We start from the raw sequence: 144,179 nt of genomic DNA on the forward strand, positions 1-144,179 counted from the left end.
TGACTGCTTTATTTTTCCATATAGTTGATGCCCCTTCAGGATTTAACCTATACTTGGTAAAGTACATCTGAATACCAAAAGTGTGAGAAGAGCTACTTAGGAACCAAACTACTCCCCTTCAAATACTTATGGGAAATTATGTTGGAAGAAGAGGTATAATTCCAGGGTGTGAACACTCAATAAAATTCACTCCAGGAAACCACATTCTGACTCCAATGAGAACAAGAATAGTCAAGTATTGCCTCCATGATGAACGTTAATGCACAAAGCTGTGAGGCTGTATCAGAAAACTGTGTTTGCACCCTAAAGTTGAGCTAGTTTTCCAAGCTTCACGAGTTTTTATTTATTGTGGGTAGAAAGGAGCTAATACACAACTAGAAGTAAGATCATACTGTCCTTAGCACCTTACCTCATTTCAGCTCTGAGAGGCTGATGCTGCAATACCAGCTCAGACAAACATCCTTTGTAACTGTGGCTACTTCCATCCTTTGCAGTGGATGTCAAACAAATGAGGAAGAATTATTTCTGAGTTGTGGCACTTCACAACACTGACTCAAGTTAATGCAGAGACTCAAATCCTCATTTGTTATTACCAAGCCCTTTTTATCCCCTTATTTGGTACTTTCCCACCATGCACATACATACAACTTTCAATCTCATTGGCCACTGTGAAACTCTCCAGGTAAATAGTCCAATCACAATGCTGCAGACCGTCTCACAATCCCCACATCCTCTGGCCTCCAACTGAGATTCCCGCCACAACTACATCCTGGCCCATCTTCCCGAGGCTTGATTGTTTACGTTTCCTGTCCTTCAATATTCCAACTCCTCACCCCAATCTTGTCAAAGCACCAAGGCCTCAGAGCTCATTCCCAAAATCTTTTTCATGTAAACCTTATCACCTTCACTCCCCACACTGAGTAGAGTGCACAAAAGGTTTAAATATTTCATGGAGAAGCAGTTGCTCAAACTGAGCTGAAAAGGCATAGAAATATTTAAATATGACCATTTAAATACATAAAATGCACTTACAGTGCTGCAGTTTAAGCCATGACATAGAAGTTAACTTAGACAAAATCTTTGCAAAGTTTTGGAGCCTTACTGAGTAGCTTAACCTCCTTAAGAATGAGCCATGCCCTTGAAGTGAACCAAGCCAGTGACTACAAATATTCAGTAGTCTGAAGTATTTCAGCTATATTATTCCAGTACTTGTTTTGCATGTTTTATGTGCTATGCAATAAGCAAGAATTACCAAACTTAACTATGATTTGATTAGAGTACCACTTGTTTTTATTATATAGTTTCTATTTTAAAAGTGTGAAAATGTGTGCAAATATCTTGGAATCTAATCTTCAGATTAGACGATGGCTGACTGAAATCTTACATTTGTCACTTGAATTTTTTTTGTCACATGCCACTTGTAGTACTGGGAATAAACCATACTATTTAGTAGGAAATGTCATTTATGCTAATATGAAACAGTAGCATAGAGTTGCCTCTAGCACTGCATATAGATGTCTGAAGAACTACTGTTCTCTGATGTAGTAGTGAGGACATAAAAGTTGTATAAGGATAATTATTTCCTCTATTTTCTCAAATTTACAGATATTGAATCACATTTTATTTTTGTTATGACTTCAACACATTGTCCTTGAGAAATAATATTTAAAAGATAGTTGTACTTGCTAGTTAATTTTAGGAAAAAGCACTTTAAAAAGCCTAGGAGAATCTCTCATCTGATTATCTTTTCATTTGAAGAGCAACAAACCAAAGTCACTCGTACAAACATTTGGCAGTGATATCTGCTAAGATCATTAGAAGCTTTAAAATCCCAATGAATTCTTGAGGGTTGGCAAGTTGCCAACATGACTTTCTGAACTCACTAGCCTAATGCAGGTTATGTAAGACAACGTGCAGACAGAAGACTAGATAATTCCAACTGTCTGACACAATTTACTTATACAGTATTCAACTATACTGTACAAGACACAGGTACTGTTTGGGATGCATTAAGTATATGCTGCAGGTTCTTCAGTACTAAACCACAACCTTCATATAATGACAGATATGATGCAATCTGGGATGCAGCAGCTACTAATGAGTATTAATACTGCATAGGGAAAACAACTGGTTTTCTTGGCCTGTCAGGCTGGCTTTGATTAGAGAAACGCAGCAGAAATATTCAATTAAACAGTTCTTTCAGAAAAATGGCCTGTGCACCTTTTTCTTTGAGTATTTCCAATGTGAAGCTGGACCAATATAATTTTCTGTCAGACTCTCCAACTCCTGTTGAATTTTAGCTTTTGTCTTGCTTTCTTTAAATATTTTTCTTTCACAGGCTTTTTAGCAAACAGAATTAATGTGTCATCACAATCATTGCTGAGTGAATAACGCAGCCACACAAGGACCACAGCAGAAGGTAAGGAGACTGCACTAGTAGCTATTGCAAGGACCTACATATTTTCAGTCACATTGGTCTTGTTTACATAGTGTGTACTTGTCTTTCAGTTTTGTGAATTTTTATAAGCAGTGGATGAAATGCCTTGTTATATTTAAGAGGTAGCAGTGACAACATATAAATCTCAGCTTCTCTAATCAGACCTTAACACAACTGGACTGAATTTCCTATAAAGTCAGAAGATGTTTTCTAAGGGTCTGAAACATAATTGACCTTGGGAGCCCAGCCTCTGAGCCCAGCCTCCTAGTCCAAACACAGCAGCTGCTATCAGGCACATTAAGCCATCCTTTGCCAGCCCTGGCTTGCCAGCTCATTTGGGAAAAGACTTGAAAGCATAAGTCCAGAGCAAAAATACTTCAGCAATTTCTGCTACCAGGGCTTGTGAGTCAAGGAAGAGCCTGTCATCTCCTCAGAGGTTTTTTGCACATTTAACTCACAGCCCAGTCTCTTGGGTACAGGAAAGTTTTGAGTCAGAGACAAACCAAAACTCAGATCCTTCTTTTATTTCCATGTAGGCTATATTTACCACATTTCTCCTTAAAAGTTAACTATAGGTAAACACAAGGAGCTGCCATCTAGACTGTATGATCCCTCACTGTAGTTTGGCCCTCCTTTGAAAATGCCTTTATTAGCGGAAACACAGCAAGCGGGCAAAGAGCACGGATATTCCTCCTCCACCTTGGAGTGAAGCCCCTATAGGCTAGAGCTCCATTCAGTGGCAGTTTGGCACTGAACTCTCTTACTTAACTTGTAAACCAAAGACATGAGTTTGTAGGACTGTGTGCTTTAAATAAGTTGTGCAAATAATTGACAGTTTTCCTTCCCACCCGTCATTCCTGGAATAAATAACCATTGTGGGCTGCAGTTGGAGAAATAGCATAAGTGTGAGAGTTCATCACTGTGTATTCGTAATGGGTAGCACATGTATTCTTGAACTACTTTATTTCTTTTGTCAGTCTGATTTGCTGTGGGTTTTTTTCCTTAGTATTTACCTTGTCATAGCTGTCCTACTTTTAACTGTGATAATATTGCAATAATCTCTATAGAGAAGTATGATTTTTACAAGATAATAGACAGCAACTGTCAAAATGGAAACATCTTTCATTTGTGGAATTCTAAAAAAAGTCCTCTGCCGGCTAGCATGGCTATTCATAACTGAGTCTGAGTTCTGTGTAATATATGTATATAACTTGTTTGTTTCTTAAATAATATCTTTATCAAAATCACATGAATTGTGGAAACATTTAGATACATTTTGCTCAGCTCTGCTGAGAGCATTGTGCATATGGGACAGGTAAAACTGAAGTTTCTCACCTTCTGCTTCCCTTGTAATTTAAGAGTGCCAAATAGAACTCAGTTTTTAGACACCAATTGTTAATACTTTTTTCTAGCCAATGTGGCATAAAAGTGAATAATGTCCTGTTTCATTTTTCAGTTACCAAATGGCTCGGTTACCTGTAGGAGGGATAAGTAGTAACTTGGAGAGAATCCTTCAGACAGGAGTGTATCCTAAAGGGTCATAAAAATCAGAGACTTGGTGTCTTGCTGTGAAAAGGTGCCAGACTTTTTTCTCTGAAAATTTTGTTCAACACAGAATCCAAATTCTTGTATTATGATTTTTATTTTTTTTTTTTTAAAAAGACAGCAGCTGTCCTTCCTTAAACCTTTTAAACACAGCTGCTGGTCATGAGCTTCATTTGTTGCTAAAATCAGAATCACTTTGAGCCTGAAGAGATATACAGGATGCTCTTTCTCTCAAATGGTCTCTGTAGAGTCCTTAACAGTAGACCAATATTTCTGAATTTTTATACAGGCTTTAAAGAGAGTATTGAAAGGAAATGCTCTGTTTCCTAGAGCTAGATGTGGCTTGTTACATTTCGAGAGATTTTACAGAGTAGTTTCCTTACTGGTTTGTCAACATTATCACCTGAAGGATCTGTTTGGCTTAAGTTGACATACCTCATTCTTTCCCATCTGTCCACATTACCAGATGAGGTTAATATCCCCAGACTATTTGTAAATATGAAAATAATTCCAGTGTTAGAAAGACTGGTAGAGACAGCAAGCAGAACAGATACAGGTCACTAGAAATTAAGGGAGTCCTGATAATAAATGAGGAGCGCTATGGAATAGGAAGGAGTGCTCTTTGTATAGTTTAAAACTATGTTTGAAGGGCTTTCTTGGATGGAGGTCGAACCTCATTAGGTACAGAAGTGCAAATCTGGATTTAAAGTGTAATCCTCATGTTGCTTCTGTCCTGATAATTTCAGGCATGTTGCCGTGGTTTAAACCCAGACAGGTAATTCGTTCGCTCACTTCCCCCCCCTTTCTTGCCCTCCCCCTGCTCCCGGAGGGACGGAGAGGAGAATCAAAAAGAATGCAACTCCCACGGGTTGAGATAAGAACAGTTTAGTAACTAAGGTATAACACAAATCACTACTGCTACCACCAATGATAATAATGATAAAGGAAATAACAAGGGAAGAGAATACAACACCTCAGCACCAGCTGACCGATAACCCGCCCCCCAAGCCCGACCAAGCACCAAGCGATACCTCCTCCAACCCTGCAGTCTCCCAGCCCTTCCGGCTAACTCCCAGTTACATCCCGGGCATGACGTGCTGTGGTATGGAATACCTCTTTGGTCAGTTTGGGTCAGGTGTCCTGTCTCTGCTTCCTCCTGGCTTCGCCTCCTCCCTGGCAGAGCATGAGGCTCACAAAGTCCTTGGCCAAACCAAAACATCCTTGTTATCAGCTCTGTTCCCGAGCTGAAAGTCAAAACACTGCACTACACCAGCTACCAAGAAGGAGAAAAAATGACTGCTACTGCTGAACCCAGGACACATGTAAACTGAAAAAAGAGAACTGGGGAAAACATTTATTTTAGAATTTTTTAAGAATTCCAAAAGCCATTATGCCCCTAATTCTTAGTTCATTCATGATCTCATCAACCTGACTACTAAGTGATCCATCTTCTCCTCCATTCCCAACAAATAAACCTCATTCTTGTATTTTCTTTGATGTTTTTTGAATGCTAACATTAAAAAATGTCGATCTAGTTGCTCCTTACGTCTTTTCTTGTTGGTTTACACAACTTATTTCTGTAAGATATTTATGTAGGAAATCTGTAGGGTGTATCCTGCCAGCTTCTGAAGCCACACATATGCCTTCAGGTTTAGTTAGCAACAGAATCACTGAGAAAATTAAGCAGTTAAAGAAAGGAAACAAACAAACAAACAAAAACCCAAAACAAACAAACAAAAAAACCCCACAACTATGTTTTAATGCAAATTTAAAATAGGATTCTGGTTCTTGGGTGAACACAAAATTCAAAGATTCATGCTTACTGACAGCACTGTGTAAATCTTACTTAAATCTTGATTATTATATTACATTTTGGAAATGAACCTGAATGAAATGATTGCTACAACATTCTGTCTATGATCTAAAGTAGTTGGGGTTTTGTCTGGATTTGGGGTGCTTTTTGTTTCTTTGATTTGGGGGTTTGGTGTTTTGGTTTGGATTTGTGCGTGTGGTTTTGTTTTGTTTTCTTTTTTGTGATTGTTTTGTGGCTTCTGTTTGGTTGTGGTTTTTTTTGGGGGGGGGGGGGGGGGGGGGGGGGTGGAATGTTTTTGTTGGTTGTTTGGGATCTTTATGGCCTAAAATCTATCTGAATCCAGATATAGGCAGCTTTATATTTATGGACTAAAAGTCTATATCCAGACCTTTCTGAATGTCAATCTTTTGCATATTTACAGCTCTGGGTGTGAATGTAACTCCTTGGACTGATTTCTATGGCACTGAACTAGTAGAAATACTTTTTCTTTGGCATTTTCCTCCCACTTCCTTTCTTTTTCATTCACCTCTCTCAGTGGAAATAGAAAGAAAAAGAAACTGTAGAAAAATAAGATAATACACTTGTAAGCGTAACTGGTTTTGATGGGGTTTTGCGCAGTTCAAACTTTTAGATGAGGAGTGATCAGGATCCAAATAAGAAATCTATACGAAATAAAACTGCATTGAAATATTACACTGCAAGTTATAATATGGTAAAAATATATACACTTTTATGAACATGTAGTCTGCTTCATGATGTGATACTTGCTACCAATCTCCAGTGAGTTCTGTAGGAAAAAGTATTTTATTTCCTCACAAGACTTAGTATTAACAGAGCAGTACCTTAGTAAAGGAATAATACTCAGTGCTTGTTGCTAAGGGAGCAAGAGAGAAGCTGATGTGTTCTACTGTACTGTCACAACTGAGATCTTTATAAAGAATTGAATTTGATCCTTAAGAGAAATTACCTTTGAGATTAGATCAGAGAAGGACAACCTATTTAACTAGTGCTTTGAACACAAACAGAAATGTCAGTTAATGCTTGCTCATTAGGAAGGTTGATGTTGTTGGTTTTGTTCTGTGTGACAAATACAACTGCAGACAAATGACCTTGATTTCCAGAGTTTAACTTGAGTGCTTTTCAGCAAACTAGCCTGCAATTACAGAAAAACAAAACAATGAAGCATGGAGCACAGCTCTTTGTTGACTTACAATGATTGAATAATCATTACCATGGTTTTATTTTTGCTGATTCAGTGAGATTTCTGAAAGTGCAACACACACACATACACACAAGAAAGTGTCTTAGCTACGTTTCAAATTGCTCCAGCCATTGTTTGTCAAGAGACCTGATCAAATCTAATGCAGAAAGAAATCTCAGTATAGTTAAAATAGAAAAATAGATACACACACACAAGGATGACTGAGACACAATTTTATCTAAGATTTCAGGGAGTTTTTAGCAAAAAAACAAAATCCACAAAGAAGGAAATAGAGGTTCACTGTGGTGTTCCTAGGCTCACATTTCCATTCTACCTGAGCTGCACATAGAACTTCAAATCAGATCTCCTGAATTCCAAGAAGTGCTCTAATTTATGTGTTTTGGGGCTATTCTGCTTAAATATCTGTACTTAGTCCTAACAAACTTTAACTGTCACATCTCCTGATCAAATGTATTCAGTGTAATGAATAAGCAGTACACCACTTTTGAGTCTTGCCTTGTCAGCTTCTCTAAATTTTGTTCTAGAAGTACATGAAAGAATTCTCCTGTTAGCTACCTTGTTGACCTTTGTTAAGTGGGTTTACAAGGTACTTAAACACAGTAATAATTTTTTCAGCCATAATTTACCCTCTAGGTAGATTACTGAAACACTTGCAAAGTTAAACGCATTTTCACTGAACATCTTCTATTTACAATCAGTCTGGATGAACCTTGAACCAGGTTGTTGAAAAAGATAACAAACTGTTGTTACTTCTTGAGCCATCCAGGCTCTTTACAATGGGCGTCCAAAGACATTCCAAAGTTACTGTGTATTAGCCTTTCAAGTTAACTAATTAAATTACATTAAGCCTCTGTCTGGTGATGCTTAATCAGAAGACAGGATTTCAGTTCAGTTTAGTTTAATATAAAGTGCATTGCACCAAAACAATTATTCCGTTTAAATTTTGAATGAACGCGTCTATATGAGTACCATTCTCTATATGAGGATCAGGTATTCTACTTTAAGCTAACAGCTTCAGTTAACTTAATTAAGCTTTTGACCATGACCATATAGCTCAAATCAATTGCAGCATTTATACAGGCACAAGGAAATTTAGCCCTCATTCTTTTACTTTTTTCAGGACAATATTTTAGAATAACTAGAGAGAATGTAAAATTACTTTTTTTTCTGAGAATGCCTTCTCCCTCTGACTACTTGATTAAGTCAAAACAAAGAGTTATTGAACACATTTCAACAAGTTAATATTACAGTAATGATATCTCAGGTGCTTGATCTTTAATTAAAGAAATATAATGCTTAAGTAAGTGTTATTCACTGAATTTGATACTCAAGCTAAAAAAAAAAAAAAAAAGACAAGCCTTCTTAATAGTTTTCTGTTCTCTTTGCATAAAAATTAAGGGTAGAATATACTCTCTTAGTAACTCTCTTTTAGTCAAAACCAGGTTTGAGTCAGGGAAATTAAAGGAATTTAATTTACTGTTAATTATCAAACTTTTCACTACTGATTCTTGTACTGAAAAAATAAAAACCAACAAATAAACACTTAGGTAAAATATCTCAGCTTCCATCTGGACATGGCTCCTCCCCACCTTCCCAGTCTCCAGTCCTCTCACTGTAGGTCACATTTGGTCCCTTCAGAAAAGTCATGGGTGTCACAGGATATGGGGATAAGCATGTTGTGGTTCCTACTGTTCTATTCCAGTGTGGGTTCCTCCACTGGCTGATGTTCCAGCTGTGGTCATGCCTCTTCCCGGGTTCCCTTTCTGTCCCTGCTCAGGTGTTACTTTTTTCTCCTGTCCTGCCTGGGAAAGTTAGCTTTGTTTTGATGTTTCTCCTGATCTACCATCCCTCCTGCATGTCTCTTTCCCCTGCCCTGGCATTGTCTCTTGTACTTCCTACATTGCCCAGCATGCCTCCTTTGGCATTGATTACTTGGTGTTTGTTTTGGCACGCAGTGCATTTAAGATCTTTGTTGTGACAATGGCTGAAAGCAGCTGTGTCTGGCACATGGCAGCAATTGCCCCTTCTACACAGGTTTCCCCTGTCCTCTTTCATTACCAAAACACTGACAGTTATACACAGCACAGTAATAGGCTCCTAAATTTCTTGTCTAGTTAGACGGACAATAAACTTGTCAATATTTTCCTGTGAAAGACCTTTAGAGAGCCAAAAGCTGTACACTGTAAATAACAGATTTCCTGTTTCTATTCAGCACCCTTGTATGCCTGAGGATATTCTGCTTCTGTTAGTGACCAGTTTAATAATCCACAGACCATTTCTTACAGTCTTCACCCAAAAAAAACTTTCTTGCCTGCTAGCATGCTGATGTTTCCAAAGTGACACAGAAATTTCTTCTTATAAACAAATAACAAAGGCCTCCCCATGTTTGAGGCATTTGCTTTCAAAACTGGTATGTGCTGGGAAAATTTAACCTGTTAAGAGCGAGACATTTATCAATTTTACTGCAGAAATCAATCCAGAATTTATTTTATTTTTTACTTTTGACTTTCACTTAGACTTTGTCGGTCCCTCCCTAAACAAAACCAACAAACATTTCCTGAGAGAATGGGTATTGTCCACATTAGATTTTCACCATGAGCTGATAGTTAGCTGGTAAACTAAATCAAGAAGAAAAATAAAAAATAAAGCCAGATCAGTTCTTACATACTTTCTTATGGGTTAAGAAGTCAAAAACAATAGATCTGCTAACAAAATCTGACCCTGAATTTAAAGCAAGTCATAGGTAAAGTAAAAAGAGGGAAAAGATACATTGGGAAGAATGAAATTCAGAGGGTTTCAGGATAGTTTAAAACCTCAGAAATGGAAATCAGATCCAGAATTAGCTTTTGCATCTGATCCTTAAGTTACCTGAAATTACCATTTTCATATTAAAAGGTGAAAGACTAAAAAACTAAATTTTGACCCACCAGCCTCAGAATATCTGGCTTCAATCTTTGCATGTCACTACTTGGCAAATCTTCTAGGTTATGACAGGTCAGTAACTTACAGTGACTATTGTTTGATAAATACCATACAGGACATCCTAGGTCACTATTTTTTGCAAATGAAACAATTTCAGGACCTCCAAATAGCCTTTCTACACTTATATATATATATATATATACACACACACACATGTTTTGATGTTTTCTATAACAGTTCACATAGCTGTGTAATCATGAAACTTTTATTTCAAATTAAGGAACATGTCGTCTTAATTTAAGTATGTTTTTTACTTCACTGCATGCAAATACATTCAATTTAATAAGAGCTAGACTACCTGCACTATGTATTCAGGTTTTACATAGCTTTTAAAGACCTTTACAAAACCAGTTTTAAAAAGTATTCCTGCCCTTCTCACCAGGTCCCTCTACTAGTTTGTAGGACAGCAATCAAAGACACTTTTGTAACAAAAGCTTCCAACATGTGAATGAAACTTTAAATATCATTAGGTAGATCGTCACTTAGTAGCCACTATATCTGAACACATGGTGAAATCAATTCAAATGATTATGTAAACATGTTTTCGAAGAAAACAGCAACCTAAAGGAGAGTGCTACAATTTATTTATTTTTGATATCTTAAAATAAGACAGGCATAAGATTATCAAAACAAACATTTTTCACTGATAATTATCATTTTAAAATGTTTAAACCCAAAGTTTAGATCTTTAAAAATACCTTCACAGCTGCAGAGGTTCCAGAATTTCCCAAGTGCCCAATTTTAATGCCTAAAGGACTGTTATAAGCCAACATTTTCTAAACAGAGCATATTTCTATCTGACTAGATTTGAACGCTGCCGCTTAGTTTATACTGAGGGTCCAGTGACCTTCACAGTCTGATGATTTAGATGTGCTGCCTGGTTCAAAAGGCATGACCAGAACTACTTCTTTACCTCTTTAGCCAAAATTTGAGAGGATTCATGCTTTTCTTACAAACTAGAATCAACCTGTGATCCACCTGGAGAGCTCACCTGGAACATATGGGACTGAGGAGTTGTCCTCTCCTGCTTTTACCTTCTCTTACTTACCTTTCCGTCTCAGTTGCCGTCTTCTGTGGCCTGCCTTTTTCGCCTTTTTCTAGATTATGATTCTACAACCAGCTGTGGTCCATTTTTGACTGACTGAAATCATAAAACTGCATTTTTCTTATGATGCTAGACTTTAAGTGTTGCGCTCCATCATTTTGCAGTAAAAAAAGATCTTGGCCTTATTGAGAACACTTATGGTAGTTGTCTGCAACTACCATAGGATCAGCTTGTCACAGGATACACTAAAAACCACATTTATTATTGCCAAGTATAGCCAGGCTAAAGTTTTATTTATGGCAGTAGGTAATTTCTCTAAACACTGAAATACTTCTCTGCGTGGTGTTGGCAGCCAACAAGAAACCTCAGTCCTGTTTCAAGCTTGCACTTTACCCTACTTCACTACTGTGAAATCACACCTATTGTAGCACATTAAGGGCTTTGAAAGTTCAAACAGATGCTCATAGAGTAAGGTAAAATATTTATAGCTTTGATGAAATCTAGTATACATGTAATAAGAGGTTGCATTTAAAGTATTAATTCTTACAGAATTAATAACAAAGTAAAAAATTTCTCAAAACCCTCTTCCTATTTTTGCGGAGTCTGAATAGCCAATAACTATTTTAAGGAATGGGATGGTTGCTTATATTTGGCTAACTTCTTACATAACGAAAAAAATCTTACTACTTTCACTGAGATCTCTTGTTATTCTTGAGTAGTAAAGTAAGGACATTTATTGCAGATAGCTATTTTGTTACTTGCTCTTGATGAAACATAAATTCCTTTTTAAAAAAAAATGTAATGTTTGAATTAGAAATTATGCCATTTGCAGTATGGATACCAGCTCTTATATTCTTTAAAGCCTCAAGACCACTGTATATTTTGCCAAACAAATAAGAAGTCCATTCTTCTTCCTTCTTGGCACTGCCTAATCCCCAGATCCTACAAGAATGCCTCTGAGAAAAAAAACAAGTACCAGCTTTTATATATATTTCACAAAATGCACATTAAATCATGCACAATTTTTATGTGTGTCACTAACAGTCAGAACAGACAATTTAGCTATCATGAAAAATCTTTTGAAGTGTAACTAACATCTCTTTTCATCTCCTTTGTAATTTCAGTCTCATTTGAAACATGTCTAGTTAACAGGAACAAAGAGTATCCTTAAACCCATCTTGTCATATTCTTTTCAACTCTCCCTTAACCAAGAGTTCCTGTGTCAACTCAGAGCGTATTTTTGTCTATTCCACATGCTTCTTTTTCCTTACTACCTCACAGATGCAAGTACAGCTACTCAGAAGTTGACTCTACAGTCTGCATATGGAAAGACAATGCTAGACAAAAAAATCCCTTGCAGTTTATTAATTTTCCTCTTGGCAGTGGTCTGTGTCCACCTGTGTCTAAAAGCAGTTTCCCTGTTCAAAAGGAAGCCAGACTTTCTGATGTGAGTGGCAAAGTCTGTGTATTTATGAACACACACGCATATTTGTATAAATGGACAGTAAACAGAAATCTTAGATTGAAGGAATAATTACGAATTTATCAACTAAAAAAGAACATGATTTGTACAGCAAGTTAAGAAATGTACCTTTAAAATATATTGCATGATAGTTGATTGGGAAGAAAGGTAAACACTGAAAACATGTTTTTCCTACTAGTCCAGTATAATCAACCTATGCAACTTGACTATTTCATTTGTCACAGTATACGTGCACTGCAGTCCTCACTGTAGACAGAGGAGCTTCTAGGGATCTTGCTGCATAACCTAACAATAACTATCTGACATTAAGAAATCCCTTGATGTAATTATGAAGATGATGATAGGAAAGATTGCTAATGCTGAAGAATTTCAGGATTTTGGAAAAATAAAAAGAAGTAATAGCAACTTGAGGGACTAAATCAAGAAGAACCCATTACTGTCAATTTCTTACCTATCTTAAGAAAGAAAATGCTTATATTTTAAAGTACACTTTTCAGGTCACTTTTTATATTTATTTTGCTTTTTTCCAAAAATTCCAGGGGTCTTTTGTATCAGATTGAAAAAAGGCAAATCTCTCATATGCTGTATATCTATTGTAGCTGTAGCAAAGTGTATTGCAGCTCATCCTAAGAGCAGAAACGTATAAAAGAGGAAAAAGTATGTATTGAAAAAAAAGCACTCTACTGCCTGATATTGTGGAGAACTTATATTGTGTATCATGTGATTAAACTACAAGAAAATCTTTCTTTGGCATGTGCAACAATCTGACAAGGTAATTATCAAATTATTGTTGGGAAAAAAGAAATATAAGCATTTATATATATACGTGTATATACATATATAAAATACAAACCAGAGATATTTAAATTTTAGTTTGATTTGCCTGTAATAATTAAGGCACAGAAATGCCACTGTAATTTCACATTTGTTGCCAAAGGTCTGAAAAGAAATATGATCAACAACAGCTGAAACATTGTCTTCCACTGTGTCTCTTTGCTAGATTTGTATTTGAAGAGTTTGATAAATCCCTTTCCTGAAATGAGACTATGTAAGACATGATGAAATCTTTGCAGCAAAAGGCTACCACTTTGCACCAAAATAAGCCTAATAATATAAAACCCAAAAGAAATAAAATCCTTGAGACAGACTCCTTGCTTACTGTCAGTATGAACTGTGCCACTACATCACTAATGGAAAGAGGAGGATATTTAGATGGCAAAACTACTACAGTAGTTCATGAACAGCAGAATTTAAAGGAGTTCTGGTATGTTTCACCTCTCCTTGTACAATATAATGAAATTATTTTTGCAATTACTGCAATGCAGCTGGAAATAGGGTACTGAATTTTTACTGACTAAAATCTGCATTGAAAATGCCACGAAACTAAGCAATAAATTCAATGTATATTTGGTAATTTAACTTTGAATGTGCATGGCAGATGGTTTCTCTGTATATTAGAAACCTGTGCCACAGAGCACCAAGAGAAGTTTTCTCATTCCTCTTTCCAGTCAACCAGTTTCTGTCTGCCTACAGTTTAAGGAATTGATTTGTCTAATTTACCTATTGAATCATGCTCTTTGGAAAGCTTTACAGTATGACTGATTCTTTCTATAATGTTTGCTAGTTAGTGGCTCATTTTTCAGGTGGCCAATTTACAGGGATTTCCTAATAGGAAAATACTACTGCTTTTCTAAAGCCATTCAAGGATAAGCTGGTCGTCCCTAACTGGGGCACAGTAAGTTCACAAAATATTTTTAATGTTGAAGAAAAAGTAGGGATGCTTACAATACATAAGCTGTGGAAGTTAGGATAATGAGGTGAAGAAAAGACATTTTTGGTAGTGCATTTTTGTACTGTTCATGTAAGCACTTCATTCATATCTTTTTACTTGTGTTGTTAAACCTGTTGGTAAGTTCAGAAATCTACTTTAACTGTTACTGAAAAATTACTAGGCATTGTCTTCATGAGAATACCCATTCATTCTTCCTGACTGTCATTGGACAGAGTAAATAAGATGGCTCAATAATTTATATTAGTGCCTTAAGACAAGAACCTGCATAACCTTGTACCCTTCTGAAACTACCAAAACATTCATAAAGTTTTAAACAATTTCTATGGATTTGTTTCTTTAACATGATAAACATCTTCTTCTGCCTTAATTTACTGTTGAATTTCCCTTAAGATTGTAATCATTCAGCTGGCAAACACAGAATGGTCTCCTCAGCTTAAATTTATAGAGGTGCATTCTGACTGTGTCTAGAAACTGAAACACAAAGCTGCTTTGGAAGATCAGGGAAAAGATTGGTCTTAATATTCAGGGGGAAAAAGCTCTTATTATTTCTACCTGTCATTTATCAATGTGTTTCAGGATAGAACTGCATGCATGGGTACTAATTCATGTGCGAGTGAAATGCAAGTTACGGTGCATGGAGTGATGTAAGCTAGGTGTGTTGATATTGCCTGGAGCTTAAGCTCCTGAAAACTTCTGAGACTAAATTTGCTGTGCCATCATCTGCACACGCAGGATACTTTCCTAATCATAAGCACTTATGATCATAAATGTTTCAGAAAGTATTTTGATAACATGAATATAAGCAGATTATATAGCTGTTTCTTGGATTCTAACAAATTTCATGTACTTTTACAATTCAGCATCCTGATTAACTACATGTTAAATGAGTAGATGTATAACCCCCTACTGACAGTAAGTATGATTGGACTTGTTTCTCTCTGGACTATTAAACCATATGATAGAGAACTTTTGCTTTATTGTATTTGAAAGAAAAACAGTTCCTGTCAGGAAATATATACTGGCTGTAAATTTTAGAGGTCTTCTGAAAGTGTTTTGATAAAAATAGATCAGAATGCAGGCTGAGACAAAAATGTGCTCAGAAAGAAGTAACTGTGACTTCATCTTATATTAGAACATTTTTTGTTGTATTGCACTGTCTCCCTATGTTGGTGAAAATATTATCTCAGGCTGATTGTTCAAGGTTCTGACCTACAGATATAAGGTTTTTTGAGTGAGATTTTTCATTGTAGATCAAAAACTGTTTTGAATCTTATCATCCAAGTGAATACCCTAGCCTTTACACTTAAAAGGCACACACTTAAAGCATTCAAAAGCTTCTATTTTATTTTGAAGCAAAAAATGAAAATAAACCATAAGAATGCAATTATTATCATATGCTGTGCTCTATTGACAGATCTTGCAGCTTAAGGAAATGATCTTTATCAGCTTTATAGAGGATTAAACTTGGTAGCTTATAAGACACTAGGGATTCAAGTGATCGTTTATATTCAACTTGTAACAAAAAAAGACCCAAGGACATGTTATAAATACCACTTTATTATTCATGTCACCATTATTAGGCTGCCTCTAACAACATTCTAAGTGGTATTTACCCACAAACTAGTACTTGAACAGCTTGTATAGTATGTGGCTCCCTCAAAAATAAATCACTATCAAAACTTTCATATCCCCAGACGTGACTATACCATTAACAACATCTGCCTGCATGGCCTTTTTTCAATATATTCAGAACTGTCTTATTATTCTTGACACCACCAGCATTTGACACCATGTGAAAGATGTCAAAATGAGTGTCTGCAGGTGTAATTGCTAAATGAAATCTTGTCTGACTTTTCATTACCTCCTGGAAAAGCTACATCCTCTTTTTGCAATGGCTATCCTTTAGAAATAGTAGGATATACTGCTCAAGGGTATTTTACAAACAGAAAGGCATTTTCTGCAGGGTGTTTTTACATTATGGAACACCGTGATGATTTTGAAACTGTAACATTATGTTAATATATCTGACAAAGTAAGACAGTCTTGTGACCACATGAACATTAGTCACAAACCTAGGTACGTCTTATCACCTCATTTTTCAAGATACTAAAGAATGCAAAGATCAATTGCCGCACATTGCTTGCCCCAAGGACAGTGAACTGTAGGTGTGGAAGCAGAAAAGACTAATTAGTCACCTTTCACTACCTCAAGGTCAGAAGAGGTTTTTTGTAGCTTGCATAAAGTGATCATCTACTCTTTCTCATGTCCCTCTGCATTTCCTCCTGCCTTGAAGCATCAGTATGGGCAGCCATGAAGAAAAGACTGTGATTCTGAAGTCCCACTTCTGCAAAGTGTTTTGGTCATCATCAAATCTTTGTATAATAATTTATTTTCTTCACAGATTCAATTGATTAGACAGTCATCTTGGCTGTATTTTGGTAAGTGGATAGTCTGTTAATGAAGTCTGTTTATATTCACATGCATTGTCATATGTATGTTCTGGGTCTTTTTGATACATGTCAGGATTTTGCAACTCTGAATGCTAAAGCCATCTTGTACTTCTATGTGTTTAATATACATGTGTGGTAAATGACTGTCCATCTTCATTCAAGCTTTCCTCTCATGACATCTTTGAAATAGCCTAATGCTACATTAATGCTCAAAATAATGCATTATCATTCCTAATGCACTGTGTGATCTCTGTTCATTCATAGCTGGTTAAAATTTCACCCAGTGTAAGCTTTTTTCCAGGCAAAATTATTTTATTTGGTGCATCATGTAACAGTCACATTTTTACCATTGTCACAACTATTGTTAAAACAAAAATTTCACAGTTCAATAATTAACCCCCCTCTCACCCTGCGGCTTTAAATAATAACACACAACTGCAACACAAAGACACATATTCTTTTTTAAATGGGCTTATTTTGCCTATGTACAACTCTTCAAGATTGCCTATGCGATTTAAATCAGATGGTCCACAAACATTACACTTTAAGTAGGGTAAGCAGAATGGGCATCTCAGATTTTCAAAAGAAAAGGGTCTTCCTCTTGTGCTGCATGAAAATAAAAGCAAAGCTGTGACAGATGCTCCAGAAAGAGTTCTGCTTATTCTGGAATATTGCCAAACCTTATTAATGCAGTTCTCAAAAAACATCAAATTCATCACATAGCAAACACTCCCTTTCATCTGTGAGGCACATAACAAAATAAACCCACTAGCTGGCATCTTCATCATGGTTTTATTTATGTTTCTATTCTGTTCTCTCTTCAGTTAGTCAGTCATGCAAATAGAACATTTACTCCCATCCAAACTGCAGTGTCCGGTCTTAAGGAAGTTTAAAAGAAGACTTCAGAAAGTCTGTAATTAAGGACAGAGGAAAATATGAATAACGTTTTTGGGTCTGTGTTAAATCAAAAATAGAAAGGGAATTCAGTCTGTGACTAAGGATGAGAGTTTGAAACCAAGAATTTAAATAGTTTTGTTTTTTTTATAATGTACACTTACTCTTAGCTATTGAATTGTATACTGTGGTCATAGCAGAATTTTGGGAATGTCATTCGTTCAACGGGTTCAAAATATGTAAATGTAGAATACATTGTTTTTTTGCTGACAGATAAGGTATGCAGAAAAATGACTACACACTAGCTGTATAACATGCATAGTTTATTAAACAAGCACACTAAAGCAAATAAGCACACTAAAGCAAACAAGCACACTAATGCGAATCAGGTCTCTCTATATAGTAAATAAGTACAATAAAGCAAATTATATATATATATGTAAAGTACAGAGGAAAATTAACAATGCATGAACTCATTACTGCATAGAGAGAACAAAGATTGAGAAGAAACACATCATCAATTACCACCAAATCATTATCCATGCCCACACTTCAAGCTGGGAAGCCCCATTACACCTGACACCAGGAGTCTTAGGTAATTGGGAAAATTCCTACATGGTGCGCCCACCCATAGGTGAGGCTTTGGATTTGGCTACAGGGGGGTCCTGCTTTTATACCCTTAGAAAAAAAACAATTAGCTTTATACCAGTTCTGTTTACTCATAGGGCTGTGTAGTTTCTCATGATCTCACTGTTGTCCATGCCAAGACCACTGGCCAGGCACCTTGACATGGCAGGTATTAAGGTCATAGAACAGCTGCACACCTATGTTTTCCGACCATTCCAACAGTCACAATGAACATAAACATATATAGTCTACCGAAAATACTGAATACATACAAAAACATATTTTGTTACATCTCTCAGTCACTAGGGGAAATCAGCTCTTGGCTAGTTTCCCATCCATTACAACTGTAGACCAAGTAACAGCAAAACTCCTGAATTAATTGCATTTCTTTCCTTTTGCACCTTCAGTCATAAAATGCAAGTGAATTTCATTCTTTCTCCTTTAAATATGACCTTTTAAGTGTAATATTTTGTAAAGACAAAAATTTAACAAGCCTTATTTTACTCAGGACTATGAAAAAGAGAAAAGATTTTACTTGAGACACAGCTTTTATTATAGCCAAACTTCTAACTGTTGTGTAAAATGTGTTGATCTGTTTGGATTTTGTTTGGTTGGATAAGGTTTTTCTGCACTCTTCACAGCAGTTTGTAGCAGACATGACTTGAAGAATTAACAGTTCAATGCCTATATTGATTAAATTTAAGCTGAGATTTTGCCTCTGGGAATGTAAATGAATCAGATCAAATAATTGAGTATACACTTCTAGCGTTAAAGCTGTGTAACCAGCTACAGGTTTTTATCTAAACTGCATAATAAGCACTGGCTGTGAGACATTACTGACAATGAGTCTGGAAGCCAGGATTTCTAAACTCTGTAGCTGCTCAGTGTTAAATCTGGGACTCCAGAAATCCTGGGAATGTTGTCTGGCCAAGAGAAGACCTTCTTTTTCACCTCTGAGTGAGAAGAACCTGAAAACTTCAGTCTCAATCTCTTTTAAGGACACAAAGGAAGACTTTGAGCCCTTGGGACTTCCAGGGAGCCTTGAATATTGTAAGAGCTCTGTGGTCACCAAGCCAGAGGAAGATTGCTTGGCAGGACTTGCTTGGAGCTTGAGAATCTGAATATCTTCAAGCATCCTTGTGATCTGCTTGAGAATACACAGGGGAAAAAGCATTAATCTTTCAGGGGTTTAGTAGCAGTTGGTTTAACTAGGTGCCTGATGGGGAATCAGCTAGCTTTGAAACAAGCAGCATCACCTAATGAAAGTCTGTACCAGGACATACTAATACTTGGCCAGAAATTCATGTGATATGACCAAGTCCAGGAAAAAATTTGCTTCTTTTTAGACTCATGGAGATTTCATGCAAATAATAATTTAACATGCATTTCTTTATTTTTTTTTAACAGATTCTAAAAAGCATGCTAATAAGAATATTAAAAAAAAATGCATTGCATGAAACCAAAATCATGTTCAATGTTCTGTCCTTCACAATCAACAAGAGCAAATTCTTAAAGGTAAAAAAGAAATATGGTATTTATCTTCCAGTATGGGCCCCCATCCTACCTTTTGTAAGTAGCTTCGCTCCAAACCTGTAAAAGCTACTTCATTTCTCTCAACAAAATTCCTATATTTTGATCCATATTTTTTATTTTAATGAGGTTTTTTTTGAGATGAGATGAACAGGACCATAGGCAAAATTTAAGAATGTGCATTCTAACAACGTTTCCTATTTTGTTCTTTTTTTTCCATTCCTGATGATAGCTAACACTCATTTTGCCATTTTGCCTCTTGAAAATTCTGTCTGATATTATCAAAGAACTACCTAAAAAAACTTCACGAGGTCTTTCATTCATTATAATAGTCTGTTATTGTATGTCACTGGGTAATTTTTTTTTAATTAATTACCTTGTATTATTTCATTTGAGTTAATCTGCCACTTTATCTTCCAGTTTCTTGAGGCTTCCTCCAAGTATTATAAGGTCCTTTTGCAATACTTCACATTCAGGTTTCACTCTTCTGCAGAGTTTTGTATTCTCACACCATTGCTCCTAAAATTTTCAGATTTATTTGTGAAGATATTACATTAAAAAGGACATTAAAACAGTCCACAGAGAAATCCCTGTAATTGTGAAGCTGACCTTTTAGCCATGTTTTTTAGTTTTTTACCATGGGAAAGTCTTAGCTGGCATCTCTGATGTATTTGTTTATTTAGGAACTTTAGTGTGGAATATACTGAAAAGCCAAGAACAGTCTATTAACCAAACTGCCTTTTATTTTCTCAAAAGTCTGTTGCTGTCTTGGAGAACTCTGGTGGTATCAGTCAGGGCTTTCTTCTACAAAAGCTGTGTTGCTTCTTTGAAGCATGCAGTATTTACTCCCAGGTCACCTTTTCCTCTTTTTTTCTACCACTTTGCCTAGCTCAGGCTGATCTACAGTTATCCAGATCACAGTCCGGCCTTCTTTCACAAGCTGGCATTGCTACTGTCACCTTTTATTCCTCTAGCACCAATTTGTTTAAGCTGTACTTTAAACTCAAGCATAAAGAATAGTTCCAGAGAGGGAACGTCCTCATCTTGTCTGTGATGAGAAAAAATACATAGAATTTATCTTTTTTCTGATAAAACTTTAGTTTTTTTTCCATATTCTCTATGTATTGTCTGTATCTGCCTTGTATATATATATGCCTTTTATATCTGCCGTCAGATTTTCATTAAACTATGAAGCAATTGAAACTAAATTAACACATTCCCTTTTCCACTACATTATGTCTGACAGTAATATGAAATCCAATGCAAATCCTATTAAAATTTTCATTTTATAACTCAGAATGTGAATGTAGCTTGTGGTGATATTTTTCTTCAAATACAGCGTTTCATTAAATGAAACAAGTGATATGTTGATTTGGTTCATATCTACTGTGGAAATTAAGCCTTATCAATAGGATTTTTTAAATTGAAATAATTTATTTTGTAAGGGTAAAGACAACTTAGTGATAAATTTGGGTCCATTTTTTTAAGTTCATTTCAAAGAAAAGGACATTATACATTTTGTTAACAGTTATACAAAATGGATGAGCAGACTGTAACTCTCAGAGCACTCTTGAAATGGCCTTTGTATGACCAGATATGTTATCACCTGTAATTTTTCCCTTTTGATATGGCAGGTGTGTGAATGAATATTTTGATAGTGAACTGGTATGGTTTATGAGGATTACTGTTTTATTATTTTTACAAATGCCATCATCTGACTGTTTCTGAGATTAATCAGAAAGTTTAGGGATTGTCTGGGAATTATTTAGATTCCAGAAAGCACATTCCGATCAAGGGGCTTGTGCTAGTCTGTACTTTAATATTATATGCTGTGGATAAAGAGAGCCCAGAGGGAAATGAAGAAAATACTTGTCACCCCAAATATCTCAGATATGTGGTGTCATATTATATCCCATACCACAGACAGCACAAATGGTATAGCTGAACTAAAACTACAGTGGTTTCCATAAACCACTGAGAAACTACTTAAAGTTTCCCATATATAAGATCTCAGGGGCAGTAGTTTGGCAAAGCATTCTACTGCAGCTAGTTTAAAGGGAGGAAACATGAGTGTTAAGCCCACTGTTTGTTTTGGGATATCTTTTTTTTTTTTTTTACTCTTCTTTTGTTTTCTCTGTTTGAGCCAAAGTCTAGACTAATTGTAATGTTCAAGTGCAAAATCTAGTTCCCTTAATGGGGGAGTAAGCTTCAACTGAGCAGCACTGCTGCACTCACAGCAGTGTAAGCTCAGCCTCTTGAGGCTTAAACACACTCAGCTGGCCCATGGCATTTTGTCAGTATATGGTGGATTTGCATCCAGAAAGATTCAGGTTGCATATTAGCATAACTGTTTGTAATAACAGAGTTATTGAAGCATGAAAAGAAATCACCCAATGAGACTTTGTTACCTCCTTCACTAGAGAATTTCAGGACTGGCTACACAAATGTCTCAGGAATGACAAAGATAGAGTTCATCTTGCCTTGTGCCAAAGAACTCAGTGACCTCTTAAAGTCCCTCTCTGCTTTATTTTCCTGTGATTCTATGAAGATTTGAAAATAAATACAATAAAAGCTCTGAGATGCTCACAGACTGCAGTAAAGGCGCTATATAATGTTTTGAATAGATGACACCAATGCTGTCTTGCTGGGACTTTTGCCAGGTAAGCGATTTTGAACTGCAGTTTTTCTGAACACTTATACAACTGCATCCCTCAATTTATTTCCAGTGAAGGTTTTATTCTTAAATCCATGTAAACAAATTACACATCTGAACAGAAGGGATCATATTATGATTGTATAAACGTAAATACCTCTATAATGAATATTTCGCAGATTTTAGTCCATTTTCTTTTTCACCTTTGGAGACCTCTTTCAATTCTGATGGCTGTGCAGGTCATCTAATTAGTAACATGTACATGCAGGTCTTAGGGGGTCATATGAGTCTTTTCTGACTTTCAAGCCTTTTAATACTGTCAGTGGAAAAAGGCAAGTTTAAGGCTCACTTTGGTATAAATTTTAAAGATTTAATCCAATCAATACTGTTGAGTACTGCAATGTAATTTATTTATGACAATGTGCATAAAACTGAAAGTTACCTTAAAAAGTACCTGAAAACATAAATATACACTCTGAAGTTAGGTATGCTATATATGAAATTATTTGATATCCAAATAATATTCTTGTTTGTATAACAATGATATAGTCACTAATTAATTTATGACAAAGCTTTTTTTTATTCTAAAAAGGGTTGTTTTGTTTTTTTTTCACAAGAGTGAAGCAATAGCACCATCTAGAATAAGTATATTTTCAGTTACGTGTTAGTCTTTTCATATCTATTCTTTTCCTCTTTCTTTCCTAATGAGTAGAAGATAGCCTTAATGCACTTCTCAGCCGCCTAATTTGGTCAAATTTGGGTAGAATTTTATTACTTTTATTATTTGTATAATATGAAAGTTTAACTTAAATTCACATCTTCTATTTAAAATGAGGTCTGCATAAAGTATGTCAGTGAAATTGTCATAAAGATAAAAAATTAATTAAGAGAATTGTTTTTCCTCTACATCAGACTGAGAAATGACTGAACCATTCATCCCAAAGTATGAAGACAGAATCAGATACTTGGCAGAAAAAGCCTACACAAATGGATAAAGCTTAGAAAAGTGTAAGAAACTGAGAATGGACCTTAAACTTGAAAATGCTGAAGAACTTGAAATAAGCCTTGATGCACCATCCAGGATTTGCGCTCATATCACTGGGCCAATATTAACATGTCACATGACAATAGTGTAGCTTGCAAAAAAAATCTGTCTCATATAATACCATGATAATCCTGACAAAATTTGCTCTAATAAGAAAGATGATGGCATAAAATTTAATCTGTAAGCAAAGAACAGTTACTCCTGTGCAGCACATCAAAAGCAATTTTCATTGATCCTGTATCAGTGAACGGCCAGCTCATTGAATGGTTAAACTCATTCTCTGAGCAGAGAATGAATGATTGAACATCCCTCTCTGAGTATCTCTGCTGGTAATGTAAATTCAGGAGCCAAATCCAGTAACGTTCTTAGTGTGGATGTTTATGTTTTATATTTGGAGTTTCAGTCTCTGATTCTGCAGTTGGTCTTACCTGACACCTGAGGTAAAGGAGACTCATGGACTGTCCAACACTGTTTTTAGATTCTGTGTTGCACCAATTAGTGTGACTAACATATTTAAGTCTTTGATATCTTGTTGTCTTGAGTATGCAGTGAAATGCTTTTCTCTATTTTTTTCTGTTTTGCAAACGTATTATTTTATATTTTGGGAAGGCTAGGATTTTTTCAGTGCTGCTGTTTGACAGAGGAGAGTTGTTTCGTTTTTAGTTAAAACAACAATTTGTTGACGTGAAACATACTGTGGTAATGAGATAGTTTAAAGAAAACACCTTTTGGGAAAAGGTTTTCATATCTAGCACTGATTTTCCAGGAAAAGTAAATAAGTAAAAAAAAAAATAAAAAAAAATAAAGCCATGGTCAACTTCTTATCAATGACTTAGCATGCAGCACCCCTAAATTAAATCTGTATGAACCAGGAAAAATATATATTTGAACCAAGATTTCACAGATTCCAGATGCAGGTTTCCTGTTCAGCTCTTTAAAAGTGTGTTAGAGAAGACAAAATCAAAGAGATGAACCTTGTAGGTGGGAAGAAAGGGGAATACTTTTCTGTCCTTTGCTCCACAGTGGTGATAAAGGCTTATCTCAGTTTTTTAAACTTTATTCGATGCTCTCACAGGCCAGACCTATAATCTACAATGAACTTTTGATACTTTCTTTTTACTAGAAAAGTAATCCTGTTGTCCACGTCCTCCTTCCCAAAATTTTAATTGATCTTTAAGCTTTCTGGTCCCTGGCCATAAAGTAGCAATTGAATTAGAAATAATAAGGCAAGTATCATGGAGAGGGAAGGACAAGCTTCTTCTTCTCTTCCTGTCAAAAAATACTGCCTTTTTCTTCTTTCACAAGCTGAAATTTTCTCCACATGGGAATTTCTGTGGTGATGCTTATTGCATTACTGCAGTTCAACTGCTCAGTGAGATAAGCATGACAGGCGTAAGTAATAAGGCAGATCTATGCAGTACAAAGGACCTTCATACACAGACACCTGAGCTAGCCCCAGGCAGTGCTGGTATAATCATGTGGCACACACAGTGTGCTGTTTTAGAAAATACTGAGCTTCCCATGGGTGCCTTGCAGCTCAAGCTTCTTCAGGACATGGTGATTATCATAGAATCATAGAATATCCTGTTGGAGATTCCTGTTTGGCAGCGAGTGGGATCAGTGCTAGTTTGGGAGCAGCCATGCTATGCTTCATGGTACACTCCTGACATACCTGCTGAGACGTTCATGGCTCCATGAGGAGACCAAATTGACAAACAGGAGACTGCAAAATTCCGGTAGAAACCAAACTGCCTAAACCTCATGTGCCTTCACATGTAGAATTCCTCCCTTGTGTATAACCTAAATTTTGGACAATCTGGAGAAGTGGTAAATTTGCAAAGCATGGAAAACACTTCACACCTTCAAATAAGTTGTTTTCGACCTTACATGTTCTGTGGACCTATAGGTGGCATCGTCATAACTGCACAACTGAGCTCTAGCATCATATGCAGTATGAATATGGTGAAATGACTTACTATGTGCCATTTGATTTTTCTACTCAGCTCATGCTGGAAAGGAATCAATAAGAAAAATGGCACAGCAAACCAAGAAATATGATATATGACCTCTAACTTTTGGGGGGAAGGGGTGTTGTTGTTTTTTTTTTTTGAGTCAGTTTATAAATAGCAAGAACAGTGCATACGTCTTCAATATATTTCAACTTACACTTAAAGTGTATTAAATGCAGCTGATTTAGACTTTTTTATTTGATGTTCTGCGTACAAAGAAGCAGGACATTAGTATTTAGTGTTCTTTTAATTAAAATAACAGTTTACTCTAAGCCCTGGAATTAATTACTTTTTGAACTGCTTCTCTGCTTTACTAATAATGTTTGGCAGTTTTCAAATAGAATAGCTAAATTCTTCCTTTTTAGAAAGCTGATGCAGGATACACTGAGTAGGCTGAACTGTAATTTAAAAAAACTGTCATGTGTAAGTGCATACTATTCATTTAACCGTGAAGACCTCTGTAAAAATTGGCTTATGTGCACTGTGAATGAAAGGCCATTCAAAGGATGAAAACCAAAGCTAATTTTAACATTACTGACCTAATGACACTAAATTTTGTCCTTTAAAGGCAGCTGATTATTTTTCTATGAGCACAGCCCCTAGAAAGGAATAGTCTGCATTTTACAGGAAATGTGTACTAAAAATGCTGGGGCTCAATATATTTTTCTTAACTATGATGTGTTATAGGACTTAAATGACAGGACAAGCATGTTAAGCTAGAAACAGAAAAGTTTTCACCTGATAACAACTTACTAATGGAAATAATAGTCAAGGAAGGCCTCTGCATATACAGTTATCTTCTTGGAGAAATTACAACCTTAATACCTACTAACACTTTGTCCCAAAGTGTAATACAATCATTTTGCCTCATTTAGCATTTTTTTTAGATAAATCTCCATAAAGTAAAAGCCTCATGTATGCAGAGAAAGAAAACCCCAGATAACCAGGCATTAATAAAATAGGCTCTGACATAAGGCAACTGATTTCTGGGAGCAGTAAAAAGACCCAAATAAAGCTCAGACATGGCATCAGGGTGTTCTGTGCCATTATAGGCAGGGACTGACTGTGCGAATCACATGCAACACTGTGGTGGTTTGATCCCAACTGTTAGCTCAGCCCCACACTGCTGCTCACTCACTCCCCTCAGTAGGTGGGACAAAGAATCAGAAAGGTAAAAGTGAGAAACCCTGTGGGTTGAGATAAAGACAGGGTAATAGGTAAAAAAAATTAAAAAATAAAAAAATGCTGCTATGTACAAGCAAAACAAAGCAAGTAATTCATTTACCACTCCCCATGGGCAGGCAGGGGCTCAGCCATCTCCAGGAAAGCAGGGCTCCATCACATGTAATGGTTACTTGGGATAACAAAAGCCATTCATCCCTTCCTCCTTCTTCCCCACAGTTTTTCTTGCTGAGCATGACATCATGTGGTGTAGGATATCCATGGGGTCAGCTGTCCTGGTTGTGTCCCCTCACAACCTCCTGTGCACCCCCAGCCTACTCGCTGATGAGGTGGTGTGAGGAACAGAAAAGGCTTTGATTCTGTGTAAGCACTTCTCAGCAATAACAAAAATATCCCTGTGTTATCAACAGTTTCAGTCACAAATCCAAAACACACCACCATACAAGCTATTATGAATAAAATTAAGTCTATCCCAGCCAAAACCAGCACAGTTACACAGGCAACAGTCTCTCCCATACATCTGGGGTGCTAACAAACACTCCCTTGCAGCAGCAGTTGCCAGCTCCACTTGTGTAGGTACAGTGACTCTGGAGTGCCTTTCATGTTCTGCCCAGGTCAACTGTCCCCGCTTTGCGGATGCTATCACTTAAATTTGCTTGTATTGCTGAGAACCCCAGTGTAATTCTCTTTTCACTCATAGTCACAGTGTTGAAAACTCCAAACACTCCCTGGAGGTTGTAAACTGGGTGGTATTATTCTAAATGAATCCTACTCTGGTGGAGGTTGTCTCCGAGCACTTGCGTCACATGAATTCAGGTCCTCAGAAGTATTTAGACTCCTACCACTAGGTGTTGTTCTGGTATTTAATACTAGAGCTTCCTAGATTTGTAAGTATTTGTAATGAAGCAGTTTTACCAAACTGAAGAGTTAAGTTTGCAACGTTCTCCACTAATATTCAACTATCTCCATGAGGAGTATGACACACTTGCCTTCATATATTCACTCTTTCCTTCCCCTGGTAACCTTCTCTTTTCTCCTCATCTCAAGATTAAGAGCAGAACAATACAATAACAGTCTAAACTACATGTTAATCTAGAATCTAGTAATTAAAATGGGGCTTTAATTTGGACTGATAAACATACATCCATCATCTTCAGTGAAATTTTCTTTAGACCTGCTGACCAAGACAGGCTTCTGCTGCTTCTAATTCAATGTTCCCATATAACTCTTCATCTTTTATTGTCATTTCAATCTCGTTTTCAGGGCACCATTTATTTACTTGTAGTTTTGCTGTATGTGTCACATAAACAACTTGTGTGCTAGACATAGCAAAGATGCTGACTTAGCAGTTAGCAAATTACATGCCACATTCAAATTCCTTTTCTCTACAATATTATAAATAAGTTCCCGTTTTGAACCAGGTCTACAGTAATGAGTAATTTCAAGGTATCTAACAATAACTAACTTGTGTCCAAACTATGTGACCTGCCACTGGCTCTCTCACTCTCTCACTCAGATAAAAAGTTTTGCAAGATGGCATGATCATGCTGCTATTTCTGCACATCGTATTACAAACATTCCATTTAAATAAAAAAGAGCCTGCCTCCCTACTATAAAAAAAATAAGAGCATTTGCCTTAAAATGTATACATAACTAAATTAAACTTTTCCCTTAAGATGCAATGAAGAACACATACATACAGTTCCTACATATATCACATTCTTTTTAGATACAGCTTTCAGGTGGGACCCAAATTTGATATTTGGATATATGTACACTAAATACAGCTACAGGAAGAAGAGTGTACAGAAAGCTGCAATGGGGTGGCTCAGAAGCAGCCAGAACATGGCTATAGAGCCTACTTAATCTGCATATTGTGCTGAGATCCCAATGGCATCAATCATTAGTCTATAATTTATTACCACAATAGTTACCAGCTTTATTTCCAGCCATTTTCTATTCACACATGGCAGACAAATAGACAAATAAGTGCTCTGTTACCCAATTTGCATATAATTAGTTACAGATGATACAGGAAGAATAGAAAATTCCCTCAAAAGGGAAAGTTCTTATGAAAAGCAACATGAGCAGGTCTGGAACTGTCTTATTTGGGTGAGCAGAAAGTTCCTGCAGTTCATCAGAAGCTTCTGTTGGCTATCTATGGGAACTGGAGTCCTCCTCCTACGCAGTACGCAGTCCCTCAATCTTGTTGAGAAATCCATTCTATGATTTAAATTTTACTCCTCCTCTTTGGAACATTGCAGTTTTATCAGATTATTTGATTTTGGATTAACATTTTCTTCAGTTGGTATCATGGGGAGGATTCTTTTTCTCCCCCTTTTTTAGGATTGAACAAAATCTCTGCAAGGACTTAATTCCAGTAAATATGGAAATAAATGCTCTGAGTGGTATGAGTATTCATACTTGAATTGGCATAGGTAGAAAAGGATGAAGTTAGAAACCTCAAAGTTGGTTTATTTCTAGCCTTCATTACACAAGATGAAGCAGTGTGATTATGAATAACTAATTATGTGTATGCAAATTTATGCATATATGTAACATTTGATTTTAGGAAGACTTAAAAATGTAAATATAATTTAAGATATAAAAGTGAAAGATAGCCTAGATATTTTACACTTTTGTAAAAAAAAAAATCACAATCTTTTGTTTATATTAATAAGAATCACAGTGGAGCATACTTTCCCACCTCTGGGATTACTTTTGGGATTTAAAAATAGCAGGTATATTATAATTTTGAAGCTTTCTCAATAATCCTTTGAATCCTATCATATCATATTGTTCTTTTGGGCCAATCAATATTATGTAGTACACAAATTTAGTAGCACTTTCGTGCTCTAATATTAGTGATTTGGATTAGACTGATCTATGTAAAAAAGATTTTGATTTTCACACAACATGCCTGTTGTGTGGAAGCTAGCTGGAAGTTATTCTTTAGAAAAAAATGCAAGAAGCAGTTTTAAAGTAAATTTTCATTGTGTGGTAATTTATAGAAGCTTTGTAAGGAATAAGATATCTATTTTAAAATTAATTTTAACTTCTGCCATCTCAGCTTTCAATTTTCAATTAGGTATATTCCAATAGTTTGTCTTTCACAGTTGTCTTCAGATTCTTAGCCTGTGATTGATGATTCAGAATATAATCTTGGGAAAGGCTTACCATGAGATTCATGTACTCTCACAGTTGTTTCTTTAAAAACTGATTATTTATCATTTTTTCTCATCTTTTTTTTTTTCTTGAAGATTTAGTTATCCTGCCCAGAGAGCAGTAATCACAAGATTCCTACTGGATGAGCTGGAAAGGAGAAAACGATTTCAAATACTCTTGTTTGACAGCTTTCTTTCAGTTTTTGCCAATAATAAGAACGGAATTTCTTGAGCTCTCTCAGATAGCAATATGTCCATGTTTAATTCATAAACCAGCTCACCAACATGCGAATTACCAAAAAAAATCCCATATTCTGTACTCAGAAATTCTGTTAGGAATGACCCTTATTCTTGAAATGGTAAAATCAAAGGTTCTTGAAACCCTCAATTTAATTGATATAAAGACGAAATAAACATGATTTAAAAAAATATTTATTTATTAATGGTGCAAAAATTATTTTCTTCCTTCACCCCAATGGATTGTATTATGTACCCCATGAGTGCACAATCTCTCCCCATTTGGAAACCACTGTTCTAGATAAAGCAAAGAAAACTTTGGCAAGGCAATCTCACCAATTCTTGTATCAAGCTACAAATACTTTTTATTTCATTTCATTGCAGAGGGAGACTAATCAAATGAGATGGACAAAAAGCCCAACACAAAACAAAGCAAACAAAATAAAAAACAACCGACCAACCAATAAAAACCACCACAACCGCAAAGAAGTAAGCACCCTGTAGAAAAGAAGCCTCTTGTTTCATTGAAATCTTGGGGTATTGTGTAAATCCAAACTGCAATTTTTTAGTAAATCCCATGATTATGAGTAACTGCAGATAAAAAATGTTAGCTTTTTCTTCTTTTCTTGTTTAAAGTGCTTTGATCTCATATTTAAGTATTATCATCCAGCCTGGCTTGTAGAAGTGAAACACATTTCTGTTTCCAAAAAAAGTATATGAGAAGAGGTGCTCTAACCCTGTTGTGTTCAGGAAAGCCTTTGTCAGAAGGGTGCAGACCCAGGGTCCTCCTGCACTTATAGCAGAGAGGTCTGCAAACGATGAGAAAATGGATAATGCTAGAACAGATTTTATTTTAAGGCTGCAGAAGTTGCCATTATCCTGATATCAAACAGGGATATATGCATTATGCCTCTCAGTAGGTGTTTCATCAAGAAAGGCATAGAAAATATTTCAGTTTTTCTTGTTTCAGCTTCTATTCCAATTGAAAGAAATATTGGATAAGTCCACATTAATAAGTAACTCCGTAAAAGGAGCTTATCTGAAAGGTGAAAGAGTTGGTACTGAAATCTCCATGCCTTCTCTGTATCTGGTTTAAGGGCTATTTATTTAGGTTTTACTCTGTTCATGTGGATTGCATGCCCTTTAGAAGCTGAAAAAAAAGGCTGCTCCTGGAACACATTTCTCAACTTAGTTTCATCCCTAAGTAAAACAGCTCACACTCAAAGACTGCTCCAATTTTCAATCCAAAATGTGGTAAGTGGGGGCAATTGGGAGATTCACTTCAAAGCCACACTCCTACCTGAACTAAAGCATGAACATGGATGTTCTGATTGGCTTGGTGATTCATTTTAGTGCCTCCAAATGTCATACTGTGTATAGCTGTATTTTTCTGAGCCTGTAATTTGGATTTGCTACATTTTAGCAACAAAAACCATTCACAGATTGTGACAAAAAGTGCATCTGCAATTACATACATCAGCACAGAATCCACACTGTTTTTCAAGAAAGTGAAGTGAAATGTCACTTTATCATTTCTTCGTTCCCACCCTCCGACATTGTAGATTGCTCTCCATAAATCAGGAAGCCAGTATCTCCTCCGTTTCATAACATTGCAATTTCTTCCAGTTCAAAGAGTTCTTCAGTAGTGTGGTTACTTTGAATGTGTTGAGTCTTTAGCAAAGATGACTTAATTCACATAGCTATTAAGGGCATACTCAGAATGGTAGTCAATGGAAGAGCAGGGACAGAACAAGACTATTCAGAACGGCCAAGAAAAGGTAAATGCTTGACAGACTCTGCTTTCACAACAAAGATTAATGAAGAAAGTACAGGGGTAATTTATCTAGGATGCCTCCATGTTGGGGAATTTGTAACTGAGACTAAATATTTTACCATTTTAACTGAGACCAGGTAACTTCCTCTGGCTCAAGGAGAAAATAATCCTGGTACATTGTCTAATTCTATTGTATGTAACAAACATGAGCTGAATGTTAAGGAGCTTATTTTTCTCACTAAACATAAAACCAAAACTGTTCCCCTCTTTTGTGCTCTGTTGTCCCCCATTGCTTACAGAATCACAATCATGGAATGGTTGATGTTGGAAGGGACCTCCAGAGGTGATCTGGCCCAATGTCCCTTCTCAGGCAGGGCCACCAGACAGTGGCCCAGGACTTACTTCTGCTACTTGTTATATAAACACATAAATTAACCACAGAAAGGGGGAAACCAAGGCAGAATTCATTTTCTTGTGGTTAAAACAGCAGCATAAGACAGTTCAGAGGCAAAGCTTTTCTTCTGTTTGCTAATGCGTCTGGTCCTTCACTTAGCTCTCAATCGGAAACTGCACATTACTATCTCTTACAAAACTTTTAGAAATATTTTCATATTTCTAACATCTTTGTCATTTTTTTTTCATTTTGAAACCTTCTTTAGAAAACATTCCATAGTGCTTAAACTGGTCTCCAAATGGTTGACCTCCTTTCTCCCACACTAATCATCCTCAGGCTGAGCAGTGTCTTAGGTTAACCTAAAGATGCTAGAACACAGGAAGTACTTCACATCTTGGTGAATAAAATATTCTGGGTTCAAATAAATTCCCATAAAAATCAATAGAAAAATTCATCTGTGAAAGTGAAAGAGAGAGAGGCTGACACAAGTGGACTATATGAAGAGATTAACACGTAATGGATGGTTTAAAACGACAAAGAATAACTACAAATAATAACATTGTATGTACTGAATTTAGGAACATAATTGTGTTTGGTTGTCTTGCTTATTTTTAAAAGATTTCATGACATCCAGCAAAGAACTAATAAAAGTACATTTCTAATCTAAAAGCATAACTGCCATTCCATATCATAAAGCAATATTCTTACTCTAAGGAAAATGCAAAACATAAAACAAAGAAACTTATACCCATTTAAAAATCGACAGGACTCTTACAAAGTAAAATCTAAAGGAGCAAACAACACTAAGATGTCATTTGAGACAATTGTTTCTGGTCACTATTCTTTTCTGGGTTTGTTTTTTGTTTGTTTTTCATTTTTGCTTTTTGCATTTTTTTTTTTTTTTTTACATTTCATGTTTTGTTAGATGTTACTGTATTTTACTGCCTAGTAGAAATCTAGGGGTATGGCTATTGGCTAATTAAGGATGAAAAAAAGTAAACTAAGTATATAAATATTTACCCATACAAAACAAGGGTAGTGAAAGGCACCTGCTGGCTGGCAAGCTACTACCTTTTCAGAAACAGTTTTTACCATAACTCACACAAACAGATTTTGCAACAAAATGAGACATCATGGGGGAAAAAAAAAGAGTGATGGTGAAGACTTCAGTAGTTGCAGGAAGTTCAAAATTTCAAACTCTCTACAGGAGAGAGATCTATTGAGGCAAAATGTGATTTTGAATGGTATCTTAACTTACAAACTTGTGCACTTGCTTATAAACACATTTAAATGAGCTTTTAGCATCCAGCTATGTAGATCCCAAGATATCCCCTTAAGGTCTCATTAGCAGAACATGCAATGGCCACTGTGGTCATCCTCAGCTATTTTGTGGATGTCTCATTCTATAATGATGGTGGCTGATTACACTTTGGCATATTTTAAGGGTACTTGGTATGTACCACGTTATTTGTCAATGCTATTACAATGGTGTCCTCAAAATTATAAGAGTTCTAAGATCTTTACAGATGAAAACAACCTATTTCATAAATGGAAAAATCTTGAAGCTCACTGTCATACGATGTGACACAGCACATTCAGAACAGCAAAATCAGCTGTTTTGTGTCTACTTGTTCTATAACCTTTTTTTTTTTTAAGTAACTATAACTTGAAGCTTATCCATATGGATGTCTGCATCATCCTGCAGAAGAAGCATCTGACTGTCTCTAAACACTCCTATAACTGTTTTCCACACTATCCTCTTTCTGTTAGTCTGCTGTTGACTAAGGCAAAATGCACATCTGTATTACAGAAGTTTATCCTATCGATAAATCAGGCAAGCTTCAATTACTGCACAAATAAAGTTCTTTAACTTGAGGCGGGAGAGAGTAGGGAAGGTCAGAGAAAAGTGCTGAGAGGGCCAGAAAGCAGTGCAGGCCAGTTTATTGAGATTAACAGCTGCAGACTTGATGTTGCTAATGGCAAGATAGATTACACAAAACATAGGTGAATCCTTTTACGGAGTCTTATATCTTCTATATTCTTTATTATAAAGGAGCTTACTGCAGAGCCCTGCAGCTGAATTCTGTGCCCTTCTCACCCCTCAGGATTTTTAAATGCTCAAAGACAGACTGGCTGGGGTGATGGCTGCCTGGCCATTTGAATGGATGAATTCTGCTAGCCAAGATCACCTCAGACTCATCCTAATGGGCATGCTGTTATTGCTGACTGGCTGCATTTGTAGTCATCGATGGCAGTTACATTCTTGATATAGTACAGAGCAAACAACCCATGGCATGAAAATACCTTCTGAGGTCCTTTATTAAAACACGGTGATTTACGGGGTAAAAAAAAAAAAAAAAAAAGGAAAAAAGAAACTCGAGGCTTCCTCCTGGAATAGCAGTTGTGTTGTTTAGTGGTGTCCCAAAGGGAGTGAAGGTACCCGCGTCATGAAAAAGCTTCCCCAAAAACAACAGGTCGCCTGACAGCGTTATTACGGCCCACGACAACCGTCAGATCCCGCCTGGGGATGCTGACCCGACTCCGCGGGCGCGCACCACCCCTCCGCGCCCGGCCGTGGAGCGAGCAGCCATGGGCGCCGTCTGACCTGCGCTCGCCTCCCCTTTGCCTCTCCCGCGCAGAACTGAATCGATGTATTTCATTTTGAATTGATTTACAGCCTACACACACACACCCCAATTCCGCACCCCCGCCCCGGCTGCGCGCTTCAAGGCGCACTTTGTTCGTAGCGAACGACGTGCGCATCAGGTGCGGGTGAGGAAGAACGAGGCTCTCCTTCCCCTAGGTGCCGGCGGTTGCGTGGGGAGCCAGTGAAGGGTGTGGGTGATTAGCGGGGCCCCCGGCTGTCAACATAGTCCCTGCGGGGGGCGGCTCACCCGCCCCGTCTCCTCCCTTGCCTCGCGCCGGAGCAGCGGTGCAGGGGCCCGGGGAATTCCACCCTGCTCCTCTCGCACTTCAGTTCCATGAATCTTCCCCTCCCCCGAGCACTCCCCGCCGGCCCAGGGGCACGTCTCGCCCACTGCTCGTCCTCGCCGCTCTCCCCCTTCCCGGGCCGGGGCCGTGGGGCCATGGGGGCGCGGGAGGCAGCTGCCGGCTACCGCGGCGCTGCAGGGCAGCTTCCGGGGCCAAGAGGGGACACTGCCCTTTCCGTCCGTCCGTCCGCTCCCCCTCCTCTCATGTTTTTCTTTTTTTTTTTTTTTTCGCTGAGATCATTTCAGTTTCTACCAGTACTCTGATTTATATATTTTCCATACTCCACTCTTCCTCTTCCCGCCCTGGCCCATATCCCTCCGCAGTCTCGCCAAAGCGGTGGGTGTTTGAGGTGGGGTGTAGCCGGGAAGGAAGATAAGCTTGAGAATAGGAGGGGGGAGAGAAAGGAGAGATTTTGCTGCCGTGTCTGGGCTGATTGGAAGAGGCAATCATTGTATCTGCTGCCGGAGGATTAACAGCTAAACTTTTATTGCTTCCTTTTGTGCGTGCGTGTGCGAGTGTGCGTGTCTGTGCGTGCGTGTGTAAACGGAGAAGTCGCCTCTCAAGGGGGAAAATCCTTCCCATTTCCCTTTGGCAGGTGCAGTTCAAGGAGGAACTCATGAGCATTTTGTCTGATCCACGAACTGATTAGGGGAGGGGAAACGATCCCTCTCGTTACTCATTCTTTCGCAGTTTTGAAATCATTCTTTCCCCACCACCGCCCGCTCCTGCCCTTCCCCTCCCCTTCCCCTGCACTGAATGAACGCAAGAGTCTTCAGGGTCTTCTTCTGCTTCTCACCCTGGACTGGAGAAGTGCGGGGACATCTCTCTATCCCCATCCACCTCTATTTCGCTCCATCCATACCCGAGAGGATTTCAAACGGTGCAATGTGTTTTCAGTCTCTTGCCGCTGCTACCACTTGATACTATGCTACGCGCAGGGACAATGTTTTGCAAAAATGGATTTGTTCGATTTTAAAGGATTTCTTCTCTAATACGGATCACATTGCACACAAATATGACTAAATCCCCTATTTGGTAAATCTTTCTTTCCCCCCCCCCCCCCCCCCCCCCCCCCTTCGGGTTCCCGCCCGCCCGCCCCCACCCCTTCAGAGGAGCAAGCACTGGAGCTGATGACGGACCCATTAATCCCTTCTTCAATGCATCAAAAGAAGCCGAAAGGCTGGAAGTCGCTGGGCTCGGAGTCCTGCAGGAAATGCTTCGCTCTGCTTTTGGTTTTGTATGAAACTGGTGACTAGGGGCTCGACTCGCCCCTCTGCCGCTGCTGCTGCCGCCGCCGCCGCCCGCCGGCACCTGGATGCGCCGGCCGCCGCCGTGCCCGCCGCCGCCGCGATGCAACGCTCATGGTGGTGCTGATGAGAGCTCGGGTGCGATGGGATTGAGCCGGCTGTGATCATTTGAAGGCGGTGAGGGAGAGCGAAGGAGAGGAAGGGCTGCTCTGCTGTGTGTGGGCTTAGGGATTTTTTTTTTATTATTATTTTTTCTTTTCCTACTTCCATCCTCTTCCCGCCACTGGAAGTCCTCCCGTAGCTAAATGGAATTAGTGGAGACCGAAGCCCCTTGTGTAAGGAACAGACATGACCCATGGGCGCAGCTTCTTTCACAGTGAGTATGCCCCTCTTCCCGCCCTCCCCCGGCTGAGTTGAGCCGCCGCGCTCGGGCTCCTGCCCTGCGCTGCTTCCACAACTAGCGTAACGGGACGCTCAGACCTCCGCGGAGTGAGGGTAGACTCCCCCCCGCACAGGCAGTACCCCTTCCCCACCGCCCTCCGGTGCAGCGGGAAGGAGCCGGTGTCTGTCAGCGCAGTGGGGGGCCACCCTCCCGCAGGACGGGGGGTCCATCGGGGCGCGACGCGCCTGATGGCTTTCAGCGTGACGGCGAGAGAGGGAGAACGGCCCCCGCTGTCCGCTGCGGCGCGGTGCAGCCGTAGCCGGGTCTCGAACCAGCTGGCATGGGGCGAGTGGGAGCTGGGCAGCGCCGAGTGCCGAGGCGGGGGCGGCTTACAGCGGGCACGGGTCCTGCATCACAGATCCTGGCGGGGTGGATGCTGCCGCCCGGGGCGAAATCCTCCAGGAGAAGCGGGGAGGCACAAAAATGTAACAGTCATTTGTCGAAGACCGCCGGGGGCCCCACGCTGCGTGGATGGGACCCCCTCTCCCGTCTTAGTTTTGGAGAGTCCACTCTGCTGGAGGGGGTTGGCTGGCCACGGTTTCTTCCAGCACCTGTGTGTGCCCACACCTGTACAAGAACAGCTCTATGGCCAGGTGGTGCTTGTCCAACAACTCTATCCTATGCTAAGTCCTGTCTATGCCAAGTCGCAGCCTCCAAAAAGCTGCCTGGCCAAGAGGTAAATCTCTTAATGTGTAATGGAAAAACGCACAGATCCAAAAAAGATGCAAAGATGCGTAATTAGAGTGGAACTAGACAGCATGATTATAATTACACCCTTGATTAGGAAAAAAAAGGGGGAGGAGGAAGACAAGTGAGAATGCAATGAGAAATTTAATGGAAACTTCTTTAAAATAATTGCCTAACCCAAACAATCACGATATTGTGCTGTACTGTCAAAGCTTCCCAAGTGACAGTTTTCAGTGAGTGAAGATTGCATGGTTGGTCTCTTTGGGGTCTCTTTTGTCTTTTTTTCCTCCTTTTCTGTGAGAAGCACTGTTCTTTTCCTGTGGCTTGAGGAATAAAAAGACAAGGGGTCACAGAATAAAATGGCCTGCCTTGCTTAAGTAAAAAATACTGTTATCTGCTTCCTAGGCCTGGAATTTTAATTGCTTTCTGGCAATATACAGATTTTGGTGATGCTGGTGTTAATGCCACTGAATCAGAAAGCTTTCTCTCTTACTGAAATATGGGAGAAGTATTTCATTTCATCTATCCAAATGTTAGATACGTCCATAAAAAACTAATGTCTTAGTCTCATCTAATAGATTTTGTTATCAAGATTATTTTGACTCCTTCGGAATAATGAATACTGACATCATGATATGCAAGCATAGCTCCCTGTTTTGGAATAACATCGCTCTGTGGCTTGGAATCATCCTTTGTAGCAGTTACACCTGGAATTGGAAAGACCTGTGGTTTTTGTGTCATCTCGGTAACAATATATCTGTGACTTGGACCAACTCTCTCCTCTGATTTATTTTTTTTTTTTCCATGTAGAAAAGGAGGGGAGAGCTAATAGGTAAAGATGTGTGAAATGAACCTGTAAGAATCAGATGTGAATTGTTATTCATTGCCTAAGAAGAAGTATTTCTCACATGGGTTTTGTTTGGCTGCTGTGCGTCCTATTCTAGCTCCCATAAATTTGCGGGCAGCAAGATCATCAGCTGGTTCCATATTTTAACACCATTCCACCTTATACTATTGAAAAATCAGGCTCTGGCTGGTGAGGATTACAGGCATAGATGCAGTATGTTCACTGCATGAAACACAGCTAAAGTAAATGAGCAACTTCTGAAATGAGTGAATCCTGCATTGCCTTAAGATTTTGACACAGCTGGTGGGGAGAGTCCCAGCTAGCGCATATTGCCAGAATCCATCCCTGAGGAGAGTAAGGGCATGAATGACTGGGCAGCATTCAGATCCAAGTAGAAGATGTAGTGTTCTCACTGAATGTCTCCAACACAGAAGTTTTTAACTACCAGGTCTGCCAACATCCGTCTCTGTTAGCTGAGGGATTCAAAAAGACACAGGGGCTGTGAGCCTGACCAAGAAATAGTGAATATGCTGCCAAGTCTTCATTTTCCCAGAACTAAAGCCTTTCCCTGCTTAATAAGATAGCCATCATCCGTGCCTCAAATCCTCTGTCACATGGAACAGGGTCAAAGGCATAGAAACAGAGATCCCAGTGCTATCAGAATGCTGGAAATATGGACACTGGCTTCCTTTGGGGTAAAAATTGCATACAATTTGCAGTGTAAAAGCTGAAAATCATGAAAGCACCATCTTTGAAAGGGTCATGCAGGTAGGTAGTTGATAGCCCATGGTGACTTTAGGTGTGTCTTGGGGGTAAGAAGAGGAAAGCTTCCATTTGATTACGTTTGTTAAGGACCACAGGTCCATCAATTTCTCATCATGGGCAACAATACAAATGGCAGCTGATCAATCCAAAATGCTTGGAATAAACACACAACTTCATTTCCACTTTAACTTCAGTATGTCTGGGCTTAATGCCAAACTAGCTAGGGTCAAAACCCCAGGCACTCCAAGAACTTATGGATCTGTTTTGTTATGCTTTTGCTATCCTACTTTCTCCACAAAAGCCAAAGAATGTATGGGGGATGACAAGAAAACACTATAATCAGTGCATGATTCATCAGATAGCTAGCTAAGTCACTTCGATTTTCCAGAGCAGTCTTGTTATGACTGGCCTAAGTGTTTGTCTCTTAGCCTTTTCTAGTTAAATGTTTTATTCAGAAAATCAGAAATTATGTCCAGGTTGAAGCCTATCTCAGGTCACATTTGTTCCCAAGAGGCATAGCTATCCTGTCATGGTTAGAGATAGGAGATTTCTCTTTGCAAAATGGGCTGTGGATTCCCTGCAGCACAAAGCAACACCCTCTCAACAAGTCAAACAAACTAGATTAATGAGACTGTTAAGCACACACAATGATTTACTTCACTGGGGATTTGCAAATGCTTTGATAGATGTGAAGAACCCAGCCCCTCACTTCTTCCTTACTCCCAGCACTCATTTTCAAATTTTATTATGCCATAGTGAGAGATGTCAGTGAGTCCGGTGGCACTGAAACTTAGCAGGGCTTTGTTAAAAGCAGCCACTTTTCTATTATTCCCAGGCTATGATTATATAAATAAACATTGGTAAGGCGTTTTTCTCTAATACTAAAAAAATAAAAAATGAAAACAAAAAGGAGAGAAACATCAGTGCCTGGGGATTTTGTGTTAAACCCAAAAGATCTCCTCTTTATTTGGATACTTTTACAAAGTTAAATACTTACAAGGACAGATCACAAAGAAACTTGCTTATATAAAATATGCAATTTTAAGCTGCAAATAAAAATGAAACTTTTTCTGCAGCAGTTGTGTTCTTCTAAGTCAGATGTTTACAATTGATTTGATTGCAAGCACTATCACACTGTGATATTTAACACATGTTTCTCTTTCAGTTGTAGCAAGTCTAATCATCTTACATTTGTCTGGGGCAACCAAAAAAGGAACAGGTATGTAAATTTCACACATTTTTTTCAGACATGATATTAGAGTTTGAATTGTTAATTCAGTTTTGAAATTTTTAGTAGCTCACCTATTGTCAGTATTTGTCCTTTGCTCATTTGTGTTAAGTATTAGTGTGCCTGTACATGTGCAAAAATCCAGTGCTACTTTTTTTTTTAACAAGTTAGTGAGTTGTTCCACAGTTAGACCTAACTAACTGTGCCTGATTCTGTCTGTCTGAAGACTGTAATGTACTGCTGCTTTCATATTGGGAAGTCCAGTTTGGGCACTGAGCTATTTACCCTTAAGATAGCTTGTTGAAGTAGAATTCAAAATCTGAAATTGGGTATCATGGGTGCATTTATGCCAGGTGGGGCTAGAAAAATGTTCTTAAAGCCCAGGATGCTACGTGTGTTGAGAGCCAAGTGGGGAAAGCTGCTAAGCACAGTGTGTGTATGAACTTGTGTCTGAATGAGCAGTCCTTGTAGGCCTGAATTCATTTCAGGAAGTTAGGAAGTGTGTCATACTCAACTTGAACACAGACCAGGAAGAAAGAGAAATGCTTGCAGAGCATAAGGTAGATCTCAGGTGGTTAAAATCATCATTGGAAGGTACCTGTCTCCCTTCATTGATCGTAAGTGGGAGTCTCAAACATCACATCTCTGCACATCAAAGGCTTAAGTTAAATGGAGCACTCCTTGGACATAGGTACTTCATTCACAGCAGAACACAGGAGTCCTCTTCAGGCACCTGTATGAGGTCTAGAACCTACTATACTTTTTTTTAATACCAGCATAGGTATTTTCCCCTCTGAAGAAACCATCTTATTTTAGCCTGCTTGTTAAAAAATGATGCCCAGAAAGTAATGCTTCATCTTCTTCAGCCTGAACAGACTCAAAACTTTATCTCCAGGCTCTCTGCCAATGTGCTGAAAGGAGTGCAAGAGTTTCAGGGCTAGGAAGAAAGCAAACAAGAAGGTCTGATTCTCCTTTCTGATTCATCTAGGAGGAGGAAATTTGGGGCTGTGATTCCTGGCCTTAGAGCTATTCATTTTACAGGAAATAGCAAGAAGAAAAAATAGTCTGTGAACTATAATCCAGGAATTCCCCCATCTATCTCTGTCTGTTGAATATAGAGTCAAGATGCTACAAATTTAAAAGAATTTATATATTCTATCATAATTCTCTAAATTTTCTTGATTTTGTGACTTTGATGTATTCCCACATTAAGGCAAGTAGCTTGCTGATAGAGTGGCTTGCTGAAGCCACTGACAGGAGGAGCCGTTTTATTGTCTAAGAGAGTTCAAAGTGTCATAGGGACATAATAATTTGTGAGCTAATTATATAATGCTTAATGTGATTATTTCACAGAAAAGCAAACTACTTCCGAAGGACAGAAGCCAGTGCAGTGCGGAACTTGGACAAAATATGCAGAAGGAGGCATCTTCACTTCTCCCAATTACCCCAACAAGTATCCTCCTGACAGGGAGTGCGTCTACATTATAGAAGGTGACCAGCTGAAGAATGTTTATATTCAATCATCACTGTATAAAAACCTCGTGCTTTATTTTATTATATGTGAAGAGAAGGTAAAGCCTATGTGACTGTGATAAATCTTTTCAAGAGATGAGATTTAGAGAAGCTCCCTTCTTGCACTTCATAATTATTTTGTTTTGATTTGGTTTGTCATTTTAAAATTTTGTAGTGCATAGCAAGAAATACTGAAAAATACTTGATTTTTTTTTTTTCTGAAATCATTCATGTATTAGTTCAGGTGGTAAGTATGCATGATTCACTTAGTAATAAACACTATATAATTTATTCCAGGATATTCAGAGAACGAAGAGAACCTAAAATGCTGTAAGATGACCGAAGAAAGAATATTTTAAAATTAGTAAAATGTGAACACAGGAAACAAAAAAGTTTTTGCATTTCATATGAATTCTTTACATTCATCATAACTGAATCAGGGATGAGATTAAAGTATAGTATAGTAAGAGAAAAGTATATGTGTATATATGTACATAAGGCAAAGTATAGTAAGGGAAGTCATTCAGAAAATACCCATATAGCGAGTATAAAAATTTTCCATCTGATTGTTCATGAGAAATAAAAATAACCAGATTTAAAAAAGCCCCAAGAAACAAAATAAAACCAGAAAAGAATAAACATCAACACCAAACAGCTGTAAAACACAGCTTTCAAAGAGTAGTTGCAGGCATGGAGGTGTTATAAAGAAAGGCTAGATAGAGGTGGATTACAAGCAAGTTAATGCAGTTTCTTTTCGTCAGTCTTAGCACAATGGATGTTGAAAGGATTATTGTAAAAACGAATCAGTGGAAAGTAATGGAGATTAGATACTGTAAGAGCTTAGTAGCAGAAAAGATGGATCAGGTACAGAATGTTAAGTCACCAGAACCAAGAAGGTTCATTCATGAGTTTTGAATACTTGCAGAATACAACACTGCTGCCTGTTCTATCCGTGCTTGGTTGGATAGAATTATCAACTACAAATGATGGACTCAGCAATTACAGAAATAGTTATTTTACTAAAGATGCAGGTAGTACCAAAAGAGATTTCCAGAGGTGTATAGTTGATTCAAATTGAATTAGCTGGTTTAGAACCCCACAACTAGACCCTTTTAAGAAACCAGTTTGCCTTTCCAAATCTAGTGTTGAGTTACTAAAATATATTTCATAAAAAACTTCAAGGGGAATGATGGATAATAAATGTTTTGGTTAGGAAAATAAATCACAGCCAAATGACCAAGATCTCTGAATCCCACTCTAATGTTAGGTATCCTGACTGAAGTCAGAAGTAAAGAGGTGATTATAAATCATGGAGTCAGACAAACCCTTTAAAGAAAATTTATGTCTGTCTACTCTTCCCATTTGAGTCTGAAATTTAAGCAGATGTATTGTAAATGTTTAAATTCTTTCATAGTTTAGTAATTGAGCTACAACAAAATTAAAATAAACCCCATAAATATATAGGTTCAATATGTACTACTTAGCGCTATATATTTTGTTATGTTGATCCAGGTCTCTTTTCTGACACTCCTGTGAGGATGGGAAGAAGCAAGCCTCTTGTATCTTCAAGGACCTGAAACACAGAGATGTGTTTTATCATTAAAGAGAAAAGGTGTGGGAAAAAAAAAAAAAAAAGCAACAAACTGTTTTTTTAACCACTAGTCCAGTATCTCAGGCCAAAAGGTGTTCCTCTTTTTAGTAAGAAAGTGCCTGAAAGCCCTTTATTGTAAAGACCTTTGTCTTTATTACAGTAATTAAGTACTTATGAAAATATAAGTTAATAAGATGAAAGGTGACAATATATAGTTAATATATTTTGAAAATATAGTTAATAAGATGAAAGGTGGCAAAATACCCTGTTGAAATAACCTGATTTAGAAGAGCTTAGATTGGAAATACCCAAGAACAATTTAGGAAGGAAAGATTTACTCAATCACCTTTTATGATGAAGATGAAATTCCATGTTGATGAGTTTGGAGCGATGTGTAGTAAAAGGAGTAATCCAAACTTAACAGACATCTTGATATAATTTATGGGAGAAATCAATCTGGCAAAATCCAGTTGCACATAATTTCTCATGACACTAATATTTTCTGCTTCCTGCCCAGTCATAACAGTTTGGATTGCAACTGGGTATTTTAAAGCCCATGATGATAGCAGCTCTATTATATATTCTGATGAAAACCATGCATAATGCACAACATATTCAATTCTCATCTTTCCATGTCTGTTTCTGCCCTCTAAAAAGGTCAGGAATAGACATATCTGAGAAACATCACAAAAATAAACAGAGATGTAGTAAGATGTCTAAGAACTGATATTTTAAAATGTAGCAGTTTTTAAAAAAGGCAAAAGAAGAAACACTGAAGGACAAGAAACACTCTTTGTTAATTTTGGTCAGTTAGTTGTCCATATTTATTCCTTTTTGCAACATATACAAATGGCAGAATAGTATAAAGAAGGCTAGCAAATGAAAACTTTTTCCTGTACCTTTTATTTTCTCTGGAACTCATTGTCATGAGATGTTGAAGTCAAAGGAATGTAAAAAAAAACAATCCAAAAGATTATTTTACTAATAGCAATATCTTTGAGGTCAGATAACAATCTATGTTGTGGATAATCCTTGCTAATCCAGGACATAAATACCAATTTTAGTGTAAGACAGAAACATCTCCATATGCATCTTATTCCTATATTTGTTATTGAGATTCAGTATACTTCAAACAGCTTCTATCTGCTGTTGAATACCAAAAACCAAACTAGGTGGACTGTCAATATGAACCATAATAGCATTCCCACACTTCTCTCTCTCCTTTGTATGTCTCAGAGAATTCAGAAGTCCAGGACTGTGTATACCATAGCGACAGCTGTATGACGTGAGTTTAAATACATATATGAATCACCAGGTTTCTTCCTGCCTGCTTGCTTTTGTTCCTGCATTTTTTGCTGTCAAACACAGTCTGGGGCAAATACTTATGGCTTCCCTCAAAACCAGTTCCTACTGACTTCAGTGACCTGAGTGAGAACTCTTAACACGTAGTGTATTGTAATAGTACAGAATTTCACCTCATAATACAATTTTTCCACCCATATTGTAGCTTATCTTATATGCATGCAAGCCTTTTATAATTTCAAAATTGCTTTGGTGAAGTAAAGGAGCTGGCAAAAAATTGCCATGATCATAGACTGTGAGTTTCTAAAAGAGAAGATGATTTCTGACTCTAGAGGCTTCTATCCTAGAAGTCAAAGGCATAAGCAGGTCAAGCTCAAACAGCTAGAAGTTTCCTTTTCCTTTTCCTTTTCCTTTTCCTTTTCCTTTTCCTTTTCCTTTTCCTTTTCCTTTTCCTTTTCCTTTTCCTTTTCCTTTTCCTTTTCCTTTTCCTTTTCCTTTTCCTTTTCCTTTTCCTTTTCCCTTTTTTTTTTTTAAACTTTTTTTCTTTTATTCTATTTTAGTAGTAAGATAATTAACTGCTGGAACAACTAGGAATTTTAAAGTCCAGATTGGATGCCTTTCTAAACAAATCCTTTAGGTCATCCAGAAGTCACAGATTCAGTACAAAAATTATTATGCTGTAAAGGAGCTTCTGGTGAGTTCTACCTGCCTTTCAAAATTCATTGAGAATTTGTTCTTTTACTGTCTCATTTGGCATATAGAAAATAGGAAATAGCTGAGTGTATGCATTAAATTCCCTGTTGGGCCCAATTTCACTCTTATTTCATACATTCATGACTCCAACCTGGCAAAATTCACAACTGCCTGAAATGACCGCAGCAGTGGCATCATTAGCCTTTGCCAGACTGCAGAAAATTTGGCATGTGTGCTCCAAAGGGAAAGGAGCAAAGGCTTTTGTTTGTGTTAAAAATATTTGGGGAGTGGGATATTCATATTTTACACAATGTATCTTAAGAATTGGTTTGGAAATCCTTCAGGTGAAATACTTGTGAGATTTTATCCATTCTCCAGTCTTTAATAATTAAATGTTGATTTAAAAATATAGGTATGGACTAAAATTGCTTTATGGAGATATGAAATACCCACTTTATATTTTTGTGGACATTTAGAGATATCGCTGTGGAAGGCTTTCCATGTTTTCACTGAAGATCATTAGACTCTTTAATCGTAGATCTTTCACAGGTGTTAGAAAGTGGTTGTGTATCACTGTACGAAGAATCTCTGCTTGAAGTAATTTTGAATTTCACAGTGATTTCTTTTTTTGTGTTCAAAACAGTTTTCATCAAAACAAGAAAATAATCCTCTTTTAAAAGGAGGTTGTAGGTGGCTTTCTTATCAGTAACAGCTGGACATCCAGAAAGACTAAAGATTATTGAAAACTGTCAGTAATGTAGCAGTTCAAATAGATGGCATAGGTATAGAGTTCAATTTCTCATTTCCATGCAGTAGACTGAGACAGATTTTTTGCTTAACTTCAGCTATCAGATACACAGATTGAGAGGCTGATCAGAATTAAAATCCTAATTGTGTGGTTTTGCTGCAGCTGTTCTTCTACCACAAGTTGGAACCCAGTGCCTTTTTTGAATTGAGTGTAAAATCTCAAGAAAACACTTGTGTAAGAGAATTAGATGAAAAATATGAGGAGACAAACAAGCATTAAGTAGTCTTTCCATGGTATTAAACATTTTTGAAGAAAGACAAAGGGAAGTTAAATGTGGAAGATTTTTAAGATTTGAAGTAAAGTCATTTTGTGAGATAGCTCCAATATACTTCATTTGGACTTGACAAGAACTTTTCCTAAACATTACAGCCACAGAAAAAGTTCTGAAGATGTGAGTGGGCTTTACCTGAGAATAAGGATACTGGAAATGACTATTCCATCCCTCCTTTTCTGGTTAGATGACCATATTCCAGTCCAGTCTGGAATAGTTGCATGTTCTGGGCTTTTAGTTTGGCAGGTATGGTTTGTTTTTCCGTAGCTATACATTCAGTATTATTAGTCATTATTCTGGACTTATTCTCACTGTATTTCTGTTTTACCATGAGCGCTTTTGCACACACTTTGATGCAAAAGCTGTGGCAGATGTGTGTTTATACAGTACCTGATCACTTTAGCTTGTGTTTGGCAAAGAAACCCTTCCTAAAGCTGGAATATAAGTGATGATACCCTTTGTTTAAGAAATTTTACTTTTTGCTGAAAGCAAATTCAAGTTGGGAGTTTGAATTGTGTGTTTTCATTCCTTATGGTAATTTCTAGGAAGATTTGAATAATTTTGTTTCTTAGGTAGATTATTGCAAAATAACCCCACCAATCCCTCTAACCTTTAACTCTATATATTGTACAAGTTGAAGCACAGAGGTGCATTTAAAAGCACATGATGATAAGGTGCATGGATGCGTGTACAGCACCACTTCTTCCCTTTGCCCAGTCTTTTCCGATCGCCACAGTCTGCAGTTACAGAAACACAAAACTGTTAGGAGGAGAAAGAACCTCGTCCTGTTTGGACTGCTTTGTAGAGCATGCTGGGACACAGGAAGTACTAATACCCAAAACAGGTCAGGAAATGTTCATTGGCCTTAAGGCTGATTGATAGATGCAACCACACATGTACAGATTAACTCCTATCACCTTCCCAGTCAAGAATACAGATACAAGCTACTTGCAGTAAATGGTCCTTGACTGATGCAAACCACCACATCACACCTAAGAAAGGGTTTAGGCTGTTCTGACTGGTATGGCCGAAATGATGCCAGGAGATGACTTTAACATTTAAGGAGTGTAAACGGTCAGTAGTCTAGCCCCAAAATTCATTCCCCAGCCTTATTTTGAGGTGGAGAAACAGTGCTAATGAATAGTCAGGTTCTCCTAATATGTGTAAAGAGTAGGACATGAATGATCCCATGAGAGGCACAGCAGGCGGAGGTACAACAAACCCTTGTCTTAGCAGGCTTTGTCAGCAAAAGCCTATATTGCACTATGATCTAGACACTGGAGGCGTACTCTTTTGCTATAGACAGGATTAAGCTATAGGAAGAGCACACCTGAGGGATGTTGCATCTGTTAAAATTTGTAGACAAAACCTTGAGTATTTTTTTTCTCCTTTACTATAGTTCAACCCGTAACTTCATTGCTTTATACAGAAGATGCCAGGGAATATTTGTTTTAGAGATCGTTCCGACTGCCACTAGCCTTAGTATCTGTGAATAGACATGGGGGGTTTATGTCTAATTAAGTGACCATTCTAAAGTTCCTTCAGCATTTGCAGTAGAATGTTGTTTGCTCTTTAGCTAAACGTTAATTTTGCTTAATCCTCATCTGGTTTCTTAAGTGAGAATTCATTACATTTGTCCTTATGTTTCAAGAAATGATAAGCAATTCTGTGTAAACACAATTACACTGGAGCTTGTCATTGACTGCAATACATACAGAACAGAATTTGTCCTTCTTATTATAGAACAGTTCTGATACTATTTTTCTTCATCTTTGCAAACATCAGGTAAAAAAGTATTCCGATTAACATTCCGTACACCCCTAAATGTAAAAAAACCACTGTTTTTCCACATGCGTAAGTTTCTTAGAAGCCAATAGTTTCTAAACTGTATCTTGTTATACATCGTAGATATCTCTCTTAGTTTTTCCAAGAACTTCTGTCATGAGCACTTTTTAAAAGGAAAACAATAGACAAATAAGCTGATGGTGTAAAAAAGTTATAAAAATATAGAGGTACAAATAATGAGTTATTAAGCAAAATATTAAAATGCATACAAAATTGATATATCTGTTTTTTCTTCTGTTTTAGGTTTTAAAATCTTGGTTTAGAAAATAAAAAGATAATTTTCTTTTCACTTCTAGCTGCCCCTAGACAATGCATTGAACTACACTTTGATGAAAAATATTCCATAGAGCCTTCTTGGGAGTGCAAATTTGACCATATTGAAGTACGAGATGGACCTTTTGGCTTTTCCCCAATCATTGGACGTTTCTGTGGACAGCAGAATCCACCTATGATAAAATCCAGTGGCAGATTCCTATGGATTAAATTTTTTGCTGATGGTGAGCTGGAATCTATCGGGTTTTCTGCTCGGTATAACTTTACGCCTGGTGAGTACAAACCATCATAGTTTCTGAAAGAAAAAGCTTAGCATAGTAACTTTGCTAATGTTGTAGTGTTGTGCTGTTGAATAATATCTTTAACTGGGACTATGTTTATTCTCAAGGAAGGTATTAGCAGGTAGGAAAATGATAGAAGGTACATATATCTTTTGCTTATTCAAGTAAAGCTTATCCAAAGAAGACATTTTCAAAACATTTATATCCAAGATGCATATATTCAGCTTCTGCAGTGTTTAAAAGAATTGTTTTCAATTGAATTCTATTATAGAGAATAATTCAAAATGTTTCATGGGAAAGATGTGTGTTTTATGCTTGATTGTTACAATGTGTAGCTATTCTCTTAAAATAATTACTGATAAAGTATTCTAATAGAAAAAAAGTAATTATCTTAGAAAATTCCGTCACTGCTTTTCCACTTCACCAATCATTTACCCTCATGAGGAGTGGAATAGTTCTCCTTTCTCAATAAAGCAAACTATTACAAGTATTGCCAGAGGAAGTGTGAGGTTCAAATAGTAAAATGCATTAAGTATTTTTCTAAAAAGATGTAAGTCTTAATTGTAATTGTACAATTATTATTTGTTACTTTAAAAATTTAATTCATTAAAGTAAAACAAAATTCATAGTCATACTTCCCATTAATTTCTTTCCTCCCCCACTTATTAACAAAAGATTGCTGATTTTAAATTTCTTTTTTGGCTGGAGCCACACTATAGTGCACTGCTGTATTTGATGTATTTCTGTACCTTCTTACGTATTGAGTGATGAGTCATACCTTAATATAGCTTGCTCTAAAGCACTGTAATTATTATGTAATTTTGTCTATTATGTCACTATTGTTTCAGCTAAATTATTGTATTAGGTGGAACAATATTCTTTAGCATATCTGCTAAAATTAACAGGCTCCGAATTCTGTTTGCTTAATTATTCCAGTAGCATCATAGAAGATTGCAGGACTACTTGAATTTTCCTCTCTGCAGTTGTCTTTCCCTAATGCAAGGAAAATAGTTCTAAAATAGTTCTACCCAACATAGTTCAATTTCCTTTGAAGTGAGGGATACTGTCTTCCATAAACATATTTAGAAAGTTGAAACAGCAACAGAACAAAGAGTTTCTGTAGCAAATAACCTGATAGCCAGGTATATGTATCTGTTGTAAATGAAAAGACAATGGATGCAATTTTCTATATCTACACATATTCTCTGAAAAGTGACTTAAATATGTATCTTTCATTTACCATGGCTCTGTAGATATTTGCAGTTTTCCTCCCCACATCCACCAAAAGTTATTTGCTTTGAATTTCATGTGATTCTTGTTTCAAAGAGTTATATATTAGGGTTGAAAAGATTTTCATAGCACAATATGCAGCTTATTCTGTCAAAAACTCTCAAGTGAAAAACAATTTCATGGGCCATGTTTTATCCTCATTCCTTTTCTACTATGTAAGTTGAATTTCTACACGGAGATCAATGCTGGTAAATTGTGATAGCAGCATGAATTATTCCAGACTTCAGATGAATACCAATGTCTTCTTTTTTTTCTTTTTTTTTTTCTTTTTTTTACTTTTTTATCTCCATAGATTTCAGTATGAAGCTCTGTAAATGATAGAGGGTTTCTAGGAATATTGGCCAAGTGAGAATGTGATTAATTTGACAAGTGCAAAACAGCACTGCTGCCTCCATTACTTGACCAGTCCTTTACTATGTAGGCATGAAAAAGGCTTGACATTTTGAGATCTGTTGTTCAAATGTGTGCACTGGGATGGGGCACTATCAACTCATAAAAAAGACCTATGGCTTTCAAGAGCGTATAAATGAGTAGCATAGAGAGGAATTGCCTCCAGAAATTATCACCTTAACAGTTCAGACCTTAGGTAGTGACAATTTAGGAAATTTAATTACGAACAAAGGAGAGATCAGAAGAAAATTTTTAGCTATCTTCTCTTCAAGGAGCATCAAAAAAAATTATCTAGAGCAAAGACACACTTGGAAATTACTGATACCTAAAGCAGCTGAACACTATGGGGAGATAGTTTGTTGTACCATCTCACTGAGAGCAAGCAACACCCTCTGCCTATCTGCCGCCTGCAGAGGAGGCTTTCTTCATCCCAATGACAAGTGCAGCAGAACTATTTCTTTAGTATCAGCAGTCTTTCATGTTTCCCACCTGTGTGGTTCCCCACCCACCACTGACACATTCTTCAGCTACTACTTTTGCATTTGATATCTTGATGGAGGTTCTGGTTTATTGCAATGTTGAATGTGTGGTTGTGTAGCAAGATTTAAAATAATTACTTAAGCAAAATTGATTCAATTGAACCTTCAACCGTTTATTATTACTTGAATAGTACCTGGAGAAGCAAGGAAAGAAATTATTTACTAGGTCTCCAGGGTGTACAAAACCAGCTAACTGGATGATGTTAAAAAAAAAAGAGATCAATTAAGGTATCAGGAAAAAACTTCCATTTGAAGATCTATTAGTCTGGGCAAATGGAATGAGCCTTGTCACCTGAAGCATTTTAAACCTAGCTTGGACTAAGCCTGGGAAAAAAAATAAAAATCATATAAAGCAATCCTAAGGAATAGGCTAATATTTTGCAATTACTAAGACTTTTCTGTTTAATAATTTCTTTGACTCCTTGACTCCTAGAATCATAGAATCATAGAATAGTTAGGGTTGGAAAGTTCCAACCCCGATGCCATGGGCAGGGACACCTCACACTAAACCATCTCACGCAAGGCTTCGTCCAACCTGGCCTTGAACACTGCCAGGGATGGAGCATTCACAGCCTCGCTGGGCAACCCATTCCACTGCCTCACCACCCTAACAGGAAAGAATTTCCTCCTTATATCCAATCTAAACTTCCCCTGTTTAAGTTTTCACCCGTTACCCCTTCCTATCACTACAGTCCCTAATGATGAGTCCCACCCCAGCATCCCTATAGGCCCCCTTCAGATACTGGAAGGCTGCTATGAAGTCTCCACGCAGCCTTCTCTTCTCCAGGCTGAACAGCCCCAACTTTTGCAGCCTATCTTCATACAGGAGGTGCTCCAAGTCCCCTGATCATCCTCGTGGCCCTTCTTTGGACTTGTTCCAACAGTTCATGTCCTTTTTATGTTGAGGACACCAGAACTGCACACAGTACTCCAGGTGAGGTCTCACGAGAGCAGAGTAGAGGGGCAGGATCACCTCCTTCGACCTGCTGGTCATGCTCATTTTGATGCATCCCAGGATACAAGCACACACTGAAGCCGGCTCATGTTCATTTTCTCATTGACCAGCACCCCCAAGTCCTTCTCCACAGGGCTGTTCTGAATCTTTTCTCTGCCCAACCTGTAGCTGTGCCTGGGATTGCTCCGACCCAGCTGTAGGGCCTTGCACTTGTCATGGTTAAACTTCATGAGGTTGGTATTAAAATGGTTGGAACTCCATCCACCAATGCAAAAGTCCACTCGGCAAGTCACTTAGTTCTTTCTTGCTTTTACTTTGTCTTTCTTTGGGCCATTGAAATGTCTACACATGAAATTTCATCACACATCTCTGGGTCTTTAGATCTGTTACCCTAATATTTCCTAAAAGGTCATGTTTCAAGAACATTTTCCAAAATGGTATTAAATCACTGTTCTGTTTAGAAAAATTCAGGTATTACTTCAAGAGGACTTACCCTTAACAACCATTCTTTAAAATGAGGAATTTTTTTTTTTTAGTGTAGACAAAAGTTCGCACAGAGAGATGTTTATTTGACCTTTCTTACTCAGCTAAAATAATCAGATTTCTGTTTATCCTGGTTGCTGATTTTGCAGGACAGTAGCTTAAGATAGCACATCATTACCTTCAGTTCCTTCATTTAGTAGAAGCCATCTGGGTTTTTATTTAGCCTCATTAATATAACGGTCAATCAGTAATGTTTTCTTTTTGACTGACTGGTAATAGAAAAAGAAAAAATGCTTTATACTCTTCTGTCCCGAAAAGTGGAGTGTAAAACACTGCCTAATCAAAATAATGGGACTTTTACATCCCCATATAAGTGGTACAAGTAGCTGTAGAATGTCAGAGTAATAGAATAATAACATCATTTATCTTGAAGAAAAAAAAAACAACCCACCACAACAAAAAGAAACCAAAAGTCAAATAACCCAAATTCTTAATTGGGAAATTTCTATATTTTAGGTCTCATGAAATATTTAACATGAATTTCTAAAACAATAGACAAGATATTGTGGAAATATGTTTCCATCTAATGTACATGTCCTGTCTTCTGTGTAAGGAAGGGGTATTTCCCAGGCATCTGGGACAGCTGAATGCTTGTGGGACATTGCTTACTTGCTTTTATTTATATATTTATTTATCATTTATTTATTTTCATTTTCTCTTCTGAACTGATCTGATTGCTTCTAAGTTAACATCAGCAGTGGCAACAACTTTTAACGAACTTGTAATTCAGCTGTTTTGGAGAAGCAGTAAACAATCTCAGGGCCATGAGACTTTGAATGAGTCAAGCTTTTTCCTTTGGAATAGGAGTTGGTTTTTATGAGAAATTACTCATACTTCTTTGTTCAAACTTTTGAGCCAGAAACTACTGATGTCAAAAAAAAAAAAAATAAAAAGGTGTGAATATTTTTTTATTTATTATACTGAGATTTATAGCTCCCAGCACTTCCGATTGTTATAAACAGCTTCTTTGAGTTAGGAACTTCTCGTTCATACACACGCTCAACAGTCAGGCACTTCATTGCTATTTAAAATGTATTTGGGCATCTGGTCTTGTGAATGAGAAGGAATTTCCACGTAACATCTGGCATGATGCCGTTGCATGTTACATTAAAAATCATGATCAGCTACAGAAATACTATTTTTTCAAGGGTATCTGATTTGTGTTGTGCTGTTCTATAGATTCCATTAGCTTACAGGAATTGTAGAATTAGGCCTGAAGTATTTCAGTACCATAAATGCGAGAATGTAGTAGAATAGTACGCTATTTTGAATTTCAAGTGAAAAATAATTCTTCATGTGGAGCAAATGAGTATCTAAAACATCTCATGGAATTCTCAGGTCTCATATTATCTCTTGTCATCACATACTTCTATTTTTCTTTCAAAAATACTCAAGAAGCAACTATAGAACTTTCTGGTTTAGAAACCCCTGCATGCTGGGGCTATCATATTACTAACAGAAAGAAGCTGAACAATTATGTTCCTACCCTATTGAGCTTTGATTAAAAATAAGAGCAATAGAAATATAAAATATAGTTTTAAGTATTCTAATAAGAAGGAAAAAAAAAGACAAATCTGCATTAACTAGGCACATGAGAAATGTATTTGTATTTACTGTGTATGAATATCAGAGTGAAGGGGCTTTCCAAGGCATGTGGTGTTGTCTTTGACACTGATACTGCAAGGAGCAAGATTCCAACTCATGCCAAATGTTTAAATTCATATCCTTCTGTTGATAGATCTTAAAAGACTTTCAGAGTTAATTTTATTTGGGTATTTTCTGTTTCAGCTACTGTTATTTAAGACCTGTTCCAGGATCCAAATTATTATGAATGTTCTGATTTTTTTACCTAAAATTATTCATAGCCAGCTTTTGTCTTTGGTTATACCCATGTTAGTTGTTAGCTTTGAAACCTTTTTTCTCACTAGGACTATATGCTGCTGTGTGATCAGGTTAGGGATGGCAGTTAGGTTTTTTAAGATGCCAGTTTCCTTGTCTACATAAGCCAAATATTTGTATAGTTTTTTTCTAACATAGGCTTTTTTATTAGTACCACCCCTTGTCCCTCCAAGAATCTCTTTTCTGTAGCTGTTCCACAAAGTTGAACACAGACTTCTAGAGGAGGATACTCTAGGATACTGTACTGCAGTGCAGTTTCAAATAATTCTTTTCTACCTCCACAGGAAATATGCTTCTTGTTATATCGGTGATCTCACTAATAAAGGTGATTATGGTGTTGCATTGCTAAATATTACTTACAGAGGAACCACATTTCTCTGACAAAGTCTGTCCAAAAAGTCTGTCCTTCTGTTCCTGGAAGGAATCTTTAATAAGCTCACAACTTTTTTCGATTAAGCTTCATTTTTACAACAGCATTGCCATAATTCTCAATACAATTTATATTATTACTTGTTACAGAACAATTAAAACTAAATCTTAGGAGAGGGTTTTCCTTAAATGCATCCTTTTCTTGTGCTCTTTCCCCTAAGAATACAGTTGGCTTTATGCAAATACTATGCTTAGCTTAACCTTATGCCTAATACAGTTTATCCTTTGTTTTAAACTCTTGCAAAAAGTGGAAATAACCAGTGCCTCTGGAATTTGTTTTCCCTATTAATTCTTGATTTTTCTCTAATATTTGTGAAGCACCTTGAAATGGCAGAGCAGGGAAGATAGTATGGAAATGGTGAAACTTGAGTGGCCACCTTCCACAAGTGCTTGGAAACAACCTGTTTACAGTGAGAATTTTCACTAGTAACATGCATATTCAGAGTAGCACTTCCAAACCCTGTTTTTAAGCATCTTAATTGGTAGTGCTCATTTAAACCTTTTAACACCTATTTCTTCAGGGGAAAAAATGAGAAACTTCATGCCTCGTGTAAAGTAAGGAGATTTTGAACACTCTTCAAAGTTGTTCCAGATCATCTGACTTCCTTATTTGGGATATTTTCTAATAGCTGTTACTGGGAGGCACTTCTGGCTGATTGAGCTGGGGCCTCATCCTGGCAACACTGTTGTCTGTAAGTTTCTCAGCAACTTTGGAGAGATTCTGTAGAGATTTTGCTGATGATCATTTCTGTTCAATGCCTAGATATTTTCAAATTATGCTTTTTTTGTTTGGTTTTTTTTTTTATTTGTTTGTTTTTTGTTTGTTTGTTTGGGGGTTTTGTTGGTTTTTTTTTGTAGCAAGTCCAAATGTTAGTTTTTTTTTTGTTTTTTTTTTCTCTGCAAAACCTGTTCATTTCCCCAAGGCCTTCAGGCCAAATAGGAATAACAGCTACTATAATTTAACACTGTAATCCATCAAAAATCTCTGAAATTACTTTCTGATATGCCCAAGGATAATTCCAAAGAGCAGTTGCTTAAGCTTACTATACTCAAATGCTGCACTGACAAGCCACTAAATCTAGTCCCAATTTAGCAAAGAACTTCAGGAAACCTACATTTAAGCATGTTCCTAAATCAAGGCAATCTCTCAGCGTGGGTACTTAAAGTACATTTAAATACTGTCTTCTACATTTTTATCTATTGAGCTAAGTCAAAATGAAATTTTTGTTTATTTTGGATGGCTGAACTACTATTTCTTAAACTCTTCTAATGAGTTAAAAACTAGTGTTCTACCTTTACACAAGTTATGTAGTAGATACATTTATATCAATTCAGTGTTTGTGGTTTTGATCAGTATCACACTAATACAGGCTTAAGTAGGCTCACTAACCCCCAATTTTCATTTCTTTTCATATTCTGTCACATAGTACATAGTAAGCTGTGTTTTTGCTGGTTAGAACATCATGATTAGTAATTTGTCTTCCTGCTATTCTTCCTCTAGATAGTCTTGTCCCTAAAAAATCTAGTCAGAATTTTCTGAAAAAAAAAGTTATTTTCTCTATGTAAAAATGTGTTTTTCTTAAACCATGCTTAGAACAGAATTCATTATTTTTTTTTCCATCCAACTCAGTATTTCAGTCAGGTACACAAATTGTCAAATGAAATGATACTAGTTCTGCAAACTTCTTTATTGAGTACTGGTTCCACTCAGATTTTAAATTTAAGCATAAAGTTTTCATTTGATTTTTTACTACATTCCCACTACTTAAACTTGAGATAGTGCATAATTGCCAAATCATCTTTTTAAAATAAAAATGGCTCTGTACTTAAGGACAGCTTTTTTTGAGAGGGACAATTATAGAGGCCTGTGGTTGTTTGGTTTTGTTGGGTTTTTTGTTTGTTTTTTTTTTTTTGTTATGTTTCTCTGAAACTGGAGGCTAAAGTCCCACATAAAAATCTCCACAAACAGGAGATACCTATGGAAAGCCAAGATGATCTTTAGTATTTTGCTTTTTCTGAAAAAAATCTCATCTCTTCACTTGCTGATTTAGGAACTTAGATGTCAGGACTGAGGAGTAGTTGCCTTTATTGCACACCTTTCCAATAATGAGGAAACTCAGATCTCCTGAGCCTGAGCTAGTTCAGCTGCAGGTCTTTCAAAGAATGGGGTCTGTCTTCCATGCTACATGTTGTTGACAGCTATGACTATTTATCAGTAGTTTATTTACTGTTTACTCATTTATTCAGCAATCTGCAGACATTTAAAGCACCTATATTCTCTGTTCATTTACTTTCTTAATTCGTTTAGAACCAAGCATGAAGACATTTAGATGGTGAAACATCTGTTGAAATAAGCAATCATTTAAGCAAAAGAGCTGCATTCAGGAAGATTCAAATTTCAGTTTATTTTCATTGTGAACCTGTCACTTTGTTATCTTTCAGTTATTTTTTTCACAGTTGTATTGTCTGCTGTTTCTTTTCCCTTTAACTAAAAAGGCAAAAAAAAAAAAAAATAGAAAACTTGATTGTTGCTAGATATTAAATGCTAATGAGATTTTTTTTTAATTTTATTTTTATATGTAAATATTTAAAGCTACTTTCAATACTTTCATTCATAATTATTGAATGAAAACTACAGGATTCCTTAACCCTTCTTCTCTTCCTAGTTTTCACTGCAGTGCAGTGTTCATTTAGCTAGTATAATATGATGCATAAAAGCATTATCTACAACGTCATGCAATAAAAAAAAAACAAAAACCAAACCTCATCTGAAAAGAACAAATTCTTCTCTGGTTTAAGACTGAGATTTCTATTAATACCGTTGTACTTGGATTCATAGGCAGGCAAGTTGGATCTAGGCTTGTATTCTTGTCTGCCATGATATATTCCATCTGATTTAATAGTGGTTTGAAATCGTGTGGACATACAGTCTAATTGAAAACCCTTCATTAAAAATATGTTAGTTATTCATAATCAGATCAGGTCGCATTCCTGTGAGCAAAATTATTTCTGCCCTTAGCAATTTTCAAGACAGATATTTTGTTTCTTATTAAAAATTAATGATATAATAAATACCACAAATATGTAAGTATAAAAATATTTTCTTTGATATCGAGAGATCCAGTGCCCTCAAATTATCTTGTTCTAAAGACTTTACTATGCCAAATGCACATTGTTTACTTGATCATAGCATAGTCTGCAACTGCTTAGGTGAATGACTGTCTGACATAAGTATTTCCTCAAGTAGATTTCTAGAGGAGAATTTAACTTCAGTGAGACAAAATGTTTTGGTCTGTGGTGCACAATCTAAAATGGACTATAGATTAATTTATTTTTTTGGTGAAGTTTAGGGTGATGTAATTTACCAAGCAATTAAATGCCATCAAAGAGAATGAATTCATTGCAAAATAATTAAGCAAGTGCTTTTGATCAACATTGAAAAAATATTGCTTCAGAGATCATTCCACACTAGAGAAGCAGAAAGTTTATTTGGATACTTTGATGTCAAAAGACTATATCTAATACCCGGCAGTTTGTGTTAAGAAAGTGTCATTAGTGTCATTAGTAAGATGATGGGAACAGAATTGCCAAATATTTTCTGAGAATTCAGTTTTAAATAAACTGATGTCTGTAGCACATCCATTATTAAAAATGTGTAATAGCATGACAGAAGCAGGCAGTGTGAAATGTGCTATTCTAGTCACATATCAGTCCCCTAGATGACTCTGAGAAGGCAAAAGATGTTGTGTAACCGGACTTACAAACATCATTTGCCAGATGTTATCTGATAGTTGAAGCTCAAGAGACAATGTTATCAAATCTGCTGGTTGCAGTATGTGGGTTAATAAAAGATTGTATGATACCATTTCTTGTTTTCTCCTGATTTTTTTTCCCTTATTTTTATTCCTGTATCTTATTTCTCAACTCTGTGTGAAAATTAATATTAAAAGAGAATGCAGAAAAACCTGTTTAAAAATATTGTTTTCTTTAATGCTGATTTCATTATGTGGATTAGGCAGGTGGTTACTAACTGCTGCCAACTATGAAGTCCATACTGAAGTTATATAAAATAAGTTTATAGGTTGTGGATTTTTTAATAAAATACATACTGTCTTAGTAGTTTAAAAATCAGATTTGGGTAATTTGAATCTCTGTATTTGCATGTCCTCTCCCCCCAAGGAATCGTTTGTGGTATTAATATGGTTTGTATTCCAGAGCATTTTGTATACACATATAGATAATGATTTTATAGCACTTTTAAATTAAAGGGTCTATTTATTTATCTATTTTTTTTTTATTTTTTTATTTTAATTGCTAAAGCTTTAAATGACTCTTTCAAATAAAGCTAAGAAAAATCCTGCTGTTTGGCAGTCAAAAACTTGATCTGGTCAAATGAAATTTAATTATTGTGTTCTTGTTGAATAAGCAGCTGACCCGTACTTAACAATCCTGAGTGCTGTGACTGACCGGCATGTTTGTCCTCCTGCTGCTGAAAGTGAAAAATGCCTGATAACTCATTTCTTCTGAATATTGCCACATCAGAAGAAGAACTGGCCAATCTCTAATCAGTACCCACTCTGCTGTTCTTTTCCCAGTCTCTTCAGCCAGTTAATGGCAATATTGGATATTGTATGAAGTAGACATAAGGACTTATGAACACTGCTCTTTCAGAGTGTGATTCAGTGAATCACAATGCCTTTTTCATGGTGATTGTAATGCAGAAGGACAATTTTTGTTCTCTATATGAGGTTGAGCCAGTCAATCAGTGTAGCACCCAATAAACCAATTGCTAAATTCAGCTTAGACTGTGGGCCTGAATCTGCTTCTGTTAGAATCAATATTAAGATTGTAAGTAAATCCAGTAGAAATCAGATTGTTGATTCAGACTGGTAGCTTTTGAATAGAGAGGGAAAACTGAAAATGTGTTTAATTCCATGGAAATTACAATTTTTTAACATAAATTTACAAATTAGGATAATAGAATTAAAAAATCACTAATCTATACTGGATACAATCACTGTTTAGAGATAGTTGGCTCACTAGGTTCTGGGTTGAGGAAAAGTCAGCAGTAACAGTTTTTATAGACACAAATATAACTATTCAAACTCAACAGATCTCTAATTATCCCAGACCCATTTGTTTGCTTATGTTCATGACAAACCAGTTTGAGAATTTTTTAGTGAACACAGAGCACTGAAAATCTGTTAGAAGGATCTTGTTTAAAGAAAAAGTCTAAAAGGTTGAAAACGATACCCTTTGATTTAGAATTTATCATCTTGTTGATTGTTTTTTTCACATGGGCATATGCCAAAACAGCTTCCTGTTACTGATGAATCTTTAGTCACTAAGTGGAAACCATTTTGGGCTAGGGTTGGTAGGAATTGTGTTTGTTTTAGTTAAATGCATAGTAAAGCATACAGTAGGGCTTTCATCAAAATAGTTGAAGTCCCAGTTGACCTGGTATCTTTTTTCTAACAGATTATGCCTATGTTAGGTCACTATTAGCAAGTAATCATAGTCTGGAGTGTTCTCTGGCACTTTAAATTGCATGAAATTGAAGAAGAATGATCTGTTTGAACAAAAGGGAATGTCACTCTCATGAAGCTGTAACCAACAGGAAACAGATGAACTGCAAGGCCAAAAACCTAGCTGTAAAGCCTTTCTTAACCAAGAATTTATGAAAATATTTTCCTCACATAACCTCAGGAGAGGTTCGATTTCATAATACTGGAAAGAGTGGAGGGACTATTGGTCCCTTTCCATATAGTTTTTAAATCCTTTTAATATTTGAATGTTATCTTGTATAAAAAAAATAAGATTTGTAAGTTTGTTGGTAAATTAAATAGGAATTCACAGCTTAAGACACAGAGTTATCTTCCTCCTGAAACAGTTCCTCAGAAAAAGCTGGTACCCTATGCTGTTACAAAGTTGAAGAAAAGAAAGTGCAAGATTATCTCCAAGAAAACTCCACAGTATTCTGTATAGCTCCCTGAAAGCACAATTTCTAGGCATAGAATCTAAAAGTAGCAGAACAAAAAGGAAAGCGCTGATGTCACTGACAGCTATACTACTATGGATGCTAAAAAGGACAGAACAGAAGACTTATTTTTCCCGCAGTTGTTTCTAGGACATGGTGTTGATATGCCTTCCCCAGCAATTCATTGACTATGTGGCTTTTAGAGTTCCTCTTTTTGATCACTGAAAATATCTGTGGTGGGCACATAAAATTACAATTAGTGTTGACAGTTTTGCTTAATGAATGGATTTCACTCTTCCTTTGATATGTTCTAGTTTTGGTTGTTTTTTATTTTTTTTTATTCTTGCTTTAGAAAGAGAGCATTCAGGCTCCAGTGGGGATGAAAACCTAGAATTCTCCTCTTGATCCTGAACACCGTCAGATTTATACTCTGGATATTGAATATATTTTAAAAACATCCTGTGACACTGGCTTTTAGAATCATACAAAGACTTTTATAGGAGAGCACTGCAACATAATTTAGCCAATAACTTTAAAAAATCTAACAGTTGTACAGTAAACTAATGAATAGCTTTTTTGTCTATGGCTCTTGTTTCCATTTTAAGATCATATTTTCTGGAGTATTGTGTCTGGTTCATCTCTTTTTGGCATTTTACATGGTCAGATGATTAAGCAATCTGTTGTTTTTACAAACACAACTCATCTTCCTTCCAGTACTCTCTGACACAGTTTTTCATTTTAGTGAAAGCCCACCTCATACTTTGCTAGGCTGTAATAGAAAAATACTGGAGACAGTGCAAGGAATCTCTTGGTGGACAGTAAACTATTCACACATGAAAACTAGAGGAGGTATTTGTATTTCTCATGTGAGATGCAATTTTCTTCAAAAAGATTCCTATAGCATACATGCCTTGACTGGTGTGGCCAGCTACAGCAGCAGAATGTTAGTAGGTGTAAACACTATGCTGATAATTCTGTTTTTAGTGGAAATGTATCTTAATGTGTGGTCAACTACAGGTTACGCAGTATTATTTGAAGTAACACAAGTAATATATTCTGTTGGCTATAATAGCTGAAAAAGACACTTCTTCAAAAGTGTCCGGAACATTGCAATGAATGCATTCATTCTATTGAATGTTTTGGGGTAAAAGTAGGAGGAAATATTTTTGCTACAATAAAATAACAAAGGTTACTTTATATCACCAAGTGTCCAGGGTTCGGCTGTAACAGTTATTTTCCTTCCTAGTAGCAGTGCTGTGTTTCAGCTTTATTCTGCGAACAATGCTGATAACACATCAATGTTTTTAGTTGTAGCTAAGTAATGTTTACCCTGATCAAGGACTTTGTGGCTTCTCGTGCTCTGCAGTGAGGAGGGGCACAAGAAGCCAAGGGGGGAACAGAGACAGGACAGCTGACCCAAACTAGCCACAGGGGTATTCCATACCATAGCACGTCATGCCCAGTATATAAACTTGGGGGAGTTACCTGGAAGGCCCAGATTGCTGCTCAGGTGATGAACAATTGCATTTTACATCACTTGTGTTTATTGGGTTTTTTCTTTTCCCTTTTTAGCTTTATGTCCTCTTGTTATTTCCCTTATCCTTCTTAGTAGTAGTAGTAGTTTTGTATTATACCTTAGTTACTGGACTGTTCTAATTGCAAGCTGTGAGATTTACATTCTTTCAGTTCTACTCCCTATACTGCCTGGAGGTGGGGGGGGGGAGAGGAAATGAGCTAACAGCTGCTTGGTTCTGAGTTACTGGCTGGACTTAAACCACAACAGAAAGTTATTCCCACAAGCTCCCTCTGTCCTGAGAAATCCACTCCATGGACTGATGGCCTCTCTGAAAAGAATATGCAGATTTAGCACTCAGTGACAGCTAGCAATTACTGTGTATAAATTGATTAAATCTTAAGAAGTAATTCCTAGCAACCAGTTGTGGCTAAGCCCTCTGGATCATTTTTCCCTATTCTTCTGCCATGAACTTAAAATGTTATTTCTTGGGCTGGTCTAGTAGTCATTTATAACAAACCAATGAGACAAATCTGAAGCCTTACTAGTACTGTGCTAAATTGCATGACTAAGCTATGCTTTTTGTTTAACATCATTCAGGAAAAGCTCCATAGCACTTTTATGTTGTACATCAGTCTTCCTAGTCAAGTTCAGAGACCATTAGTCAATCACAGAAAGCCACTGGGATATTATCTTGGGGAGATGCATTGACTGATAGTCAGTCCTGGCATTGTCAGCTGCACTGTTGCAACAAGTCTGCATTGCTCATTCAAGTCTTGTTTCACACAGTCCCAGGCATCTAGTAGATAAAGGCATATGCAGTCCCTGAAATATTGTCGTAAGATCATTTTTCCCTGTGTTTCCCCACACAGGGTACTGCATAAGGATAATATGATGTCTAATTGGAGCACTCAGCCACTAGAAATACATAACAGAGTAGAAATGATCCACCAAATAATCCCACACATATCATCAAGCCTGAGAATGACACTGTTGCCCGCCCATTCTAACTCTCCTTTCCCACATGAACTGCAACAATTTCACATGAAAGAACTCAAAGGTGGTAAGTGCAAAAGCAGATGTGAATATGACTTTTGCTATTTCACCTTGAAGTTCTACCTGCTATTAGATGAGCAAGAAGTCATAAGAAGACAAATAAGCCAAAAAGTTTTGTACTCTGGAGAATTTTGAGAAATACTGTTTTTGAGGAAGTAGCTCCATAAGGAGATTTTTGTCTTGCCTTTGCTGATCTGACTCACAATAAAGTACACTAAAGCTACTATTTGTCTTAGGAATAACGTCTCTAAATGGATTCTGCAGCATTGCAATCATATGCAGTGCTGCATATGATTATATGAACTATAATCATATTTAGAAAAATACAACCAACCTGCTCTAGTTATTTTAACCAGATTCCTTATATTGAAATAACACAAACTGCTGTGCAGAAGTTTGATTTCCAAATTAGTTTGTTTTGTTTTAGTTTTTTCTTTTGTCACATTTACTAACCTCAGTTAAACTCACAAAGTATCTTTATAGTGTAATTAATATATTAGATTGGTTTGCAAACTGCACAGCTATAGTGACCTCATTAATATGAGATACACTGCAACTAGACAGTAGCTAGACAGTAGCAGAGCAGTAGCTAGGCATTTGTATACCAGAAGTTAATTCTTGTTTCTTCAACATATATTTGGAAATGAAAAGGCGGTATCACCAGAAAATGAAAATCTATGTCTTTGCATAACTTCTTGCTAAGACAAGTTGAACCGAGCAGACAAAAAGTGCCTGAGTGAACTCTATTGTAACAGACACGTGATTGAAGAGGTCGCACCTAGCTTTCTCTTTTCATGAACACAAAGGCAGGCTTTGACATTTTAGCCTGCTTGCCTCTCTTGTCTACTCTGTAAACTGTCTAGAATAGGGTCTGTCTCCAGTTTAAACTTTGTATGGGTGGGAACCATGTTATAAAGAAAGAACTCACAAGAGCATAGGTCTCAAACAGTGTTTGGATTATCTGATATATGTACCAAAATCCCAGAAGTGGAAGTTTCAGAAAGACTACAGAGCTGAAAACATTCATCAGGACAAATTTCATTTTCAGCTAACAAGACAATAATTTGTACATTTTTGCACATCTATTTCACTTAGTATTGTTTATGCTAAGTACATTTCCATTACTCTGTCCAGCAGAAAAGCTAAGCCCCCTTTGTCCAGCTCACAGGAGATGTTTACTTATAGAAATGTTTTTCTATTTTAAAATTGTTCTAGTGATTCTTTGAGCAGATTTGTAAGCTTTTAAATTTTTTTTGGTCATCATCTTCCAGTATTTTTGCTGTATCATCAAATACTAGGAAGCAACCACATAAAATACTGTAGAATAATCTTGCTGTTCTGTATTGAGTTTGGCAAGCTCCGCTTTTGCAGAGAATTATATTTCACTCCTCAAGATGGCAAAGCTAGTTTAAGCTCCCAGAAATCATTGTAAAAGAACTTGACTTCAAAAACTTGAAAATAAGTAACTGGCGGCTTGCTGAACAGTGCAATTCTCTTTTCCATGAGCATTTGCATGTAAAATCAGGTCTGTAAAAGAGCCATATGCATTTGTTAAAATCTCTTAAATATTGACAGGTAGAAGTTGAATGCCTATTTCTAGTCTGTTAGAGACAAGAAAATGAAAAGACATAGCTACATCTATCTCTTCAATGAGTAAAAATAGTCAATTTCCACAGTTATCATTAGGAAATGTTTTCTACGTATTGTGTCTATTTTGTGTATATAACTATTGAAAAAAGGGAGGTTTTATTTTTATTCACAAACAGAAAAAGTCCTTTTATGTTTCAGTCATCAACCCTTTGTGGTGTATAGTTTGATCAAATAATTCCTTCATTTCTCATTTATAGAAGAAAAGAAAGAAAAATGCCACAAAAGTTAATCACAGTCATATTTCGTACCTTCACCAGGATTCTGTGGCACACATTTCCTGCATCTTAACTTCTGACCATACAGTAATTGCTTGTATTCTTTGCTGTATTTACTGTACTTCAGTAATTGTGTGTATAATTGTGTTCAATGAAGTATATTCTAGCCAAGCTATGCTATGGAACATACCAGCTCAATATTCCTTTTTAAAAAAAGAAATATTGAAAATTCTGTAGACCTCAATAATTTGACTTCCAAGAGTGAGATATCTGTTATTTCTATCAGGACAAGCAACAGGTTTGATGTTGACACTATGAGAAAGCGTCCAAATGAACTTTGGATGAAAAGATAAAGAAACTGATGAATAAAATGTGAGAGGTTTACTCACAAATTTGTGCTTCTGTAAGAAAGAAAATACTGTATTTTTTTTCGTGTTACTTAAAATTGCTTTTAAAAGCCTCACAAATCTGTTTTTGAAGACAAGTTGAACAGTTTTGATAATGGATTTTTTATTCAAATTTAATGTTTTTAAATAAAGACATTGGAAGAGATTGGCTAGAGTTTTGGATTCGCCATCCCTGGAAGTGTTCAAAGACAAGGTGGACAGGGCCTTGAGCAACCTGGTCTAGTACAAAGTGTCCCTACTCATGGTAGAGGGGCTGGAAGTAGATGATCTTAGGATCCTTTCCAACTCTAGCCATTCTATGATTTGTCTAACCTCTGCTAATATCTGAGATTTGTCTTTTGGCTAGTTTTTTTTTTCAATATTAGTCCATTCCAGTGTTTATTTATTATAGAATCACAGGATCACAAAATGGCTGGAGTTAGAAGGCACCCCTGGAGTTCTTCTGTAAACCCCTCTTTTCAAGCAGGGTCTTAACAGAGCTCCTTGCCCAGGACCATGTCTAGACAGCTTTTGAATATCTCTGAGGATGGAGACTCCACAACCTCTCTGGCCAACCTGTGTCAGTGATCAGAAGATCTCACAGTGGAAAAGTGTTTCCTGATGTTCAGACAAAACCTTCTGTGTGCCCATTGCATGTTTTTCTGTCACTGGATACCACTGAAAAGAGCCTGGCTCCATGGTCTTTGCACCCTCCATTCTGGAATTTACACACTTTAGTAGGATTACCTCTGACCCTTCTCCAGGCTGAAAGTCCCAGCTCTCTCAGCCTTTCGTCAAATGAGAGTTGCTTCAGTCCCTTAATCAGCTTTATGATCCTTTGCTGGACTGTCTCCAGCAGCTTTTGTACTGGGAGCTCAGAACTGGACACAGCACTACCAGTGCTGAGTAGAGGGGAAGGATCACCTCCCTTAGCCTTTTGGCAGCACTCCTAATGCAGCCCAGGATAGTGGTGGCCTTATTTGCCCCAAGGCCACCACTATGGGTTCATGTTCCACTTGGTGTCTGTCAGGATTCCCAAGAGCTTTTTTTGCAAAGCCGCTTTCTATCTGAATGGACCCAGCATATATTGGTATATGAGGTTGTTCTTCCCCAGGTGAAGGTATCTGTGCTTCTGCCTGTTGAACTTCATAAGGTCCGTCAGCCCATTACTCCAACCTGTGGATGGCAGCATGACCCTGCACTCCTCCCAGTTTTGTTATCAGCAAACTTGCTGAGGGTACACTCTGCCTTATCGCCTAGATCATTAATGAAGACGTCAAACAGGATTGGACCAAGTACTGACCCCTTGGGTACACTACTGATTGCTGGCCTCCAACTAGACTTTATGATGCTGATTCCCACCATCACGTGCCTGGTTGTTCAACTAGTTTCCAGTTCAGCCCACTGTCTGCTCATCCGCAGTATTTTTTTTACTGATAAAGGAAATTACAGATTAGCACCATTTTCTTCTTTATTTACTTTAAAGTTTCTCATTCTGCTTGTTTGCCAGTAAATCTAAATAACCTGGCACTGATTTTACACCTTATAAAAAGTTTCAAGTGTAGTTCAATGCTTCACAGAGGTTTTACAGAAAAGATTACAGTAACTAAACATTGCAGGAATCCATTATTTGTGGAATCAGTTGCAGTATATCACCAAAGGAGATTTCTGGATAACCTTTATTTTGTTGGCTTTGTTTGGTTTTTAAAAAAGACATCCAATGCTTCAGAAAGAGCCACAGATATTCTTTTGGATGCAAGATCTTCAATTTATATAACATTTACACATTTTCACATTTCTTATGAAAATTCATGTGTTTCTTTTTACATGTTTCCTCCATTAAGATCCCATAAAAAAATTCCGTATATTGCATTCCCCTCAAAGCTTATTGCCTCCCATTTTTCTTTTTTTATTACAGGTGATTAATCTTATTTTTAAGGGAAAAAAAAATCTGTCTTGGGAGGTTTTCCTAATGGGAGCATGATTTTCATTAAGACTATCTGTCTGTTGGAAGATATAGCCAGTCACTGTTTAGATATCATTAAAAGGGTTCTGACTCAGCCAGACTAATAATAACAACTTGATTGAATTACATACAGAAGAGCTGCTAAAGTATAACCTGTTTAATGGTAGACTATTAAAAAAAAAACAACAAATCACCAACAACAAGCATTTGCTGGTTAAATATGCTTAAACATAATTAAACATGTTTTAATTTTCATCAACTCTGATACTGCTTTATTTACAGGTTCTTGTTTCATTATAAGAATTTTGGTATACTATCAATGCTTAATGAAGTGTATCACCTCAGGTGTCATAGATTCTATTTCACTAACACTCTTGAGATGTTGAAAGGTTGCAAAAAGACTTTTTTTTTAAATCTGAGCAAGATCTACCATATTTCTAGAATTCTAACAGATTGCAGACTTTAGTGTTCATTGTTACCAATGTTACTGTGTTGTTAACAAATAAGAACTTACATTCAGAATTGTTTTATGGGTCAAATTTCCTGGTCTAGATTACATTTCAGCCTGGATTCTTGCTGCTTGCACTCCTTTATATGAAAACTTCTTCATATGGGAGAAATCCTGTCAATACCTTTTTCTTCTTTCTTCCTCTGTACTTTGCTAATGTTGGAGTGTTTTCAGTAAATCAGAGTGATCCTTGCAAATTTAGCAAAATGAAGAAATGTAATGGTTTGGATGGTAATTTGAACCAACAGTCAAAGTAGGTTTCCTTTTAGTATATTGCTTTCAGCACTATATATCAACATCTGAGGACATTAACTCAAATATTTCAGTACATGTAGTGTTGTTGGTTAGCATATCTATCTACTGATCCGTAGAACTGCTTAACAATTAATGCTAATTACCTACTTAGTCATATTTTCAGTCCCTTAAGTTCATGAGTATTTACTCATGATTTATATTGTGCAACTGAAAAAGATAACTGGGAAAAACAAAAGCAGCCTGGTTATAGAACAACAGTTTAAAAAAGTGATCTTACAACTCTAGTTTTTGAAGTCAAGACATTCTGATTGTTCAGGTTAAAATGACTGATCTTGCTTATAGAGCACTAGACTTTTTTCAGGATATTGTTTGGTTATGATTCTTGCTGTCCTGACTTGACTAAGGCTAGAGGAACAGCAGTTTTGGTGGTGGGTTGGTTGGTTTTTTTTTTCACTTCATGTATTTCCTACTTCCAAACTTTCTCTTCATTGTTTTATTTATAGCTTTTTCTGCACTGACACAATTCTGAAACAGTAAGATCAGTTCCATGAATAGACTCATGGCCCAAACTGAACCCTAGCTTTCCTCTTGTGCAATTCTTTTGAGGCCTGGGCACTATGTATGTGGCTCAGGAGCAGCTTAATGCAGAGTGTTTGTATGAAAGTATTTATCACTGATTTCAGATGGCCAGATCCTATCAACTCTCCAGAAAAAAAAAAAAAAAAAAGAATAAAGGCCAGTGGATTTTTTTTTTTTTTGAGTCTGTGTTTGGTTTATTGTTGTGTTTTTTTTATTTTTTTTTTTTAATTTTTGGTTTACTTGTTTATTTTCCTCTGTACAGAATATTAATTTTAGGTACAAAAGAAGCGTAAATGGTTAAAATCTCCCAGACAAGACTAGTGTACTCTGAAGAAGTCATTTTCTCTTGAAATACCTCAGCCTCTTTTACATTTCTGGGTTTGGATAGTATCTTCAAACTGGGACAAATTTTGTGAAATGATTTTTCAATGGATAATTGTCTATTGATGCATAGGTCTAAGATAAAACTCATTTTATCTATGTGTTATAACTGGCTATAAAAGCATGATACAAAGAGTCTTAGACAGTAAATATGATCATATTTATCAGATTAAAAATACCGCATGTATTAGACTTCCTACCTTGCTAGCATATGAATTCCATGGCAAACCCTTGTGGTATCTCTTCCAGGAAGACCAAATGGATGCTTCTGACAAAGAGTTTCCTTTTTGGCAGTAGGGATGGCAAAGTATTCATAAACACAGAATGGAGTTCAGATTTCTGTAGCTAAGCTGGGTGTCATACTGCAAAATGTAAAATAGGCAAAAGGATTCTGAGTGGATCGGTAAATATATCCTCTTTCATTAGGCTGATGTATTAAAATATTGTGTGGTTAGCTGTGTGACGTTCTTGCTTTCTACTGTGAGCAGAAATATTTTTGAACTCTTCAGAGACAGAGAGGCAAAACCAGCATTTCATAAAAGAAAAAAAAACCACAATCTTGGTCTAATAGTATCATTAATTTCTGCATTACTAATTAATGTGTTGCTATAGTTTTGAAACATTTCTTATTTCTGAGAAATATAAGCATAATTAAATTATGAAGTGCATTGTCAAATTTTACCACATAGACATTATAGCCAAGATACTGAACGAAATTAATTTTCTCTTTCTGAATTTTTAAGATCCAGATTTTAAGGACCTTGGTGTTTTGAAACCGTTGCCAGGTTGGTATGTTGTTTTGTGTTTTTTTTAACTTGGAAGCCTTTGCACTCTTCTGTAGAAAATATTTTTGTTTGCTGTTCAGGCATCATTTTTTCTGGTATTTTGTTATTTAGTTTGTGAGTTTGAGATGGGAGGACCTGAAGGAATTGTGGAATCTGTGCAAATTGTCAAAGAAGGAAAAGCTTCTGAAACTGAAGCAGTAGACTGTAAATGGTTCATCCGAGCACCACCCCGATCCAAGGTCAGTCCTTTGTCCACTTGCTGTTTTGTGGTTTAATTTAAGAAATTGACTTTTCTAATATGTTGTGTGTTTCTTAGTACACTTAGATCTTGTTTAATAACTTTACTGCTTGAACTTATAAACTATTTTTTTCCTTTTGCTGTTCAAGGGTAGTTTGTCACTTTAGCAGAAATAACTTACTTTCTCTATAAATAATGATGCAGGCAGTGTTAGCAGACTTTTTGCTCCATAAGTAATTTTCTTCAATTAATCTTTATTTTTTCTCATATTTTAAAAGAATCAGTGTGTTTTTTTTAAGTGGGAGGTAATCTTGTCACTTAACTTTCAATATATTTCAAATAACTAATATTGAAACTACTAAGTGAACACTGCTGGCTACCTAAGATCATCATTGTTTCTCATCTGGGAACCTTGAAAACAGAGCCAAAGTAAATTCACCTTCTTCTGTATGAGAACTTTAGTTGTTCTGGTTCAGAGCCACAGACAAAAGAAGATAATATCCTCATTTCTCTTCCACCACAGTCAGCAAGCTGTGCCTTTGTGACAAGCAAGAAAGGGCTGCAATGAATTTCACAATTATTTTCTTGGATTCTGAATTCCTCTCTTACCCATGGTTTATCAGTTGTTATATGGATTAATTGTTGCTGGCTATGCTACCATTTCTCCTTTCTTTGCAATTGGAACAGCTTTGTGCCTCTCATCTATTTTCATTCACAATGTTAAGGGCAACTTCACATTGTATTTTTTCAAGCCGTGTTTTATGGACAGAAAAGGTTTTACAAGGTAGAATTTACATATCTACTAATCTCTGCTATCTTTAAACAGATAAGGGTTATTTTAGTATAATCTCAGAATGGATTGTACTGAATATATCTGTTTCAGCATTTGGTATCGAAAGAGCAGAGAAAGGATTTGCAGAAGAGACAAAGTTATGAATGTCAGCATTTTTCTATAGTGAAAGTTGAGGAATTGGGTAGTTGGCTCATAAAGACTACAGATAAATCATTTCCAGAATATACTTAAATTTTTATTTTTTCTATCTTTTGGATAAATTCAGTATTCATAGAGGTTTTTAATTAAGTAGATGAGGTTCCCACTTTGCTACAGTAAGTAGCTACAGTCTAATGACAGGCCTGACCAATTATTATTGCATATGTTACATATTTAGGTATTAGTAGAAAGAAAACAGGTAAACACCAAATTAGAGTTGTGTGTATTTATTAGAACCAGCACAATTAAATAAGCTAATAAAATTTTCCTGTAGTCTTAATTCCAGTTTATGTTTGTTTGGTCAGATATCATTGTGATATTCTTATTTGATCTAACATTAACATTCCATATGATTCAGAGCCTTCTAGAAATCCCATATTTGCGTATCTGCAAGTGGAACACTTCAGTCCTGATGTAAAAATACAAATTGTGTAGGTACATAACCATAAACTGTGTGACAGAAGAATGCCCCCTTACCACTGTTAATAGAGGATTAAAGATTATTTAGTTTTTCATTAACTTCTGTACCTGTATTTAGTTGCGTTGCACTTCAAAAAGTGTGTACCAGTAGAAGATCAACTGGAAGGGAGAGTGATGAGTGCGTTCTAGAAAACCTGAGGAAACACTGAGAGTTATTTAAGGTCATCTAGAAGGTTTTGTGAATAAAAAGCTTTAACGACAAGGAAGGAATACTCTGATGTCCATGTCTGTGTGATAAGTCATGGCCCTGCACTCTAAAAGATTCAGGTTAGATACTAGGGAAGAAAATTTCTAACATCAGGGAGAGGATTATAAATGACTGGTTAAGGAAGTTTGTTTAGCCAGCATTGCAAGTGCAGATTAGGTGACAGTCTATGAAAAATGAGAGAAACATTACTAATCCTGCCTTTAGGAAGGAGCTCGTGCTGGGTCATCTCTTGATGAATCTTGCTGCTCCCTTCTTACAGAATTCTCCTGGTAGAGAGATAGGGCAGTATAAAAGCACATAAATCAGTGTTTCCAAGCATTTGGAGTTGAAAGCTTTTTCAGCAAGCTAGGAAAAAAAAAACAATGGTTTTCAAGCCTAGATTCCTATCAAAGGGGTAAGTCCAATTTAGGACTTAAACTTTCTTGGTGTGATTTTCACATACACACACAGATCTCTACACACATGCACACATGCATATGGTTATGGTATCATCATACTGGGACAGGTTGAGCAATTTTTAGACATCATGGAATAAAATAGTGGATAAAATAAAAAAAAAACAAGCTTGTATGCAGTAAGATTTATTAGTAGATTGGTCAATTGAACTGGATTGTATTGTCCATATTTTACAGTCAACTTCCTTTGTGCTTATCTGACCTTGAACTAATGACATATTCAGTGCAGTAATTTTGTGACATCATTCTAACTTATGGTAGTTTGCATCTATGAAAACAGTCTTTTCTGCTAATAACAATAAGAACTCAGGAAAGGTCTTCAAATCCACATGTTCCTGTACTCTGGGCTGCACAGTCTGTTACTGGGAATTATGCCTAAAAGGCCAGAGTTTCTCAGATATAGTTTGTGTTGGATCTTTGCATCTTGAGTTTCTTAATTAAACTGTGCCAGAATGTGGGCTGCTTGCAATTTCATTTGGCTTAAACTCATCCAATCTAAACTGCAGAAGTAAGTTCTTTCCTTGCTTTCCAATTCTAGATTCAAGCCAAGTCTGATCAAAATATATGAGCAATGAGATCAGTCAGGGAGTATGAACTTGAGTTCTCTGAGCCTGAGCTTCAAACTGACAGTCTGAGTGTAACATTGTTGCTATCCTCAGCAAGCTGGAATAGGACAGAGAATAGCAAAATTCTTGCACACGCTTAAAACAGAGCCACCGCTGATTACCTTATAGCACAAAGAATAAAATACCGAATATGTGTGCAGAACTGAAACTTTCTTAAAGTGCACAAGACAGCAGAAGGCGGTATAAACATTACTTCAGTCTATACAAAGACCTGGAGCCTTATATTTGACAGTGACTTGTTGCAAAGTGCATGTTTCTTGTAATCACTTGAAGTCAGTTCCTGCTGAGTAAGGTAGCTGTGAATCTGGAGTTTAGAAATCCTGGAGGTTCTGCACTTTGTCTAGAAGCTGACTTCTATCACTAGTCAGAGCAAAAATGGAAAATGAAAGAGGGAGGTGCTGACTGACTATGCCAACCCACCCAGAATGGTAAAGAGCTGGAGAAACCTCCTCATCCCAAAATTCTTCTGTCTAGAACAAAGCCCAAAGGAGGAAGTGGATAAGCTTATTGTACTAGTTTTTGAAAAACTTCAGACATATCATTGGCTACAGCAGTGGATAAGCAAAGAATCTCTATTTATGAATAGAAAATAAGAAAATGAAAAGAATGATAGTATATTTCTCACTTTCTGTTAAGGGTGCAATGTTGGAGGAGAATATCAATGACAACTGTTTTTCTATATTGGATGTGTCAGCAGTTTTACAAGCACCCCCCAGAAGACAGAACTCAAGTTTCTGCTCAGGTAGCACTCCCTTTGGTGGGCAGCTTTCCCAGCAAGGTACCATGGTGTCTTGCTTGTTCCTTAAGAGATTCTTTAGGGGGGGAAAAAACATTCAGCACAATTGGACAGTAATAGTAATAAAACATTCACAAAGATGAAGTCCTGATGCTGGGAAAAAAAAACAGTAAGCAGTGCTTATAATCAGAACCTCTGGGCAGCTTGGGCAAGGGCATCCTAACTACGGACAGACAAATATGAATTTGAATCCGGTCCAGTTGAAGTCATCTATTCAAAAGGAATGAACAAATAGTGACCTCTGTATGTACACCACGAGAAATAAAATTAATGGAAGCGAGTTAGGAAAAGTGATGCCTAATTCTCCTGCCCCACCTAAGCATGCTACTAGGCAAACAAAATATCTTTACGAATTGTAGGATGCAAGACTTAACAAAAAGCTCAAGCAACTGAAAGGATTAACTAATGAGTATCTTGTTTTGACAAATCACTGCAGTACCCTGCAGTGGGAGGGGGATGCACAGCACAGGGGAGGGGGCAAGGGTGAGGGTGGCCACAGGGGCAGGACATGACCAACAGGAAGAACCAGGTGGGCCTGGCCATGGCAGCTAAGTTGTGGTGGTGGCTGGGTTTGCGCATGGCCCCAGCTCAAGCCAGGCAGCAGCTTAACAATGCACAAGGCTGGGATAGTGAGAAGTGAGGCCAAGTGTGGGACAAAAGTCCCAAGTGGTACTAAGACACTTGCATATTTACAAAAAGTAGGTATTACTACCTGGTAGAGGCTCTAAATGACCTGTTACTGTTTTCACAGTGGACCTTGTATCCAGGTGCTTGATGAAATAGACATTACTTTTGTTCCAGGTGCCTGATTTAAGATTGAATATATAGTCTGGAGAGGCTGGGTTGTTGCACATGCATTTCTTAGGCAATTAAGAGGCAACATGAAGTAAAGCAAATTGCAAATCTACAGGTCTATATGAACCAATCTGACTAAACCAAAACGTTTTCTGTTCTCAAATGTGAAGTAGAAACTTGTGCTATTGGGTGAGACCTGAAAGAAAGACAGTTTAAGCTTCCAGCACTGGCAGGCTAACTTATCCCTGATTTTTGGAGGTTTCTTTATCAGGTGTAGAAGAAGAGCTTTAAGTAATACACTAAAATTTAATGGAAGTCGTTTGAGTGATGATTCATGAAATATTGCAGAAACACAGAATATAGGGGATGAAAACCCTAATATCCATTGACACTTTTACAGGCCTCAGATGAGCTCTATCTCTGAAGAAAGTCTGAAGCTTGCTAACATATGATAAGCAAATGATATTATGAATGAAGAAAACCCAATACATTTATACTGCAACTGTGGAACAAGGTGAACAAATGATATTTAAAGAAGTAGAAAATACTGTTTACCTGTGTTAAATTATTAAAAATACTTCTTTGAAACAGTTTTTGTTAGACGAAGATGCAAGACAAGTGCATGTGTAGAATCATGTTTGTAGAATGTCTTCTAGCAGGCATGGTATACACAAGCCAGAGTAGCACTGACAAAACCCATTTTGAGTTAGCATGATGAATATTTCATTCAAGTATAGAAAAATAACCAACCTAAGCAACCTCAAACCAAATAATTGTTAGGAAATGTGATAAAAAAGCTACTGATTAATAAAACATCTGCCAAAGAGGACAGCAGAATCAGGATGTGCTCTACAGTTTTCAGTGTTAAAAAGCAGAACAGCACCAAGGAGCTGTAAAGGTTGTCACTTGCAGGCATTCTGCCCCTGTATGAGAGAAAAATGACAGAATAAATGGCAGTTACTGGGGGCTCATAAAAGTCTGAAGAAGCAAATAGGACAAAACAAAGAAATCCAAAGAGCTTCATTTGTCCAGGAAAACAGTATTTTGATGTCTGATCCTAGCTGTGAATCACAGGGTGTTAGAAGTACCGTATAAGGTTGTCACCTTTGATGGACAGTATTCTCCAAGCCCCAGCTGAGAGGAAAATATGAGGTATGGAGTTATCTGTTTGCACAGTATGGTTCCAGACTAGTAACAGCAGGTCCCAAAATGTCAAAAAAAAAAAACCCTCACACCCAAACAGAAAACCAAACAGAACATGTCCTGTTAATACTTTCAGGCTGAAGTAAAGTGGATTAAAAAAAAAAAAAAACACCAAAAAAAAAACCCCACAACAACAACAACAACAAACAAGAAAAAAAACAAACCAACAAAACAAACAAAAAAACAACAAAAAACCAAAACTCCAGGATCCAAACAATAGGTCAGGCTATTTTAGAAGACAAATCCAAACATTGTTAGTAATATGTATTTTAGCTTGATATGTTTCTAGCCTTCTTGCCTTATGTTGTGGTTTAACCCCAGCTGGTAACTAAGCACCACACAGCTGCTTGCTCATTCTTCCCCAGTGGGATGGCGGATAGAAAACAGCTCAGGTTGGGTCACTCCTGCACTTACAGTTTCTTGTAAGGATTATCCTTCACTGTTTCATATAGTAATTCCTGTCACATGCAACTCAAATCATGGGTCATAACAATTTTAGAAGTATTTCCATTACAATCTCTATCCCAGTCCCATTGGGCCAGGTTGTAAGGAATGCAATGAGCTCCTCCTCTTGCCCTTCCACTGGCTTGCACTTAACCCACAGACTGTAGTTCTTCTAGGTGTACCTGTTCCAAGTATCCACAGTCTCTTCAGGGTGTAGCTGCTGTGCCATAGACTTATCCACAGCCACAGTCACTTCGAGGTACATCTGTTCCAGTGTGGCCTTCTTCATGCGCCACGGTGACTTCAGAGAGATACCTGCTCCAGCATGGCCTTAGGCACAGCCACACATCCTTCAGAAGTAAACCTGCTCCAACATGGCCTTACCCGTGGCTGCAGTCCCTTCTGGGGTGTACCTGCTTTCCTGTGGGCTTTTCTGTTGCCACATGCTTTGAGGTACTCCAGCATTACCTCTTGCACAACCACCAGTGCTTCAAGGTGTACCTGTGCCTGCATGGACCTCACAGCCACAAATGCTTTGAGGTATAACTTCTCCGCTGTGGATTTATTCTTGGGCCACAATCTCTTCAGAGGTATACTTCCTTTGGCACGGACATAACCAGATGCATAGACACTTTGAGATGTACCTGCCTTGGCATGGTCTTATCCACAGCCACAGAGACACCTCAAGGTGTCCTGCTCCTGCATGGACTTATCCACAGGACACAGTCCCTTTGACTCGAGTTCCAGCCTGTCCAGCCAGCAGCACAGAAACAGCAGCCATGCCCTGGCCTCCTGCCATCCCAGGCGCAGGGCCATTGCTGTTACCAGAACGCTCCCAGGCACAGCAGTAAGGTGATCAGCAGTGCAGTGCTGCAGCGAGCAGCAAAAGTGAACAGCACCCAGTAGCGAGCACTAGACTTTAATATAACAGCTAGGCAAGCAAGCCCGTGGTGAGCAGAGGAGCCTGCCAATTAATAGGTGAATGGCAATAACAGTTCACAAATTTGATCTAAGACATTCCAATCAAACCTGTTGTTATCTCAAACCCTTTGAGCCCATGTTGGGCATGAAATAGGACTGTTGTGGTTTAACCCCAGCTCGCAACTAAGCACCACACAGCGGATCTCCCACTCCTGCCTCCAGTGGGATGGGGCAGTGGACTGGAAGAGTGAAAAAGAGAAAACTTGTGGGTTGAGATAAAGACAGTTTAATAGGCAAAGCAAAAGCCATGCACACAAGCAAAGCAAGAAATTAATTGCTTCCCATGGGCAGGCAGGTGTTCAGGCATCTCCAGGAAAGCCAGGAAAACAGGAGTCCCTCATGTGTACTTGGAAAGACAAAAAAACATCACTCCAAATGTCCACCCTTTCCTCCTCCTTACCCCAGCTTTATATGTTGAGCATGATGTCATATGGTATGGGATATCCCTTCGGTTAGTTAGGGTCAGCTGTTCCAGTTGTGTCCCCTCCCAGCCTCTTGTGCGCACCCAACCTACTTGCTGGTGAGGTCATGTGAGGAGCAGAAAAGGCCTTGGCTCTGTGTAATCAGTGCTCAGCAACAATGAAAACGTCCCTGAATATCAACACTGTTTCCAGTATGAATCCAAAACGTAGCCCCATACTAGCTACTATGAAGAAATCTAACTCTACCACAGCCATGTGTCTAATCACATAGACCTGAACAAGGCGCAGAATAAAGCAGGCACTGCGACTGATCACTGCAATGTGGAAAGATGGGCTATTTAACCCGGTCCTGTGCTTACAAAAGCATTGACTGTAACTAGAAGCTGAATATGTAAAATCTGGATGTTAGTCCCTGACGAAGAGGAGGTTTTTGACTTACACCTAAATTACTTTTGGCAGGTGAATGATGGCTTTTTGTTTGGTTTGAAGAGACTGAATGTCTGTGCATATATAGTAAGTTTGATAAGCTGGGATATGGTTTGAAGCTTTTTCCTGACTGGCCTGATCAATCATGTTGTCAGCCCTAAACTTAAGTGATTGATTAAAAAGTAGAACTCATCAAAAGTTCACTATGAAGAGATTATAATCTGACCATTTTACTGAGGTGATATATTATCTATAGTTTAAAATAATTATTTTTTTTTATGTATGCAGTCAGAGATCTGTTTTCAAATTTAATTAAAAAAATAGTAAAACTTATCCATCACTTCCAATCACTTTTAGTATTATGTTGACAATACAGCCTTAAAGGTGACAAGACAGTTATTTGAAATGTTTGACAGTGTATAAATAGATTTTCCACAGTTGCAGTGTGGCTTTCTGAGTTTTGTTGCTAATGGCATTGGTATTTGCAGCCACATCTCAAAACTCAGTAAAAGCTAATACTTGTGCACTAGCAGCCTGTTCTTCTAAGTAATGTGGAACTGATGATTTCAGGGAAGTATCTTATTAAAACTTGACACAGAAATGTGAAAGAAGAAGATTTGACAGTTATGCTGCTTCTTTCAAATAAGACGTCTTCAACAGGAATGCCCCAATTGTGTTAATATAGTGTGTCGGTATCGACAGAAATGTTCATTCCAAAAGTTCTTATTGGCATCACTGAAGAAAAGAAATGCTTAATGAAGGCAGATGGTGGCATTTGAGGTTTTGATCTTTTTGTTTTTAATTTGTTTTTTGAGGGGGATAAAATTTTCTTATCCATTGTCCTGCTGGTAGAAATAATAACTAAGATCTCAGTAAATTAGATAACCTGAAATATTAATGATAATTTTCTCTCACTTTCTGCTTAATTTCTTTTAGTGAGATCCACATACCAGTGAAAGTAATGAGAATATTGCCACTGATTTCAAAAAACTATGTGCATGAACATTTTGCTTTAGATAACAGTATATCATATCATTAGGTTTATTCTTTCCCTGGGGAACTCTATTATTCATTTTCTTCTGCCAGTGTGGGTCTTACAGCCGGTGACAGGAACAATGGCAAAAATACAGTAATAAATCCATAAAAATTGGCAGAGGTGTGCAGATGCAATTAAATTATTCCGGCTCTTTAAAATAGAATCTGATCCAATATCAGGTTGTCAGTTTGTGTAATCAGTTTCCAAGTTTTTTTTTTAAATGCCTGCAGTCTTAATCCATAGGTCCCATCCAAATAAGTAGATAGAAAGATACCCACAGATTTTAGTGTGCCTTGTATCAAGTCCTCATTACTTTATATAAAGTTCTGGGAATAGTCATCTCCAAAGGAGATGGTGAGAATAAAATTCCAACTCACTTCAGAATATCAGGAATTTATTTTCTCTATTTTATGAAACTTTATACCATTGGAGAAGGTTCCATCTTTCTTCTAAAGGACAGACATAAATTTCTAAGTCAAATTTTTCTTTCCAGTGGTTCCGGTATCTACCAGGTCTATATGTGTTACGATCTTAGCTGAATTTATCACATACAGGACGAGCTTGCATGACTGACAGCAGAACTAAGGCTTGGGAAGAAGTAAAAATTATGGCTTCTTCACTAAAAGACTCAAAGAGAAATGCTAAGTTATTGTTCTCCTGATTCCTTCTCAGCACTTATAACTGCTACTCTGAGAAATATTTTACTATTTTATAAGGCTAGTCTGCCACCAGAAAGTAGAGAATGTCAAATGATAAGTCCATAGATATAAGACTTTGGCTGTACTGTTCTATGAACGATCTGTTTGAAGAGATCAGAAATAATTGATGAATGCTGGAAATTGCTGTGAGAGCTGGTATTTTATAACCACTGTAAGGATTAGCACACATTTCCTGTAAGAATAAAACCAGACATAAATTACATCGCAATATTGAAATGGGATAACCTATGCAAGATATATGTTTGCTCATACATACACACATACATACGTACATATAAATGTATATACATATATACAAAGCAGCAGGGTAGAAATAGATAACAAGTGAGCAAGCGTAAGAGGTTTTTGCACCATTAGGTAAAGTATAATTTTACTGTTGTTCTGCAGTTGGACTAACTGCAGTTGGAGTAGGTAAAGGCTTTCCTTAAAAGTGAAATGTGATATATGTACATTACATTATATCTCTACAGTATATCTTATCTTTATATGGCATATTGTAAGGTATAGATGGCATACACATCATAGGCATATATAGCATAAAAATAATGGTGCATGAATATAATATGCTGGAAGCCATCTGTGTTTCTCTGTGAGACATTTATATGACATGCCTTGCTTCCTGGAAAGCAGTCATTTTGCATATTTGTATTGCACTACCTGTGACAAAGCTGGCTAGCACTCAAGTACCCATCAGAGGCAGGCTGCTTCTGTTAGCAGAGGAAAGGAAGCAAGGTGCACATTTAACTTCTCATTCTAAGTGAAACTTTATGCAGAGATGGACTGTGGACTACCTCAGCAGCTTCACAAGAGAGTTTGTGTACCAGACTTTCACAACACCTGTTATGGTCTTGTTTGAGCAGGAGCAAATGGTCTCTAGGACACAGAAGCAGCTCTCTGGTGTGTTCTAGCTATGGCCAGTTTTTTGGTGTGGATGTCACAGCTCTGTCTTTTCCCATACCTCCCACCATCACATATAATCTTGCTCTGGCAGGACAACAGAGACCCTGCACCAGGTGGACCCCAGGAGCCACTAATGAAAGAGGATCTTATCAAGCTATGAGAGTGAAGAGTAAGAGCCCAGTTCTTCGTGGCTGTGTTTGAGTCAATGACTGGTCCAAAAATCTTCTCTGCAATTCTCTCACTGGACTTTTGCTGGTTATTTTTGCTTGGCTCCAGTTAATTTCTGCACATTTTCATATACTTCCTATCAGAGGTGTAATGATTTTTAGGAAGCAGCTGGCAGCGAAGGTCAGCCATATGCCTGGTGGCCATGGAAGTGGCTGATGATATGTAAGCAGAAAAGAGGAGGAAACACACTGAAGATGAGATGTACTTGAGGGGCTAAAGTAGTCAGATATCAGTAAGACAGAAATGCTCTAAGTAGCTGGAGAACACCAAGAGCAAGGATTTGGAGCATGAGGAGTCATGAAGGGTCAGGTGCCTAAGCAGCTGGGGAAAGGAGGAAGAGACTAAAGAATGAAAGACTTTTAAAAGGATGTAACCAATGCAGAGGAACTTCAGAAATTCATTTTCTGCACTGAACAAATCTTCAGAATTCAAAACAAATTTTTAAGTATGACTCTTCCAAGGAAGTCTGTGGCCTGTTTTAACAGGAATGTAAACTTCACGTTCCCCAGTAGGAGAGGAAATGGCAGGACATTTCAATACAACACACATAAAAAGTAGTGGCTAGTGTGAGAAAATTTCAGCAATTCTGGGTGACCAAACTAATATTTTTTCATTCCACTTACAGGGGTGCAGCAACCAGTAAATGAAATTAAAAACACTATGAAAAGTATTCATTGATATAAGATACTGCCATCTGAATTGTGTTTTGCTGTTAACTGTTCCATTTTGTAGAGATTAATACAGGCATCTTCCTTAATTTATAGTTTTTAAGAACCAGGATACATGGTGAAAGTAGAATTTACTTAACTGCAATTTAATTGAAATAGATTCTTCTGAGTTCTTCTGGAGGATGGGAATGCTGGAACATAGTAAAGATTACTGTAAGGAATAACATACCAGAAAAAGGTGAAACAAGCAAAATGAAACGTAGTATACAAAATTTCGTATGCTAGCAAAAATTTTTTTACAAATATTCTTTTGAGAGAGACCAATTGCAAAGCATAACAAGGAATGAAAATGTAACATAATATACTACCTGAAAAGGATCATTTAAATATCTGGGCTATTACTAAACAGTGGCAGACTGCTTAATAATACACGGTTCTCAAACCATAACAGACTTAATATATTATTGAGGTGAAGTGGTGAGCTCTGCTGCTACAAGGATATACTATGTTTATGTACTTTATGCAAATCCAGAGAAGCTTTTTAAGCAATTGTTCTGTGCATGCAAAACAACTGCCTGAAGTTGGTAAGATTGTTTGTAAAGAAGTGTATCTGATGTCTAATACAGTGGAGTTTCTTTTTGGTTGTTTTTGCAAGTGAAGCTGGATGCTGTATATGCTTACTGGCTTTTTATGCTATTTGTGCCCTACTTTGCCTTTCACCTTTCTGTATCATTCTTCTGAAATTTCCTGGGTAGGCTTGGCAGTTAGATTATGTATCATGTGCCTTCTGAAAATATTACCCGTCCTCTCTGTTACTGGAATGTTCTATATTGCTTGTATTATTGCTTTTAAAATGAGTGGTTTTCCCTATTAAAGTCTGTATTGAGTTGAATATCAAATAATAGCATTTTCTCCTCAACTCTGCTTCTTTTAGGTTAAATTTAAAGAGTTCTTTGCAAAGGCCAATACATCTATTACTTTTATGAGAGAGCTTAGCTTGCATGCAAGAGACATTTCCAAAAAAAAACCCAAAACCCAAAAAGCTTTCTAGGTTTCTATCAGTTTCCACAAAATACGCCTGATTTCAACCCTGTTAAATTATGAAAATATGTACCATAAGGCTTTGTTTAGAAAAGCTGAGATGGTGGCCAGATTGCTGGAAGAAACATGAAAATATTAATGATCGAGTTCTGCCTGGCTCCCACATTCTCACTTCCTGAATCAGTGTAGCTGAGACATATCATAAGGATGACACATATTGACTGTGGGGAGGGAGCAGCAATTATTTGCCTTATTATATTCCATGTCAGGCATGTAATAGAGCAATACTGTGCCAGCCAGCGAAAGAAGAAATTTCTAGCTTATCTGTCCTTCAGCTTGAAGGACCATTGTGCATACTTCTCAGAGTCAGGTATATATATGGAAACTAGGACCTCACTGCAAAGAAGAGCAAAAATATTGAGGTGTCCCTCTAGATTCTACTTTGAAGCAAGACAAAATGCCAAGAACTATAAACACCACTCAGTTTCCATACTAATGCCCTTGCAAGGAGGTGACTATGATTCACCATCTCCAGAAAAGTTACTGTGATGGTAGCTTTGTGTGGTCTTTCTCCCACAAGGTAAAACAAAGGTATTTTATTTTTTTTTTAGTCGTTGTCAAGTGTCTGTACATGTTGCTTTTTTTGTTTTTTTTATTTCATAGATCTATTTGCGATTCTTGGACTATGAAATGCAGAATTCCAACGAATGCAAAAGGAATTTTGTAGCTGTCTATGATGGAAGCAGCTCTGTGGAGGATTTGAAAGCAAAGTTTTGCAGCACTGTTGCTAATGATGTAATGCTGCGGACAGGTCTCGGTGTAATCCGCATGTGGGCAGACGAAGGCAGTCGAAGCAGCCGATTCCAGATGCTCTTCACATCCTTCCAAGAACGTAAGCTCCTAATCAATGCATCCACTTATCAGTTTGATAAATGATACAAGTCCCCAAAACTGTTGAAGTTTTCTTCATGCAGACTAGTCACTGAGGAATGTTTCCAAACAATCTATGCAAATATTCAGAACAGGTTTTATTCCAAGAATTTGTAGTATGTAATAATTTGTAACACAGCAGATAGAGCACTGGTTTCAGAGACAGAAAGAAAGGTGCAAGTAGTATGACCTGTCCAGTTGTATGACCACAAGTTTTATCTGATCCACAAGCTACTGGCTGCTATGTCTCAGTTTTCCCTTACACAACGTGGAAAATAATACAGTTCTGAAAGTTTTTATCAAGCCTGAACTTTTTCTGTGAATTTGATTTTTAGATCTCATTATGACAGGCATTTGAAAAATACTTTATGATTACTTTATCACAAGTGGTGGGTGTATATGTGCATGTTCCAAAATGCATATATAACAATAAATGTATGTGTATGATATCATTAAGCAGAGAATTTAATTAGTTTTTTGTGGTAATACCACTTTTCTAAAGTCTTACATGATGTTTTGGTTAACATTCTCTATGTGCCTTGCTTGCATTCATATGTTTATGATTTCTGGACTCAGCAAAACAGCCTTTGAAAGAAACAAAAGGTAGTTCTAGCTAGTTTAAAACAAACAAACAAACAAATCACAAAAACCCCTCAAGAAAACCCAATAATCCTATTCACTGAAAAAGATTGGCACAGGTTACCACCTGTGAAAAATTTCAATTTGTTTTCTTTTATGAACATAATGCATATCTGGTCCCTTGAGGAAGAAGTATACTCATTGATTTTCACATGCTGATTCATGTTCATTTTTAATGCATTTTTTGGCTTGTGCATCACGTGTCTGACACAAAGGTTTCTGTGTGGCTGTCAGTGATTGGAATGAAGCACAACCCTACCAAGCACATTCTTCATCTGTATTCTGTGTGTGTATACCCTGCAATAAGGCAATGAGACTGGTGAGAACAGCCTCTGTAATTCCTTAATTATGGCTCTGATTAGAAATTTCTGACAGTCTACATGCCTGAAACTGCATACGCCACTGTACTTTCACAGTGCAGCTTTAGGGTGGATTACATTTTTCTTGTCTGTAAATCAGTCCAGGGTCTAAAAGATACTGAGAACCCTCAGCTGAGATGGTACTGCCTTTTTCTCATATCTGCAACTGGAGATGTCTTGAATATTCAAGATCTGATTCATTTTTTCACAAGGCATCCTGATCTGTTACCTTAGAAACAACTGCATAGACACTGGAGGTTCACAGCATTTAAAGAACTGGGGAGTGAAACTCTGTGATGACTAACTTGAAATGAAGGTTTGAATAAGTGTGTGTTTTCATATTCTAAATGAAAGTAAGGATTTTTTTTTTTTTTGGTCTTATAATATTCCCAATATGTTTACGTGAGCCACTTCATTCTTGTAAACAGACTGCAGTTAGAATAAACTAACTTCATGGTATTCTTACTGGGAAGTTTAAAATATTAACATGATGTTTTTTTCTGTAAATTTATTCTGATCAGTCACTGCACACTAAAAGCTGAAAAATTTATTAAGAGTTAAAATGTGCTCTGAGATACATATATGTAGCCTACTCATAAATAGTAGAAGAAACTGCATCTGTGGTTTTAATGCTGGAAGCTGACTTTAATGATTTAAAGGTGATGCAGATGGTGCTTTCTGTGCCATGTCAGTTGTCTGTAAGTGCTGCCCTATGCTGCAGACTGGTGCTGGCTGTCAGGAGTCAGAGCAGATGCTGGTATATGTGCTGCAAAGCACATCTTGTAGCATGTAAACTGTGATGCCTTTCAGCAGTGTGTGGGAATAATTAGATCATCTGCATGGAAGAGAAGGAATGTCAGACCTCATTCAGGGAGATGCACATCAGGGAACAGACACCTGTGTTTCTACTCAGGGCCAAAGAAGGAAGAAGAAAAGCTATTTTGTTCACCTAGAGATGAGAAAGAAAAAAGAAAAAAAAGGAAGATGACATTTATGTTGTGGTTGTGTGCATGGGAAAGAGTGACAAAGTAAATTCCTGTATTTCCTGTTGCTGTGGGACTGAGGTGTTAGGATCTGTAGCTCCCCAAGTCCCTCTCCTTAGTGTGGAGACTGAGCTCCCTTACACAAGGCACTGTGCACTGGCATTTTCTTGGGGACTTGACAGCTATGTAGAAAAGAGTTCTCTTATATGATTATTTTCATAGAGTTTGATTTGTGTATTCCAGTTACATTTGAAATAAATATGTGAGGTTGGGGAGAGAGGCATCTAAAATGTAGTCTTACAAGTTTCCAAATCTCTAGCAGAGCAGCAATGCAATAAATTTCCTTTTTCTGAAGGAAAAGCATATAATGCAGGAAGTTAAATTTTCTATTCCAGAAAATCAGTAATGATTCTTACATGATCAAAATAGTAGTAGATCTCTAAGTAATGCTTAATAACCTTAATAAAAACTTAATAATTCTTAATAGCTGATAATTTAAAGTGATGATCTGATAATTTGCAATCAGTATTATGAGATATTCCAACTATCATTTTGGGGTTTGTCTGCTGGTGCCTTTACCTTTATAGTCTTTAACATATCTTCTAAAGCATACATATCTAATTTTTTTTTGCGTGTGTATGGTAGTTACGTCTACAATAGATTTTAAATTTCCAAGAAATTAGTTTAAGAATCAGAAAAAGGAAAACAAGAAATCTGGTATCATCAAAAGGTGTCTCTTCATCTGGTAAGAAGACTTGAAAAATGTGGCTTTGTTTTTTCATCCACCAACTAACTGTTCGTTTCATTTTCCATGACTATGAGAGTAATCACCAGCCTGATTAATGACAGACATTCTACACCTACAGCTTCTTCAAGGAGCTGCTGCTGAGCAGACACACCTACACTTTAACCTAAAAGCAGATTTGTAGAACCAGGGCATATGGGATAAGAGAAAATCCCTCTGTATGCACAGCAGGCAAGATGTTCATTCTCTTGCTTCTCACTGCTATTTGGTTGCACTGCTTCCTCCTCTGTCCATAGCCCTGTATCACAAATCCCAGATGAGAAAAATGTCATTCCTTCTTCTATTTTGTTTCCCCTTTGAGCTCTAAGCCTGCTTGTAAAGCCCTGTCACATGTGGCTTTCCTAACTGAGCACAAGTTCTGTCGTTTCAGTTTTCTTTTTATTAACAAAACCGATATTTGGATAGAAACCTAGGGCCATGTTTGGAAGAGCAGTGAACAGTCTTACTGAGAAACAGTGCTTAAATCCTTGTTTACAGCCATAATCCTTGAAGATGATCATCCCAGCATGGTCAGTTCTCTAATGGGGAAAAGGCACTGCAGGTATGCAGTATTAATGACTGTGTTTATTGTGGTAATGCAAAAGAAACTACTGAAATAGGTAACAGCAAAGTGATAAGTGCAACACAAGTGGAGAGATGGTTTCCCTTTGCTCTCCTTTTAGGAATGTAAATAGATTGCAGTTTTGGTGGTTTTGCTCCCCACACTAATACATAAAAAAGAAACGATCAGGATTGCCACCTTAGTGGTGCGGACTCACCTGTGATTTTCTCCTCTGTGCTGTTTGCAGCTCATTCTAGTGAATATCTATCTCTTCACTTGCTAAGCATCTCAATAGCTCTCTGACCCTGAACAAAATAACTGTTTGTATAAACTGAACACAGACTGGAGCTCTGAGCATATGCTCCTGAGCTGCCATTCTTTGTTTGCTTTGTATCTCAAAAAAAAAACCAATCATGAAATCACATAGAAGTGTTTTTTAAAGACTAGATTATCAATGTGTATCTGGCATTGACTATCCATAAAAGTTACATTTATCTTGAACAGAGCTGCCTGATGGTGACTGTGAAGAAAAGTTCAATATTAAGCACATTTCAAGTGTCTAATGGCTATATTTTAATATGTTGGTTTTTGGTTTGTTTTTTTTTTTTCATTAGTGGCAAATGAAAATAGAAGTAATTTTACTTTAGGTAATATACTTGTGGTGTATAGTACTAAAACCATTTTGATAATTTAATAATTTTCACAAAGTAAGTGAAACAGTCTCTCAGCCTGAGTGATGGACTGCTCTTTGGAGAGGCAAAAGAAAACTTCTGTTCAAGGGTGATTCAAGAAACATCTGAAGAATTTGTCTTTCTCTCATTAAAGAAAGAAAGCTCTATATTTCAGCAATGAAGAGTGCAAAAATCCAAATTACCTCTACCTAAAGAATTCATGTGCAGAGCATAATGCAATGAGCAATCCTGACTACGTGAAGAGTAGGTGTGAAATGTCTGAGTTCAGTGTAAAATATTTCTCTAACCATTCTTCAGATTTCAGAAACTTCCCATTCACCCTCAGGAGAAAGCAAGACCTCTCAAAAATGTTATGACAAGAAGGGAAAGGGGGCAGGGAAAGACAGAAGCCTAAAAATAGCAAGTAAGGTAGTGCATTCATTTAAGATTAGGAGTCCTGACTGAAATCCCTGTCTTGAAACAGACTCAAAGGGTAAATCCACACTGTTCAATGAACTATGACATAGACACCGAAGCCAGCTTGCTCAGGAAAGGAAAGGAGTTGCACTTAACTGCATGGTGCTGAGAAACAGTGTAAATACACTGAGAAAAGCACTCCACTCAAGTGGAACTGCCAGACTTCACATCAGGTCCATAACAAGTTAGCTTTTAGCTTCATCTTGTAAAAAATATTTTGACCTGGCTGTGTTCGCATTTATAAAGGTATAAAATTTGCCCCCAGAAATGATGCTCAACACACAGAGATAATGTGTTTTGTTATTAATGTCATAACATCAGAATAGTATAACACTCAGAATATATAATTGCTATAGTTCTTGATATAAATTGGCATTTTATTGTATAACTGTGCATGCATTACTTGTGAATATTTATTTTGTTGTTTCAGTGAAAGCAGTCTTTTTTTTTAAATATATAAAATATGACTGCTTTTATTCCATGTTACTTTGTAAAAATGACATATGGAAGAACTATTAATGCTCTTTATGCCTTAGGGCTACTCAGGATTCAAAGAACTTATCATCGTTTTACATTAATAAACTAAAAAGTGTAGATTATTGGCTCCATATGCATTCCCAAAACCTTCCAAAAGCAAGAAAATACAAACAACTCCATTGCCTCAATTTTTATGAATTTTGAAAGCAGTTACCTTCAAATACTGAGTTCAGGCTTTTTTTGAATACTGTGGTGGTAACCTTCTTGAAAGATAATCATTATAACAATCTCCTAACTTGTACTGGAAAAAAATCTATTTACATGCCAGGTAACAGAAATAGGGTTGCTATTATCGTAGGATTTTTAAAGTATAGGTTTCCTAAACCTGAAGAAGATTCTGGGATGTCTATTCCTGTTAACTCACAAAATACTTTGCTTGTATATCTTCTAGGTTAAGTGCACCATCTTGTGTTCAGTATAAATAATTGTTGCAAAGCAGAGGATGTTACATTATAATTATTTCAATAACTATAAAATCTTTTTATATGTTACAATACAAGATATCCCTATATGTCACAAAAATTCTTAAAACCAAAATATTCACATTAAAAATAATGTAGAATGAAAGTGCTTGAAGGTTTTTTCTTTTATTTATATTATTTATATAAAATGTAATTTTACATAAAAATAATTATTGGTTCAAATTCAAACTGGATTTTATAACTAGTTTATAGTGTTTTCATGCAGAAAAAATAATTAAAAAAAAGATTAAAAGACTCAAAGTTATTAAAATACATCAGGTTGAATTATATGTATAGTTCTAATTTGCTCACTGGTGGTATTATGAATTGTTCATTGTGCTGAATATGCTATCTTACTTATTTCTAGGCCAGTATCTTGGCAGAGCTTGACTCAAGGCAGCTTTAGGACACAGGAGAAGTAACATAACTGTGTGTTCCCAGATGTTACTTTTAATCTAATTATGAAGCCATCTTTTCAGAAAGTCATAGAAGGGTTGAGCTTGGAATGGGCTACAGGATATGGCCTAGTCCAATCCTCCTGCTTAAAGCAGTCAGCTACAGCAAGTTGCTTAGGGCTGGCTGTATCCAGTTGGGGTTTGAATATCTTCAGTGATGGAGTCTCCACAACTTCTCTGGGAAACCAGCTCCAGCACAGTGTTTGACCAGCCTCCAAAAGTTTGTTGCATTTAAGGGGAATTTCCTGTATTTCATTCAGTGCTGATTGCTTCTTGTCATGTCACTGGGCACTGCTGAGAAGAGCCTGGCTCTGTCTCCTTTGTTTCTTCCCATCAGGTGTTTGTACATGTTGATCAGATCTGCCTGAGCCTTCCCCAGGCTGAAAAGGCACAGCTCTCTTAGCCTCAGCTCATACACCAGATGAACCAAGCCTTTGATGGTCTTTGTGGCCTTAGTTGGATGTACTCCAGTATATCCATACCTCTCTTGTGGCCAAGAGACTATGTACACACTCACTGCAGATGTAGCCTTGCCAGTGCAGAGAAGAGGGGAAGGCTCACGTTTCTCAGCCTACTGCCCATGCTCTTTCTAATGCAGCCCAGGATACTGGTGGCCTTCTTTGCCCATCTATACAGCCACCCAACCACTTTGTCTATCAACCAGTCCTTCCATTTTTGCACTGCCTGAAACTTGTGGGTTGAAAGCTTTTAAGTAGAGAAACACAACATTCACTGCTCTCCCCTCATTCACCAAGCCAATCATAGCAGTCATGTCAAACGTGATTTCCTTTTCATAGATCATCCAGACAAAATTCTTGTCCTTCATGTGTTTGGAAATGGTTTTCAGGATTATTTGCTTTGTCACCTTCCCAGAGATCAAGTTGAGACTGACTGATTGAATGCTCTCAGCATTCTCCTCCTTGATTTTCTCAGAGATGGGGGGACATTTCCTTTCTTCTGGTCCTCAGAAATTGCCTCCAATCACCATGATCTTTCAGAGACAATCAAGAGTGATTTCACAACTACATTAGGCAACTACTAGGGGTATTGCATGAGAGCCCATGGGCTCATGTCTGTCCAGTTTGTTTAAATATTCACTAACCTGGTCCTCTTCCTTGCTCCAGGCTTTCTCCTTCATCTCAAGAAGGCATACAGTACCCCTTTTCCATGTCATTTGTCACCAGGTCCCCTGCCCTATTTATCATCACACACACATTTACCCCATCTTGCTTTAGCAGATGACATACCCACAGAAGTCCTGTTTGCTGCCCTCTACAGTCCTGCTGCTATCACTTCTATGTGTCCTTTTTATGTTTGAGTTTAGTCAGGAGCTCACTGTTCATTTGCAGGCTGCCACCTTCTCTTGATTTTCTGCTTCTCCAGGCAGACAACTATTGAGCTTGGAGGAGGTGATCTTACAGAGTCAACAAACTCTCCAGGAACCCCTGTCTTTCCAGAACCACCTCCCATGGCATTCTTCCAAGCAGACCCCTCAACAGTGATTTTTTTCCTTCCCAAGGATCAGAGTCATGATCCTGCTTTTTGCCTTATTCCCTCTTTGCAGCAACTTCACCATCTCATGATCACTGCAGCAGGGCTGCACCTGACATTCACATCCCTGGCTAGTTCTTCCTTGTTTGTAAAAGTATGATGCCTAGCAGAGCTCCCCTTATCAGCCTGACTCTTCATTAGGGAGTGTAGTGATAGGACGAGGGGTAATGGGTTAACACTTAAACAGGGGAAGTTTAGATTAGATATAAGGAAGAAGTTCTTTACTGTAAGGGTGGTGAGGCACTGAAATGGGTTGCCCAGGGAAGTTGTGAATGCTCCATCCATGGCAGTGTTCAAGGCAAAGTTGGACAGAGCCTTGGGTGGCATGGTTTAGTGTGAGGTGTCCCTGCCTATGGCAGGGAGGTTGGAACTAGATGATCTTAAGGTCCGTTCCAACCCTAAATAGTCTATGATTCTATTACCTGTGTCAGGAAGTTATCATCAATGAACTCTGGAAACCTCCTGGATTTATTGTGCCCTGCTGTATTGTCTTCCACATATATTAAGGGGTTAAAATTCCCCATAAAGATCAGGACCTGCAAATATAAGGCTTCTTCTAGATCTCTGAAGAAGGTTTCATCTACTTCTAGTCCCTGATTGGGTAGCTTTTAGCAGACAGACACCAACTACAGTATCGGTGGCTGTGGGCCAACACTGGGCTGGCTACTAAACCTGAACCAAAAACTTTCACTTGAATCCTTGCTCGACTCAAGGCATAGCTCTGTGAATTCCTGCTGCTATCTCATATAAAGGGCATTATATAGTTGTGGGGAAGACCACTGATTGATAGAGTAGGGGGTTTGCTGGGTGAAGAGGTTTGTGTTGCTTTGTTTAGTTGAAGCTAAGGATAGTAGTAGCTTCTTTTTGTGAAAGCATCCACAACCTTTCTTCAGATTTAAGTGTTTACACACATAAATGATGTTCAAGACTTAGGTTAAGCCATCAAGTGTTGCTACCACATGCTTTGTCTGCTTGATTCCATTCTCATCCAGTGTTCTGTAACAGCTGCAGGGAAGCATCAGGACCAGATTGATCTTGATGTAAAAGAATCCTGTTCACTACCAGTTCATGTATCTTTTTGCTATTACTAGAATGTCCTTGGTGCAGCATCCCAAGACCCCTCTGTTCTGCCTCTTCAAGGGCAAGCTCCTTAATTCCTCCAGAGTACAATGGGACAGACAAGTTTTCAGCTTCCCTTGATGCTTTCATTCATTCCAACAGAAAACCTTCATTAGAGTGTGGAGAATATATTGATTTTTTTTGTCCAGCTTAATCACTCCAAGTTCAAGACACCATAGAGAGGGCCTGACTATACTAATTTTGTAATTATGAACAAAAAAAAGGGAGTTGTTTGTCATTAGGTTCAGGAATCTTAGATTTGGTTCATTCTCATGCTAAGTATGTTGCATTTAATCTGAAATTGCTTTGCTTCACTATTAATCTAGTTTTGACATTTATTCACATACCATGTCTTTCCTCCAGAGTTCAACAACACAATTTAGAGGAACTGAATTTTTCTCTCTTTTTTCTTCTTTTCTCTTGTCTTTCATTTCCCGATCTCCCTGCCATCAGTTTGCATAATTATCCCTTCTTAAATCTGCTCTTATTTTTCTCTCTAATTTCTGAAACATTTCCTAATATTTTTCATTCTATATAAAATCTCATCATTTCTTTCTGTACAGAATGTATTAAGTGTCCTCTATGTCTGCTATGCAGTTTTTTTCTCTTTCTTTTTCTTCCTTTCAATTCCTTTACTACTTTCTTCTAGTTCTTTCCTACTTACCACCACCATGCTTCTAAATTCCTGTATTTCACCCTTGCACAACTGTCCTTCTTTCCCTTAAATTGCTGTCTATTCTCCTGGGAGTTGTTTTTCCACTATTAATTCTTTTGTTGTTGTTGTTATTACATTCAGGATTAAATCAGATTTTAAAGCAGCAAGAGCATGGGTTCTACCTGCTCAGATACAATACTCCGTCTTTAGTAGTTCACTTCTTTTTTGTTTTTTTTCCTTCTTTGTGGCTTTATTAACATATACTTTCCTAATCCTGTTTCTTTTTTTTCCATTCCCTTGTCACTCCTTGTGCTTTCTCCATTTGCCATGTAGGTCTTCCTTTCTTGCATACTTCCTACTTACTAACATGCAACTTGAATGAGTGGCTACATAGGTCTTCTTTGGTTTCCCCTTCATAAATTCTCTCTCTCTCTCCATTTCACTTTTTTGCTTAGAGCAGGCAGTGTGATCCTGTCTGTGTGTTGGAAAGAACTAGTTCCCAAAGATCCTTGTCTTACCTGGAAGCAGGGACTGCAGCTACAGTGCAAAAGGATAATAGTGCCTCTGCTGGGTTCCTTATATGATGTATCACATCATGATGTTATAAAATATCTTCCACACTCAGCCTTCACTGTCCCCAAATGAGAAGAACAGAATTATAAGCACTTCCCCAAAGCACACTCCTTGCTAATACACCTGTATCATAGAATCATAGAATACCAGGTTGGAAGGGACCTCAGGGATCATCTGGTGCAACCTTTCTAGGCAAAGCATGACCAAGACTAGATGTCCCATCACACTGTCCAGCTGAATCGTAAAAGTATCCAGTGCTGGGGAATCCACAAATATGTGCTCTTCTGTTCTTTCTGTCCAGTTTAAAGTAAAATCCTTCCTTAACACCTGACCAGGGTCACTTCAACTTAGGGGATGGTATACTAGATGTTTTCAAAAATTGAACCAGGGGCAAAACCAGTCTGGCTCATCATTTTTCTGCATTGGCTAAAAGATACAGCATATATATATGGTTGTATCTGAGCAGATAGTTGAGTGTTTTGGAGTGTGTACAAGTTTTCATGTCATTTACTATTTGTTTAACAGACCATAACTGCTCTAAAGAAGACATTATAGTCAGTTATGGATATCTGAACTTAAGCACTTCTTGAAAAGTGGATTTCTTGACATGATATATAGAGTCATTAAGTTCTACAATATAAATCTTCTGTACAGCCCTTAGTTGGCAAACCACTGAAGCAGTCATCTGCTCTGAGCCAGCCTCTGCAGTATGCATATATGTTGTCATAGGAACTGCTTTTAAAGTTGCAGAGGAGAAAAACTGCCATGAAGCATCAAATTCTAAGTATTAACAATATGAGTATCTCCTTTCTGATTACTTATGGGTCTTACGCTATTTTTTAACTTTGCTTTAAAAATAATTATAATAACGCTTGTGGTTTGTTTGACTTTTAAAAAAAATTCATAAACAGTTCATTTTTCCAGATTTAACACTTATAAAATTTGTAGCTCTTTTTCTAAATGGAGGAATACCTTCTGGTTTGGTTTTTAAAAAATAAATAAAAGGAGTAATTTAACTTTACTCAGTTTCATAATTCTGGAGTACATCTTTACAATACTAACACATAATGATGTCCCAAAACTTGAGTAAGTAGCACAGTTCCTTCTGATGTTTACAATTCCTCCCATAGCTTCCAAGCTGCTTCTTCACAGTAATAGTAAATGGACATCAGTAAAGCCATCATCCTGCAGTTTTAATCTGCATAATTCTCCTAGACCTAGATTCTCCTAGGCTTCAGGGATGCAGAGGACTGTTGCTTTTTTCCAATCTTCATATTTGTGCTCAGAAGGGTACTTTTTAAACTGTAGCCTTTCTATGACCAAAATGTTTTAAAAATAAATTTATTTTCTCTGTGTATAAATTTCCAGGCACAGTTGGTATGAGGACTAAGTACGTGTCTTCTTTGAGTCATAAGTTTTCATATAAAACTGGAGTTTTAGCAACAAACTTCAATACAGATTATTTTTCATACACTAAGTATGGCTGGGATAGAGTTAATTTTGTTTTGGATCTGTGGCTAAAACTGTTGGTAACACATCAATGACTCCATAACAATGTACAGGGGGCCAACCTACTACAGCCATGAGAGTCAGATTGTAGGAAAGTCCATCTGTTTCAGAACTGAAAATCTTTTGCCACAGAACAATAACTAGTTTATGATATGTGTGCTCTCAGTGCTGCATGTCAACTATTGAATAAGCTCAAGACACCTGTGTTGCATAGCTTTTTTCTATCACAGATTTCATGATCACTCCTAGATGTGTTTGTCACAGAGAGCTGAATGATTTACTGCTTAATATCAGCTTTTTCTTTCTTGTTTTTAGCCCCTTGTGAAGCCAACGCATTCTTTTGCCACAGTAATATGTGTATTAATAATACATTGGTCTGCAATGGACTCCAGAATTGTGTATATCCTTGGGATGAAAACCACTGCAAAGGTAATGTGCAGAACTGGAAATGTCAAGTCATTTTGCCTGCATGGGATACAGCATATTATCCTTAGCTTCTTGTTAAGTATGTGCCAGATGGGTCAAAGCTCAGGAAGAACAATTTAGGGAGAGCATACGTCAAGCAACTGAGAAAATAGAGGTAAAATTACGGATGGGTTTTCTTTTTAGTGTCTGCATTTGTTTTGCTTGGTGTTTTGTGTTGGTTATGTCCTCCTGGTTGGTTATGTCCTTCTGGAAAGCTTTCTGATCACTGGGTCTCTGTTTCTCATACACTCTAAAATGTAATTAGAAGTCATATTTTGGTTTGTTTTTCATAGTTCCCTTTGTAGTGGAGTAACATACGGGTAGCAGGTGTCTTCTAGTTACATTTCATGCCCGTAACAGCCCAGGTGGGCTAAAAATCCAAGGTGAAGTGTAATTGATACTGTAAGAAAGCAACCAAATCTACCTATAATTGAAGAGCAAGGTATAAACACAGGAAATTAAGAATAATATCTCTCATAGGTGGGAACTGATGTTCTTAACCAGGTGCTGAGAACAGTTTCTGAATATTGCTCTGTCTTTCTGGGAAAAAAAAAAACAAAAACAAAAACAAAAAAAATAATTCAGCATCTGTGTTGTCTTCAGGGAAAAGAGCTTAATGATCTAACTTTGAAAGCTAGGGAGACAGTTCACTTCCCTCCCACCCTGCCCTCCGTCTGCTGCAGATTTGTTCCTGGAAACATGGGATATGCCAAATTTAGGAACCAATCAAGAAAAAAAATTCAGAATGAGGTGGATTAGCAGTCAGGCCATAAGTCTGCTGAAGCCTGTAAAATCCTGACAAGCAGTGCGACAGGGTAAAACACAAATGAAAAAGTACTTCAAAAGAGCACAGTAAAACTGTGGTATGGCATAATGTTCTTTAAAGAAACTAAACATACAAATGAGAAATAATTATCTGTTCTTTATTTATTCACCACAGAGGAAAACAGAAAAACTTCCTCACTCTTTAATTTACAAAATTATTTTCACCTTTAATTTGTCAAGTACCTTTCTATTGGGCCTTGTGAGCTTATCCTCTCTTATTTTCTGACTGATTCCAACAAAAAAGTTGCTTGTTGCTGTGTTGCTTTTTCTAATTCTGCTACTTCCCCAGAGCCTGCGTCAGTCAGAGAAACCCCAGGTGACTCTACAAAAGCAGGCAATGGGGAGTACTGAAAAGTTAATTTTTGTTATCTAGGAAATTATGAAGAGATGGATGTTATTGCTTTGGTGCCAATAACTTTAATTTCAAAGGCTTTTTATTAAGCCCATTGATACACTTAAATTGTCAGGAAAAATTACACTAAACTGGGTGTTGCAACCTAATCATTGTTGTTCAGTCTTGCTGTTCCTATGGGAGGCTTATGTGAATGCTTTTTGACATGTAGCAGTTCTACAAGCCTCAGTCACCATCTCATGTGTCTGCAGCCATATGAAAGCAAATCACAGAGAAATACTGTGGTGCCACTTTGGGCGCCACAAAGAACTGTCATGGTTTAAGCCCAGCCACTAACTCAGAAGCATGCAGCCATTTGCTCACTCACCCCTCTTCTATCTCCCCCTGCTCCCAGAGAGATGAGGAAGAGAATCGAAAGATGTAACTCCCATGGGTTGAGATAAGAGCAGTCCAGTAACTGAGGTATAACACAAACCACTGCTGCTACCACCAATAATAATAGTGATAAGGGAAATAGCAATGGAGGAGAATACAACCGCTCACCGCCTGCCGACCAATACCCAGCCTGACCCAAGCAGTGATCTACCCCTTCTGGGTAACTGCCCCCAGTTTATATACTGGGCATGACGTGCTGTGGTATGGAATACCCCTTTGGCTAGTTTGGATCAGGTGTCCTGACTCGCTCCCTCACGGTTTCTTATACCCCTCCTCACTGGCAGAGCATGGGACTCAGAAAGTCCTCGAGTGTCTCAGACTGCAATTAATGCTGTGCCTTTTTTTTTTTTTCTTCTGTCACACAGAAAAAAGAAAAGCTAACCTGTTGGACCAATTTACAAATACCAGTGGGACTATAATTGGAGTGACTTCTTGCATTGTGATCATCCTCATTGTTATCTCTGTTATAGTACAGATCAAGCAGCCTCGTAAAAAATTTGTCCAAAGGAAAACAGACTTTGATCAAACAGTGTTTCAAGAGGTATTTGAGCCTCCTCATTATGAGTTATGCACCCTCAGAGGGACAGGGCCTACAGCTGACCTTGCTGATGTTGCAGATGACTTTGAAAATTATCATAAACTGCGGAGATCCTCTTCAAAATGCATTCATGACCATCACTGTGGATCACAAGTGTCTAGCATTAAGGGCAGCCGTAGTAACCTCAGCACAAGAGATGCTTCTGTCTTGACAGAAATACAACCCCAGCCTGTAAAACCACTCATTCAGCCCATGAACAGGAGAAATATCCTTGTCATGAAGCATAGCTACTCACAAGATGCTGCAGATGCGTGCGAGATAGACGAAATTGAAGAGGTACCAACCACAAGTCACAGGCTGTCCAGACATGATAAAGCTGTTCAGCGGTCAGTATCAATAGATTTTTGATGAAGACTATTGTGTAAGGACTTGATTGCCCAAACATATTCACTCTTTATTCAGTAAAGACATATTTCTTCTTTATTTATTGTTTAAATTTCTGTTTCCTGATAGCACATACCATTATATTATCTCTTTCTGTCTCTCTTTCTCTCATCTCTGTTCCTGTTTCCTGAAGGACCCTGTATCTCAGTTTTACATTTCTACTTTATAGCTTTCTTTTTCTTTCACCATTTTACACATACTCACATGCATACATACAGAAGTCAACAGAGAACAGGTATAATTTTTAAAAACTAAAGATTCTGTGTGAATCTCATTTTTATAAGAGCCACATACATGTGGCTTCCTTTTAACTGAGGTGGCCTTGAGTATCATCCACTATCGGTCTAATATCTCTAAATCAATACATGAATAAATAAAAACATACATATATTCATTTTGATGCATGGCCAATAATGAGAAACATAATTCTGGGGTAAAGAAACTCCTTTTCCCATGAAAAATTATTTTTCATGTAATGAATTTCAGTATTTCCAAACTTTACTGTAGCTACTGTTCCATTATTAATCACAGTGTCTTGGTTTGTCATAGTAACATATATATAGATAGATAGACTAGAACATGAGACAACATAGTGAATAAAGAAAACTCATATATTTATGCATAAGAATCTTTCTAATCAATAAAAAAATTGTCAAATATTTGACAAATTTAAAAAAATCAAGCATATTTTTAACAAAAGAACTATTTCTACTGTATATTGCACTTTTAAAGACTGTAAATATGAACGATTAAAAGTTTATAAGTCAAGAAAAAGAAAAGCAGATGCAAAAGCATTTATGAGCAATTTATTTGAAAAAAACCCCACCAGCACCAGAAACTTTTTATATATATTTGTATTTTTCATAAAAGCATTATTTATGTAGTTCTTGTACTGTTTACATGCCCTCCATATTTTCTTTGCATATTAATACATTTCTGTCTCTTAAAAAAAGTGATTATTTTAATCTAATTGCATGCCAATGTAAATTTTTCCATTAATATTGATCAGATTATCAAGTTGTACTGTTAAATATCTATAAGTATATATTTTTTTGCTATGCAAACATTATTATTTTGAATGAAATAGCCATAACATTCCAGGTTCTGCCTCATTGGGTCTCTAAGCAAACATGAGTCTGAGTACAACACAACTAGGGTCTAAGAGACAATACTGAGGTAAGTAAACATACCTTTTCAACAACTGAACAATTATGTTGCTTGCCATTGTATTTGCTATATTACTAAAATGCATGTTAGTTCTCCAATTACGTGTCACCTTGTTTGGAGAGAGCCAATATTTGAATAGTGAGAAAATTGAAAGACAGATGACCACTAACATTGTAAACAAAGCAAAATCTGTTAATTCCTTATTCTTGAAAGCATTATAGTCATCCCCTAGCTAAATATAAGAATTCCAAACACTTTATAAATGCAGATGCTTTGCATGGTTCTGGTGGTTTATTTTTTTTATTTATGAAAATAAAATTTAGAGTCCCAGCAGACAAAATAGCATGTAAAACCTGGTAATCTAACCCAAGACAGGAAGATATGGAACTATCTAGTTTCAGTTCTTGTTATTAATCCAGCCTGTTGAGGTGTTGGGGGAAGGGTATGTGGTAGTACTGAGAAGTTTAGGTACTCTGTAGCAGTAATGTTAATGTTTGCAAATTAAACTTCCTTTTTTGAGTCTTTTCCTATTTTCTTTTGTAAGTTGTTATCAACACTTAATAAATATAATCTCAGATATTTATAATGGAGTTGTAGATAGCTCCTAGTTTGTCAATTTATAAATGTATATGTGTATATATGTATATAAACTTAGATATGTGTGTATACATGTTTATATGTATATATTTATACAGCAATTTTACTGGGAAAGAATCTGTTAATGCTTTTACTGCTTCTAGATTAGGTAAATATTTTTTCTGTATTTTTCCTCACAGGTAGAACATATTTTAACTTTGTTTTGCTTTCAGACAACTACTCATGCAGTCTTTCAAATTCTGAATGGAAAAATCTACAGTGAATTGTTTCAATTTCTGAGAGTGGACATGTTTCTAATTTCATTTCATTGCCTTTGTCCAAACCCAAGAAGTACAGACATATTCCACTTCCTTAGCAAGATATTCCCATTGCACAATAATATATTATTTTCTAATTGGGCTGCTGGCCACCAAGTGCTCCTTAGTTTTTAAATACATTTGGAGATTTGCTGCAAGCCTGAAGAAGAAATTAGCTCCTGAGATCTGCCCTTTTTTTTTTTTAATTTTATTTGATATGTTTTATGTCTGTGGTTTACTTGTATGTTGCGTGGTATGTAGGAGAAGATTTTCATTGAACTTTTGTTATATGTACATTGTTTTCATTATATAGACTGCTTGAGAATAGTGCGCTCCTGGGTGATTTTGAACATGCTACAATGAAATGTGAAACTCGTCCTTGGAAACACCAGCTAGAGGTTTTATGGACTCTCTGACCAGCTATTCTCATATCATGACAAAATTCAACAGTGTTGAGTAAAATTACTAGAAGGCAATAAGACTTTGGTTATTATGCTTATCAGTCATTTCTCTTTTTCTCTCTTCTTTTTGTTGCAAGTTAAATTCCCAATTTCAGGAACAATTTATTGAAATCAGGTATTTAGCCATTCATAATCTCCTCAATAGAAATGTTTGTTGGATAAGCATCTAGCAATATGACTGAATTTGACATTGAGAAAATAATCTGCATGTATGTTTACTGAATATTTGAGTTGGCAAAAAACCCTTTATTAGATACATTGTAAAAAGCATGCATTCACAATTATTGCTGTTACTGTTCCATTTCTGTGTCATATGCTTGCTACTTGTAACTTTTTATATAAAAATACATAAAACAATGTATAATAATTTCTTACCTTGAGTTTAATGGCAATGTTTTCTTTTACCAAATATACAAATCTTGTGTAATTCAGAGGATTAAGTTCAAAATGTAGCTTCTAGGAACTTGAAACACGGGTACATTGAAGAATCAACTGTCTCTCATAAAGCAAAATGCATTTTTTTTTTAATGATTTAAATGAATTCATCATACATAAAGTTGATGATTGCCTAATTTCAGTTAAAAGGTTCCTGGTAACCTTTGTATTCAGTTCTGTACTCTTAACTAATTTATTTCCATGGCAATTAGTAGGAGGTTTCCTTCAGTGCAGCAGAGATTTTTATCAGTCATACAAATGTTATGGCTGGGCTCCAGTTTAAGTGTTGCAAATATAAAAAATTTCCTTATGCACGATAAACTCAAATTCATAATTCATGCTATAAACATTAGTAACCAACAACAAAATCAAACTTAAGAGGTTACGTTATTAAGGAATTTTTGGAGATTGAAAAGCCACAATTATGTAAAGTTGAAAACCCTCTCATTTAAGGAGTCAATATGCTAAAATTATAGTTTTATTACTGTTTAAACTGTTGTCTTCCAAATTCTGTTTCAAAACAAATCCCAGTCCCTTCTTAAACGTACTGTGTCATTCATGGTTGTTAGGTTTTCTACATAAAGAAATTTCTAGTTTTATTGGAAAAGTAGGAAGAATTCCATGGATCTTCCTAAAGCATAAGTAGCTGAGAAGAGATTGAAAAATATTGACACAAAAAATAAGGTGATCTATATCACCTATTTAAATATATGATAAATAATTTGCGTAATTAAAAATACAAGTAATCTGATTTATACAAAACAGTTTCTAGAAATATGATTTATAAATGACATGAGAAGAACAAGGGTTTCAGGTATTTGCTTTTTTTTTGTTTCATGTATTTGTAATGTATTTTACATAATTTGATTTTAGCTTGATTAATTTGTTTGTTATCACGTTAGCTGCAAAAAGCAGTCCTCCCTTAGCTGCAGTCATTGAGAGTCATTGAGTCATCTTTCAATTGTATGGATTTTTTAGCATGTTTAAGTAGCTCATTTACGAATCAATATCTCTTACCAAGTTCATATACTTTATAACTGTTTTTTTTCTTTAATCTTTCCAAGACCTCTCTCATGATCCTTTCTTAAGTATATTTTTTGCCACATCCATGCATCCATTATAAAATCAAGGAAGAATGAAAGACTTCCTGAAGGAAATACATAAACATGCACACACATTTATGTATATTTATAAGCATTTGCTAATGGAGATAGCATATAAATAAATATATAAGGAGAAATCTAAATATGTGAATTCAGATTTGAATTAATTTTATTTGTCACCGAGGGAGGTGCTGAAGCCTTGGATTTTAAAGTTGCTATATGTAAGTGCCTAAATCCCACTGAAACACAGGGTCTAGTCCCTCCTGGAGAAGCACACAATGAAATGCAATGATTTTTCCAGTGAAGTGTTAACCTGTATAAACAGAGCAGGCCAAACAAAGTGAGGATGGTAATGCTTACTTGATCTTGGAAACTCCTTTAGAAACAAGTTGTTTAATAGCTAGGTATAACCTTAAACAAAACCAGTATCGTAAGTGACAAAAGATGCATATATTAGGGGAACAGGGTCAAATTATAAATTTTTCTATTAAAAATAAACAAAAATGAATTCAAATACAATTAAAATGTTATAACTGAAATATTTAATTTCAATTAATTTTATTCTGTATATAGTCAGTGTAAATATTAGCCAAGTCCACTATACTGCAAACAGTAAAGATAGATAACTTTTATTGGGTATCACACAATAGCAGAATATCTCAATGTGATCTGTAAAACTCAAAATATTAAAAGGGGTTGTTTCTTAAAGTAAATATTTTGCCTTTCCTATGAGTATTTTTTATTATTATACAGCCACTCTTAAAAACAGGAAGCAGTTCAAGCAAGCTGGTTCAAACAGACAAGGTGGTTTAAGCAACTTCAAGTTTATGCAAGTTCAATTAGCTATAAAGAGAATGCTAAAACCTGGTATTTGACTACATACTGTAAGCAAGGTTTAATCTATTCTATTACACCTTTTTCATTTTATGGGAAGAAAGTTTGGCTGATTAACACAGCTACATGTGTTCTGTGTAACAATTTAGTAAATTAGTGTGGATTAGCTGAGCTGGTATTAGCTTCATGCATTTTACCTGATGTTTGCCTTAAGCTAAACCTAAGAATGATATTTACTAGATCATTTTGGTTTGACTGGTGCAATGTGTGTGTGTGATGTCTAGCTATGTTGACAGTATGCTTATTTCTCATATATTTTTTAAAGGTTTTTTGTTATCACAGCTCATTACCATATTATTCATAGTTTTGGGGTGGTGGAGTTTGGTTTTTTGTTTGGTTGGTTTGTTTGTTTGCTTTGTTTGAGTTTGTTTTTTTCCTTTTCTCATGGGTATAGTGTTATGTATTCATTTTTCTTTTAGGATGATAGTGTGCACAACCACTCCCAAACATTTGCCTCTGCTCTATGAAATAAGGACTTTTCAGTTCGTGATGTCTTTTCTGCATCATCATTTAAAAATCTCAGGAAATCCATTTTGTAAAACATTCCAGTGTAAATTTATTATCCTTTATTATCCTTTTAATTCTAAAAAACCCCTTGGGAAAAAAAAAAAAAAAGGTCTGAGTAATGTTAGTACCTTATCCTTTATTTTTCTCCATTTTTATGATGGAGTTACTCTCCTGAGCCTAGCAATGATGTAACCAATGGGAAAGAACAGAAAAAGTAGAAATGTTTCCTGCTCAAAAAAAAGAAAAAAAATAAAAAATAAGGCCAGACAAAGAAAAGAAACAGAGAAACAGATAAAGGTATGGTAATTACAAGAAGGAAGGGTTGTTGCTCCCACTAACAAATTCGCAGACACATTTAGGACAGATTCCTTAGGCACAAAATAAAAATGTCCAACTACCTATGTACAACTCCAAAAGATAGTTGTAATACCTGTGCTTTAGAGAACAATGTCCTTCAAACAAGAAGTTGTCCCTTTTGTGTTTTCTTGTCTTCCACTTCATGTGCAATCTCCCTGTTAACACAAAGATATTCCAGCTGAGCCAGCTGAGGGAGCACAGCTGAAAAACTTAAGTGATATAAAGGATGAAATCTGAACCATTCAAAACTCTTTAATACAAAAAGCCATATCTGATCTAGAAGTGTCCTATCTCCTCTTTCCTGACTCAACATTTGATGTGAAGTCACGGACTCATGGTCTCATTGCTCTTCTTCGTCATTACCTTAGCATCATCTCTTTTCTTTTTGAGGATCACTTTACGTATTTATCACTGCTGTTTTTCATTTCTGTCACAGTGAATTTAGTTCTGTTCCTTCCAAATTCATGGAAAATGCTGAAATTTTACTAGCTCACTGACCGTGTGTTATCTTTGCATCCACCTGGCTTATTCCCATCTATCACTTCAGAGCCATCTTAACCTTACCTTACTTATAAAGAGCAAAATGAAAACATGTGATTGCAGCGTATCTTAATTAATTTATGCAGGACAACAAAAGCTATGAAGATACATGGGAACGGACTGGAGCATGGGCCTATTAGGGACACCAGATTTGTGTTTTAATGCCTGTGCTTCATTGTTGTCTGGGCCATCTACCTCTGGGATGGCGTGCCTGCTCCTGCTATAATTGTACCTCGGTGTGCCACAAAGAGAACTCACCTCCACTCCTTTTCTTCTACCAGTGACAGCTGCATCATTGTCAAGCCAGATTTTGTTTCAAGCACTTTCATTTTTCCTCCTAGGCTATATTTATATTAGTACATCCCTTCACACAACATAAATCACTCTCCTAGCCTCCTTCACATGCCTAATAAAACACATTTAAGCTGCACAGCCTGGCAAACATCAGTCAGTAGCGTGGCAGGGCTATCATCAGCAAGGTAAGAACATCAACTAACAGGAGAAGCAGGAGTTGCTGCTTCCCTCCATTTTTTTTTCCCAGGAAAAGGAGTCATGCTGGTCTGCAATCTCCCAACAAGGTCACTGTGGGAAAAAAGGGAAGCTGCCATCCCCTTCAACAGCAAACCGTAGCTAGAAGTAGAAAAACAATCTGAGCAGCCCATGATGAAAAACTGAAACAAGCTTTCTCAGATTTCATCACCAAACGGGCCTGACCAACACCGTGCAGCAGCATTTCACCTCTCAATCCTCAGATAAGTGAAGACCGAAGTGCAATACTACTTTATCCCAGGAAGCAGGATACCATAACTGCGAGTACTGATTCTGTTCAGGGCTCTGGAAGGACTTACAGCTGTTTGCATAAGTGTAGGCAGACAAGGGCTTACAGGGCAGCTGTCCACATGCAGTGGACAGCTCTGCAATATCTAGTTGCTCAGAGCTTTTAAGTTTGCCATTCTTTATTCTGTTCTCAGCTCCACTGAGGGACATATTAAAAGCACTCAGCTATATCTAAAAGGGTGGTTTCATTTGAAAGTGATTACTTGGCATATAATTTAGTTGGATGTGAAAGGCATCCATGGTACTTGCTGCAGGTACTGTAAAAATAGTAATAATAACTGGGGGGGGGTTGCACAGGTCCTAGATACATGTATCTGGTTAAATGAATCATTCAGCTGCATTAACTTCACCTGTAAATGAAGACACCTTCCATCTGAGATTTTTCTAACTAAACTGCAGGGCATGATTCATGCTCTGCTCACATTATCCATCTAGATCCTGCTTTTTCCTGGGTTGAACAAAAATTTAAATTAGGAAAAATCAGTTTGTTAAAAGCAAATAGCTTTCACCATCTTTAGTGAAGCACAGAACACAATTTTGGGGAAGGAAAGCTTCAGTCCTCATTTCTTGCTTAGTGCTAGAGAATCTTTCAGCATCAGTGAAAATAAAGGTGAGCTGTTCTTTCCTTTGGTTTGACAAATAATGATTCAGTGCTCTATACTTAATTGACCCATGTAAGTGAGAAAAGGAAGTAAAACAATAAAAGAGAATGCCAGAAATCTAAAGTAATCATATTTTCCCAGTGATCAATGCAGCAGTAATATTTTTAACAGTTAGAAGACCATAAACTGAATACTTGGTTGCTACACAAACCAAATCCTAATCCCATTTTGTAACAAATTTTGTGTTATCATAAAATTGAGCTCAACTGAGGAATATAAATTATTTTGTATTTGTTTACCAGTTTGCAATTATAAATCTAATATTTAAAAATCTGTAACAAAGGGCCTTTGTTTTAAATACCCTTTTGGGGGGGGACAGACATTTTAAGTATAAATGATTTTGCTGGCCCCAAAGAATTACTCTTTTTTTTTTGTTTGGCGTTGAGTCTCTGCATTTTGAGTTTTCCTTGCCAAATAGAAGAGATTTTTAATTCCTTTCTAACTTTTTCATTCACACATTCTACTGACTGTTTTGGTGCAGAAAACACCCATGGGGTGATTTTGTTTGATATTCTGAGTATATCTGGCAGCTCTTTAGCAATGAAACAGTACATTAAAGCTCTGCCAGCAAATTTCTTCAATTTTAAGTTGCATGGCAAAGATGCAGGACCAGAGATTTCTGCTGTCATTTGAGAGTCACTTTAGTGACATAAAGAAGCTTGCTAACTTTCAGTGTGTTGGTGGAAAGTCTACACCAATTTAGGCATTGAGAATTAGCTAGTAATAACGTAAAATTATTAGAAATAATATGAATGTCAGCTCCATTTTTTATTATTGCCATCACATTGGTGATTGAAAAAGCGTAATATTAATATTGGAAACTTTCAGTTCATAGCAGAAGGGAGCAAAGACAATGTGACATTACTATTATGTATGCTAGGGGTTTCAGATCTGTGATTCTTCTCCTTAAAACTAGAATTCTTAGTTTTATGCCTCCTCCTCCTTTTGTAATGCAAACTTTCTACTCTTTATACATGTATTGGATTAACATGTCTTTTGCAATTCAGTAGCCTATCTTGGTGGGGACTCAAAAAAAATTTGCTGTGATAAGTTATACAGCTTTTTTTACAAAAGGCTATCAGATGTCATAAGAGTTCAGCTGAATCACTTAATGTGCTGCTGGAAAATGATTAGATCCAAGATGAGTAAAAATAAAAAAAGGAAAGTACTCTGGAAACTTTGCATGATTTTAGTTCTCTAAGATTTAATTAGTCAACTGGCTTTGATCAAAAGACAGAAATCTCAACAGGCATGCACTTTTATGGAAATCTCAACAAGAACATAACATTTATGTAGCATAAGGTTTTAAACGCGCATCTGTTTGGAGGATCTAGGGAAAAGAAAAGGAACATTTAGAAACTTTTTAATGGTTTGAGAAAATGGTTCTTTTCTCAGAATGAAATACTTTTGGCGCAGGCTCCTTTCCATAGAATCTGTGCACCATGATGAAGCAGACATTTAAAAATGAGGTAAGAAATGCAGTATTTGAGAAGCAACAGAGGTAGATCATGGTAGTGAAAAAGCTTGTAAGTATGGTGTGTAATTCTGAACCTAGTAAATAGTAGCCTGAAATTCTGAAAAACTTAGCATCTCCCTCTGATTTCCGTACTATAAGGTCTCAAGCTGATACATATGAAAGGGTAATATCCAATGAAGTCACAAGGAAACTTCTTTTCTTACTGAGGCTCCAGTCTAGCTCCTGAATTGGAATCTTGTCATCCAATCTGTGAGGGTGGGTTCACCATCCCTTGTTGCCAATGACACTAAATAGGCTGATTATTCAGAGGCAATGCTCTTTGTGACAGACCTGTTGTGATTTTTGCTAGCACTGCAAATCCCACCTTCACCTGTGACAGTAGTAACAGGTTAGTGGGTGATGGAGAACTTGGCCTAGTTTAACTATACGTCTGTATTATCTGGATCTATCTCTACACTTCAGCAGTCAAAGCAGATATAATAGGGTAGTAAATTTAATTTTAAATCACTCTGGATTTTCTTTGGCATTCTTGAGACCTGTTCACTGATAAACACCCATCTGAAGTATTTCTTGTTGAACGTGGCTCAAATGACATTTAGCTTGAGCATGAAACTCTGAAGATCAAAATTTTTGTATCTCACCACGCCCACCCCAACATTTATGTAATGTTTTAAAGCTCTCCAATCCCTTCAAGAACTATTACTCTGTTGGGAGCTGACTTTTGTTGGTGGTGAGTACCAGCTGGTTCACAAGGAAGATGAAAATCTTTGCATCTGAAGATTACTAATAGATTTTCTCAATGTAAAGAAGAATCTGAATACTATAGCCACATGGATCCTTCTACTGCTAGGGTAGAAACAAAACCTAAAGTTTCAGCTAGCTAAGTTTATGCCATGGTTGTATTTTCAGTATGTGAAAACAGTCTTTATTATCCTCAAAGTGCATACAAGAGAAAGCGGAATGCAAAGGAGGCTGCTGAGAAAAAAAAAACCAAAACATCCAAAACCTCAACAGTGGTAAGTAAATAAATCACTGTACACTTGTGCATAAAGTTAATGTACAGTATACAATGGAGTGCAGCAGCTTCTGTTCCTTTTAGACAATTTTCAGATCCTCTAATAAGTTTATGTTTTGGGAGGTTTTTAGACATGGATCAGGTATTGTCTGCTAAAATGTTATTTATGGTTGCTTCATATATGAAGCAAGTTCTATGAATTATGAACTTTCTACATGCCTAAATACTTTTGAAAGCTGTTAGCCAGACAGTTCCAACACCTCTTCTCTACACATTTTATAGATTATTCAGGAACAGGAACTGTGGTATGGAAGTCTTGTTAAGCCTAGTATTGTTTGAAAAATAGGGGGAAAAAATGCAGTGAGGTAATATAAGGTTACATTCAAGTTCCAAATCCACAGAACCCTGAAAAAAGGGCCTTTTAGAGAAAAGGCAGTGCAGAGTTATTTCTGAGGAGCTTGCATTTGTCCTTTTTCAAATTCTGATGTCTAAAATGATAAGCATTGTGAAGGAGAAAGGAAGAAGAAAAGCATAATCCAGATTTTTTTCTTTCATGTTAATGCTTATCTCTACATCTACTGCTCTGGTATGTATTGTTTGGGAACAATTCTGTGCTGATACAGGATTTCGGTCATAACATGAAGTGCTGATGCCTACCCAAAGCTTGTTATTGAAGTTTCATAAAATTCATAAATCCAATAAACATGATTTGAGAATATTACAGCATTTTGCCTTTGCTGTTTTCAACAGGAAATATATTCTAGATTAAAAATTTGCAGGAAGCTCAATTTTGAACAACAGTCATGAATCTCTCCCCTATCCCTAGTCATGCATATAGTGGAATTTAACACAGACTAATTTGTAAAAATGCTGACATATGCATACAATTTTCTAACATGGCAAGTTTTCCATCACTTAATTTGCATATCTCCCAGGAACGTGGGTGCTCCATTATGAACACACACCTTATATGTCCCCAGACAGCAATAACCAGTCATTGGATTGCTGAAAAACTGCAAATGTGCCCAAGATAATGCTGCAAGTATTTGGACTGATATTGCATGAGGAAGTTGGACAGAGAAATACAAAGGAAGGCATTCATCCATTTCCAGATTATTTCATGCTTGGCATTACAGAATGTATTTTAATTGTTATGATGATGAACATAAATTAAAAAGATTTGTCAGTTTGCTGGTACTGTTTTATTCTGGGGAAAAAAAAACCATACAGCTAAAATGTCATGATGCTTAGAAAACATCTGTTCTAACAGATTATGACTAAAGAAACTCCAACCTCACTTTGTTTTGTAATTGTTTTTTATGTCTTCCAATCATTCTTGATGAATGTTAAAAGCTGTTAGTCAGGGGAACTTAGGGTTTCAAAGCCAAATTTGCTTTCAGAAGATCTTAGATGGGTTGGACACTTACTGGGATAAATACAGAAGGAGCCAAGGGGAACGATGGGTACTTGATATTTCCCCAGGCCTGTGCCATTGCAGGGAGAGTTGGGAAGGAAATAGCCTTGTCTGAAAAACTTCTAGAGGTTTGTTGTTCTCCTTAAACCTATTGTACATCAGAAACCAAAGCACTGTAAATTAAGTCACTCTTCTGTGTATGTACTTCTTTTGCTGTCATCAAAAAGAATATGAGGGAGATTCAAGCTGTCTGATTTTCTTCTAATTTATTACTGGGTGATCGTTCATCTGCATTGGTCTTCTTGAAATAGAATTGGTCTCTACTTCTGAAGCCAATCTCCCTGGTCCCAGCTCAGGCACTGTCACAGATGACCAAAGTCAATGAAGTGGCAGCAACCAGTAGCAGCTGGAGGAATGTGACCCCCTGAGGTGCTGTTGTTGGCAAGGGGAAATGGAGGTCTTTTCCTGATCTACTGTTAGTGCTCTTTCACCACTAACAACTGATAAGTCATCTTGCACCCAGTAAAAGGGACTGAAGGTTTCTTTGGGTAGCTCCTCCTTATATGAACTTGCACCTTCCGTAAACTTACGGCAGGCACTGAGTAGCGTAGGGGACTGCAAGCACAAGGGGGTGTATCTTTTTTCCTCAACTAATTCTGTTTTGATACCTCAGGTCTTAGTGTAGGACAGGATTTAGATGCTTCAGTAGGGCAGTCAATTTCTCTGAAAAGACTAGGTGTCCAGTGTTGTTATTTCAATGAATTCATAGTCAAAGTTATTTTCCTCATGAGTACTTACTTATTTTTGATTCAGGTAAAAACAAACTCAACTACCTCTGTCTGTGACAGATATCGATAAATCTTTCTTATTTCTGTCTGCTAAAATGGGAAGATGAAGGGAAGAATGTAACATATTTTATCTGAAATCAGTTCTTAATTCAATTAGAGCTTCATCTCAGCCCAAATGAACTTCCTGGGCTTTTTGCCACAGACTTTAATAAGGTTAGAATCAGACGCATAACCCAGTTTCTTCTTTCTCCCAGATAACCAATTAAAATATTAAATATCTCAGGGTGAATGCTTCCTTCTCATCTACCTGTCCCTTGATATTGTGTTATCACTTTTTCTTCTGCCTTTCATTAAGTTTTAATTAAGAGTTCCTTTGTGTGTAGGTAAAAGGGGGGCTGTTTTATTTTAAAACTTTAGAGAAAAGATTCAGTTTTTGATGGTTTCTAAAAAGAGAAAAAATATGAACTTTTTTTTTTTCTAGTGGAGGCTTAATCTACCAAATGTGCTTGCCTGAGGATGAATTGGGAAATGAGGTGACGAATAAGGGATATGAGAGCAAGCATGCACTCTCCTCTTTTAATTAAAAAAAAAAAAAATCATTTGATTAATAAGAATTTGGTTCTCATCAAGGTTCTCCAGAGAAAATAAACCTCCTATTTCACAAAACGCCCATTGTGAAAACAAGATTAATACTACCGATTGTTGGTTTTATTCCTGAAACCTCATTGCATTCATATCCATTCATTCTTTTCAAAGCTGTCAGGCCGGTGCTTATTATTTTACATCAGTGGCAACTAAAAGTAATCCCTTTTGATCCAGTTTGTGGCATTGGTTGTGTGCCTGGCAATGCAGGTGAAAAGAATGTGATACCAGGGACTACAGATTCACGTAAGAGTGAAGGAAGAGATGTGGGCAAAGCAGCACCTCTAGAAACATGCTATAATGCTAGTATGTTCTTATATATAGAAAGAAGATATTTACTTTAGTGGTGGAGAGAGGATAGGAAAGAGAAAGGGAATAATTTGGCTTGAAGTAGGTGCATAGCCTGGCTGCTACTTGAACAGATGTATATTTTTTTCCTTTCAGGTAGATATTTGAAAATCATAACTTTGGTCTAAGCAAAGTTTTTGCACTACAATTACTGGCTTAGGCTGTATGTGCAAGGTGAAAAAGATATTAATTATCTCTCTTCTGTGCAGGTACACACAGCAAGATGATAGCTGGTGATCTTTGTTAGGCATCTGAAAAATACATATAAATAAGATGTTTACTTGGAGTTAATATCTGTAGGGGGATAGAAAGCAGAAAATAAAATCCCACCCACTCTACTGACTTGCTAAGTCAGTAAGTTATTTCTAACTATGTTCAATGTAATTAAGTCAACTAACTTTTTTTTTTTTTTTGTAAAAACCTAAATTACACTGTCTAGGGTGTTAGATGCATGACAGTGATTCCTGCTCCTTGTAAGAATTAAACTGTTGTCTGCTTGCAAGTTTTTCTAATGGCAAAAATGTCCTGTGAATTCATCATGGCCTTGTTTATTGATCTCTCTAGGTCTCCAGGCAACATTGCAGACTGATCTGAAACTTCTGTCTGAAATGAATATTGAGAGATTTAGAACTGACAAACACCTTTGTGTAATTGGTCACAAAAACTAGCTTAAACAATATATCGGATGCTATCATAGCATTAACTTTTCCCTCTAATAAAGGTGTTTGAGCATTTTCCTTTTTCTTTCTGTAGATGAAGTAAGGAAAAAAAAGAATTTTTCTCAATACAGTATTGTTCTGTGAAATCTTCTCCAGCAAATCATTTTATCATACTGATACTTCTTCTGTCTGAAAATCAACAGGGAACATTTTCTATGCACTGTACATCTTGGACAAATTTCAGGGTTTGTATTTTTGGCCATTGTCACTCTAGGGGCAAGAATTTAACATTTGGTTAGTTTAATGAAATGGGAGCCATAGAACAAGATATTATTTGCAATCCAGTGACCCTGGCTAATTTTAGTAGCCCAACTCTATATGACTTGAGCAAGAAGTTGCTGAACCTTGCTTATTGATACTGCTGATCATAGCTATGCCTTTCATCTAGAAAGTGGTAAATGGACATCCTTGGATAAATTTAAAACCATATCAAAGCAAATTAGTGCTTTTTTATTTAAAAAAAAAAATTATTAAAAAGTGAAGCTTTTATTTTGTCTGTATTGGCTTCAGCCAGCTACAGATGACCTACATGAATTTTCTTCTTTTTTCAAATGATCTAGGTGATGGGAGGCTTTCATTTTTTTCCGTTAAGTTTAAGAGACTGTGATTAGAATGGAAAAGTACTGTTTAGATATCAATTTAAACAAGAATGAAGAGATGGAAAAAGGTACTGAGTCAAACTGAAAAAAAAGCCTTGTACTTCATCTGTTTAACAGGCTTGCAATCGAATTAGGTTTTGTGTTACTAAATATTAAATTCTAAGCTGAAGTAGTGTATCTGGGCAGAACTTAGAATCATAGAACTTGTTCAGTGAAGAAGAAATCAATGTCACAGACATTTATCTCAAATCAGGTGCTCCTTGATGTCACTCATGACTATGTGAGTTTTAGGTGTTATTAAAGATGCTGCAGATCAAGGCAAATCTTCCTTTGCCAGAAACAGGAAAAGTTTGTAAGATGATCTGTTTATTTTACAGAAAAAAAAAGCCAAAACCAAAACACAAAACCATGTGGGTTTCTGTTTGTTTGTTTTTTCTTGTTTGTTTGTTTTTGTTTTTAAATTCAACAAGGAAAAGATAGAGATCCAAAACCCCCCAATTTATTATAATATTCAGGTATTTTGAAGAGAAGTACATGAGCCTAAGGTGATTCATATTATGCATACAAACTTTTTTTTCTGTATTTGGGGAGTGTCCTTGAATGACCAAGTTTATATTTGTGCACATATAAAATAAATCCATTCCTCTGGAAAACTGGCACATTTTTTCTGTGCAGATTTAGGATCTGCTTCCTTTATTTCTAAATTAATTATTCTAAATGTTAGCAGCAGGTTTTGGAGTTGCTTTAAGCTAAATAGTAGCAGTCAAACAGTATTTCAGAAATGGCTCTGATAAAATATCTCAAGTAAAAGCGAAGGCAAACCCAGTTCTTCTTCAGCTCAAAACTTAGTTTAAATTGATATATTTCACTGGCTTAGTGGTAGGGTAGTAACATGTCTGCAAACATTACAGTGAATGTGCTGATCTGTTAATAGTAAATCCTATTGAAATTATGATAAACTTAAACTGATTATTTATTAAAATCTACAGTATACCTTAGAAAGATTTTTATTATAAAGTGCATGCCAACCTACTATTTTTTAGTGAAACAAATAGTAATCAATTACAAAAGGAAATTGCTTCTACTTTTGAGCCATTCTTGTCAGTATGAATGACCAAGATAAAATAGTAAGTGCTACTAATAGCAATTTAATGACATGTGAACAAAGAATAACACTAGAGCTCTTATGAAATGGCTGATCTGTCCAGTGGTTTATCAGAAATACAAATTTTAAACAGTACAAGCACAAACTGTATTTGTTACAAATCTTTATTGTAAATCTGATCATAATACAGATATTTTTTAATCTGATTTTAATTATACTGTAGTAATTCTATCCATTTTCTGTCTCTCTGTCAAATCTTGTGCTAATATAACATTCACACTTCATATCTGCAATTTCTGAAAATTTAAAGCTGTTATTATATGTAATGTTAATATTTGCCACTTTTCATTGTTTATGAACTGATTGTGCTTTGTTGTGCAAACTGAGAAAACACTATGAGAAACCTTGTATCTTATCTTGTCTGTTTGTTAGTTTCAAAGTACAACCAAAACCCTAATATAGTTAACTGCACTATAATTTTTTGATTGATCAATTCAGAGCCTACCCTGTGTTTTTGAAGCGTGCACTGAACAACATGTATTTCTTTGGTTTCTCTTGTTCTTGCTGTTTTCTCATTAGGATGCTTAAGGATTTTGACTGAACTGGTGGGAATGAACATAACTAGGAATCGGAAATGTTCCCAGTCAAGGTTTTCTTGTCACTGAACAAGACCTTGGCTTCACCTTTCAAAATCCAGTGGACAGCAATCTAAAGTGAAATTGTTCTGCTGAAATTGACGGGAACTTAGGTACTCCAGGCTACTGGAAGGACATCTTATTATTAACCCTGCATTTATGAAGACATTGGATTTAGGGCATGATCCAGAGCCCATTGTAGTCAATGGGAGTCTTTTTCCATTGACTTCAGCGGGGTTTGGATCAGGCCTTTACTTCCTAAAATGAATTGAGTCCCAGAGGAAGTCTGCTATAAGCAAGTGGCATCCTTTCCTGAGATCTTAGAAGATGCTGAAGACACCGGTATACTCATACTTTGCTCATGAGTATGGTTATGTGTATGGCTCATTTCCCATGGGGAATCCCCAGCGTATCTTAAAAGTAAAAAACCATTTAAAGTCTAAGAATTACCAGTCACATTCAAAATAGTTTGTCTAGCAAGCATGGCTTCATATTCATATTGATAAATTATGAGAAACAATGTCGATAAATTTCTGAATATGTCTTAGTTCCCAAGGGGAAAGGGAGAATTTAATTTTAAAACTCCCAGAAGTCAAGCGTGTGAATCCTTAAAATTCAGAAATAAAAAACAGTATCACTAGAGACTTCATTTTGTGTGACAATGGCTGTAATGAAAACTAATAGTAACAACACAAAGTCATTGATTTTTCTATTGGAGTGAGCATTTTAAAAAGTTTTATTTCTATAAAAGGGATCTAAATGTGCTACAAAATGGAAAGAAATTAAAGGATTTCTTTAAAAAGAACAAATAGTAGGGAGTTACAGAGTTCCTGTTTTGTTGTTGTTGTTTTTCCTGAATAAGTTTAAATAATTTTTTTAAGCTAAAGAGCAGGTAGAAGAAATTTAAATCCTTCCCTACCTGTTGAACTTGTGTACTTTCCAAGGAGAAGTTCTATTTCAAGTCATGTAAAAGTCTGAAATCCTGAAGGCCTGAAACCATAGTCTGAGCAATGACTTCAAGGCTTTTGGGTTCATAGGCTTGATAAGTTACGTTATGTAGGCACATAGACATCTGCAGGACTGTCTCTGCCTGAGCTAGCTGCTCAAGATTTCCTTTACAGATAGCAACTTTATAGCAGAAATCTTATTATGCTCATGCAGTTGTTTGAAGTCTGTCTGACAAACTATGCCTCAAAACTACCTCTATCTCTCCACTCATTATGAGAGGAATAAATATGACAACTCAAAACATGTATACATTCGCACGTATGAGTTGCTTCTGCATCCCTTCAGATGCAAACTAAGAACCTTAAAAACCTTGTGATCAGGACTAACAGAAAGCCTGCAGTCAAGGCTAGAAGCCTTTTGACTTCTAGAAATCCTTATTGCAACATTGAGAGGAACTGGACACAGACAATTGCAAATTCCACATCTCTAAACCAAATTATTTGCAAAGGAAAGAAGAGGGAGCCTGAAAGATTTCTGTCAGATGTTCAGAGACATCTCAAGTCCAGACACTCCTGATACCTTCTATTTTTTCTCTTTCCATGTGAGGGTGTTTGTATCTTCCATTTCTGGCTGGCAGCCTAAAGTTTCAGTCAAAAATTGTCATATTTTTAACAGAGAGTTCTGTCCTCCTTTCTTAGGCATAATAAGATGCATAGAGAGAAATGAAATGTCTCTGAAAATTTTGTTTTACCTGGAATGTATACAGAGACTTACCTGTAATATGTGCATAATATTTGACAAATATAATAATCTCTAGTGAAAAAATAGTATGGGGCAGGCTGTTGGTGCTTCTGAGGCTGTTCCATCCTCTACAATAATTCCATAAAGGTACAGTCACCTGTCTCACGGCATCTAAGCTTAAATGGAAATGGAGCTGCTTGAAAAAATCTTTTCTGGAAATATAATGATATAGTGGAACTTCTTAAGAATTCTTGCTTTTACATCTAATCCAAATTTCTTTTCCCATTACAAATTGAATTCATTAGTCTTGTTAGTTAAGACAAATTTTATAGGAAAATTTACAGTCAATGCATTGTAATTTGGATCATTGTTTCACCTGATAATCTGTCTTCTTAGGAAAATGTTACATTTATTTTTAGATGACTCTTGTCATAGTTCATGTCTCGATTGGTGTGAGCTTTTTTGACACCATTTAGGCAGTTTACAATGTTGTATAGGTCAAAAATTATCTTTCAACACTGGAAAGGTACATTATTAAGTTTTGAAAGTTATATTTTGTGGGACAGATTGGTATGACTATAGTTTGTAATGCAACCAAACTGTAAATCTGAATATGTAAAATGGAAATATGGTCTTGAGATTGACTTTGGGCTACCAGTTTCTGAAGGTTGCACTTGTGTTGTATAGTTTCCTAATAAATGTTGCACTCACTTGTTCTTTTATAGTCTTTTCAGTTTATTATTTTCATATTACTAGTTCTTAGACTTCATGCAGGAACATTAATTAAAACTGTTAATATATTACCTGCTCTAATGAATCTTTTTTTCCTCAAATATATTACCTGCTCTAATGAATCTTTTTTTCCTCACTTGCAAGAGAATGTTGGTGATATGCCTCTTTATATTCTTAAAAAAAATCCTACGATAATACTACTGAAAAGTTTTGGAATTTTTTTCCTTCATATTGTGTAAATTACTTCTGTCATCTATGTTATTAGATTTTAATTCAGTACAGATGAGTTAACAAACTGTGAAGGGCGCACACTATAAACCTTTCAACAGCTTTGGCAAGAAAAGGCATACAAGGAAAATATGTGTGCAGGGATGAATGGGATTTGGAGGATCAGGAGTGTGAGTGACTGATGTTACAAAAGAAGGACTGTATTTAGTTTTATGATGATGAGTTACATCTTCAGCTTCAAAAGGAATCTGCATATGTGTGATAATTCAAAGTGACCAAATTACAGGGATGTCAATAAACTTCCTTTTGTCTACCTATTTTTTTTTCCTTTTCTTCTTCTTTGAAATAACACAGAAATATGAAATGCAAATGTTCATGAATGTTCAAGTATGTTCAAGTATGCCACTGTGCTGTGGTAAATTGCATATTGTCCCAGCTCAGACAGTGTGTTCTGCAGAAACTAATATGTCACCTCTGGAACTTCATGTTGTCTACAGACCAACTAAGAGTTTCTGCCGTCTTACCTTTAAAATCGTTTACATTATGTTAGCTGTGTAGATATCTATGAAATTATCACTGTCTCAAATACATCAGGAATATCTTATTGCTATTTAATTAAGAAAATTAATCAAAAATTATGGGGAACTGAAAGTCTATACAGGTTTGTTTTCTCATTGATTAAGGTTTATTTATGATAATAACTCAAAAGCATACATAAAAATAATTCATCCTCTCATATACAAAAAGAAAACAAGTGGGTGCTGATATGAAAATTAATTACTTAAATAGGTATTACACATAGGGATATTGAGTGAAACGTTGGCAAACAGTACTGATTACTTTGTACTGCATCTAATGATTGAAATAAGGATATAAAACAATCTATTACCATGGAGAGACATCTTTTATGAGTCCTCGAGTGTAATAATGTTGATTTTGTACAGAAGCAATGTATGTTAAGAGAGAAACCATATCAAGGCCTCTTAACCTAAGATTTTACACACAGAAAGCAAAATAAGCATTTTGATTCACAGCTGATTGATATTCTCAAATAGATTTATGTCACTGGAAATTAGTTTCATTGCTTAGAGTTGGTATATCCCAGAGTACTAGCATGTAGAAATCTTGAGTTTTGAGAGCTTGAAAGAAAGTCTCACTTTCCATACTCACCTATGCAAGGAAAAAATTGCTGTTTCCTAAGTGAGCTGTGGAAATGTGCTACACGCAGACACACACTCGTTCTCTTTTACACACATTTGAACTATTTGCTATTCACTGTTTTGACGACTCAGTTTCAGTACTTCTGGTCTGTTTCATTTCTCAGAAAAATTTTTGAAAGATGTTCCATGAATTATATGAATATCAAATAGAGATCTGATTTTGGTATGTGTAAAAATAAGATGCAGAAATAGCTTCAGTTTCTTTATCCTGCAGTCCCAAAAACACATTTCTGTGATGGTAAAGGCTCTAAGATTATCTGTAGAAGATGTCTATTCAGCCTGGCACTGTTGGCCCTGTTAAATCTTACCCATACAAGCTGATAAGAACTACAGTGGATCAGCCACTACCTCTATTTTGATAGGCACACAGACCTGTATGTTTCATCAGTTTCACCATGCATAAAACCCACATCCTTTGCACAGCTGTGGTGGGCCTCTCCTATTATTCCTGTAACTAGTGAAACTCACCAAATGAAATATTTTATAATTCCTTTCTTCCATATCTTTTATAAATTACTATCACTTACTTATAAATTCTGGAGCTTAAGTTCTGCATTGTTCGCAACTACTACAAACCGCCAAATGAAGCTGAAAATTATAAATGTCATATAAACAGACAATAACTGCAACTATTAATTTAAATTTCAAATGATCTTGTGTCGGTATTCGACTATCGCTTAATCTCCCAGACTAGCACTGAAGGTGGTGACATTATTTTTGGTTTGGGTTTTGGTTTCACTTTTTGATTTATTTTTTTTTGGTGTGTTTTTTTCTTTTCTTTTTTTTTTTTTTTGTAGAGAATACCCTGCCCTTATATTTTTTTAGGCTATATTAGCTTTGAAACAAAAATTATGTAGAGTAGTTTAGCTTTAGTGACAGACTAGAATATTTTCTTTTCAGTCTGTGCAGCATTAAAATTCTAAATCCTGAGCTTCTAATGTTTAGAGAAGAGAGAGATTTTAGATTAATTACTTTATTTTGAATTCACTTCTACATAACACACTGAAAATACAGAACATAAATTTGTAAGGAAATCTCACAGGTGGACTATCAAACATATTTTGCTTTCTGTCTTTCATAAACTTATCAGGTTAAAAGGACATACAGTTTTCAACAAGATTCCTTTATTTTGTCAGGTACTCATCCGTTTGTGTGTGTGTTCTTAAATTTCGTTTTTGTACTTTATGGCACTATCTCTTCCAGGTTTCTGATTTATTTATATTCCAGGAGTAACCCTGAGGAAAAAAAGCAAGATGGATCTGATATTGCATGTTAATTGCCAGAGCATAGAATAAAGAATAGGTGTTCCTATTGTTGTAGGAGAAAAAAATGCATCCTTTTGGCTTCTGGAAATGTTGAAAATATTGTATGCTTTCACAATACCAGATGGTTTCTAATTGCTAAGGCCATTGCCTGGAAGACTGTTTTAGTTACTGACAAACTCACATCCTATTTGCATTTAAATGGCTCTCAGATGTACCTAATAGCTTCACAATATGATGTTAGTAGGGATACAATTGTATAGTCCAGTGCTATACAGTAGCTTTACTGAAGTAGCCACTAGCCTGCGGTCTGTATAGAAAATGAACATATCAGATTGGGTAAGTGTATGTGGCTGTTGCCTAATGACTAGCTACCTTTTACTTCATTCTTCAGAACAGGGTCCCCCCCCACACACATACACACCATTAAAAACCTCTATCTTTAACATGACAGACTCTTTCAACTCTTTCATTATAATTTTCCCAGGGCTAATACAGTATTGAATGCAATGAAGTAAAATGAATTGCTTCCAAGTACTACAGGTACTGTGACAAAAAAACTCATTTTACTTAGAACAAAGAAAAAAAATCCATTTCTTTATATAAAGCTTTCATCATAGTACTGCCAAGGCAGAGTCATTATTGCATTTCATCTAAAATTGACTGAACTTTGGTTCAAATATAAATTCTATTTAGTGCAGATTAACTTCATAGAATAGATTGTACAAAACCTGCACTTTGCTTCAAAGGCAAGAGCTTTGCTGTGTTGCTTGTGAATCCTGTGTTGGCAAAAATTTATTTGGAGAATGTGTGTTACATAAAAATATATATATTTCAAAGTTTAGGCAACAACTGCGTAATCCCCAAACTTGTACACTGCTGATCACTGAAATTCAGAAACTTTTCTTTGAATATTTTTTAAAGAATATGCTTCTGGATTTGACTATTCTAAGATCAAACGGCCAAAGAGAATTTTTTTCTGATTTCTCTAATTTAATGAATGTGATAAGGTGGCTATTAAGAGATTATGTGACTCTATCTCCATCATATTCATTTAGAGGCAATCCTTAGATTTTTTTCCAGGTACAGCAGTTTCATTTGTTTACAAATTTACTGTAAGATTTTTAAAATTATTTGATTTTCTACTTAGAATCCATAAAAATAAGAAAACCACTAACTCCTTATAGTTCCATTATACCAACTAATGGCATACACTATTAAATTCTGCAAGCTCTTTCTTTTTAATTTCTGTTTCAGTGATAGACCAAAGTATCTATCTATATTGCTATAGCAGGCTTACATATTGTTGCTGTAGAACAATTGCGATGTCAGCAAACAGCAGTGCCGTACTGTCATCATATCAAATCTAATGCAGCGACACGTATTATACATGGGTTTTGTGAACTGTCAGATGAGGTGAGCACATACTGGTGTTAAAGGAAATGTAAAATGGGCTGTTAGTTGCTTGCACAAAATATATTGAGTTACTTTTTGCACTTTTTGCAGGTTAGGGATTTAGTCCACAAAAAGAGGAGCTTTTCTGCCACCTTAGTCCCACTGAAGTCAATGTTAGAAGGTTTACTGAGCAGAACAGGCCACATTTCACCTCTGATATTTACACTCACTGTAAACCAAGTTAGTGACTAAATTAAAAGTTAGTGGCAGCTCACCTGCATCGCTCTGTTTGAAAGCGACAGGGCAAAATTCACCAGATGTGACTGCAGGCAGTTAGGATGGGACTCTTTTTCTGCCTGACTGAGCATTAATCATATTCTGGATCAGGAAAACCAGCTGCTAGAATTTTCACCACCCACACTTTTAAAAGAAATATGTAACTTTGCTGAGGCACATTATTATTATATAACTGGTGGCAGTAGTCCTACAGATGGCAGTTCACATTAAAAAGGATGGAGGCCTGATGACAACTGAGAGTGGTAGGAATTTTTTCTCTGACTTCAGTATGATTCTCGAATGAAATGCTGTCTCTACCTATAGTTTATCTACATCTTGTTTTGCTCGGTTCCCCTTGCAGTCAGCTGGAAGGCATAGGCCTCTCTAGAGAGTGATTCATTACATCCAAAGTCAAGTGTGAAGTATGTGATGGGTGATTCACCTGAATTATTCCCTTCCATGCATTTGGAGGGGAATGAAAAACATGACTAATACAGGGAAGTCAGATATCCAAATCTGTAATGAATCTTTTAAATGGGATCTTCAAAATACCATGTTGAAAATCTTAACATGACTAAATATAACAGACAAAAATAAGTCTAAATGTGGTTTCAAGACCCACAGCCAAGTTATGCTCAAGTTTTCTAGCTGAGCAGGAGAGAAGGATGAAAACAGTTTTCCTTGTTAATTCTTGTATCCTATATATGGTGATTCCTACAGTGCAGGTTGTTTTCTCTTCCAGTAGCATTTTTAAAGCCATCTGTATAAACAGGAAGTATTGAGGGCAGAACTCCATTGGTGTCTGACAGCCAAACTGGGCAGGCATATGCTCTATATTGCTGGAGGAATATAAAAGCAGGCATTATCCCTCCCTGCTGTCTGGGAATTGAACAGATCTAAGAACCTACGTAAAGAGGTTGTTTACCCAACATATTGGTATGACTCACTTGGTTCTAATAAAAAACTAATTTTGAAATCACTATTGTGATGGCTACCTTTAGGGATATATACTTTCGCAACAATGCTGCAGTAAGAAATATTTGAAATTGATCCTGACTTGAATAAATAATGTCAGAATCTGTAAAGGCTACATTTAATTTCAAGTGCTATTGGTATTGCAAATTGCCCTGCCCAGGGAAAGGAGAAAACGATCTAGTAGGTACTGAATATATATAGTGAGTAAATAGAGAAAAGGAAGGCAACTGTAGACCCCCAGATCCAGGTTCCACATCAGGAAAGTCCAACAATGCAAGCTTAGTGTCTGCCATTCAGCTACATGCACCTTTGGCAGGACTGGGTGCTTAGGGGGCATTCAGGGCAGCAAAGCAGCTCATCTCTTGGGAAATTCAAGCAAAGAAATGTATTCACTGGAGTTGTCCTGATGAAAAAGAACTGAATGAAACAATCCTTTCCAGGTGTTAGATTTGCTTCCTGCTGTAGGCAATGGAGATACCTGAAAATCTGTACAGGAATGTTTGCTTCTATATTTTGAAGGCTGTAAAGCATATCTGGGAAACTCCCCAGACTTCTCCTGAGAAATCTTTACCAAAACTAAGTCTTGACCTTCACCCCAAATTGCCTAGGCGAGAACAGAAATCTACCATCTGGGGGCGGGGGGGAGGTTGGTTGGTTGGTTGATTGATTGGTTGATTTCGTTTGGTGTTTTTGTGGGGTTTGGTTGGTTGTTTTTTTCCCCAGACAATTAGTTCATTCCACACTGCCTGAGCTGTTAGTTTAATATTTATAAATTTTGTAGAGTTTTGAGAGTTACCTGGTAAGGATCAACAACACACTAAATGTTAACAGAACCTCCATGGTTAGCTTAATTATCACAGAATCATAGAATGGTTAGGGCTGGAAGTGATCTTAAAGATCATCTATTTCCAACCCTCCTTAGAGTCAAAAAATATAAAAAGCAATTTTCTCTTTAAAGGTTAAAAGAAATATCAAATTAATGGAAGAGAATGGTTGTTATCTCAGCTTTACTTTCAACCTTTTTAATGCTTTAACTTTTGATAGTTTTATATAAATTTATCTCACCACAGAAAAAAATATTACAAAATAGTAGCATAGATTGTGATGAAAAGAACCAATACATACCAAACATTTTTGAGACGTCAAATGTTTTTTAAATAATGTGACTGTAGCAGGCACAGATTTATAGATCACCAAGTACTGTATGATATTTTGCCTCTTATCCATAGCAGAAAATGTAAGGAACTGAAAATCCTGATAAAGTAACTGGATAAAGAGTAGATTTGCAATTTAAAAACAGTAAAAAAAAGGCATTCTTGGTACTACTTAGCATTGATACTAAATTAAACCAAGGAAATGCATTACAGTCATTACTTCTGAATATGACTATTGAAGAAGTGGTACAATCACCATGAAAATTCTCAAACTGGACTAAATTTTAGGTGTTTGAAAAAGGTTTTGGCTAGGCTTATGTTTAGCTGATGTACACAGAAATAACAGAGTCAAGAGTTTGTATCCCACCAGGGCAAGAGTAATATACTTGAAGAATGCAATATATCAATTTTTGCTATACTCTGGGCAAAGTGGGATAAGTAGGGAAAGCTATTTCCCAGTTAGGGAAGACCTATGAATGAGATGAATTACAATCAAGGAAGGAAAAAATTCGTGCTTGGTACAAGACTGTACCAAGCTTGTACCATGAGTGAAATGATTTCTGGGTCTGTGATCCTGACACCTGGGTCACAGCACTGTATATCAAAGCAGCTATTTTGTTGAAAAAGAGCGAAATATCAGGAGTTGGGCAATTACTGTTGGGGTTGAGAGCAGCAGCAATAGATCTTGGATGCTGTCCCATACTCTTCTGAGCAGCAAGCTTGGATCTACAGGGCCTTTACTACTCTTCAGCCCTTTTCATGCTCAGCCTCTCACTTTTAAGGCAGGAAAATTCAGTTTTGGTTTTATAATCTTCATTGATACTTTCTTTCCTAGAAAGAGACAGGGGCAAATTGTGAGAGCAACAAAGGTATTTTGAGATAGCTAAATCCATTGAGCATTTGCAAAAATTTACTAAATAGCAAGCTTCCTGCCATGTCTGCTTTCTATAAATTAGACTTTTTTGGTTTAAAATGTATTTGCCTGATATGCCATTCATCTACATATCTTTGCTAATAAAATGCCTGCCATTCTTTAATCCTTTAATCTCAAACATATATTAAAAAGAAAAATACCCACTAGACATATTTTTCTGTTTTGAATCAAGCTAGTAGTGCAGTGGTATAATCTGAAGCTATTAATTTAATTTTTATTATGTCAGCCTACTTGAATTTGTTTTTTTCCGTTACCAGCTTTTCCTATTCATCAGCCAGTCTTTTGCAAATTTTGGCAATTTCTGCTAACCAGTGGAACAATATCATACATTTTTCTATACTAAAGAAAGAACTGTGTAGCTATATGAAGTATAAAAGGGTATGACTGGTGTGTAAATTAACCAACAGCAGACCACAGGCTAAGCCATTTATTCATTCAGGTACCATTTTCTTCTGGACTTGTTTTGCATCAAAAGCAATTGCTACTGTCTTATATAATTGAAAGAATAAATCTTTTTGCTTTATAACATTATTCACTAAATCCAAAACCTCTTTCAAACCTGAAGAACGATTTCACTTGTTTAAGGAGTCATTTCTCAGCAGAATTTAATATGTATGTATGTGCATAGTTACAGAAGTTCTTTGTTGTCATTGTCATAGTTACTTCTTCAATGAGATACATGTCTGGGTACAATTCTGTGGTCTGGAGAGAAGACCAAGAAAACCCTGTACATACCTGCTAACTGAATTTATGGAAAGTCCTTTCAGTATAATTTTAAAAAGCTTATTGAACACAGTGAACACACCAAAAGTACTATTCTGAATTCACTTACACATAATGAATTGCAGCTGTGTAAAACTGGAATTTAAAAAATCATCCACAGTTATCAACTAAATAAATGGATTGAGATCTGAAACATCATGAGCAAACTTTTTGTAACCTAAAGCAACAATTACTGAAAGGAATCCACATACTTGAATTAAAACAAACATGGAATACAGGTAATAGAATCCTGGGCAGGTTGGCTTCCTTTAAAGTTATTTGTTTTCTTTTTGATATTATGTGTTCATGCTAGAGTAATCAAAAACTGCAAGGAGTTAATGCAGTGTGTTTATTGTCATCTTGAGGGAAAGATTTTAAAAGACATCTGTGCATCAATAAACCTCCCTATTGTCAATCATTTGAAGGTATCATCTCCATGATGGTAACATGCAATACTGAACTACATTATTAAAACCCACTTTAATACTTGTCTTGTTATGCCTCCCACCAAGGATTTTAAGATAGCCCTTGCCATCTGAAAGGAAACAATTTTTTAGTGGCAGAATCACCAAGGACATTGCAGGGCTCCCTGGAATGCTTTCAAGGAAATGTCAATTTGATCAATACTAAAGGATTTCAGAGCTCTATAAAAATAAGGCAAAGCAGGACAAAGCACACATCACATGAAATAGAAAAAGCTGAAGTTTCAAGAACAGTTCTCTTGAGATATGTATCTTCATATGTGTAAATTTATAGGCTAAATGCAGGAAATGTATGAGGTAGATTGAATTAGATAAATTTATGTGCACTAAGACTGTCATAAACCTCTTAACACCCTACTCCAAGATAAATAAATTCAAGCACCACATGTAAATAAATCTACTACTACCATCATTGACCTAATTTATTCATTTATACTCACACATGCAAACAAGATTAAAAACAAAAACAAGGCAAATATTATATAAGGAATCAAAAAGACCAGCTTAGGCGACACACATTCTGGATGACTAAAATTCTGTGAGATGATCTCACCATTTTTTTCTGACAATTCTGTAGTAATTTTGGTCTAAATCAACTCAAACAATTAGTTTCCACCTATTATTGACCAATGTTCAGTGTAGGTGTTGAGAAGTGTAAGCGGCGAGGAGAAGCAGACAGGCCAACCCAATATGGGTGATAAGCAACTTCTACTTTATTTGTGACGCAGTTCACACATATATAGGAGTGGTATTCAGCCACTCCTTCTTGGCATAACAGTATTGGTTAGCCCCCACAGCTTCCTCCACATTCTCCTCCCAGGTCTGGTCTCCGGCCACCTGCGGGGGCCACCCCCTGCCTTGCTTTCACAGTCCTCCAGAACTCTATGGTCCTGCTCTTAGAGTCATTCTGCAACAATTCCCCCCTTTTTCTTTGTGCAAGCAAGGCATTATGGGTTATTCTGTTCACCTGTTTTATCACACAACTATAAACAAGTCTAATAGCTACGATGATTAACCTAACAATGATACATAAGTGCAATACTTCAAACAACAGTGTTTGACTCAACCTGTAATGCCCCGTGAAGACAACCATCTAGTTATTCTTAGGATATTGCTCATTTACTATTGCTGGGTAAGCTGAGCCAGGGTTCTCAGCTGTACGTACATCGAATTAGTATAATCAGAGACTCTACAACACATTCCAACAAACTCCTCAGATCCATGTCCCTGTTCCAACAACAAAAGGTTCTGCAGTGTTGCATGTCTTACAGTCAACATTAAGACAAATCAGAAATTGCCTTCGATGTAGAATTGTCTGCTTAGCAACTCAGCAACTCAGCCTGCTTAGTTGAGCCAAGGCCCCGGCTCACGCCGTGCCTGGTAGGAGGAAAGAAACTGATATAATAGAGTCAAGTGAGCAAAACTTACATAAGATCTACAGTTTAACAGTGAGGCTAAAAATAAGGCACTTTAAGCACCTTGAACGGTGCTGTCACTGAAGTGTTAAGGGTCGGCGAGGTCAGTCTTCCAGTAACAAGGTCCCTTTTCCTTATTGAAGGATTGCTTGGCCAGGCTGGATCGCTGCAGATCCGAACATTCCGCTGAGCAGCCTCAAGGGATGATCGGTAGAGCGGGAAGTATTGCGGGAAGCTTACCTGAACCACATGCTGACGCTCCTGTAATCTAAAGGATTAGAATTTACACCTTTTATAGCACTATAGTGAAGAGAAGTTTCATAGAATTTGAGAATGTCTGGGCTGGTACCTAGGCCAGAAGTTACTCTAGTTCTAGTTAACTAGAATATAATTCATCACTGCTGAGAAATACAACAGGACACTGAATTGAAGCCCGTATGATTCATAACTTGCATGTTTTCAATGAAATCCAAAAAGGCTTTGAAAAATAACTTGCCTTAGTGATTTCCTGTTTTATTATTTAAAATTAGTGAAGACAAAAAGCACCTAGTTGTGTTGTAGATGAACCAATAAAAATACCAAAGATTCCTCCCCCGAAAGATCAAATATTAATAGACAATATTAAAAAGGTTTCAGCAACTTGTTCTCTGACAAAATACACTTTTTTCTGTTTTCTTAAACCATTCAGGATAAGAAAGAATGTTTCACAGAAAATAAAAGCAATGACATACAATCTAGGAGAAGGAAAACAACAAGTATTAATGAAAATAGGCTAAACAAACTTCTTAAATCATAGTGTTAAACATCCAAGGATTTTAAAATGCATATTTTACAGAAGGAGTATAATGTTAAGTTTTAAAATGAGAAAAGTAATACAGATCCACTCCTTTGTAATTTAATATTGTTTGTCAAGAGGAGCTGTAGTATGGATTGGCTTGGCTGTTAGTCATATGGCATGCCCCAGTACATAAGCACGTACAGGACCAAGACCTATATAACTAATCTCATTGCAGCATCATATGTCAAGAAAAAATGAAGAACTGCTATTTGGATTTTTCTGGACACCTCTGCAAAAAAAAATCTTTGTCACAAGGGTCTCTTCTAAATATATATATATGTGTGTGTGTATATATATATATATACATATACTCACGCTGACATTTTCATACCACCTCTCAGGTTGTGAGAAGTGTGACACTTCTGTACAAGACATAATTATTTCACCTAAGATTGAAGGGTTTTAATGGAATGGATCTGTCACTCTGTGTGCTTTAGATATGAAATGCCTTTTCCCATCATCCTGTCGGCCAGTGAAGTGCGCTTGCATTTGCCTGGCAAAAGGTTTGTTAAAATTGTAGTGTTGCCTTATCTTTTAGAACAGCTGGCTCATAAAAGTTGCATATTGAATTGCTTGAGCTCATTCATATTTCAGAACATATTTATATCTGCCAGTGAGCAGTTTTATAACATCCCTCTTATATTTTACATCAACAGTATTAACTACAACTTATGTTGTTCATTTGCTATTAAAAGCAACAGATGGTACACTAAGTTGTTTCTTCTTCAACATAAAGCATGCACTCAGTTGGCATTAAAACTTGTTTCTGCTCTGAAAAGCATTTCTGTGAAATATACTTTGTGGATTTCACATTTATTGTTTCTCAATTCTTGGATAAAATAATCTGTTCTTTAGAAGTTATAAACTGGGTTTTCCAACTGCTTACAAGTTTGGGTGGTTTGTGAAAATAAAGCTGGTTTTAATGCTACCAGAATCCACAAAGGAAAGAGGCTTTGCAATGAAGATTTGATCTTAATGGTCTTTTATAACCCAGCTGATTCTATGAGTCTATGATTTAGGTACCAGTTTTGTTCAGGTAATACAGTCAGGCACAAATTCTAGCTCAGTCCCCAGATCTTCTAGTTTTACCAAAAAGGAGGACCAAAATATGTAAACCAGAAAATTACCAGCCATTCTCTTAGACCAGGCAGATAAACTCTAATTTCTGTCAGCTTAATGGAGTCTTCATCAGCCTGCAGCTAGCACTTGCTTAGGAAGCATCTAATACTCAGGCAGATCATGTGTCTTTGGCTGATCTGGCAGAGGAAGTTTCATTGCTGCCCAGACAGTTCAGATTATTATGAAAAACTCTGGTCACTCATGGCCACCTGTGTCAGGGCTATTTTCTAAAGTTTCCATTTTGATTGCACAGCTTTAATTCATCTTTTCATGTAAAGTAACAGGAATTGCTTCACTCAAATGACAGTATAGAAGCAGTAAGGGCAGTAAGATTGCACGCAGCAATGGATGCCTTACTGCTGTAAGAACCTATCTATCTCGCTGGTTTGCTCCACTTGTGAAAGAGATAAACTGAACAAAGATATGTACAAAATTGCTGAAAAAAAATACTTGTTCATATGATTTTTTAATTGCTGTTTTTAATTTTATTTGTACTCTGACAAACCAGTATTAAGAAATTCTTTTCTGTCTGTTGGAATGCAACACTGCAAAAATTGTCCTAGTTAGTTGTCCTGTGTAAAATTTAAAAACACAGGGAGAGATGCATTCTACCATCTTTAAAACAACCAGTACACATGTTCCCCCTTCCATACAACAGCATGAGAAAGAGGAATAAAGACTTCTCTGACCCCGGTTCAGGAAACTGTCATACCGCCTTTGGTGCTTTACAAAGGATAACAGAGACACCTAATGGCAAAGAAAGAGAATAAAACATTCCTGTTAGGGAAATTCCTGGTTATGTGAAATATGTGGAAAATTTTCCTTTTGATATTTTAGTCTGGTTGTAGTATAGATGGATACAGAAAGAATATAAATTTATGCATTTGACAATAGTTGGTGATAGCTTTTAACTGGTTATTTCTTTGATTCAATGTTCTCACCTCCAAATAATTAATTCTTCTTTAATTTTTTTTCATCTTCTGTACAAATATTATTGCAAAAATGATTTTTTCTTTTAAAAAAGAAAATATTTTTTAGTCTTTTTAAAAATGCCATTCAATCAAAATATAGTGCTTTGTCAAAACTACAACTGCACTGAATTGGATTTTTGATACAAACTCAAATAGTTAGGAAGATATGAAGGGGCTTGTTCTGAGGATTTTCTTACAGAGAAAAGTAAACATCTGAAAAGGCAACACCTGTCTCCTCCTTCCTAAACCTGTGGTGGAAGTGTAAATCACATGACAACTGGCAATCAGGTTCCACTTGTTCATTAGCAGGCAAAGATCAACTTCAAACAAGCATTTCAAATTCACATATAAACCAGATACAGACAGTACATGAAACTCAGTGCATTTGGAATAGCTGCCTCTTTAAACAAATGTTACTCTGCTGGCATCAACAGAGAGCTCACCAAAATCACAGTGATACGTGGAGGTGAAATGTTGAAATAATGTGGTTCCTAGGTACAACAGGGAGAATGGAAAAGGATGAAGACTATCAGTCTACAACCTTTAAAAAAATCCTGTGGAGTTACAGACTTGTATAAAGCATACTGAACTCTATAAGAGAAAGAAGTTCAGGGACAGTCTTCGGTGTGTTTAAGACACTCGGCTGCACAAGAGAAATAAAACACGTGGTTGGCTGCTTCTGTTTTTGCTATTGATGAAGAGAGAAACAAGGGTGAGTGCAAGGTCTCATCCTCTGTGTTCAAGCATCAGTGAGAGCAAAGGGTTGAAAATTAGCAGATTATTACAAAGTACTTGTACCAGCAATGAAAGAAAAGTGGGACTCTTTTTTCGCCCCAGAAATGTCTGGACATTCCTTAATTAGGCTGTATTGTAGGGTTGTGATGCAGCCTGAAGTGCCAGCCCCAGACATAAAATCTTCTAAGGCATCCATAAAACTGTGTCGTTATGCTATAATTCTTTGCTAGATTTCTTTGTTAGACTAATTGCCATAGCATAATACTGACCATGCCTATTAGATTGGTTTGATAAATGATCAGATTTTGTGGCTCATTTAAGGAAGTGTTTAAAAGGTTGTTCATTTCAAAAGGTTACAGAATCTTTATCTTTCTTTTTAATCACCTTTCTATAGACAATCTTCTACTTAAAAGTATTCAGTGTTAACTGGCTATGTTTTCCTACTGTATCCTAGTCACATAAAGAGAGAGAGAAGGAAGTCTAAAGAAAAATAAAGGATCACATTTCCTTTTTCCTCTTTCTCAGTAGGAAAAGTCAAAAAAGCCTCACTCACACATACATCAAAATTATGCATGGAAATTAAAAATCAATTTTCTTTCTCATTGAACAACTCCTGTTCGAAATGGTATTTCTAAACCTTTCCTGGATTTGCTCATCCATACTAATCCCTGTATTATTTTTTCAAATAAACACTCTGTGTCATGTAAGTGCCTTTTTGCCTCTTTTTTAATTTTAGTATCAGCAGATACAAACCTGTTTTGTCTGACATAGAGAAAAGTGAGCTCTTCACCCAACAAGTATTTATAAAAACAAAAAAGGGGCCTAACATAGAAAATATGTTTCAATTTTTAAATGTCATAGTCCTTTAATTTTCTTTATCATGGAATTTACTAGTGAAAAATACATTCATAGTGAGGCAGCTCATGGGTTCATGTGCTTTTTATACCTCTCTCCTTAGAAGAGAGAGACAGTAGACCAATCCACCCCAGTCTAAAGCTCTGTGCTTGTTTTGACCAGGAGCTTTCCCAAGTCTTAAACTGCATCCTCCTTACAATGAACTTCAAATCTCCAGTTTACCAATATAAATTTTTAATCTAAGTTATACAAACTTATCAAGTGCAATGGTGTTGTCATGTGGAAACACTTTTGCCAAGAAGCAACAAGTGTTTCAAATAAAACTTTGAACAGGGATCCTTGCCTGCACAAATTGCTTGGTTTCAGATTTAGTAATCTGTGTGCAGTAAACCCGCCGGAGCTCAGAGGTATCTATTGACTTAATCCTAACCTCATCTCTAGCTTTAATCACAGCCATGCACCCCCTGCCAGACCAACACAAAGCTAGTTGGCCCTGCAGTGCTTGCATCAAATTTATATGAGTGCCCACCCTATAAATAGCTACAGCTGTGGCTCACTAGGCTCTGATAGTCCGAGCAAATGAGCCATCCTTGGCAGACTCAGAATGAATTAGGAAAGGTGTCAGCTGTGGGAGTGTATTCAAAGCTGGCCACCCTTGGTAGCCCCAGACACCACCATTGGACCAGGCTTTCCAGCCCTTGATGGTTGCAGCACTAATTCTGAACTGTTCAGTCTCTCTACACACAACCCTTGACTTAGTTTACAGCTCTTTGCTAACCTGAACAATGCTCCCAACCCTAATCTTAGCTTTAAATACACCCAGGAGTCATTAGCAGTTCCAGAGAAACACAAAGCAAGTAGATCTCTGCTGACATATGCGTTAGTACTGTAATGGTGACCTTTAGAGCATGCAAGCATACCCTTCTGTAATCTGAACCAGAATCTGCTCCAGTAATTTTTTTGCTGAACTCAGAGCTAATTTTAGGCTTTTCCTGGTAAGTACCAGTCTCACAATAAACATATATGCCCTATGTTCAAATATTTGCATTAGCTTTTTTGCTTTTCTAGATCTGTCAGTTTGATGAAAGGTCACTTTATACAGAGGTCTGCAAAAATGAATGACAAGTTTAACCTTCTTTATTATGTATTATTTATACAAGAGAAAAACAAGTGTTTTCTCTTGCATGTCGTGTATGTGTGGGTTGTTATATTTTCAGTCCTTATATTTTGCATGCTCAAAACTAAAGTTGTTAGCTAAATTATGACATGACAGACCAGAGTTTCATTTCTAAATGACTATGGCAACTGCAACTGAGATCTGCATTCAGCATAAACAAAAAATGTGAAATAGAAAGGAAAAGTAAACATGATGACCATTATATTACATTTTCCCTTACCAGTTGAAGCAAAATAAACATCCATATTCATCAGCAGGGGGAAGACTTGAGCACAGGTGACAGACACGGGCAAACAATATTACCTACATTTACACTGAAAGTCAGCTGACATTTCCAGAATTGTCCTCCTCAACTTAATTGACTGTAAAGACCATACACTGCATGAAGAGACCTGAAAACTAATTTTCTGAGGCAATTTCGGACCACTGCCACAGTAAGCAGAAGTGCGGAACAGATGAAAGCTTTCCAGACTAAAGAAAGTTGGTGTAAATATAAAATGAACATTGCAACAGTATTCTGTGCTGCCAGAGGTTAAATTATAACATAGATATTTAAATGAAAACTGATTTGTTTTTTAGAATTAGCGTTAATTAGAATTAGTGTTTTTTAGAATTGTGGTGAAAGTATGAACTTTCTTAAACTGTTGTAATCAATAGCTGAATTATTAACTTGCTAAATAAATAAGCAGTTTTCCATTTCCTCCTTGTCCCAGGGTGGAAAGCAACAAGATTAAACCTATCTCAGGTTTAAATTCTGTACTTCTAACCACCAGGGTGGCTTACATAATCTTTGAAAATGAAATGTGGAGAGCTTAGCTGATGACAGGGTTTAGTGAAAATGAGGATATTCAACCCTGCCATATAGTAGAGAAGAGAATATTTTTACTTCCTCACCACTAAAATTCTTCACGAAGCATTTATCAGATATTAATGTATCAGATCCATAAGGAAGTAGTGCTGGCATCTCATCAGACTTCACCTGGACTTGTATTTCTGTGTACCCTGTAGCTGCTGCTTTGTGGGAACTTCCACTTTCAGCCTATTTTGTATCTTACTGGGTGTCATCATTAGAAGAAAGGAAGAAGGGGAAACTGAGGAATTCTCCCCAGCCCCCAAAAGTGTTAAATGATGCTTAAATATAGCTTATTTTTATATATGAGTCAAACAAAATACTGTCTAGCAGGAAGAGCTTTAATGATGAGGAAAGGATGTTTTCCTATGAATCACTGAATATCTTTTACAAATATGTTGCAATATATTGCTGAATTGGATGAATCTTGATCAACCAGAGGCCTCAAATACCTTTGAAGTTAGCACTGCTTTGAACAAGGAATTCGATTCTGTGCCTTTCAAAGGCACTTTCTATTTGTTCTGTGATAGGGGGTTTAGGAAAACCAAGTGGTAAACATTACTTTTAGTGTTTCTGTCTGTCGTTTAGTTACCAAAATAAATTCTAGAACTTAGTGAAACATGCTTGTGTTGGTAGGACAATAAATTTGCTGTAGGAACTTGACTTAGACAACCTATGTGACATTGCACAAGTCATCTTGTAAATCTTCATTTCAGTTTTGCTGTGTATGAGGTAGAAACAGCAGTCATCTCCTCTTCACAATGGTGATCATCCAGAATGGTTGTATTGGTTTCAGCTAAAATAGAGTTAATTTTCTTCCTAGTAGCTAGTGCAGTGCTGTGTTGTGACTTTATTCTGGGAATAATGCTGACAATGTAATAATGTATTAGTTGCTGCTCAGTAGCACTTACTTACACTGATCAAGGACTTTTTCAGTCTCTCATGCTCTGCCAGTGAGGAGGGGCACAAGAAGCCAGGAGGGAGCACAGCCAGGCCAGTTGACTCAAAATAGCCAAAGGGGTATTCCATACCAAAGCAAGTCATGCTCAGTATATAAACTTGGGGGTGTTACCTGGAAGGGACTGATTGCTGCTTGGTGATGAGCTCCGCACTGGTCAGTGGGTGGTGAGCAATTGTATGGTGCATCATCTGTTGTGCTTTTTCTAGTGGGGTGGGATTTATTCCTTTCTCTCTCTATTTCCTATTATTATTATTATTATTACTACTTTTATTACTTTTATTTCATTTATTAAACTGTTCTAATCTCAACCCATGGTTTTTTTTTTTTCCTTTTTTCCTATTCTTCTCCCCTTCCCACAAAGAGGGAGATTGAGCAAGCAGTTGCATGGTACTTAGCTGCCTGTTGGACTTGAACAATGACAGTGATGATGAAAGTACTCAAAGTGTAGTAAATACCAGCCTACCTGGAAATAAGCAAGCTGGGGCCAAAATGTGGCAGATCTCTGACACTGGATCTCTCCAGTTGTTCCCTTTCTTTAGAGGAAAGGCAAAGCATGATCTAATGCATTTCCATGAAAACAGTGGCAAGTCTGGGTTAATACTAGGGGAAATACTTTTTTTTCAGGAGGAACAGGTAATTAAGACAAAAGCTATCAAGTACACAAGCAATTTTCTTTTTTTTTTTTTTTTTGGTTGGTTGGTTGGTTGGTTTGTTTGGTGAACTGCTCAATACATCACCACAATTATCACCAGAAAGCTGATATGGCTGTTGGGGGAGCCTTCAATATACTTCAGCTCCCACCTGTACTTTACAGATGTCATGTGCTGCCTGCAAATGACAGGATTTTGCAAAATCAGACATCCCTACCCCACTAGTTCATGTGCTGTCAGAGTAATGGCAGTGACATTCTCAATATTGTCCGCAATAACGCTCCATTGATAAAAAGAAAAGAATGAGGGCATCTGCAGCCCCAGGTCTGATAATATTTGCCTTTTTGCCCTTCGTAACATGACATGTGATGTGTATGGTTCTGTGTGTTGCCCTTTCTATGAATAAATGCTCTGGGGGAGCTTACATAATCTTCTGCATGACTGAGTAGGCACCAGTAAAGCCACCTTAATTGTTCCTACATGTCAATCAAACCAATCTGAAATCTGAATTATATTGATTCTGGCATTTAAATCGTGATTTGCTACTGTAAAACCTAACAAAAAATAAATTAAAATATTAAAACCAGATCTCAGTTCCACCATAACATTTTTTGTAGGAAGAGAAACATGGGTAGGAAAGCAACTGCAAATTTCATAGCTCTGTTATCTTCCTGCTTGACTTCATTTTAATTGCCTATGGTGTTTTTGTAAACTTTCAGCACCTTAAACCCAAAAAAAAGGTAAAAATTTAGGCTGTTGACTTTTTTCAGGGTTTTTTTTGTGCTTTTTTTGTTTGTTTTGTTTTTTGTTTTTTTTTCAGTGTTTTATTTTTTTAAATGTCTAGGACTGAGAAGAGGAATGGCTTAATTGTTTCTCATTCTGGAGAGCATGGTGGGTTGAAATCTAAGCAATTTAATGTAATAGAGCCTGATTTCAGATTTGGACAGCTATGGCATTTTTCCCAGGGCTTGTAGGTAATTTTGTCATCAAGTCAGAAACTGGTACTGTACTTTTGGCACTGCATATGACATATAGTGACAGAGCTCTTAAGCAGTGGGAGCCACACACCACCAGAGGGTGCCAGTTACTTTCATAATCTCTGAAATAATCTTGTCAGATAAATGCTGCATCATTTACTGCGTGGATATGTTCAGAAGGTTGTGCTGGGCATTATATTGACCACCAAAGACTTCTGCATGACACCTCTCATGAGCAGAAAGTCACGAGAGCCAAAACATGAGCACACAGCCCTGTGATTAAGGGCTGTGTGACAAAGACCTCTTGAGCTTGGTTGCAGAGACAGAATCAGGTGTATGAACTGAGTAAGTGCCTGCAAGAGCTGCTTTAAAACATATGATATTCCACAGTAGAGAAATCTGCAGGAAAATGGGTGACTAACAAGGTGTGAGGGCACAGAGATGTGTTAGGAATGCTGTCCTTGCAGAGCAGGCAGAAAACTCCAAGTATAGCATTATAACTGTGATATGTGCAGAGAATTTGGTCATCTTTGCATATGCTGCTCTCTGCAAGGGTAAAATTTAAAATAGTGTGATGGCAAGGGGTTTCTTGTTACAGACAATGCACTTGATAAGGATCTTCCCTTGCTCTTTCCTGTCTTCTATTGCAGCTGTTCTCTTCTGCAAATGCTCCCACTATAAACAGCCTTAGTGATTCCCTGAACCTCCAAAGAAGCCATTAATAGGAAACAGAGAGAAAAGACCCACTTTGGCTGAAAAAAATTGTAATACTGAAGCAGAGTGAATCATGTAGTGGTGGTCCTATTTTAGTTGTTTTCTATTTTTTTGGCTAGTGGGTTGACCTTGGCTGACTGCCAGATGCTCACCTAGCTTCAATCTCACTCCACCTACTAAACAAGATGGGTAGAAAATAGGATGTAAAAGCTCATGGGCTGACATAAAGACAGGATACTGCTTACCGATTACTGCGATGGGTAAAACAGACTCACCTTGTGGAAGATTAATTTGTTGCTAATGAAGAATAGAATAGGTCAGTGAAAAACAAAATAAAACAATAAAACACCTTCCTTCCACCCTTCCTTCCTCCCAGCTTCAACCTCACCTCTTCACTCCTGTCTCCTCAACCTCCTTCCCCACAGTGGTACAGGGCAATAGGGAAAGGGGGTTATAGTTAGTCCATAACAGGTCATCTCTGCTGCTTCTTCCTCCCCATGCTTTTCTCCTATTTCAGTATGGGTCCCTCCCACAGTCTGCAGCTTCCCTCAGCTCATGTCCACCTGATTCAGTGTGGGGTCCTCCCCAGTGTGGATATCTGATTCACTATAGTCCTCTGGGGGGTGGTGGGGCGGGGGTGTGTCTCTGCTCACATACCTGGAGCACCCTCTCCCACTCCTCCTTCTCTCACTTTGGTCTTTGTAGAGCTGTTTCTCACACATTTTTATTACTCCTCTCAACTCCTGTGCAGCACACTTTACCCTGTCTTAAACACATGTTCCCAGGGGCACCACACCCGTGACTGAGGGGCTCAGCTCTGCCCTGGCTGTGTGTTCGGTTTGGGGGACCACAAGAAACTCCTCACAAAGGCTGGGAAAAACTACGCATTTAAATACCAAGATGAAAGGAGAAATGCAGAAATGACTGAAGGAGGAAGCGACATCTGTTGAGCTCAACAAGAGGTTGATGTTTCCTGTTTGAAATACGGAACTGCAGGCCGTACAGCAGGGCACTTGGGTCCCATAGGACACCATACAGGTTTTGCTGCAGCCAGAGCTCTGGAAGAGTTTTCTAATGGATAGAGAGATGAGCAATAAAAAAAACAAGCACTTTATAGGCAGAATAATAAGTAACAGCCTGATTACTTAATTCTCTCTGAGGGATTATTTTCCCCAAAGATATAACAGTATCAATTTAAGAGGAAAATGGAGCAAGAAGGAAGTGGACATAAATTAAACTCAAGACTTCTCCGTGAATTAAACTCAAGATGTCTCTGTGCCCTGTGGCATCCCAGACTTGCAGAAATTTGGTTTTTATCTTTAGTTTCACCATGAGATAATTTTGTGTTTTACCTCGATGTGCATGAATTAATTTATGTGTCCACTCACATCCCATGCCAAGCTGCTGTCTGACCCAAAGTAATGTTATTGACATCTTCACTTTCCAGCAAATAAGTTTCCTCCCAGACAACAATGGTAAATCAATTAATTGTCTAGTGATTTAGTTTAGAAAGGTTAAGAACTTCTTATAACAAAATGTGTCTGTGATAAGTAGGAAATCTCATTCTTGGCTACCAGGACTGTCAGTGAATAGTTTGACCATAACCAAAACACAGCAGAGAAGGATATTCACAGTCGCCTGCTGCAGTAAGGTATATAAGATATGACTATCTTAACTGTGAAATTTGTCCTATTTTGAATGTGGTAGGACTTCTTACAGCCTTAAAGTTAAGCCACAGTCCTCAGCTGAATCTAGGTCAAAATGATGATAGGAAGAAGCTTGCATAACTAATGTGTTTGTACCACATTCTCCTCTGCCTCCAGCTTCAGAAAAGGTGTCGGGGAGTTTCCACGGAGCTGCGTCTGCTCAGAGCTGACCAAGCAGACAGAGGAAATACATTAGAAAAGAATTGTCTGTATGTGGGGAAATGTTAACTCTTATGTCTCTTTAAAGCACTGTAAGTGTCCATTAGTGAGGAAGTTAAGGAGTCAGTTGTTCTCAGGGGGGATATATCAGCATTCACTGCGGTGCTTGTGTTGCAGGCCCTGACTTTGTAATGTGACCCATTCCCTTACCAGACCCTATCCGATCTGGAGTTCATGTGATCGGGAATGTCATCAGGAAACATATAGGATCTGCAAAGACAATGACACACCTGCTTGTCCTTGAGCTCCATGTTAAGCAGGCACAGGATTCCCTCTAGAAAATCTGCATATTTGGTAACTAAAAAGGTGATTGTTTTATCAGTTTCAGGCTGTTTCTGTTGCACATGAAACTTACTAACGTTGTACTTTGTTGTTGTTGATGTTGTCTTTAGCATGATGTACAACTGTTTAGACTGGTAAGAATGTGACATACTGGATTAGACAGATTTTGGCAGGAAATTGCCTGTCTGGATTTGCATAGCATTCCAGAGGCACTGACTGTGGGTTCATTCACATCACACAAAGCTATGTCTTGGTTTTCAGAATCTTGGAGACAAGGAGGCCATCTAACGGACTTAAGGGAAACTGAAAAATGGTTCTTGGTGATAGTGGCGCTTAAAGGAGTTTATGAAGATATTTTGGGGAGTGGAAAAATTAAGTAGATCGCCCATGATTTCTGACCTGACAAGAGTGAAATGTCATATGGAGAAGTTGCAGATTGATTTCAAGTGATTGTCAGTTTGGTTGTGGGTGGGATTACACATGGAAAAGTATGCAATCCTCCAGTGTTAATGAAATTCCTTTGGTATTCATGGGAAATGTGGATATCGGTAGTATCTGACTGCAATTTGTTATCTCATTTGTTATTTCTGATGCCTTTTGCTATAAATACAACAATTTAGTAGAAGATGGGTGTCAGCAGAGATGATACTTGGACTTTTCCCTCTTTATACATAATTAGATTATATTAATTCCTTAAAGACTGGGTCAGGTAGAGCCACTTAAAAGGGAGATTGTCCCTTGCCTTCAGTGACTGCTGATCCTGGTCAAATACAGGAGAAATAAGAAACTGCAAGGGGTGCTGGGAAGAACTAGAGGAAAGGTTGTCAGCAGTTCAAACAGCAAGACTGTAAGGCTACTGAAAGGAGCAGGGGGAGGCCAGTTTTAGTAGAGAAAGAAGGGCTCCTCTAAACTCTGGAAACAAACTAACTTGACAAAGAAATATGAGGCGTTGGGTATGAACCTTATCCCTATTATGCTTGCCCAAGTCACTTTGAATTTTCTCTGTTAAAGTTCTCGGTCTTGGTTTATAGTAAAATAAAACTGTGTTTTTAGAACTTGAAAGTCTTAGTCCTTATGGGGAGTCCTATATGGAAGTAGGTCTGAACACATGAACATCTCAGAGCTCTCACCAGCTCAGGAATCCATCACATGTGCTTAGGACAATTGCTCTTTATGATCTTTCTCTCTGTGTATTTGACCTCTGCCTGTGTTTTGTCTATGTGTCTTTCAATCCTGCTTCCTTCTTTTCATTACAATAGCCATAAAATTGGTCAGCACAACCATCAATTACATGTCATCATAGATCCAGTGAGCTACAGTGAAGTGTTTTCTTTTTTTTTTCTGTTTTATACATGTTCATCAGTATTTGAAACTTAATAACTTCATGGCAAGTTGCAAAATATTCTAGTGGGATCTTAACTTGTGTTTCTGAATCATCTGCTGACTTGTCTGAAAACTCAAGAAGACAATGTTCTCTATACAGTTATATTTACTTCTTTGTACGTAAGGTACTCCTTCGTAAAAAATTCTACATTAAATGGAAAGTTTGGGAAGCCACTGTGATCCTACACTGCAATCCAGAAATAATTTTCCTGGAACCTGAAGGACAAGAAATTTCAACTCCATTTTCAAGTCCATGTGATCTCAGACACAAGTGACAAGAGGATAGGTATTATCATATTTTATCCATATCCTGGCTCCAGGTATTTAGGTAGTTCTGAATAAAACATATTCATTTTAATTTACAGAATTAAATCTATCTGAAGGTACTTAATGTAAAGTTTGCATGGAAAAAAAATAGGTTTGAAGAGTAAATGTTATTGTTTGACAAATATTTTTAGTATTTACTTAAAAATAAAGCAATAAACCCCATAAAATTGCATCTTGAGATTAGAAATACTGCAGAGTTCTTTCATTTTATGTTAAAGTAGCTTCAGTTATCCAAAGGACTTGATTTCAAGAAAGGATAATTTAAAGTGTCAAACTACAGTGCTGCATTTTAGGCCAAATGCAGAAAATGTAGCACAAAATGTAAATATATTTATGTAATGTGCTCATAAATGATTCAGTGTTTAGACACCAATCTAATTTTGTTTAAACTGTATCACTTTATTGAAGGCTACAAGGTTTTGAAGTTTGAATTACATTAATAGGCAATATAGCTTTAGCTTGTAGGTGGGGTTTGTTTTCTTGGCTTTACTCTCATATTTCATTGTGGGGAAAAAAAGCCACAACTTTTTCAGGAAGAAAAAATAAAAAGAAATAGAAAAAGATCTTCCTTAGTAAATAACTGTTTCTGGATTTCTTTCCATTTGACAGTCTGTTGTTACGATGGTACATCCCCACGTAGAACAGGTGTTCTAGCTTTCTGTTTGGTTTCTCCTGTACTTAGCATTTTCAGGGAAAACCAAACCAAAACAAAAAGATGCCTTTAGTAAATTCAAGAGGCCTTCTCAAACTACTCTCCAAATAGAAGTGATAATAATGAAAATAAATTCTAGAAAATGCGATACATTAATTAGTTTAATTGATGCAGTGATTCTGTGTTTGGTAAGTATGATCTGCTGCTTAATTGTCTGTATAACAGTCTCAGGGCCATCCAAGATTTTAAAAAAAGCTTCAATGAAAATATATACAGAGCTTTCCCACTCATAGAAAGAGATAGACTCTTTCGGAAACAGGAAGTACTCCTGGGGACCGGATTCTCAATTAACACGAAAACACGCAGTACACCACCACCACCATCACGCCCCCCCCCCCCCCCCCAATGCTGCCAATTCTAAAATAGGTGGTAGTTTTTGTTTATTTGTTTAGTTTTGGGTTTGGGAGGGCTTTTTGGTGGTGGCGGTGGGTTTGGGTAGATTTGTTTGTTCTAGAATAAAAACCAGGGCAAACAGCCAGAGGGCCAGAAGGGTGGCCAACATGAAGTCACAATCCACGGTAGAGAGAGGAATGACAATCTGCTAATCTGCACATGTGTGAACCATCCTGAATGGCCATCCAGGTTAAAAGCTACTGTCCAGAGCTTTCTTTCAACCTATTATCTTCAGCTTGGTAGTAAAATTCCTGAAAACCATACTGCCTTCAAGGAGAAGTCAATTATAGTAAGTTCCCCACAGCTGGGCTCTCAGAGTATGGACAATAACTTCTGAGGTGGGTAAAAACGTTGCAGTGGGAAGGAGCTCTAGCTATCTACTTCTCCATTCATGTACAGAAGGAGACTGGAGGTCAGAGTTGTTGGGGGATGGTTTTCTTACCTACTAAATTTTTTTCAGTTTGACAAGATACTTTCCTTTTATCCCTTTGCATAGATTTTGTTTGATTTAATTTGTTTGTCATTGGGAAGGAAGAACTGCTAATTTCTGAGTATCCAGACTAAAGAGATAAATGTGCTTCAATACTTGAATCACAAGAACTGATTGTTTTAATACATTTTCCAGCTATAAATTAAAGCTAATACAGGTAAGCTGTAATGCCTTTCATGACTTAAATGTCTTTAATATCTTAAACAGGGTACCACTAGAAATATGTAGAAAAGTTATATTTGTTCTGGAAAAGAAAAAAAAAAGAAAAGCATGGTGTGTAGATAAGGAACATACTTGTCTTGTTTTGAGCTAAGGAATAATGCTAGCATAAGAATAAATGGATGTATTAGGCCTCAGAAAGCACTAGAGCAATTAGGTTGTAGCCTTCAGTAAAAGTTATGAAAAATACAGTGAACTCTACTAGATATTAGATGAAAGAGGATACATTTACAAAAGTGAGGGCACACTGCCATTGGCTCCCTGTTATCACCTGAAAACACAGACACCTGAAGTGTGTCCTAGTCTTACGTGTTGAAGCTTGTTTTATTAACATTTTGAATTTTTAATTGGTAGTTTGTTATTCAGTACCACTTGAGTTCTCTTCTGTTGAAGTGTCTTCACTCATTTTTTGGTTTTCCTTTGCAAACTGATGATATTTTCTTAAGTGAATCATTATCATTCTCTTAAAATACATAGCATTGTGTGCCGTAAAAAAATGGAATTTAATACTTGGTGATCCATTGGATAAGCTTGTTACTATTTTCTTTGGCATAATGAAATGTTTGTTCTTGTCCTTGCTAATGTTCGGTTTTCAATTCTTTAGGGTGAATGTTTTATTGCACTGTAAAGCAGCCTTCCTTTTCACTGTAAGCCCATCTTATTGCTCAGAAGTGATTCTCCAGTATTTCTGAACCATGAGATCAGTAGAAGTGGAAGCTACTGAAAAGATTCTTTTGCTTTCAAAACCACTTGTATTTTTTATTTGCTTTTAGAAGGTTTCCTTCTACTCAATATTCTCAATGTGCTGCTGCTCCTGAAGAGAATGATGTGCTACAGCACTCACTGGAGTCATGTTTTCTGTTTAATAGTCTCAGTAATAGAATAGGAATCTGTCTTACACATGAGAAATTTCAGTTAAAATGTAAGAAGTATCATGCAGAAAAAGTTTTACTATTAAAAATTTAGCCATCCAAATAAAGGTCTATTATTTTTACTTTTTTAACATTTTATGTTTGTATTGCAATACCTTAAATGTTTCTGGAAGGGAAAGAGAAAATCTCAGCAGGGCTTATTCGATCATTTGCAGGTTCCATCCATTTAGGTGGAGGTGAAGCCTCCTC

At 36.9% G+C, this 144,179-nt stretch overlaps 1 protein-coding gene across 5 annotated transcripts; it reads left to right on the forward strand.

Moving 5' to 3' along the window:
- Positions 1 to 36,557: 36,557 nt before the first annotated feature.
- NETO1 (neuropilin and tolloid like 1) lies at positions 36,558 to 101,253 on the forward strand. Of its 5 annotated transcripts, none has more exons than XM_057414767.1 (11): positions 36,558 to 36,892; positions 40,423 to 40,476; positions 41,839 to 41,976; positions 48,804 to 49,052; positions 70,336 to 70,377; positions 70,489 to 70,616; positions 83,698 to 83,926; positions 95,615 to 95,728; positions 97,742 to 98,300; positions 99,460 to 99,534; positions 100,335 to 101,253. In XM_057414767.1, exons 1-10 carry the CDS (start codon positions 36,865 to 36,867, stop codon positions 99,518 to 99,520), a joined length of 1,602 nt encoding a protein of 533 aa, XP_057270750.1. In that variant the 5' UTR covers positions 36,558 to 36,864; the 3' UTR covers positions 99,521 to 99,534; positions 100,335 to 101,253. The 5 variants fall into 5 exon arrangements, 4 of the variants coding, with proteins under 4 accessions (XP_057270750.1, XP_057270749.1, XP_057270751.1 ...); XM_057414766.1 differs by having other exon boundaries at positions 100,732 to 101,253; XM_057414768.1 differs by lacking the exon at positions 95,615 to 95,728 and having other exon boundaries at positions 100,732 to 101,253.
- Positions 101,254 to 144,179: the final 42,926 nt, after the last annotated feature.

The sequence above is a fragment of the Pezoporus wallicus genome, unplaced genomic scaffold, assembly GCF_028554395.1.
Source record: "Pezoporus wallicus isolate ANWC-B61680 ecotype Strahan unplaced genomic scaffold, APGP_CSIRO_Pwel_v1 contig_2, whole genome shotgun sequence".
Lineage (NCBI taxonomy): Eukaryota > Metazoa > Chordata > Aves > Psittaciformes > Psittacidae > Pezoporus > Pezoporus wallicus.

Coding starts and splice junctions, on each gene's coding strand:
- NETO1 (XM_057414767.1), top strand. CDS start 36,865: ATGACCCATGGGCGCAGCTTCTTTCACA. Junction 36,893..40,422: donor TGGGCGCAGCTTCTTTCACA/GTGAGTATGCCC, acceptor TTTCTCTTTCAG/TTGTAGCAAGTCTAATCATC. Junction 40,477..41,838: donor GGCAACCAAAAAAGGAACAG/GTATGTAAATTT, acceptor ATTATTTCACAG/AAAAGCAAACTACTTCCGAA.